General features: G+C 37.1%; 3 protein-coding genes and 1 non-coding gene across 8 annotated transcripts; 2 read left to right on the forward strand and 2 right to left on the reverse strand.

The window, feature by feature from the left end:
- Window positions 1-4,501: 4,501 nt before the first annotated feature.
- Window positions 4,502-9,113, forward strand: RANBP6 (RAN binding protein 6). 3 transcript variants are annotated; one of them, XM_059924768.1, is made up of 2 exons: window positions 4,502-4,709; window positions 5,766-9,113. In XM_059924768.1, the coding sequence occupies exons 1-2, from the start codon at window positions 4,515-4,517 to the stop codon at window positions 7,830-7,832; spliced, it is 2,262 nt and encodes a 753-aa protein (XP_059780751.1). In that variant the 5' UTR covers window positions 4,502-4,514; the 3' UTR covers window positions 7,833-9,113. The 3 variants fall into 3 exon arrangements, with proteins under 3 accessions (XP_059780751.1, XP_059780752.1, XP_059780750.1); XM_059924769.1 differs by having other exon boundaries at window positions 4,502-4,650; window positions 5,766-5,918; XM_059924767.1 differs by having other exon boundaries at window positions 4,502-9,113.
- Window positions 9,114-12,053: 2,940 nt separating this feature from the next.
- BRD10 (bromodomain containing 10) lies at window positions 12,054-115,502 on the forward strand. Of its 3 annotated transcripts, XM_059924770.1 has the most exons (8): window positions 12,054-12,727; window positions 41,744-41,944; window positions 63,808-65,225; window positions 74,820-74,899; window positions 89,889-89,978; window positions 105,062-105,177; window positions 109,203-109,393; window positions 110,518-115,502. In XM_059924770.1, exons 1-8 carry the CDS (start codon window positions 12,138-12,140, stop codon window positions 114,162-114,164), a joined length of 6,333 nt encoding a protein of 2,110 aa, XP_059780753.1. In that variant the 5' UTR covers window positions 12,054-12,137; the 3' UTR covers window positions 114,165-115,502. The 3 variants fall into 3 exon arrangements, with proteins under 3 accessions (XP_059780753.1, XP_059780754.1, XP_059780755.1); XM_059924771.1 differs by lacking the exon at window positions 89,889-89,978; XM_059924772.1 differs by lacking the exon at window positions 41,744-41,944.
- On the reverse strand, window positions 35,315-35,386 carry TRNAE-UUC (transfer RNA glutamic acid (anticodon UUC)). Its single transcript has one exon. It is a non-coding gene; the product is annotated as a tRNA-Glu (tRNA).
- An 8,052-nt stretch (window positions 115,503-123,554) lies between the features above and the next one.
- Window positions 123,555-134,013, reverse strand: MLANA (melan-A). Its single transcript, XM_059926430.1, has 5 exons — window positions 133,985-134,013; window positions 132,648-132,749; window positions 130,021-130,117; window positions 124,939-125,052; window positions 123,555-123,623 (listed from the first exon to the last, which is right to left on the reverse strand). Exons 2-5 carry the CDS (start codon window positions 132,722-132,724, stop codon window positions 123,555-123,557), a joined length of 357 nt encoding a protein of 118 aa, XP_059782413.1. The 5' UTR covers window positions 132,725-132,749; window positions 133,985-134,013.
- Window positions 134,014-144,179: the final 10,166 nt, after the last annotated feature.

Raw genomic sequence — 144,179 nt, forward strand, 5'->3', positions numbered from 1 at the left:
CATTAGAGGAAATATTTGTGAACCTGAGTTGGGTAAAGATTTCTTAAATAGGACATAAAAAGCAGAAACCTTAAAAGTTTTTAAATGGTAAATTGAACTTAAATATAATTAATAACTTTTGATTTTCAAAAAGCATGGTTAAGAAAAAGAAAAGGAGAAAATATTTGAAAGCATATATCTGATAAGGGACTAGTATCCAGAATATTTAAAGAACTTTTGAAACTCAATAGCAAGAGGACAAAAAAATTAGATTTTTTGAAAAATGGGCAAAAGATTTGAACAAAGACCTCACCAAAGAAGATACACAAATGGCAAATAAACACATGAAAAGATAATCCACACTGTTAGTATTTAGGGAAATGCAAACTAAAATCACAATCAGATACCAAGACATGCTCACTGGAATGACTAAAACTTAAAAGACTGATAATCCCACATGCTGACAAGGATGTGAAGCTAATGGCACTTTCATATGTTTCAGTCAGAATGCAAAATAGTACATCCACTTTGGAAAGCATTTGACAGTTTCTTATAAACCTACACTTGCTATTTGACCAAGCCATTTCACTCCTAGTATTTGTTGAGAGACATGAAAACATATTTTCCCACAAAAACTTGTACTCATATATTCATAGGAGCTTTATTCATAATAGCCTAAAACTGGGAACAACCCAAATGTCTGTTGATTGGTGAATGCATAAACAAATTGTGGTGTATTCATATGATGGAATAAAAAGGAACAAACATGCAACAGAGTGGACGAATGTCAGAAGCATTGTGCTAAGTAAAAGCAGCCAGACACAAAAAGCTTCATACTGAATAATTCCATTTATATGAAATTCTAGAAGAGACAAAGCTATAGCAAGAGAAATCGGATTAGTAGTTGCTTAGAGCCAGGGGTGCGGAAAGGAGATTGTCTACTGAGGGACCCAAAGAATCTTTTTGGGGTAATGAAAATATTCTATATATGATTGTGGTCATAGTCACTTGACTGTCAAAACTTACCTAATTAAACACTTATAATTGGTGAATTTTATTGCACATGAGTTATACCTTAATAAACCTGATTTAAGATGAAAATACTTTGCAGTTTTTGCTTCACTTAATGCCTGGTATATGAATGAGTCAAGTTCCAGGTGGGAAAATAGAAACCACACTAAATACTTCAAGAGGAGATTTAAGAGATTGGTTACAAAGGTGTGAGAGACCTGAAGGAGTGAATAAATAGCACTGAGGTAATCAAAAGATGGTAACTGAAGGACCTGCTACCATCCCTAAAGCTGAAGGAACAAAAGAGAACTGGTATCTTTGAGTTCAGAGCTTTGGCTGAAACCTCTGAGGAAGGAGTGCCCCCAGGCTACTGTGGGTATATCTGCAGAGAGAAGAGATTGGGCTGCAAGAGGGAGGAAATTGCTGTCACCAGGAGGAAGGGCCACTGCTGGGGCAATCCAGACAAGAAAAGGAAAAACAAGAAGGATCAATCTCTTTTCTGTCCCTTTTCTATCCTCCAATCTCTAGCAGCTCCTATTGGTGGAAATGATCAGGGACCCAGCTGAGAAAGGAGAAATTTTGCTTCCAGAGCCTAACCTCAGAATCAGAGAACAAATTAGAGAAAGTATGAATGTGAAGCCGAAAGACAACACGTAAATGACACTTCTGGTTTATCCCACTTTTAAGAATATTAAGATTAATCAGGAACTTCAGGTGGTTTCATCCTTATCCCTCTATTATTAAATTCCCAGTCAATGTTTCATTTAATGGTTTTAGTATCCATTGGTTACTGTTACCTACATTCATTATTTCATTTGGGGTGACAACACAGCAATTTTCTGATTTTAGCATTTTTGTGCTCTTTTTATCTGGAATTCTGTCAAGAAGAAGTGGATAACTATCTGGTTATCCTGAAATACAGTTTGTACAGAAAAGGCAGGAAAAATCTTGATTATTCCTCTTTATCAATTTTCAGTTGGTGACTTAGCATCCTCCAAAGATGATCAATGCGTTGGTGGCTTTTGTTAGTATTAGAAACTCAGAACTTTTGTTGATATATCTAAAGTTTTTTTAATTCATCGAAGGCATTATTCTTTTTGATATTCATATTGTTCCATCTTAGGTCGGTAGGAGCCTTCATAGTATTTTTTGTTTTCTGTATTTTTACTTATTCTGGATTATGCTTGAAAAATGTCAAGTATGTCCAATTTAATTCTACCCCCTATGTCCAATTTAATTCTACCCCCCTCATTTGACTCTAAATCTCTCAGATCTTGGAAGAAATTTGCAACTTATTTTGCACTTTCTTCATGTAGTAAGCTGCTAATAAACACTCGAATTGTCTGCTGTTGAGTCACTTTATGGAAACATTCTTAAATGGCCTCTCAACAGTGCAAACTATTTTAAAAGCCAATTTTAATTACAAAATTTCATAAAGTTGTTCAACTGTAACCAAGTCTTCAAGTCCAGTCTTGAAATCTTGGTTATTATGTGTGCTTCTTAGGGGGGGAAAAAGGGAAGTAACAATGCAAAAGGTAAATAGAATAGAATTATGCAATCCAGAGAGGAAGTACCTTAAGATTTTAAATCTGTGTATGTTTTTCTAAAATAAAAGAACATAAATATTTTTCCTAAAATGGATTCAGTTTAACTCTTACTGTTATAACAATGACCATCACCATAGAGTGTGGGAGCAACTAGAGAACAAAATGGATTTGGGGACTCACCTTCTTAGGGAAGCCTCTTTTTCCTCCAGAAAGAGTTAGCAGTCTTTTGGTCTGCATTAATTCTGTTCTTTATACATGTGTAGGTGAAGCAATAGGTAAATTGCAGCACCTCCAACAAGATGCCCAGGCCAAAACTTGGGGAGATTTCCTAGGCTTCTCCTTCCCCTCTATGGTGCTATTGATATGACTTCTTAAGACCTGCAAGCCTTGCCCTCTTTTCTTTCCCTCCACCACTGCTGTGATTTAGGCTTTCAGCGTAATTGAACTAGGTTATTGGCCTCCTAAATGCCTCCAGTCTTCACACGTCAGTTTTTGCATTGCCATCAAAGTAATCTTTCTTAAAATGGATTATTTCACAGCCCTTGAGTAAAATCCTTAAAAGGCTTCTCTTTACCTTTAGGGGGGGAAAAAAGCCAAATTTCTTAACATGGAATATAAGACTCTTCATGATCTGGCCTCTATATAACTCTTGTCTTCCTCTTTCCTGCCTCCTATGTCATCCCCAAGACCCTCAAGTCCCATACCCAATGCTCCAGCAAAAAATACTGACAGAACTCATCACACTAGGCTCTCAGACCATTCTGCATTTGAACACAGCTCTTCCCTTTACTTAGAAACTTCTCTTTCTTCAAATAGTTAATAAAGATTCATCCATCAAAAGTCAGCCCTGAGTTTCCATTTCTCACCTAAAATTAGTATTATACCTATCTTACCAACCTTGCAAACCTGTATAATGGTCAAAATGACAGAATGGCAAGGTGCCAATACAAAAGTAAGATCTAATCATTGTTAGAGGAATGATCATTGTTTTTGATTGACACACCTGCTTGAATTAAAGAAACAATATTTAGCCTCGGGGGCATTTATTTCTTAGAATAATCTCAGCAGCTTCCTACTAAAAGAAAAACTGTGAAGGCATTTTACAGTTTGCAAAGAAAATCTTGAGTGACATGACCAGGGATACAAAATCAGTTTAGAGACAAGACCAGGATTCTAGTCTCCTGATTACTAGCCCAGGTCACTTTTCATCATGCTTTACTCAGTTGTCTTTCTCATTCTTTATTATAATCCACAGGCCAAGTGATTCCGACACACACCTGAGTCTGCGCACCTAATAGTGGGGTAGTAATCATTGTCTTTATCTTTTATTGTACTTATTTGATGAACAGCTTTATTGAGGTATTATTCACATACCGTACAATTCACCAATCTAAATTGTACAATTCAATAGTTTTGAGTATAATCACAGAGTTGTGCAACTATCACCACAATCAATTCTACAATATTTTCATCACCCAGAAAGAACCCCCCTGACAGCCGTCATTCTCTATCTCCCTTCCCCTTAGCCATTGCCAAACACTAATCTACTTTCTGTATGGATTTTCCTATTTAAGACCTTTCATATAAAGGGAATCATACAACATGTGGCCTTTTGTGATCGTCTTCTTTCACTTAGCGGCTTTTCAAGGAGTACTCTCTGCTTTAAAATTATCAGTGTAACAACAATAGAGATAGTTTAGAAATTAAGGCAAAAAGAATCATCCATAATCCCATTCTAATACAATCAATATCATACTTTTCTTTCATTTTCTTTCTCCTCTGTAGGTACATTTTCATCTGATTGGAAAACAGATGGAGAGCGACCCTCGCTCCCACCTTCCCAGAGCCCCGACCGAGGGCCAGGCAGGGGAGGAAGAAACGCTCCCGCCCATCTCCGCCGGCGCCTCGTTGACGTCACTGCTTCGAGCCGCAGACCCCCGCCCTCCTGCCCCGTCGCGGTCGCTTTGACAGAACGCGATGGCGGCGTGCGGGTCTGCCGGAGTACCGGCGACCGTGTCGGGAAAGCAAGAGTTTTACCAGCTTCTGAAGAACCTCATCAATCCAAGCTGTATGGTGCGGAGGCAAGCAGAGGAAATCTATGAAAATATCCCAGGTCTGTGTAAGACTACATTCCTCTTAGATGCCGTCAGAAATAGAAGAGCAGGTTATGAGGTGAGACAAATGGCTGCCGCCCTGCTACGACGGCTTTTGTCCTCTGGGTTTGAGGAAGTCTATCCAAATCTGCCTTCTGATGTTCAGAGGGACGTCAAGATTGAACTGATACTGGCTGTTAAGTTAGAAACCCATGCTAGTATGAGGAAAAAACTTTGTGATATTTTTGCAGTGCTGGCCAGGAATTTGATAGATGAGGATGGCACTAACCACTGGCCCGAAGGTCTGAAGTTCCTTGTTGATTCAATCTACTCTAAAAATGTGGTTCTGTGGGAAGTTGCACTTCACGTTTTCTGGCACTTTCCTGGGATTTTTGGGACCCAAGATCGGCACGATTTGGATATCATCAAACGGTTGTTGGACCAGTGTATTCAAGATCAAGAACATCCAGCAATCAGGACATTATCTGCTAGAGCTGCAGCTGCATTTGTACTTGCTAATGAGAATAATATTGCTCTTTTCAAAGACTTTGCAGACTTGCTTCCTGGAATCTTACAGGCTGTGAATGATTCATGCTACCAGGATGATGATTCAGTGCTAGAATCCCTTGTTGAGATTGCAGATACTGTACCTAAATATTTGGGTCCTTATTTAGAAGATACTCTGCAATTGAGTCTAAAGTTATGTGGAGACTCTAGACTTAGTAATCTGCAACGCCAGCTGGCTCTTGAAGTAATAGTGACCTTGTCTGAAACTGCAACCCCAATGTTGAAAAAACATACAAATATTATTGCACAGGCAGTTCCTCATATATTGGCAATGATGGTTGATCTACAAGATGATGAGGACTGGGTAAATGCTGATGAAATGGAAGAAGATGATTTTGACAGCAATGCAGTTGCTGCTGAGAGTGCACTAGACAGACTGGCTTGTGGGCTCGGTGGAAAACTTGTTTTACCAATGACTAAGGAGCATATCATGCAGATGCTTCAGAGCCCTGACTGGAAATATCGACATGCTGGATTAATGGCCTTATCTGCTATTGGAGAAGGATGCCATCAGCAAATGGAATCAATTCTAGACGAAACAGTTAACTCTGTTTTGCTTTTTCTTCAGGATCCTCATCCAAGGGTGAGGGCTGCAGCCTGTACTACACTTGGACAGATGGCTACAGATTTTGCACCTAACTTCCAAAAGAAATTCCATGAAACGGTGATTGCAGCTCTGTTGCGTACCATGGAAAATCAAGGTAATCAGCGTGTGCAGTCACATGCAGCTTCTGCGCTTATTATTTTTATTGAAGACTGCCCCAAATCATTGCTAGTTCTACATTTGGATAGTATGGTGAGAAATCTACATTCCATCTTGGTGATTAAACTTCAAGAGTTGATTCGCAATGGAACTAAGTTGGCCTTGGAACAGCTTGTGACAACCATTGCCTCAGTTGCAGATACAATAGAAGAAAAATTTGTTCCATACTATGATATATTTATGCCCTCACTAAAGCATATTGTTGAGCTTGCTGTTCAAAAGGAACTCAAACTTCTGAAAGGAAAAACTATCGAATGCATTAGCCATGTTGGTCTTGCTGTTGGGAAGGAAAAATTTATGCAAGATGTATCAAATGTGATGCAACTGTTGTTAAAAACACAATCAGACTTAAATAATATGGAAGATGATGACCCTCAGACCTCTTACATCGTTTCAGCGTGGGCCAGAATGTGTAAAATCCTTGGAAATGATTTTCAACAGTACCTTCCACTGGTTATTGAGCCTCTTATTAAGACTGCTTCAGCTAAACCTGACGTTGCTCTCTTGGACACACAAGACGTGGAGAATATGAGTGATGATGATGGATGGCAATTTGTAAATCTTGGAGACCAGCAGAGTTTTGGAATTAAGACTTCAGGGCTTGAAGCAAAAGCAACTGCTTGCCAGATGTTGGTTTATTATGCTAAGGAGTTAAGGGAAGGATTCGTGGAGTATACAGAACAAGTTGTAAAACTGATGGTTCCTTTACTGAAATTTTATTTCCATGACAATGTTCGAGTGGCAGCAGCAGAGTCCATGCCTTTTCTCCTGGAATGTGCAAGAATTCGTGGCCCAGAGTATCTTGCACAGATGTGGCAATTCATATGTGATCCCTTAATCAAGGCTATTGGGACTGAACCTGATACAGATGTACTCTCAGAAATAATGAATTCTTTTGCAAAGTCCATTGAAGTAATGGGAGATGGGTGCCTCAATGATGAACAGTTGGAAGAACTGGGAGAAATACTGAAAGCAAAACTTGAAGGGCACTTTAAAAACCAAGAACTGAGACAGGTTAAAAGACAGGAAGAAAACTATGACCAACAGGTTGAAATGTCTCTGCAAGATGAGGATGAATGTGATGTTTATATTCTGACCAAAGTATCAGATATTTTGCACTCATTATTTAGTACTTACAAGGAAAAGATTTTACCGTGGTTTGAACAGCTGCTTCCATTAATTGTAAATCTAATTTGTTCTAATAGGCCATGGCCAGACAGACAGTGGGGATTGTGCATATTTGATGATATCATAGAACACTGCAGTCCAACCTCATTTAAATATGTAGAATATTTTCGGTGGCCAATGCTACTAAATATGCGAGACAACAACCCTGAAGTCAGGCAAGCTGCTGCTTATGGCCTGGGTGTTATGGCACAGTTTGGTGGAGATGATTATCGTTCTTTATGTTCAGAAGCTGTTCCGCTGCTGGTAAAAGTTATTAAGTGTGCAAATTCCAAAACCAAAAAAAATGTCATTGCTACAGAGAACTGTATCTCAGCAGTAGGGAAGATTTTGAGGTTTAAGCCTAACTGTGTAAATGTAGATGAAGTTCTTCCACACTGGTTGTCATGGCTTCCATTGCATGAGGATAAAGAGGAAGCTATTCAGACTTTGAGTTTTCTCTGTGACTTAATTGAAAGTAACCACCCAGTTGTACTTGGTCCAAATAATTCCAATCTTCCAAAAATAATCAGTGTAATTGCAGAAGGAAAAATGAATGAGACTATTAACTATGAAGATCCTTGTGCCAAACGCCTAGCTAATGTCGTGCGTCAGGTACAGACTTCTGAAGAATTATGGTTGGAATGCATTTCCCAGCTTGATGATGAGCAGCAGGAAGCCTTACAGGAGTTGCTAAATTTTGCCTGAAGCACCTTAATATTACTTGAATATCATCCACCATAAAAGTAACTCCGAACAAGTGTTGTGAGTGGATTCCATTATGATCGAGAGAACTGTTCTCTTCCTGCTAAGCAGTTTATATGCCTTCCCCATGTTTCTCCAGGATTAGTCAGTGTTATAGCCTCTGTTTACCTTGCATGTTTTATCTCTTAAACACAGACCTTGGTGATAACCTGTGCTTCTGTTGTCTTAAAATGTTTGTCACCTTTCCTCTAGTTGATGTGAAGTATATAAATTGTTGCTATTTGTCTGAATTATTGATGCTGGGCAAGCAGTATACTTGGTGTCAAGATGTCATGCTGCCTACCACAAGATGCTAAGAGCTCACAAAGATGGGATAGGAGAACTTCCAGGACAAACATCTTTGGAATTGTGGGTGAAGAATATAGTGGCAGGCTTATTCCTCCTTGATAATACTAGTTTTCATAGTAATGGGAGGATGCTGAAATTGGAAAAGAGATTTGAGATATTACAATGGATGTGGGAAGTTTTCTCCATAATACATATGAACTTTTTAATAATGTCCTCCCGAGACTGAGATATATCCATATTCTAGTTCCCAAAGTGTCCAGCTGAGAGTTAAAACTTTGAAGTCTTAGACCAGTCTCTTTTTTTTCAAGTTATCCAGGACTCCAAGGACCATGGTTACTGAAAAGCACATCCTGGTACATCTAACATTGGTAGCATGTAGCATACTGTAACAGTGTTTGACAAATAGTAAATAATATTTGTGGGAGTCAATCAGTGTTATGTATTTGAGCAGAATATTGCATTGTGTATGTATGCCATTTTTTCCTGCAAAGCAGTTCAACAAGAAGAGAAGCCCTGATTCAAAGTGGGGCTTAAATAGATTTCTATTTTGGAGAAGTTCTTAATAGATTATATAGTAGCATTAAAGAGAATTCTATTGTGATCATGAAAGGGAAGCAAAATTAATCTTTAAACGAGAAAAAGAAAACAGCTTTGAGAACAGTTATTTAGCAGTAGGTATACATTGTAAGAAAACAGTTCTGTAAATCTAGGGTTAATTATATTAATTGCAATGTTGGTCTTTAATGTCAGGCTTTTTGTAGGGTAGAAGAAAACCTTTCTACTCAGCAAGTTATTAATCCAAAATTTAAGAACAAATACATCTGTCAGGATTTCCTGGGGCTATTATGAGTACTGTCTATGTAACGTATTTAGTAAATATTTAAGACTTAGGAAGTGCTTAATAAATGGTAGCTGTTATTGCTGTTGGTGTTTGTACTTCTGCTGTGTTCTTTTTTATGGTTTGGAATTCCTTTTACATTAGAATCTCTGTTTCACCTCCTGCAAGTTCATGAGCAGGCCATCTAAGCCATTGTGGACAGAGATATGAAGTTGAGATTTTAGATATGCAATTCTTGTACATTCCCTACAATTATTTATTGTTAATGAGAGAAAAAAGAAAAGGACATTAGGTACAGTATAGTCACAATTTTAAGTTTATTTAAAATAAAATTTAAAAGTATAGATGAATAAATAGAAAAACCCCACTACAAAGTATTGATATTACTGTAATAGGTTTTCTCTGGATGGTGGGATTGAAAGGCAGTTTTTCTTCTCACTTATCTATATTCTAAAAGTTCAAGCACCTGATTCTACTTTCATACTAGCTAAGATCTCAGTCAATTTGGCCTCTCCATGACCTATGGCTGAGGTTTCTTCTACTCACCTGCACCTCTTTATCTTAATTAGTATCCCTTAATTAAGAAGCCCTTGGTAAACATTTCTAGCAATTCCCTACACTCTTGTACATGAGGAACTGGAAAATCTACCATATGACTTGGAATTAGGCACCTGGAGAATTTTGAAGTATGACAGACCTAGATTTGAATTTTGGCAAACTACTTTTTTAACCTAAACAATTCTCCATCTGTGAAATGGCCATAATACGTAGCTCATAGGATTGTGAGAATTAACGGAGGTAACGAATATAAAGTGCTTAGTGGCGCAGTGTTCGATAAATGCAAGCTAATATTATCCGAGAGTCATGAAATAGGGTTGGTGGCTATAGAGAAAGAGGTGATATTTGCTGTGGTGGGGTGGGTCCAGATTCTTGGGCTTTGTCAAAGGAAATGAGGGACGTTCAGACAGTTTTGGCTGCCAGTCCCTGAAGTAAGACTGGTCTCTGCCTTTGTTCCTGAGCTGAGGTACATCTATGGGCTCTCTGGAGAGAGAATGCTGTAAATGCCTAATACACCACAAATGTCTGATGAGGTGAGAGGAGACCGTGAAAACTAGATGATGGGTGTGCGTGGTGGGGGTGGGGGTGTCAATACCCTAAAACCTCAAAAGTGTTCCCACTTAACTGTTTTACCTAAGGCTGCTGTCTAACATAACTGGACCAAAAAAAAGCTTTTAAGTTGTGAATTTTATCAGTGCTTTAAAAGTCCACATTAACGGGAGGTAAACAATCATAATAGTATATCCCAATCATTTCGTTTTACAGCTTTCCCTTTTTCTTTGACCCTCGCCGCGTGGCATGTGGGAATCTGTTTCTCGACCGGGAATGAACCCGCGCCACCACCCACCCCCACTGCAGTGGAAGTGCGGAGTCTTAACCACTGGACCGCCAAGGAAGTCCCCACTCGCTTTCTAAAATTTTGATTTTTGTATTCAAGTAATTCCAGGTTTAAAGCAAGAGCGTTCTGTGTAAGGAGAAAAAGTAATATGTGCATCTTTAAAATAGAACGTGAGAAGATAGTAGTAACTGCTTTAAGGACCCATTAGTTCCTTTCTCCTCACTTCAAGCAATATGACAACTAATGGAATGATAAGTTCACTTTTTAGACATTCCCTAAACAGTAATTTTAAAATGTGTAGTGAGATTGTAAGGTCATGCTGCACAGCTTAGATTTGAAATATCTGAAGACTGTTTTCAGTCCCAAGGATTTTTTAAAATGAGGTCCCATTCCTTTCCTTTACTTTTAGCAGATGTCAAAAATCGAGAGGGTGGAAATGTTTTTCACTTTAACGCAAAACATGGATTAATTTCCAAAACAGGAATTGATATTAAGACCTGGGGACAGGAGTTTGAGAAATTCGAGTTCCACAAATCATCTCCTTTCCTTTTCCATGTGAACATGTTTCAGTTGGTCGAGTCCTTCAACCTCCTTTCTAGACTTCGCAAAATTCTAGTTTTATATTGAAAAACCGGCAGTCACAGGGGGAGGGAGTGTGCAAAGAGAACTTTACAGGATAGGATTTACTTTTTATACCTTCTTACAATTCACTTTCCATCGACGAAGGTTATCTAGCAAGCTCCTTCAGGATTAATTTTAGCTTTTAGCGCTAATAGGGGTCTCGCAAAAGAAATATCCTCTTGCAGCACCTCATTTTAAAACCCTTTCGGCCTCCCTCTCAAGAGGTGGCAAGCAAAGCTGCGCAGGCGCCTTGCTTCCCTCTTCGCTCCGCCCCTTACAGTCGGCTACAAGCTGATGACATCATTGGTCCGCGCAACCTACCAGGCCTCAGGGCCTGAAGCTGAGACTAAGTCCTTGCTTTCGCTTAGCGGGGCGGAACGTGAAGTTGGGCTGGTGGTGGTGTACTACGCATGCTCACCGTGGACCGCGACGGTGCCTCTTTCTTTGCGTCTCTCCACAGCTCGCCCCAACCAGGAGGGGGGGGTGCCTGAGTGCCCTCCCCCTTCTCTTGCCCCCGCCCAGCAGGGCTTCTAACTGACAGTTGTCGCCGGGCCCCGTCCGCGCGCCACCTCCTCCTGCCCGGGTCCCCCGCAGGTAGAGAGGGACGTGAGGGGGTGTGAGGGAGAGGAGGAGGAGCCCGAGCCGCGGCGGCCCTGTGCTTCGGCCCCCTCCGGGGAGGCTAGAGAAACCCCCCCCCTTCCTCCTCGCCCCCTCCCAGCCCTCTAGCCGGCCCGGGAGGGGGTGGGGCGCCGAGGCCGCGGAGGCCAAACCGGGCCTGGCGGGTGAAGAGTAGCCGGGCGGGGCGCGGAGGGGTGAGGCAGGCTAGGGCCGCGCGCGCGCCGCCGCCGGGGGGGAGGGGAGAGGAGGGCACCTAGGCTCTCCTCTTCTCTCCCCCCTCCTCCGCGCGCCATGTAACCCCGCCCCGCCGGCGGCGAGCTCGAGACCCCCGCGCGCACCGAGCCGAGCCGGCGGCTGAGGAGAGCGAGGCCCGATGCGGCTGGGGCTGCGCGGCGCAGCCGACCCCTGAGGAAGCGGCCCGCGCTCACGCGTGCCCCGGCGCCTCGAGCGTCCGCTCCACACCGCCCAAGCTGCGCCTGCCGGGGGCATGAGCGTGCCCGGGACGCCGGGGGAGATGGAGCCGGCCGGGGAGGAGGAGCGGCCGCCACCGGCGGCCGAGGAAGAGGACGACGAAGAGTTGGTGGCAGCGGCGGCCCCGGCCTCAGGGCCGGCCCGAGGAAGGAGTGCCTCTTCGAGGGAGAACGCGGACGACCAGGAGGAGGAGGAGGCGATGGTAGTCGGGGGCGGTGGCTGCACGGAGCAGGAGCTGACCTACGAGCTGCAGCAGGGTTACCGCATCCTGGGCGAGTTTCTGCAGGAGAAGCACCGAGGCCTCACCTCCCCCTTCCTGCAGCCCTTGGGGGGCGTTGCCACTGGGGAGGAGGAGGCGGCCGAGGGGCCGCGCAGCGGGGGCCGGGGCAGTCGCGCCCTCCGGCAGCAGCCCGGGAAGGGCATGTGTCTGCTGAAGATGGAGGAGAAGTTCGCCAGCGGCCAATACGTGGGCATCACCGAGTTCGTGGCAGACTTCAGGTTGATGCTGGAGACGTGCTACCGCCTGCATGGAGTGGACCACTGGATCTCCAAACAGGGCCAGAAGCTGGAGATGATGCTGGAGCAGAAGTTGGCGCTTCTGTCTCGGTGAGTGAGCCCCGTCCCTGGCGGGACTGACGGGCTGACACAAACACACCCTCGCACGTGTCCGAGGATGGGTTGGGCCAGGGGCCGGGGGGCGTCGCTGATAGGTGCTGAGTCGGTGCTGGAGAACCCCGGGAGGAGGAGCAGCGCTGGGCGGGGGCCCGCAGGGGTGTGGTGGGTGTGGGCTGAAAGAACCCGACGCCCAGACGTGAAGAAGCTGAGAAGGAAGCCGAGTCCCGAGTGCCGAAGAGCAGGTAAAGTTTTTAGAAGTAAAGTGAAATGGTGCCCGTAGGAAGAATTACAGGAGTAGGGAGAGGAAAAGTTTAAGTGGGATGGAAGTTGGCCCTGCAACTTTTAGGCAGTTTTGGCAAGAAAATTCTAAACGTTTTTGGAATGAAATACCGTTAGAAAATTAATTCTGGCTCATGTAAAAAGGTGGTTTCAAACTGTTAAAATAATAATTTTACTGCTCAAGTCGGCCATCGGAGATTTTATAGAGTGTAATTAAATGGCTAACAGTTACTGTGGCGTACTCCTGGTCTTTTCTCTCAGCTTCATCTGAGCAGACTGAATTTTTGCATCAACACAAAATTTTTAATACGTTTAGGTATTGGTATCTATTCTACCAGAAGTCACAGGCAGTTCAGATGGCACGATGCTCTTGGTTATACTCCACCCATATATCCAGAGTCAATTATTTTTTTTCGTAAGAGGAAATAATATAACACAGGAGGCTACTAAAATAAACGTATTAATTTATAATTCGGTAATTGATAATGAGCCAAATTAATTTCTCTATCGGAAATTCTTCAGGAATAGAAAAATAATTGAATGTTGTTGGAAATCGTGCTTGAAGTGAACCAGCTGTTTGACTCTTTACTAGTGGAAGTGAACTTGAACAAGTCACTTTACTTTTTTGGCCTCAGTTTCTTCATCTGTAAAATGGGCATAATGACAGTACCTAATTAATGGGTTGCTGTAGGATTAAATGCATTAATAAATGTAAAGTCGAAAGTGCCAGTCCCATATAGTTAGCCCAAGATAAGTTTTAATCATTATAATACTAGTAGTGATAGCTGAATAAAATGAATATTCTCATATCTGAAACTGGGAAGTGTACTAGTGCTTTTATCTAATAGCTTCTGAAAAGTCGTGTTAATTTTTTGGTCCTTGATTATAACTGTAATTTTAAAATAATCTAATCTGTCACTGGCTTCCCATATGCTGTTTTTGAGACTATCAGTGACTTCTTTCACTGAAAACAATGGTTAACATAGTGCTTGACTCATTAGGGCAGCTGTATTTAAACTAAGGAGCCTCTTCTCGAATCCATTCATAATGTAGGATTATTTGGTAGTAGAATAATTCCCAAGTTTGTCTTGTATATTACTTTTAATATTTTATTTAGCGACATTATATTTGTGTAGTGTGTTTGTTACTCTTGTCTCCACAGTGTTTTATAGTTATGACTCACATAAGAAACAGTCCTTTCATACGTCATTATTTTTAAGTAGTAAAATATCTTCCAAATTGATGTCACAAGATTTTAGACCTGGAAGAAACCATAGAGTTCTAGTCCAAGCATCTAGTTTTACAGATTGGAAACGGGTATTTAGAATGAGGCTGGAGAATGGCTGCATCAGAGTGCTAAGAAGTTGCTTATAGGTTTGAATAAATTACAGGTGTTTTCAGAAGCATTTTGTCAATAGTGTTTCTTAAGCCCTGCAAAAGAGCAGGGAGACTATTTCTCTTTACATAAAGGTAAATTTCTGAATGCTTTGAATCATTCCTAGTGACTAATGTTCAGAATACTGTATTCCCATATGATCTAATAGAATCCATACTTAGAACTTAAACTTAAAACAGTCTTTTGTTTATAAACATAATAATGTATTTCTGATGTTCTTAGTCCAAGAGAGAGAAAATTCTTGCAGTGTAGTAGCAAAAAGTAATGTGATGGTCTCAAAGCGATAATTAAAATTTTGACTTCCTCACTTTTTTTGTATTTGATGTATACAAACATTTTGTAAATAATAGATTTGACAAACCACTCTTGTAGACACTAGGAAATCATTTCTTTTTCTGTCCTAGCCTACAATCTGAGTCATTACTAAATAAATGCTTTGAGTGGGCACAACTTTCAGAAACCCATAGGTTATAACTGTTTTGTATGCAATTAGTAAATATAGATGCTCCAGAACCATATTCTATAGACTGGGCACATGAGTATGATTTTCAGCAAATAGGTGACTCAGATACCTTATTTATAAATAAGTGGTATATGGTGTTTTAGTAATAAAAAACAATCACTTAGATATTATCATTTGTTCTCTTTTTTCTTCTAGTATATGTTTGTAAGATATTGAATTAACCCTTATTTTGAAATTTACTGTAAGGAGAATTTTACAGCTGTTCCATACACTACTGAGCCTTTTAGTGAGCAAGAAATCACATACATTAGATATAGAGGGTGCCACATTATCATTACAGAGCAACCCAATGGCATTAGTACCTTGGGCACATTGTATAACTTAAATCTCAGTTTCTTCATCTGTGCTATGAGAGTGTTGATTGTACAAATATGTATCTGCCAGAGCTAGACATTCAGATCCCTGATATCAAAAGAGAAGTTCCCTACTCTTAAGTGGTGTATAGTTGAGTAGGGAAACAGATGCTTAAAAAGATGATGATTCTATAATGGAGTTAAAAGGTATAGAGATGTTTATACTTGAACTGATTCTTAAGGAAGTTGAAGATTGCTTCTGGATTTTTTTTGGAGGGTTTGAGAGGGGCATTCCAGAATGCTGAACTACAGTGAATGCAAGGCATGGAACAGCATAGTGTTTCTGGGAACTACAGGTACTTCGTCTGGCTGCAGTATGGTCTCTCCAGGGTAGTGTCTGCTTTCTAGGAGGTATGCAGGATGACCAATTGGGGAGAGGGAAGAAAATATCACAACTTTAGTATATTCTATTTTTGTTTTATCCTGTTAAAATTTCTGAATTTTTTGGTTTGCTTTTTGTGGTGTTATAATAGGACTACATGTGTATGATCTATAAAAGATTTATAATTTTATCATATTTAATATATATTAGTAATATATAGCAATATGTTTTATATATAATATTTGTGATAGAACTAGGACTAAGACTTAGCATATCTCGTCTCAGAGTTGTATTTTAGAAGGGATCTCATTCATGTATTTGGGGCAACTGAGAGAAATAACAATTAGCATTAGAAATAGGGAGAAAATCAGCTACTAAGTGGAAATGAATAGAAAGTACTTAATAGTTGGGAAGTTATGTCTAATAAGAATTTTTGCCTCTTCTGAATTTTAAATTATATTTTTGAAAGCTTTTAAATTTTAAAATATTTTTGAAAGCTTTAAGAATATTGCTATGTAGTTTTAAAAGCTTGTAGTTATAGAAGAGGCATCGATGCGCCAGTGACCCCAACAGTGCTGAACTTGAAATTTTAATTTTGGCCATTTAAAATAATATTTTGGTGAAAATAAACTTGAGTATTATATATCCTTGTTAAAATTATAGTTGATTTCTGAATTAAGTTGTTAAAAAGTGGTACATATAATGGGCTGTTAAAAAAAAAGTCTTTCTTAAAATATAGCTAAAGATTATTTAGTTTTGTAATTGCTTTTTAGTTGGGCATGAGAGTACAAAAGCATCATCATGAAGCCTCAAAAATTTTAAAATAGAGGTTTCCAAGTACAAGTAGTAATTGAAATACAAATGGATTTTGTGCACGGATTTTAATCTCCTCCTCAGTTAAATTTGAAATTTGTTGACGTGTTTATTCTCAATTAAGATCAAAATCCAGAAAGTAATTGGGAATTTTAACAAGGTGCTTCTTACTCCCTAGTAGTCCAACTCCCCCATCCCCACTGGATTCTGTAATTCTGTCTTTTTAATGTCAATATAAAAATTGGGGCCCTTTGGTAATAGAATCTGGATTTGCTTCTTGTTCAGAACTATAGAATGTTAGAGCTTGATACTCCATGTAGTTCTATTTATTATAGTTGCCATTCTTCAAAAAAAAAACAGTGCTATTTAAGAAGGTTCAGAAAATGTTTAAGTGCAGTGATGAAAGGATGAAGGATTTCAACTAACAAGACATTTATTGAGCACCTGCTTTGTTCTATGACTTAGGGGACAATTCCTGGCCCAAGAAGTTTAAAAAAGGGTACATACACAGTTATGGTAAACTGTAAAATGTGTTAAAACTGATTTTCAAACTTGTTCCATTGTCAGAACACCTGGAAGTCATGGGACTGCTTGCAGAATATCCTGAAATATTGATATATTTAATTGTATGATTTTTTGCTAGGGGATACAAAAGGCTTGAAACAAATTATGGAAGGAAAACCTTAATTGACGAGATTCTATCTAGTACCTAAGGTTTTTCTCCCTACAAACAGGGAGAACATAATCACTTTTGGATTTTTGATGGTACATCTTTGTTTCGATGCCGTCAGAAATCTGTGTCTAACTTGGCCCTCTGTAGGCTGTCTATATACTTGGTTCCTCCCTATCTGGGGTTCTGCATCCGCGGATTCAACCAGCTGAGGATCCTGTAGTGCTATAGTATTTACTATTGAAAAAGATCCGCGTATAAGTGGACTCATGCAGTTAAAACCCCTGTTGTTCAAGGATCAGCTGTATATTCTAAGCGTGCATACTCTGAGGACTACTGTGATAAGCTTTATTATAGTGTTAGGAGAGTGCAGAGGAGGGATCAACTACTCTGGGGAGGTGGGGAAGTTGGCATTGAAAAATACTTTATTAGATTGTATTCTAGAGGTCATAATTTTGGAAGGTGAGTAGACTATTGATAGGTGAAGTTGAGTTCATTAAACAATTATTTGACCTATGCTATGCTAAGTAGTATGTAAAGCCCTGAATTTACAATGACAGACATGACTTTATCCCTTACTTCAAGGTGGTAGGTAAACAATTACATGTATGGAAGCAGGAGAGTACAGCATATTCCAGAGGAATAGTTTATACCCAGTGGTTGGTTAGAGTGTAGGATGATGAGGTCCTGTCATGGCAGATAAGTCTAGAAAGGTAAGCTGGGACTAATTATGGAGGACCTTGTTTGCTTGCTAAGGAATTTAGAATGTAGGCAGTGTAGATTCATCATGGGTTTTAGCTAAGGGAGTGACATGATTTTACTAGTATTTTGAGGTTTGAAGGCTGAAATGGAAGGAGAGAGAATGGAGAAAGGAAACCAATTAAAAGGCTCTTGAGTTAATGCCATCAAGAGATAATAAGCAGTAGGAACAAATAATAAATAAGGTTACAAAGAGAAGTAAATTCAGCAAGTAGAAGTGGTATAATGGCAAACTATTGGATGTGGGTGTGATGGAGAGGATGAGGGCCAAAATAAATTTGAGCCCAGGTGATGGTGATGCCGAGGGAATGTGAGAGGAGCATGCATTTGAAGATGTGCAGCTCAGAATTATTAGAAGGCGGAATATGGAGCTCAGCAGAGTGACTAGGGCTAGGTTAGAGGTGTTCAATGAGGAATTAACCTGCAGAAGGACGATGGTTGAAGAAATGGGAGGGAATGAGATTGCCCAGGACAGAGTCTAGTAAAAAAAACAAGGGGACCAAAGGCACAACTTTGTGTAAGGATTGACTATCTTCAATTTGGAAAGATTAGAAAAATATGATTGAAGTGTGTATAATGTGTATTAAAAGCTGAAATACTTAATTGAGAAGAGACAGTTAAAGAAGCTGAAAAGAGTTTATTCTGGAATAAATAAAAGGTGTTAGTTGGAATACAGTAAACTTACAGACTTTAGTATTTTAGGAGATTTTGTTCCATTTGAAAATAATAATTTGGAAATGATTTAGATCTAATACAGTAAAAATGCCGTAATAGATTGTAGTGTGTTTTGCCTTAAAGTTCATTTCTCATTGTATTTGTGCCCTTATATTTATTTTTATTTCTAAGAAAAAAATTAGAGCAGGGAAGAGAAATCATGTTTTTGGAGAGAAGATTAGGTCCTTTTCATATTTGTGTTTTAGTTTTCAAATCATCTCTAGGCTCTCTCCACAAGGTTAGAGAACAAATAATAGCTGTTTTCATTTCCAAGGAACTTCCATAATAATATGAATCTTTAAAATATATATTAAATTACTTGAAGTAGTTGTTCCTTTTTTTTTTTTTTATAATGGGAAACACTAATAAACCCCAGTGGTAGTATTATATATAATCAAGCCCTTTGTTATATCATCTTCCACCCGGGACCCATGAATGTTCCAAAATTAATTGTGCTTAAAAGTCAGGATGTTCAGCATATACACTTTGCAAAAAGACTTAGGAAGACCAATGAAGTGTTAATAGTGGTTATTGCTAAGTAGGAAGATCTCGGGTATTTTTCATTTTCTTCTTTTAATTTTCTGTTATGTCCTAGATTTTCTATAATAAGCATATTACTTTTTTAGTTAATAAAAAGTTTTATTTAAAGGCAATTAGTATTTACAACTTTGAATAAGAATTGGGTTAAAAATGTGTATCGTCAAAGTTTTAAGGCAGTACAGTCATGTTAAGTGTTGTAACTGGGTGGTACAGCTGTGGATGATTAATTTTCCCTTCCACTTTCTACTTTTTTTCTACAATGACCATGTGTTACTGTTGTTATTTTTTATAATACCATTCAAAACTTAAAATCTACAGATTTTGTAAGTGCAGTTTTAAAGGCTTGGAATAGCTAGTGCTAAGAACTCACCCCAAACTTTCATATTTAAAGCTTTTGAGTAGAGCCATCTGAATGTACCTTCAGACAAAAATAACTCTCTGATAGCTTCTTTTATATCTCTTCAAATGTTAGCACATCTGGGGATTTAGACCTTTTCATTTCTGTCTAGGCATCCCTCTAAAAGATAAAAAAAAAAAAAAAGAAAAGATGAGAATACAGATTGAGATAAACCAATTTAAGGTAAAACTATTTACCTCTTGCTATACTTTGTAAGTACTACTTTACTAATATTGCTCTTTTGTGGGAGTTTAAGCCTTCTAAATTAGAATCAGTGAAAAAACGTTGCCAAGATATAATGCAAAAAGTGTTTGAGTTGCTATTTAGCACACGAAGTGTTTTGGGGATCTTCTCTTTCCAAAAGATAGCCCCCTTTCTCTTTCAGATACGTCTCATCTGCTAGATACCATTTCTTCAAATGGTAACATCCCAGTTTATAATAACTACAGTTTGGGTTTGCAAAAGCTTTAAAGGTAAACAGTTTTGTTTCAATTTTACAATCTGTACTAGCCTAGTACATTGACTTTGATGATAATGGTGTACATTCTCAGCTTTTTGAAGTTGAGATCAGAAAGAAAAATCTCTCTTACAAAATGTGCATGCAGGTAGAATATTGGATTTTCCCTGTGGCATTTCATGCTTTATGTTTTTAAACTGCTTTTCAATTTCGATGGTAGATTGCCTAACAAATACAGTAAAGGATACCAAGATTCTGCTAAATATACAATTCCTAGTGAATTCAGGGTCTATTCTCATGTTTGTTCTAAAAATAAGAACAAATCCATTTCATTTTGTGCTGAGAATAGAAATCATCTCAAAAACTTATTACATAGAAACGTTTTCCCTTAGAAATAGTTATAAATATAGATTGTTTCCATGTTAGCCCACAAGCCCAATTTTTTTTTTAGAAGCTGAAACAGCAGCTTTTTTTTTTTTTTTTTTAGAAGCTGAAACAGCAGCTTTTTTTTTTTTTTTTTTTTTTTATTTATTTCTGGCTGTGTTGGGTCTTCGTTTCTGTGCCAGGGCTCTCTCCAGTTGCGGCGAGTGGGGGCCACTCTTCATCGCGGTGCGCGGGCCTCTCACTATCGTGGCCTCTCATTGCGGAGCATAGGCTCCAGACGCGCAGACTCAGTAGTTGTGGTGCACGGGCTTAGTTGCTCCGCGGCATGTGGGATCTTCCCAGACCAGGGCTCGAACCCGTGTCCCGTGCACTGGCAGGCAGATTCTCAACCACTGCGCCACCAGGGAAGCCCCCACAAGCCCAATTTTTAACATCCGAATTACTAAAATTGGAAGATAAAAATATTAGAATATAATCAGTAAACAAAATTGAAAACATTTTTTCTTTTTATTTTTTTTGGCTGCCTCGTTGGGTCTTCATTGGGTCTTCATTGCTGTGCGCAGGCTTTCTCTGGTAGGGGCGAGTGGGAGCTACTCTTTGTTGCGGGGCACGGGCTCTAGGCACACGGGCTTCAGTAGTTGTGGCACGCACGCTCAGTAGTTGTGGCTTGCAGGCTCTAGAGTGCAGGCTCAGTAGTTGTGGTGCACGGGCTTAGTTTCTCCGCGGCATGTGGGATCTTCCCGGGTCAGGGCTCGAACCCGTGTCCCCTGCATTGGCACGCAGATTCTTAACCACTGTGCCACCAGGAAGCCCCTGAAAACATTTTATATCTCTCTTGAATACTTGTGCTTGAGGAAAAGCAGGTTTAAATTTGGCTCTCTTCCCACAGATAAACTAGTGTCCTGGTTCCCTCCTTTCTTCTGTTGTTGCTGCCTTATCTGCAAGGCTTTCCCTCTGTCTTAACCTTCTTTGTTTTCTTTCATAACATTTATTGCAACCTCACATATAATATGATTTAATTATATATCTTTTTCTTCTCTTTCACTAGAATATAAAATCTATGAGGGCAGGGACTTTTTCTGCTTGGTTTGTTGCTGTTTGACTTCTATAAATGTTGATTTAGAATTAAGTGGTTATAAGGTCTACAGGTAATTTTCAAAGGTGTTTCCCAGATCACCAGCGTAAGAATTGTGTTAAAGGCAGATTCCTTGGCCCCAGAATAGCATATTTAAATCTGTTAACTCAGAATCTCAGAGTGGAGATTAGGAAGCTACACTTTTAATAAACTCCATAAATGATTTTTATGTACGATAAAGTTCTAGAAGTGATACTTCAGGATATAGTAACACTGTTTCATGATTGATTTCCCATCAGAATCAAAATTTTTTCTCTCATTGAAGTATTTTTTTTATCATTGCTTTTATACTTGTCAACCTTTATTAGCATTGTATTTTGGGTTATAGAATGAAGGGAAGGTAGGAGAGAATTAAGAAGCAGATTCATATATTCATGTCTTCGTGTGGAATACAGCTTAAAGAAGTGGTAACAAGTGAGGGATAGTGTTGGGGGAGGGGTGAGGAGGCATGCTACTAAAGAATGGAAAGACCTTGGAAGTCATGTGTTTGTCATAGACTATTACACGGAGCAATCTCTATTTTAATTTAGAATTATGTTCAAGTATTCCATGAGTAATCCCTGTTACATAGGGCTAATGTGTTAAATAGTACCAAAATTTTAAAAAGCCTTAAGTTAAAGACCTAAGACTCTATTCCCGTCGCTTTTATTCATTTAAACCTATTTGTATGATTTTACATCATATATCAGCTGTGGATAATACTGCTATTCTTTGTGTCTCTCATTTGATTTTGGGGAGCAATGAACAGAGATCCAAGGTTAGCTCTCATAGCATTGCTCTGCACTATATCAGGCAGAGTAATGTACTAATTGACCTCATAGTCTTTTGGTTGATTTTTAAATTTTGTGTTTCTCTTTTATAGTTCAGTATGAGTTCAAGCCTTTATAAAGTTTAAAGTTTTTAATTAGAGTTCTAAAACATCCCCTACTCCATACAGTATGCAAAAGTGTGTGTGGGAATGTGCGCAGGTGCCTACATTTTAGTTTTTCTAGGGAGAGGGTGCAGAACTTTATTAGGTCAGCAGAGGAGCACAGAGCCAAAAAAAAGGTTAAGAACCATAGTTTTAAACCACAGAATTAAGAAACATCCAATAAATTATGATGATGTTTGGTTAGAGAAAATTCCAAGTAATAGAAGGAAAAATTAGGCCTTTAACAGAAATAACAGAATTTGAATAGTACCTGAAGATAACTATTCTTATGTTATGCCTGTGTTTATTCTATTAGGTGTTCAAAGAGACTTAACTCTATTAAGTAATAGTTTTGCTCTGCATTAAATTAAGAGGGAAAATGTCCTGGAAATAGCCCCTTTGGTATTCTAGAACTCTGAAAGAATTAATATATGGCTTACTGTACTGAAGATGTCTTAACTTTGTGAGTAAAGTGAGTTTAATTCTGGTTTTGCCAGTGACACTTGTGTTGAACTAGACATTGGCTTTCTTTAGAATTTCATTTACAGTCATTGGCCGTTAACTTCATCAAATTCAGAGCAATTTCAAAACATCTGGAGTGCCTTCTTGTCTACTTGTCTGTTTCTTTTTTCTATGTCTAGTGAAATCCTAATTATTTGCTGAGGCTCAGCTTAGATTTTACTTCCTCTATGAAGCCTGATACAGAATTAATTGCTTTTTTCACTGTATTCCGTGATTCTTTGTTTTGCATTTGGTTATAGCACTTAAAAAATTTATGGTAGTGATGTATCTGTCTATCTGTATTATGATGTTAGTTGTTTGGTAATTCTTGAACTAATGAAATAAATGAGCTAATAAAAATCAAATAAGTATTCAGTTATATCAAGTCAGAATTGCTGCTTGTTTTTAAAAGACTCAGCAGTCATCTCCTCAGGAAAACTTTGCACATTTCTTCCCCCCTCTTCTTTTCAGCTTGGGTTAGTTATATTCCTCTGTTCTTAACCCACTTTTCTGTATTCATATGATTTGTACTGAAGTTTTTGAATACCATGATACTGAAGTTATCTGTTTGCCTCACCAAAGTTTAAGATTTTCTTACGCATTTCTGTATTTCTAGAAGTGAGCTCTTCAAGTGCAGAGAAACTCAGTATGTATTAATTGGGTTGAATTCAGATACCATATCCTCTCTTAAAGGATGGGTACAGTATTTAAAAGCATAATAGAAGGTAGTGTATGGTTAATGTAGTAAGACAAGTACTGTTCCTTATATGCAACATATATTTACAGTGCTTATTATTTGATAGGCAGTGTAGAGGGATTCAAGATGAAAACGGAAGGACAGGAGTTGATAAACTAAGTTGATGTAGAGGTCATTCCAGGCAACAAGAATAACATATTCAAAAGTGCAAAGGCAAAAATGTCACTGTATATAGCTAGGGAATGGTCAGTAGTTTAGTTTGGCTAGAGTGCTAGTTATATATAGAAAAGTAATGACAGCTGTGACTGGAAGGGCCAGCTTATGGAGCCAGATCATAGAGGGCCTAATATGCTGTGCTAATAAAGAATATGATATTCCATATTAGTGAGTTATTAAATTTCAGGCTTTCACGCTAGACAGTTACAAGGGACACACAGATGAGATGAATTAGAAGAGAAAACTAACGTCAATTTGATTTTTCCCATCCCTTAATTTTCACCTTTTCTTAATTTTAATTTTTGATTTTGCTTCTCTTAGCAGATTATATAGAAATGTATCTGAAAAGATATGGTTTTTTTTTATTAGTCATCCATTTTATACACAACAGCGTATACATGTCAATCCCAATCTCCCAGTTCATCACACCACCACCCCCACCCCCCGCCACTTTCCCCCCTTGGTGTCCGTACGTTTGTTCTCTACTTCTGTGTCTCAATTTCTGCCCTGCAAACTGGTTCATCTGTACCATTTTTCTAGGTTCCACATATATGCGTTAATATACGATATTTGTTTTTCTCTTTCTGACTTACTTCACTCTGTATGACAGTCTCTAGGTCCATCCACGTCTCTACAAATGACCCAATTTCGTTCCTTTTTATGGCTGAGTAATATTCCATTGTATATATGTGCCACATCTTCTTTATCTATTCGTCTGTCGATGGGCATTTAGGTTGCTTCCATGACCTGGCTATTGTAAATAGTGCTGCAATGAACATTGGGGTGCATGTGTCTTTTTGAATTACGGTTTTCTCTGGGTATATGCCCAGTAGTGGGATTGCTAGGTCGTATGGTAATTCTATTTTTAGTTTTTTAAGGAACCTCCATACTGTTTTCCATAGTGGCTGTATCAACTTACATTCCCACCAACAGTGCAAGAGGGTTCCCTTTTCTCCACACCCTCTCCAGCATTTGTTGTTTGTAGATTTTCTGATGATGCCCATTCTAACTGGTGTGAGGTGATACCTCACTGTAGTTTTGATTTGCATTTCTCTAATAATTAGTGATGTTGAGCAGCTTTTCATGTGCTTCTTGGCCATCTGTATGTCTTCTTTGGAGAACTGTCTATTTAGGTCTTCTGCCCATTTTTGGATTGGTTTGTTTGTTTTTTTAATATTGAGCTGCATGAGCTGTTTATATATTTTGGAGATTAATCCTTTGTCCGTTGATTCGTTTGCAAATATTTTCTCCCATTCTGAGGGGTGTCATTTTGTCTTGTTTATGGTTTCCTTTGCTGTGCAAAGGCTTTTAAGTTTCATTAGGTCCCATTTGTTTATTTTTGTTTTTATTTCCATTACTCTAGGAGGTGGATCAAAAAAGATCTTGCTGTGGTTTATGTCAAAGAGTGTTCTTCCTATGTTTTCCTCTAAGAGTTTTATAGTGTCTGGTCTTACATTTAGGTCTCTAATCCATTTTGAGTTTATTTTTGTGTATGGTGTTAGGGAGTGTTCTAATTTCATTCTTTTACATGTAGCTGTCCAGTTTTCCCAGCACCACTTACTGAAGAGACTGTCTTTTCTCCGTTGTATGTCCTTGCCTCCTTTGTCATAGATTAGTTGACCATAGGTGCATGGCTTTATCTCTGGGCTTTCTATCCTGTTCCATTGATCTATATTTCTGTTTTTGTGCAAGTACCATATTGTCTTCATTACTATAGCTTTGTAGTATAGTCTGAAGTCAGGGAGTCTGATTCCTCCAGCTCCGCTTTTTTCCCTCAAGACTGCTTTGGCTATTCGGGGTCTTTTGTGTCTCCATACAAATTTTAAGATTTTTTGTTCTAGTTCTGTAAAAAAAACATGCCATTGGTAATTTGATAGGGATTGCAGTGAATCTGTAGATTGCTTTGGGTAGTATTGTCATTTTCACAATATTGATTCTTCCAATCCAAGAACATGGTATATCTCTCCATCTTTTGGTATCATCTTTAATTTCTTTCATCAGTGTCTTACAGTTTTCTGCATACAGGTCTTTTGTCTCCCTGGGTAGGTTTATTACCAGGTATTTTATTCTTTTTGTTGCAGTGGTAAATGGGAGTGTTTCCTTAATTTCTCTTTTATATTTTTCATCATTAGTATATAGGAATGCAAGAGATTTCTGTGCATTAATTTTGTATCCTGCAACTTTACCACATTCATTGATTAGCCCTAGTAGTTTTCTGGTGGCATCTTTAGGATTCTCTATGTATAGTATCATGTCATCTGCAAACAGTGACAGTTCTACTTTTTCTTTTCCAATTTGTATTCCTTTTATTTCTTTTTCTTCTCTGATTGCTGTGGCTAGAACTTCCAAAGCTATGTTGAATAATAGTGGCGAGAGTGGACATCCTTGTCTTCTTCCTGATCTTAGAGGAAATGCTTTCAGTTTTTCACCACTGAGAATGATGTTTGCTGTGGGTTTGTCATGTATGACCTTTTATTATGTTGAGGTAGGTTCCATCTTTGCCCACTTTCTGGAGAGTTTTTATCATAAATGGGTGTTGAATTTTGTCAAAAGCTTTTTCTGCATCTATTGAGATGATCATATGGTTTTTTTTCTTCAATTTGTTAATATGGTGTATCACATTGATTGATTTGTGTCTATTGAAGAATCCTTGCATCCCTGGGATAAATCCCACTTGATCATGGTGTATGATCCTTTTAATGTGTTGTTGGATTCTGTTTGCTAGTATTTTGTTGAGGATTTTTGCATCTATATTCATCAGTGATATTGGTCTGTAATTTTCTTTTTTTGTAGTATCTTTGTCTGGTTTTGGTATCAGGGTGATGGTAGCCTCATAGAATGAGTTTGGGAGTGTTCCTTCCTCTGCAATTTTTTGGAAGAGTTTGAGAAGGATGGGTGTTAGCTCTTCTCTAAATGTTGATAGAATTCACCTGCGAAGCCACCTGGTCCTGGACTTCTGTTTTCTGGAAGATTTTTAATCACAGTTTCAATTTCATTACTTATGACTGTTCTGTTCATATTTTCTGTTTCTTCCTGGTTCAGTCTTGGAAGGTTATACCTTTCTAAGAATTTGTCCATTTCTTCCAGGTTGTCCATTTTATTGGCATAGAGTTGCTTGTAGTAGTCTCTTAGGATGCTTTGTATTTCTGCAGTGTCTTTGTAACTTCTCCTTTTTCATTTCTAATTTTATTGATTTGAGTCCTCTCCCTCTTTTTCTTTTCTTTTTTTTTTTTTTAAGGCAAACCACGAATTAAATACCTTTTACTCTATGTTTTCTCCATTTTTTGTTTCCAAATATTTTCTGTGGTCGTCTTTCACGTTTCCATGAAAATCTCTATTGCAGTGCCATGTTTTCTACTTGTGGATCATACAGAGAATATAGATGGTTCGTGAACTCTCCCTCTTTTTCTTGATGAATCTGGCTAATGGTTTATCAATTTTGTTTATCTTCTCAAAGAACCAGCTTTTAGTTTTATTGATCTTGAAAAGATGTGGTTTTTATTAAGCAATAATATTAGAATAATGCTAGAAAGAAGAGAAAGACAGTATTTTCTTTTGCCAAATAATTTAGATAATACGCTAGATTTAAATATGTAAATAAATAATTTAAGTTGGACTTAGATGTTTTGTTTCTTTAATTGGGTAATTTCAGTCTTCTCACAGTTCTCAGAGGAAAAAAAATTATGTTAAATACAGAATTTTACCAACTTAAGTTACTGTATCTTCCAAGTTATTTTCTACAACTTTGTTTACCAGTAACCAAAAAATGAATAGGACAAATATAATTAATAAGTTGCAAATATGTATTGATAATATCAGCTGGTTGTGCTTAATTTGACAGCTTGGTTTTTATAGACCCAAACCTGTATTTTTAACAGATAGATACTTATAAGAACATCATCTTAAAATAACTATCATAACATGCTAAATAAAAGATGGTAGAAACAATTAAATATATTAAATATGACATTATTTCATGGTGATCCACAGAACCATTTATATCCTCCAGTTTATCTTAATCCCTGATTTTGATACAATTGCCAGTACATTAGTAAGTTCCTCTACTTACTAATTCCATGGTAGGGAATTTGGTTGGTAGTGAAATTGAAATCAAGTCTTTTTTTTAAAGTTTTATGGCAAGTGTGTCAATAAGATAACTGAGATCTATTTTAATTTTTTATTAGCAGTTTAAATCCTTTTTTACTAAGAGTTAACATTTATTCATTTCTTTCTATATGCTAAATACTCTGCTAAGCATTCTATTCAATACATACTCTTTGATGAAGATTTGAAAAAAATAGAAGTATGTCAAAAAATAAAAATAAAAATCACCTCTCCCATCAGATATCACTTGTTAGCCTTCTTTATCTCATCTGTATACATAAGTATTATTTACTCTCACATACACACAGAAATTCAGTACAGAATTTGGATTTTCCACATATAGTTTATATATTTTGCCATATATTCTGCTTATCACTTACTAGATTTGTTTTCACTTGTTATTTGATTGTTGTGTGTGAATATTGTTACACGTAAAACTATACACGAACGGGATAACAACCGTAGGACCCTGTAGTGATGGTTTTGGGTTTTTTTGTTTGACCCTGTAGTTTTTTGTTTTAAGAAATTTATTTTTTGCCATGTGGATTAGCTATCTAGTGCTTTGTTTGGCTACCAACAACAACAAAAAATGACAAGACTTTTCACAAAAAATTTGCCTAACTCATTAAGAAATAGGTTGAAGCCATCAGTCATGGCATGATGAGTTTGTGAGATTTATAGTAAGAATATACCTTAAAGCTATTTTAAAATGTTTCCAATCACACAAGTTAGTTCCTAATGTTTTTGTTACTTTATAACTATCCTTTTCAACAGTACTTATGATTAAGTTGCCAATTTAGAGCAAGGAGTAGAGATAGCCTGTCTTGGCTGCCTTATTAAATGCCATTGTATGTTACTCTGTTTGAAAGGCTTTATCTGTATTAACTTATTTAATCCCCACAACTCTTGAAGTAATTAATGATTTACATAACCTGTTTTACAAATGAAGAAATGAGACACAGAAAAATTAATTTGCCCGAACTAATTAGTGGCAGAAGCTGGATTTGAATCCAGACTGTTTGGCTCCTGAGCCCAGGTGCTTAATCACAGTGCTTGCTGCTTATGAGCAAGAGCTGTAGGGATTGAGAGAAAGGAGCCTTCTACCTGAAAGAGAGGCTGGGGAGAATAGGATCATTAAAGATTTCAAGGTGGAGGGAGCATTTAGATACTTGTGGTGGTGGGATTGACAGTATGTATTTGCAGTATAAATTATTAAAAATAAGTATGCATGTAAAGTATAACAACTGTGAAAATCTGAAGGAAATAGTGTAACTAATGTACATGGACTTTGCTTAGCAATCCAGTGATTAGTATTTGTCTTATTGGTAGTTTACTAATTTACAAAATAATGTGTACATCTTAGTGGCAAAAAATTAAACAATACAAGAAGTATTACAATAAAAATGTCTCCTCTCCTTTTTTCTGGTCCCCTAGTAAAATAGGCTACTACTGTCACTAGTTTCTTGTATTCAACTGGGTGTCTCAGTTTTTTGTTTTTTGGGTTTTTTTTCTGTTTGTGTGAAGCTTTATCTTTTTTTTTTTTTTTTTAGTTGAGGTGTAAGTTGGTTTACAATACTAGTTTCAGGTGTACAACATACTGATACAAAATTTTTATAGATTATACTTCATTTAAAGCTATTATAAAATATTGGCTCTAATTCCTGTGTTGTACAATATATCCCCATAGCTTATTTATTGTATACATAGTAGTTTGTACCTGTTAATCCCCTGTCCCCACTGGTAGACATTAGTTTGTTTTCTATGTCTGTGAGTCTGTTTTTGTTTTGTTGTATTCATTCATTTGTTTTATTTTTTAGATTTCACATATGTGATATCATACAGTATTTGTCTTTCTCTGTGTGACTTATTTCACTAAGCATAATACTCTCCAGGTCCATCTTTGTTGTTGCAGATGATGAAATTTCATTCTTTTTTATGGCTGAGTAGTATTCTGTTGTGTATATATGTACACCGTATCTCTTTTATCCACTCATCTGTTGATGGACACTTAGGTTGCTTCCGTATCTTGGCAATTGTAAATAATGCTGCTATGAACATTGGGATGCATGTATCTTTCCAAATTAGTGTTTTCAGTTTCTTTGGATATATACCTAGGAGTGAAATTGCTGGATCATATAGTAGTTCTATTTTTAGTTTTTTGAGGAACCTCCATACTGTATTCCATACTTGCACCAATTTACATTCCCACGAATGATGTTCAAGGGTTCCCTTTGCTCCACATCCTCGACAGCATTTGTTATTTGCGGCCTTTTTGATAATAGCCATTCTGACAGGTGTAAGATGATATCTCACTGTGATTTTGATTTCCATTTCTCTGATGATTAGCAATGTTGAGCATCTTTTCATGTGCCTGTTGGCCATCTGTATGTATTATTTAGAAAAAAGTGTATTCAGGTCTTCTGCCCATTTTTTAATTGGGTTGTTTGTTTTTTTGATATTGAGTTGTATGAGCAGTTTACATATTTTGGATATTAACCCCTTATCAGTCATAATATTTATAAATATTTCCTCCCATTTAGTAGGTTGTCTTTTCACTTTATTGGTGGTTTCCTTTGCTGTGCAAAAGCTGTTAAGTTTAGTTAGGTCCCTTTTTTTATTTTTTGCATTTGTTTCGTTTGCTTTAGGAAAGGAAATATTGGAAAGGAACTATTGCTATAGGAAAGGAAATATTAAAAAAATATTGCGATGAATTATGTCAAAGAGTGTTCTGCCCCTGTTTTCTTCTGGTAGTTTTATGGTTTTCCATCTTACATTTAGTTCATTCATTCATTCATTCATTCATTTATTATTTGGCTGCATTGGGTCTTAGTTGCAGCACATGAGATCTTTGTTGCCATGTGCAGGATCTTCGTTGTGGCACATGGGATCTTTAGTTGCAGCATGCGGGATCTTTTTTTTTTTTTTTAGTTGCGGCATGTGGAATCTTTAGTTGCAGCAAGTGAACTCTTGGTTGCGGCATGTGGGATCTAGTTCCCTGACCAGGGATCGAACCCCGGCCCCCTGCTTTGGAAGAGCAGAGTCTTAGCCGCTGGACCACCAGGGAGGTCCTTCATTTAGTTCTTTAATCCATTTTGAGTTTATTTTTGTATATGGTATAAGAAAATATTCTAATTTCATTATTTTACATGTAAGCTGTCCATTTTCTTCCAGAACCACTTATTGAAGAGACTGTCTTTTCCCCGTTACATATTCTTGCCTCCTTTGTTGTAGATTAATTAACCATAAGTGTGTGGGTTTATTTCTGGGCTCTCTATTCTGTTCCATTGATCTATGTGTCTGTTTTTGTGCTAGTACCATACTGTTTTGATTACTGTAGCTTTGTAATATAGTCTGAAGTCAGGGAGCCTGATACCTCCAGCTGTGTTCTTCTCTCTCAAGATGGCTTTGGCTTTCCAGTGTCTTTGTGTTTCCATACAATTTTTCAAATTATTTGTTCTAGTTCTGTGAAAAATGCCATTGGTATTTTGATAGGGATTGCATTGAATCTGTAGATTGCCTTGGGTAGTATGGTCATTTTAACAATATTAATTCTTCCAGTCGCTGAACATGAAATATCTTTCCATCTGTTTGTATCATTTTCAGTTTCTTTCATTAGTGGCTTAAAGTTTTCCAAGTACAGGTCTTTTACCTCCTTAGATTTATTCCTAGGTGTTTTCTTCTTGTTGATGTGATGCAAAATGGGATTGTTCATTTCTCTTTCCAATAGTTCATTGTTAGTGTATAGAAACTCAACAGGTTTCTGTATATTAATTTTGTATTCTGCATCTTTACTTAATTCATTGATGAGCTTTAGTAGATTTTGGTGGTGTCTTTGGGATTTTCTGTGTATAGCATCATGTCATCTGCCAACAGTGACAGTTTTACTTCTTTCTTTCCAATTTGGATTCCTTTTATTTCTTTTTATTTTTTGGTTACTGTGACAAGGACTTCCAATACTATGTTGAATAAAAGTTAGCCAATTCAAATTTTAACATGTTCAAAACTGAACTTTAGGTTTGTTGTTTTGTTTTCCTTTTCTAAGCCTGTTCTTACCTTCTGAACAAATGACTCCACTGTCTGGGAAGTTGCTGTGGCCAAAAAACATGATTTTTTAATTGATTCTTCCTTTTCACTCATTTCTCTTGTTAAGCATATCAGCCATTTCTGAGCTTTCTTCCTCTAAAGTATATTTTATTTTATTTTATTATTTAAAAAAAAATTTTTTTTAATTTTATTTTTATTTTGGGCTGCGTTGGGTCTTCGTTTCTGTGCGAGGGCTTTCTCTAGTTGTGGCAAGCGGGGGCCACTCTTCATTGCGGTGCGCGGGCCTCTCACTATCGTGGCCTCTCTTGTTGCGGAGCACAGGCTCCAGACACGCAGGCTCAGTAGTTGTGGCTCACGGGCCTAGTTGCTCCGCGGCATGTGGGATCTTCCCAGACCAGGGCTCGAACCCGTGTCCCCTGCATCGGCAGGCAGATTCTCAACCACTGCGCCACCAGGGAAGCCCTAAAGTATATTTTAAATTTTGCCCATTTCTTTTCACTGTCACCATTTAAGTACAAACTATTATCATCTCTTGCCTGAAATACTGCTATAGTTTTCTGACCTGTTTTTCCTGTTTCTGCTTTTTCCTCCTAGAGTCCATTTTCTACCCGGCAGCCATGGTGAACTTTAAAAAATATGTACATTGAGAAGTCAGAACCCTGCATCAAGCACTTCATTGGCACTTAGGCTATAGTAAGGAGTTTGGCTTACTGTTCTTTATATACCTACCAAGCCATTTCTCACTTCAGGACCTTTATACTTCCTCTTTGTTTTATCTAGAACACTCTTACTCCCAGGGTTTTCTTTGGGTTTCTGTTTGCTTTTTTGTTTGTTTGTTTTGGTCATGGCTGGCTCCTCCTCTCATTTTCCTCAGAGAAATTATTCTTGACTGTCCTTCACCGAACTTATAGTATATTGTAGTTAAGATTTATGTGTATGTGTATGTATTTCTTTACTCTTTTTTTGTGTGTCTTCTTACTAGCGTGTAAGCTCAGCAAGGAGGAATCTTGCCTGTAAGTGTTGATGCCAACACCTAGCTCAGTATCTATGAGTACTTAATATTGAATAAAGGAATAAATGAATGAATGAACAAATAAATGGATCTGTCTGGAATTTGTTTTGGTCAAGGAGTGAGGTTGAAATCCAGCTTTATTTTTCTCTCATGTCCAGCTACTTGTCACAGCATCACTTTTTTCCATTGGTTTGGTATACCATTTTTGTAATATATTAAAGTCCTGGTGTATTTGGATCTACTTTTGAACTGTCTCCACTACTGTTGGTATGTCTAACTATTCAACTTTGGTATTAAATTTATTACTCTGACTTTAAAATCCATTTTAATATCTGGTAGGATGAGTCCTCTGTCAAATGATTTTTTCTGAATTTTCCAGAAATGAAATTTTCATGTTTTTATTTTTATATAAGGTACTTTTTATACTTTTTAATAGTATAAAATAGTGTTGTGTACTCAACATTTGCACCACCCATGTTTTGGTCACTTGGCATAAGAAATATGTGGGAGACGGAGAGATCAGCCAAGATGGCAGAGTAGAAAGACCCTAAGCTCACCACCTCTCATGAGCACACCAAAATCATAACTATTCGCAGAACAACCATCAGTGAAAAAGACTGGAACCTACCAGAAAAGATCTTCTACTGCTAAAGACATAAAGAAGGAACCACAATGAGATGGAGTTGAATGATTATTGTCAAAGATAGAGACGTCTCCACGGAGGGAGAGATCTGACTTGGATTTTGAAGAAAGGAAGGGAGCTCACCAGATGGTAAGGGGAAGAAAGAACAGAGAGACTAATGCAGAGGTGCAATACCAAGCAGCACATCTGGATAAGGAAATCATCTCCATCATTCCAGCATGGCTGGAAAATGCAAGAGAGCAGCAGGTACCTGGAAGACAAAGACCACTGTCTTCTGAATCCCCAGTACGCAAAGCAGAGCCTGGCACCCAGAGGTGCTCAATAAATGTTTGTGGAGTGAGTGAGTGATGGAATGACAGCAACAGGGCCAGATAGAGAGTCCCGTAACCCACGCTGGACCTTGCAAAACCCAGAGGGCAAGGTGATAATTTAATCCGAAGAAAGATATAATTCAGAAATGAATTCTTAAAATATTTGTTTTTAGTTATGTGACCCAGTGGAGGTGTTAGCTAACCCTGTGGCGGTAATAATGTTGCCAAATATATGTGTATCAGATCAACACATTGTACACATTAAACTTACACAGTGGTTTATGTCAATTATATCTCAATAAAGGAGGGGAAAATAAAATATTCATTTTTAAATTAAAAATAATGTGAGAGAACAACAGGAATTACTAGTTTGTGTGGAATAAGAATGACATTCTTCCCATTCTTGAAATGCACAATAAAGAAAGAGGTTGGTAGCCTTGCTTATTTTCTGTGAACACCATAATATCCACTTGCCACATCCTCCTAATTTCAGCTAAGTCTTCAGCTCTTGTTAGGTGCCTGCATCTCTTTTTTATGACCCATTATTTCAAGTAGGTAGAGGCAAGACTCACCCCAGCTTTCCCATCTTTCCTCTTTGTGTCTGTGTCACATCTGAAAGTATCTTGAATTTACAGTGTCCTACTTTAAATCCTCCTCAGTACTTGGCAGATATTTAGAGGAGTTAGCCAAGAAAAGGAAGCCAAGCTATCTACCTGCCCACTTTGCAGACTTGTCACAGCTTTAGTATCTTCTAGGGAACATGAACATAACCAGACTATATGAAAGATAAGGACCTCGGGAGCCCTCTGTTCTGCCTGTACTGAAAACTCATGACTGCTTCTATATGGTAAGGATTAGCTGTAGTGGTAGTAAAATGTTCAACAGAACAGCCCTAACTTACTAAAAATGCTTATCAGAGTTGTTGAGGTTGGTAAGGCACTTCTCAAGTATCCTTCCTATGTAAATAGAAACTTTACATTTACCTTTGTCCCTTCCTTAAATTAGAAAGGCAAAATCAAGAAATGGAAATTTATTCTAAGCAGAATGTTTGGTTTTCAAAAAATTAGTTACGGTGGTCTTTGGTTGTTCTTTAGGGGAATTATGTCATTTATTTGGTGCCACTTCAGGTATGAACAAAGACTTTGAAAGCTTTTTTAACTTATAAGGTTCTTTGTAATTATTCCCTTATTGTAATTATTCCCTTATTAGTTTCCCATACTAATGAATGCCTTCTTGCTTAATCCTTGGTTTTTACTTAGTACTTTTTCCATCTATCTGGAGAATTAAATAGTTTAGATCACTTGGTACTTAAAACTTTTCTCCTTTGGTTGTTATTGTGATGTTTCTTCTTTTTTTTTTTTTTTTTTTGGCCATGCCACGTGGCTTGTGGGATCTTAGTTCCCCGACCAGGGATCGAACCTGGGCCCCTGCAGTGAAAGTGCTGAGTCCTAACCACTGGACCATCAGGGAATTCCCTTATAGTGCTGTTTCTTAAGTTAAACTATTGTCTTTTGAGTCTTCCTCTTCTTTTGCTATGTGTTTCTTTATAATTATGGATAATCCCTAAAGTTATGCCTTTAGGTCATATCTCCCTATATTTATTCCTCTGTGGAGAGACTCTTTTTTATGACTTTATCACTAAGACTCTCAAATCGATATCTTGAGCCTTTCCTTTTGTTTTAGCTTCATATTTCTGTCCATAGAACTTTCCCAGCTGGTTGTGCAAGTGTTATATCAAAATGTTAAAAACTAAGTGTATTTCTAACCCAGGTCTCCTTCCCAATTTTCATATTTTTCTTTTCAACTTTAACATTTTTTTCAGTGGTGTCACCATTGTTTCAACCCGAATATATGTGAACTGTCAGCATGTTCACTGCTGAATCCCTGTTGCTCAGTAAATATTTTGAATGAATGAATTTGAATAATATGAATGTTTTTCTTCTTAATTAGTATTTCTTTTCCACTCTTTCCTACCTATCTAAAACTGTTCTTTCTGCAAAGTCCAGTTTAAGGTCTTGATAAAAGAGTAATCAGATGGTATACAGAGGTTGAGTGAATAAGAAATGAAAAATGTCACTTGAATTTCATAACTAGGAGGTCATTTGGGAAGAGGGATTTCAGTAGAGTAGATACAGGCAAATGACAGTTTGAGGTGTGAATGAAAAGTGAAATGGTTAGATGTGGCTCTTCTCAAGGGGAATGGTTTGTTTTTAATAAAAACTTGGACATGTTTATATGCTAAAGGCAACTAGCAGGTAGAGGCTGAAGATCCAGGAGATAGTTAATGAAATAAAAATTCTGAAAACCTACTGCAGGATTAGTTTTTGATAAGAGGCACTTTTTTCACTGCAACTTAAAGTGCAGATACATTTTGTTTGGATTCAGATAATTTTGTTTTTTGAGAATCAGGAAGTTAATTGAGCTCTTTCTTTAAAACCAGCATTTTCTCTGTGAAATAAGTAATAAGCAAAGTCAACTGCTATGTGATGATGGATAGTGAGGTGAAGTTTTTGAATAATGATGCATTTGAAATTGCTGTTATGGAGAACCGAAGAGGGAGTTGACTTCCTTCAAAGAAGTCATCTTAGGCGAGCCCAGTTTAGGTTACAGTTAGACGATAAACTACAAGGTGGTGATTTTTTTTTTCCTACAGTGATTAGTAGTGGAGGTATAGGTGTGAAGGACCTTTTAGCTGAGATGCAAGAGAGAGATAGGGTGCCTGAGACAGAAAGATAAATTGGTAAAGGGAGATGAGATAGAAGAAGAGGTTAGTCATATATGATGGTTCCCAACTTAGTTATCTATATGAATAGCTGAAAGAGGCTGAATTGTGTGAGAGCAAATAGAGCAAATAAAGGAACCAAACAAGGGACTGGAGGTCTGGATGAAGATGAGTTTAAGATGCAAGGGGAATAAGAGTAACAATTGGGAGAATAGAAAGTAAAGAAGATCAAGTAGGAAATAAGTTTAACAGTCTGTGATAAATGCTTTTTTTTTTTTTTTTCCCTTTGGTGTGGATGAAGACTTCTTTGTTCCAGAACTGTTAGGGGTATCATATATAAGCTGGAGATGAGAGGAGTGGTCTCCAAACTTTTATGATCTGGCTTCTCAAGCAGAAAAGGTTTTGAATATGTACCCCTATTGTATGCATATTTATTTATAAATCATATATAGGTTCTTCTGTACTATTATGCTTTATATATTGTAAAACGTTATGTCACAAAACATTAAACTAGATCCTGGAAATGAGAGATTAAGCATATTTTAAATTTTTAAAAATAATATTAATGTTATGAAAAGTTATTTTTGGTGAGGGCGTTTTGATATTTCATTAGTTTTGAAAATCTTGGTTTAATAATTGGCTGTAGAGTTATCTGAAAGGCTTGTTTTAAGTTGAGTTTATTTTGGTACTTGGTTTTAAAGACTGTTGTAGTTCAGAGCTCATAAAGATACACAAATCCAGATGGAAAAAGTGCATGACAGGCTGGGCTGACTACATAATGATGCTTATCTATCGAACATGCAAAAGTTTTTGTTGAAATCCACCGAAAAAAGTTCTGCCTTTCCTAATTTCAGTTAGTTGCTCTTGAAAACTAATAACTAAGTTCCTGTTGTGCTGGATAATCTTCATTTGCACCTTCAAATCTATTCTCCACCCTTGTGCACTATGCTCTGTGCCCCAGGAAGGTGATCTCTAAGGACTGTTATCAACTGGTCTGCCTTGTTTTCTGGCTTCTGATTGGGTTCAGTCAGTTGGAGGCACTGACAGAGAGGTAGGGATATTTGTTCTAACAGCTTCTTCTTTGCTGGGCTTTAGTGACTATGCATCATCATCGTGTGGCCCTCTTCTACAATGACAGCTTTTTGGTTCTAGTAACTATTCCCTCCCCTTTCCCTATTGAGCCTAGAGTGATAATAATGCTCTCTGGCTAGTCCACGAGTGCTTCACCATCCCTTCCTAGTTTCCCTTAACTTTACCTGCACATTTGTAAATGGTGTCTTCGTTAAACGTCACCTCCTTTTGAGTATTATCTCTTTCTTGTCAGGACCCTGAGGGCTATATTGCATTTTAATATTTTTTTAAGTAAATGGGTTTAAAAAGTGACTGAAACTCTTCATTTAGAACATTTTAAAGCACATTAGATGATTCTGTTTCCAACTTTTAAGTGGACAGATAAACTTTTTATAGGTGACACTTCTACATTGTTTTGGTAATGTAAAATCATGTAATAATGGAAACCTTTCCAATCATCTGTTTATAGTAGAGGGTCAGTCCAAATATTAACCTTAAGTAAAACTTAATATCAGTTCACTTCCACTTTAATACTTATTTTAATAATTTTAAACAAAATTGCACCTCTGAATTCTGAAATTTGGAATGCATCAACACCACAGAAAAGACCTTTCATGCTTTCTTTGTGAGGGAAAAAAAAAAAGAAAAAGGGTAACTATAAAACTCAATGAATCAACCATAATTATTGCTTAGCTTTTGCTTACAGTTAGCAATCTGTTATTTTCAAACTACTGTCAGACTGATTTCATGGAATAATTTTCCTAATAGGAAGGAAAAAAGCTTGAATTTTGGGAAGGGGGAGTTATTTTCGTGTATTATTTGATTGCTGATTGACAATTTTTATTTGGAGGTGAGACTTATTTTCATCTTATTTTATTGCCTTTTATTCTCTGATGAATGAAAACTCAAGTACTAGTTAGTAACAAATGTTTAATCAGTGTTCTTTTACTGTGGACAAAATAGATGGCTAGAATTTTTCAACTTTATGTATGTAAATTTAAAATGAAAAATAAATGGTTTGGCTTGTATCCTTCCAAATACTATATCTATATACCACGGTTTGAGGCTCTGAAGGTAACAGCCATTAACAAAACAAAGTGCTTATCCTCCTGGAGCTTTCATTCTGGTGAGGATATGGATAATTACCAAATAAATAGATAATTATATAATGTATGATAAGTAACATGAAGAAAAAGAAACCAGAGTAAAGCAATAGAGAATGACAGGGAATCCTTTACAGGTTATGGTGGTCAGGGAAGTCCTCTCAAATGTGGTGATATTTGAATAGAGATTTGAATGAAGTGATAGTCCCTAGCCATACAGATATCTGGGGGGAAAGTGCCTTACAGGTGAGAGATCAAGTGCAAAGCAGGTGTTGTTGTGACTGAGAATAACAAGGAGACTTTTGTGGCCAGAACACAAAAAGCTAAGGTCAGAGTAATAGAAAATAGGGTCTGAAGAGGTAGATGAGGACCATATCATACTAACCCTTGTAAGCCATCAGAACTTTGCTTTGTATTTTAAGTATAACTGGAAGGCTTTGGAGGAGACAGAGCAGGGCAATGACATAATCTGATTGGCTTTTTAAAAGGATTACCTGGGTTGCAGCTTGAAGGATAGACTGGAGGGAGATCAGAGTAGAAGCCAGGAGACGTGTCACAAAGAGATTGAAGTAATCTAGGTGACAGTTTGAACATGTACACAAACACACACTACTGGATGCCATATGTATGTTTACATATACTTGTATATAATTCCTTTTGGGGTAAAAATTATATTTTACCCCAAAACAACTTCTTTACAGTCAGCAGTGTAATGTGGACATCTTTTATAGTGAGTACATACAGATTTACCTGTTACTTTTAATGGATGATAGTATTGCATGTTGTGATGTACATGACTTTATTTAACCTGTCTCCTATCGAAGGACATTTGTTTCCAGGTTGTTCTTTTTGAATGACAAATAATACTTTGTGTGTGTGTGTGTGTTATTGCTCACAGTTGTGGATATATGTCTATAGGGTAAATTCCTAGAAGCATGATGGGTCAAAGGATATGTGCACATTAAATCTTAATGATTATTACCAAATTGACTTCCAAGAAGGCTGTGCCAATTTTACATACCCGCTAATGTTGTATGAGAATTTTTTTTCCTTAGACCGTTTCATCTTTACGTATTGATACAAGAGAAGCATCATCGTTTTCTTTGTATTTGGATTATGAATGATAAATATCAAAGCTTATAAATTCTTATTTCTGATGAGTAATAAAAGATATTAATTCCTCTTTGTTATGAGAAAATGCTGTTTAAAAAAGTAGTTTATAACTTCATCTTCTCTACTTATAAGACTGAAGTTAAAGGGTAAAATTTAGTTTCTGACTTGTTTACATGACAGTTTATAAGCCATATGACTTAATATTTCCCTCAACTCTCCTTATCCCCAGTGCTCTACATACCGTGTAACCTCTGACATGTCATCACATTTCAGTGTAATATTGTCCATTAATGTTCTTTTCCATTAGTATTGATGAGGAAGTAATTAAAATTACAGAACTAGTTAGTTCGCCAGTGTGAACACTATGCTAAAATGAACCCAGGTATACCCATTCAGTATCTGTTATTGCCAGCTTATTTTCCTTGGGTCCACATTCCTTTCTCCCAGCCAGTTAGCCACTATATAGATGTATGCTGTTGTGCTTAAAAGATCACAGCCTGAAACAGTATGGGTAGATTAGCTCAAGTTTTTTAGCATTACTAGAAAACCAGTTTAAAAGTTTATGCCCTGCCTAAAGCTGAAGTAGTTAAAATGTTATCTCCTCATAATAAAGAAAACACATAATAGTGCCACAGTTCAGTAGAACCTTGCAGTCATACTATTCATGGGACCTAGATGGCCTGAGAGTAAGATTGTTATAAAGTTACTCTAACTTAGAGTAATAAACCACTGTAAATATAGTCCAAGATGGACAGGAGTTTGATTATATTTCATGCCATAAAGGTTTATGTTTCAGTGAACCTTTAGCTTATTTTATATTACAGAAAACCTGTGCCTATAGGAAAGCAGGAAAATATGACTACAGGGTCAAATTTTAACTTACATAGATTCTTATCCAGCATATTGAATGCTTACTTTAAGATTGACTTGATTTTACCATTGTAGAAACAACATGTACAAAGCCTTCAGAGGCTCTGGGATGTTTTGCAGAGGTAGAACAGCAGATATTTTCCCTGGTGCTTTTTACGATTAACTCATATAGATTTACAATTAACTCATAAATTCAGGATTCAGTTTTTATTCTAGACTTAAAATTTTATGAGATTAATGTTTCTTTCTTCAGTGTAAATAGTTTTAATCCAAATTCATTAAGACAATTTATGGATAATTAAGCAAACTGCAAAGAAAATTTTTCATCCTTATCTTTAAGCATTAGACTAGTACCTTAGTGTAATAATAAGTATCATAGGGTAGGGAGACATTTGTGGTGAGGTTGAAGAGGAAATCTAGATTCCTAGGTTCTTTTTATAGTTTAGTCAGAAGGTTTCTAAATTTACAATGATATATTGTAATGCTTACAACTTAAAATTATATATTATAATGCTTCATTTGTTTATAATTACTTAAGTGTTTGTATATCATAAATTTTCTCTCCCAATATGTTTTTGTGTGATTGTATATTTTTCCATAGCAATGATATAGTAGTATGAAATATATGAAGAGATGTAAAGATAAGCTACATTTAATTTTGCAAACAATAAAATTTTTTCATTAAAGAGATCTTTAATTCTTAATTTTAGTGCTTCAATTTTATATTTTTTTAATGTAGGGAAGAGACTATCACTCAGACTGACTTTATGACATGAGTAAGGAAAATTAGAAATTATGTAGGGAGGATAAAAATCTGAAACATAGCTAAGCAAGGTTTAACTAATTTTTATGTAGTTAGCAAAAAGGATTCTTCTTAAGATGCTGGTTAAGGGGGTTTATTGCTTACCCAGAAGATTTGACCTGTGAATTGACTTATTCTTCTCCAAGGCACTTGAGAGAAAAGACAACGATAGCAGTTACATCTAGAGGCTATTATGGATTGGAGGATGAGAAGGGAACTGCATGTACTTCAACAAGGCGTCGGTCAACACCACGAAGTTTGGCAGGCTTGACAAGTGGAGTTTTTGAATCTGTAATGGTTCAAGTTTTGAGACAGGAAGAACAGCTGAGAGCAAAAGAAGAAAAAAGGTAAATGCTAAAAAAAAAAAAAAAAAAGTTAAGTTTCATGTTGTTCAAATTTTCAGGAACTACATTTCAAAGAGTAGTTGTATAACTTTTGTGTGCCCATATCTAATTTCTGGGCCTATTTTAATAGTGTTCCAAAATGCATTCTCACCTACGTATGAGTTAGTACTGAAATATCACAATGAAATTTGTTTCAAAATACAGTTTTAAAATTTAAACCAAATTACTTTGAAGCTATACAAAAATAATTTGTATGAAAGATTTCAGGGTGCTTTCTGGATTTCTGGAAGTAGTCTTAAATGAATTATAAATTTTAAATGAGATGAATTTTATGTAGATTCATAGAGCTTTGGAATAGAATCACAGACCTTTAAAGTTTAAAATTAGGAGAAACTCCAGAGATTGTGTAGTTCAAAATGACATATAGGGTCACTTCTGCCAGTCCTCCATTGGTATTAATTTCCTGGGTAACTGTGCTTACTCCGGATTCATCAGGAAAGAATGTTGTGCTCAATTAGTGTTACCTTCTAGGGTCTGGGAGCATAGAGATCGATGACACACCTGTTATTTTTTTTTAATAGCAAGAGACTAGGGCCCAGAGAGGTAAGTGATTACTCAAAAAAGACTGGTGATTTTTATACTAAATCATATCTCAAACTATGTTAGGAGTGATTGCTGACCTAATAGGGAACTACTAATGCTACTCAAAGGCAATTTATAATATATTGTTGCTCCTCTTATAGTAATAAATTTAGCTTGCTTTGATATTTGTAGGATTAAAATTCAACCTTGAGACTTTCTACCACCATACTTTTTAATAGTAGTGGTTAATTGGGAACTCACTGTGAAATACTTTTTTTCCTTCTGTAGAGCCTCATAGAACTACTTATGCTATAGGAAAGGGGGTTTTATGGAAGGGGATAAAGATTAATCTGACAGTAGTATGTAATACATTGGAATAGAGAGAAATTGAAGAAAAGGAATGCTTGTAGGAAGAAGGCTGTAGTAGTCTAGACCTCCACTACTGGTAACCAGAAATAGGGAGAAGGTCAGATTGTTCTGGGAACAATCAACAGGACTTAGTACCTTCCTTGACATAGGGGGAACAAAGGAAGAGACAAAGAGGAGTCAGGAGGTAGTTGTAATAACAGCAATAAGAAGAAAATAAAAAAGAATGGTTAACATTTATTGAGCAGGACTATTTGCCAGGTTTAGCTCTAAGCACCTTGTATGTATGTATTCAGCATTTGTCCGGAGGCACAGAGAGATTAAGTAACTTGCCCAAAGCCAGGCAGTTTTTGAGTGGTAAATTTAAGATTTGAACCCAGGCAGTTTGGTTATAAAGCTTGTGCTCCTAAGCAGCATGCTGTCCCTGTGACTTAAATATGATGGAACCAGCAAAGAAAATAAAAAAGCTTGAGTCCGTGATGTGGAGAAAGATCAGTGAACTGCAGTTTTTAATAAGTTGTTTGAAGTGATGAGGGAAGCATTTAAGCAGTTAAGTAGGAATGGCTAGTAAGAAACTAGAGATATGACTGAATCTTTTTCTTTTCTCCAATTTTACATATATTTATCTGTGTCCTGTGCTTAACATCAAATAAACATAGGTGAATAAGACATGGGAAAAATCCTTCATTAAATGTCTAGTGACTATGATAATTTACTATGAATTAAACTTTCTCTTTGGGTACAGTGTTAACCATTTCTTTTTTAATTAGAAATATTTTAAGCATGGAGCAACGAATAAATACAATTGTAATAAAGGCCTGGGTACCCACTACCCAGCAATTTTTAAACAAAAACATAGTTTTAATCAAGATTTTCTGTATTTTCTTCTGTCCGCAGAAGAAACCACTTTCCTGACTTTATCATTCCCATGTATTATATTATTAAATTTAAAGAATTCCCTTATATATTCTGGATACAAGTCCTTTGTTAGCTATATATATGCGTTGTGGATATTTTCTCCCAGTCCGTGGCCTGCCTTTTCATTTTCAATGTTTTTTGAGGAAGAGAAAATTTCATGCTTTTGATGCAATTGTAAATCATTTTAAAATTCAGTTATATTTTGTTGCTAACATACAGAAATACATTTGATTTTTTTTTTAATTGATTTACAGTGTTGTGATGGTTTCAGGTGTATACAGGTCTGTTTCTTAACATTCTTTTTTTTTTTTTAACATCTTTATTGGAGTATAATTGGTAACAATGGTGTGTTAGTTTCTGCTTTATAACAAAGTGAATCAGCTATACATATACATATATCCCCATATCTCTTCCCTCTTGCGTCTCCCTCCCTCCCACCCTCCCCATCCCACCTCTCTAGGTGGTCATAAAGCACCGAGCTGATCTCCCTGTGCTATGCAGCTGCTTCCCAGTAGCTATTGGTTTTACATTTGGTAGTATATACATGTCCATGCCACTCTCTCACTTTGTCTCAGCGTAGCCTTCCCCCTCCCCATGTCCTCAAGTCCATCCTCTAGTACGTCTGCGTCTTTATTCCCGTCCTGCCCCTAGGTTCTTCATGACCTTTTTTTTTTTTTTAGATTCCATATATATGTGTTAGCATACGATATTTGTTTTTCTCTTTCTGACTTACTTCACTCTGTATGACAGACTCTAGGTCCATCCACCTCACTACAAATAACTCAATTTCGTTTCTTTTTTATGGCTGAGTAATATTCCATTGTATATATGTGCCACATTTTCTTTATCCGTTCATCTGTCGATGGACACTTAGGTTGCTTCCATGTCCTGGCTATTGTAAATAGTGCTGCAGTGAACATTGTGGTACATGACTCTTTTTGAATTATGGTTTTCTCAGGGTATATGCCCAGTAGTGGGATTGCTGGGCCGTATGGTAGTTCTATGTTTAGTTTTTTAAGGAACCTCCATACTGTTCTCCATAGTGGCTGTATCAATTTCCATTCCCACCAACAGTGCAACAGGGTTCCCTTTTCTCCACACCCTCTCCAGCATTTATTGTTTGTAGAATTTTTGATGATGACCATTCTGACTGGTGTGAGATGATATCTCATTGTAGTTTTGATTTGCATTTCTCTAATGATTAATGATGTTGAGCATTCTTTCATGTGTTTGTTGGCAATCTGTATATCTTCTTTGGAGAAATGTCTATTTAGGTCTTCCACCCATTTTTAGATTGGGTTATTTGTTTTTTTGATATTGAGCTGCATGAGCTGCTTGTAAGTTTTGGAGATTAATCCTTTGTCAGTTGCTTCATTGGCAAATATTTTCTCCCATTCTGAGGGTTGTCTTTTCATCTTGTTTATGGTTTCCTTTGCTGTGCAAAAGCTTTTAAGTTTCATTAGGTCCCATTTGTTTATTGTTGTTTTTATTTCCATTTCTCTAGGACGTGGGTCAGAAAGGATCTTGCTGTGATTTATGTCATAGAGTGTTCTGCCTATGTGTTCCTCTAAGCGTTTTATAGTGTCTGGCCTTACATTTAGGTCTTTAATCCATTTTGAGTTTATTTTTGTGTATGGTGTTAGGGAGTGTTCTAATTTCATTCTTTTACATGTAGCTGTCCAGTTTTCCCAGCACCATTTATTGAAGAGACTGTCTTTTCTCCATTGTATATTCTTGCCTCCTTTATCAAAAATAAGGTGACCGTATGTGCGTGGGTTTATCGCTGGGCTTTCTATCCTGTTCCATTGATCTATATTTCTGTTTTTGTGCCAGTACCATACTGTCTTGATTACTGTAGCTTTGTAGTATAGTCTGAAGTCAGGGAGCCTGATTCCTCCAGCTCCATTTTTCTTTCTCAAGATTGCTTTGGCTATTCGGGGTCTTTTGTGTCTCCAGACAAATTGTGAAATTTTTTTGTTCTAGTTCTGTGAAAAATGCCATTGGTAGTTTGATAGGGATTGCACTGAATCTGTAGATTGCTTTGGGTAGTATAGTCATTTTCACAATGTTGATTCTTCCAATCCAAGAACATGGTATATCTCGCCATTTATTTGTATCATCTTTAATTTCTTTCATCAGTGTCTTATAGTTTTCTGCATACAGGTCTTTTGTCTCCTTAGGCAGGTTTATTCCTAGGTATTTTATTCTTTTTGTTGCAATGGTAAATGGGAGTGTTTCCTTAATTTCTCTTCCAGATTTTTCATCATTAGTGTATAGGAATGCAAGAGATTTCTATGCATTAATTTTGTATCCTGCTACTTTACCAAATTCATTGATTAGCTCTAGTAGTTTTCTGGTAGCATCTTTAGGATTCTCTATGTATAGTATCATGTCATCTGCAAACATTGACAGCTTTACTTCTTCTTTTCCAATTTGGATTCCTTTTATTTCTTTTTCTTCTCTGATTGCTGTGGCTAAAACTTCCAAAACAATGTTGAATAATAGTGGTGAGAGTGGGCAACCTTGTCTTGTTCCTGACCTTAGTGGAAATGGTTTCAGTTTTTCACCATTGAGGATGATGTTGGCTGTGGGTTTGTCATATATGACCTTTATTATGTTGAGGTAAGTTCCCTCTATGCCTACTTTCTGGAGGGTTTTTATCATAAATGGGTGTTGAATTTTGTCAAAAGCTTTTTCTGCATCTATTGAGATGATCATATGTTTTTCTTCCTCAGTTTGTTAATATGGTGTGTCACATTGATTGTTTTGCGTATGTTGAAGAATCCTTTATATAAATGTCAACTTTCTGTTTTCACTCAACATTATGTATCTGAGATTTAACTGTGTTGAATTATTTCATTCTAGTTTATTTCAAGTGCTAGTATATAATATTACATTATCTGACTGTATTACAGTTTATCCATTTACCTGATAAGATGCACATTTTGGATTATTTCTAGTGTTTTGTTATTATAGAATGCTACAGTAAACATTGATGTGTGTGTCTTCTTTAAGGATGGAGATACAGATAGATGTGTGTGTATGTGTTCATTCTACTTTGTTTTTAATTTTATTTTTCTTCTTTATGTTTTGACCCACTCAACCCATTTTTCCCACTTCCCACCCTCCTCCTCTGGCAACCACCAATCTGTTCTTTTTTTTTAAGATTCCACATATAAGAGAGATCATACAGTTTTATCATTCTGTGTCTGACTTTTTTCACTTAGTGTAATGCCCTCGAGGTCCATCCACGTTGTCACAAATGGCAATATTTCCTTCTGTTTTGTGGCTGAATAATATTCCATTGTGTATATATACCACATTTTCTTTGTCCATTCATCCATTGATGGATACTTAGATTGTTTTTATATCTTGGCTGTTGTATATAAGGCTGCAGTAAACATGGGGGTACATATATCTTTTCAAGTTAGTATTTTTATTTTCTTCAGATAAATGCCCAGAATTGCTGGAATTGCTGGATTATATTGTAGTTCTATTTTTAATTTTTTGAGGAGCTGTCATACTGTTTTCCATAGTGGCTGCACCAGTTTACATTCCCAGCAGCGCTCAAGGGTTCCCTTTTCTCCACATCCTCACCAATACTTGTTATTTTTTGTCTTTCTGATAATGGTCATTCTGAAGGTGTGAGGTGGTATCTCATTGTGGTTTTGATTTGCATTTCCCTGATGATTAGTGATGTTGAGCATCTTTTCATATACCTGTAGGCCATCTGTGTGTCTTTGGAAAAATGTATATTCAGATCTGTCCATTTTTTAATCAAATTGTTTGTTTTTTGCTATTGGATTGTATGAGTTTTTTTATATATTTTGGATATTAGCCTCTTACCAGATTCATGATTTGCAAATATTTTCTCCTATTCAGTAGGTTGCCTTTTCATTTTGTTGATGGCTTCCTTTGCTGTACAGAGCTTTTAAGTATGATGCAGTCACACGTAGTTATTTTAGCTTTTGTTGCTTTTGCTTTTGTTGTCAGGTTCCAAAAATCTTTACCAAGACCTATGTCAAGGAGCTTACTGCTTATCTTTTTCTTCTAGGAGCTTTATGGTGTAAGGTCTTATGTTCAAGTCTTTGATCCACTTGAGTTAATTAATTGTTGTATATGTTGTAGGAGAGCCATCAAATTTCATTCTTTTGCATGTAGCTGTCCAGTTTTCCCAACACCATTTATTGAAGAGATTGTCCTTTCCCCATTGTATATTCTTGGCTCCTTTGTCATAAATTAATTGACTGTATATGCATGGGTTTATTTCTGGGCTCTCTTTTCCTTTCCATTGATCTGTGTGTCTGTTTTTATGCCAGTACCCTACTGTTTTGATTACTGTGGCTTTGTAGCATCACTTGAAGTCAGGGAGCATGGTCCTTCCAGCTTTGTTTGGTCTTTCACCTCCTGGGTACTTCATTCTTTTTGATTCAATTGTATATTCGTTCTGCTTTTAATCTTATGGTCATGGCAAGTTCAACGTTTTTTGGAGTGTTGCTACACTGATATGTTCTTCTTAAAGTTGTTGTGAGGAGGTTATATTGATAAAGTAGTTACTATCATTATTGATAAAGTAGTTACCATCATTATTGGTTTTGTTTTTAAAAATTAATTAGTTTATTTATTTATTTATTTATTTATTGGCTGTGTTGGGTCTTCGTTGCTGTGCGCGGGCTTTCTGTAGTTGCAGCGAGCGGGGGCTACTCTTCATTGCTGTGCGGGCTTCTCATTGCGGTGGTTTCTCTTGTTGCAGAGCACAGGCTCTAGGCACGCGGGCTTCAGTAGTTGTAGCATGCGGGCTCAGTAGTTGTGGCTCGTGGGCTCTAGAGCGCAGGCTCAGTTGTTCCGTGGCACGTGGGATCTTCCTGGACCAGGGCTTGAGCCCATGTCCCCTGCATTGGCAGGCAAATTCTTAACCACTGCGCCATCAGGGAAGCCCTGCCTCAGTCTTAAGTGCCATCATTGTCCAATATATTAGTTCTTTCTGGTTCTTAACTGTCCAGCTGTTGCCACAGTTCAAGTTTTTATCCAAGAGTCTATCCTTTTCTCATGTTATACTTTCTTCATAAGTCATCTCATCCATTCCCATACCACCTATATACATAAGACTCAGATATATGTCTCTTGGCCGAACTTCTCTAAGTTTGAGACCTTATTTCATACTTAACATGTTCTCTGGATGTAGTATCTATCACTGACAGTACCATTGTCTCTCATCCATCAGGAAACAGGTGGCACATTCAAAATGAGAAAATTCAAGGAGGGTTTATTTCAAAAGAGATTGGATTATAGCTGAACATTAAGACACGAGGCTGTTAGCCAGGGTGAGCAAGAGGGTGTAGTTACTGGTGCCCATGCGAGGATTACAAAGAAGAGTCTATTGAGATAATACCTTCTGTTGAAGGACACAACTCCCCCCCTTTTATTTAAGTCCATTTGTAAAACTTTTATTCCACTTATATGAACTTAATACATGAGTTCTTAACAATTATGCTTGTATTGTTCATGAAAATTTAACAAGACATTAAACAAGACAGCCATCATCTCAGGTTATTTTCCTATTAACTATTTTTACAGCACATGCATGTTAGGCAAATACCAAAAACCTCACAGGGAGGAAACCAAGGGAATAAGTACTTTACCCTACTTTTCCCTACTTTCCTGTCTTTATCTGATCCTTGCCAGGTCTCCCTCAACTAAACCTAAGGAAAGCTAGTTTATGACGTTGCCTACTGATACAGTTAAACTACACAGTGAAGGGTAGAGAATAGATCTGCAGGCAAACAAAAGATATTTGCTGTAGATATCTTCTGCAAATTGATTACATCAAAAATTAATTATGAAAGCATAATGCTTACACCTAAAACTTGATCTCACTGTAGTGCTCCCTATCTTTATGAATGACACCAGTATCTATTAGATTATTTAAATTAGAAACGTAGGATTCATCCAGGACATCTTCCTTTTTCCCTTATACACAAATCAAATTCATCCCCAAATGTTGACAGTTTTATTTCCTAATCTCTCCTGAATCTGCTACCCTCTATCTTCTCTGCCTCCATCCAGTTCCTTAATCTCTCACTTAGGCTACTATAATCTTCTCTTAATTGGTGAAACAGTTGCCCTCCTTCCATTCTGTTTTTCACATTAAAGCTAGAATGGGGCTTCCCTGGTGGCGCAGTGGTTGAGAGTCTGCCTGCTAATGCAGGGGACACGGGTTCGAGCCCTGGTCTGGGAGGATCCCACATGCCGCAGAGCAGCTAGGCCCGTGAGCCACAACTGCTGAGCCTGCGCGTCTGGAGCCTGTGCTCCGCAACAAGAGAGGCCGCGATAGTGAGAGGCCCGCGCACCGCCATGAAGAGTGGCCCCCGCTTGCCGCAACTAGAGAAAGCCCTCACACAGAAACAAAGACCCAACACAGCCAAAAATAAATTAATTAATTAATTAAAATAACCACGTCCCTTTAAAAAAAAAAAAAAGTGAGAAAATAAAGTTTTCCTCCTGCTAATTAGCTTTAAACAACTATTTATATCAGAAATTCAAGTTGGCAGCAAGCTGAATAATTCTAGTCCATATTATAATATGGTAATACTTCAGTTAACTGATGGGCATCTGATAATTTTTAGGTGACCATCTGGGCAGACATAAACCTAAAAGTAAATTATTTAAAAAAATCTTTTAAGTCCAACAGTTAGGTCTCTGATTTGTGATCTATTCCAATTAAAGGAAGGGAATCCCTACTCTGTATTTTAATTTTTATACAGTAGGTAGTCTCCCTTTTTTGTACAGTATATGCCATAAAAACCATGGTTTCTTAAATCAGATTGCAAAAATCCAAAATCCTGGCATTCCTGTACTACTATCTTTATTTACCTGGATGCATTGGAAACCAGTGCAAAGGAGATGGCAGATGATATGTGTTGAACAGAAAGGAATAAACATTGAGTAAGGCTTGGTAGTCAGTCTGGTCGTCTTCAGGTAAATGCTGTTAGGGCAGCAGCCTATCTTGGGGCCGATTAGTGTACAGAGGCACTGTTGATTTAGAAGACAGCAACACTACAAGTCAAAGTTCTGGGAAAATTGAGTGAAAGGGCTGGTTAATGTGTAGTTGCTGGAGGGAACTCCCTGGCGGTCCAGTGATTAGGACTCCACACTTCCACTGCAGGGGGTCCGGGTTCGATCCCTGGTCAGGGAACTAAGATCCTGCAATCTGCGTGGTGCAGCCAAAAAAAAAAAAAAAAAGTGTAGTTGCTGGAATAGTCTTTAAGCTACTCATGACCGCTGCATTTTGTTTATAATGGTGACATTGAGCCATTAAGGAAAGATTAAATTACATTTTATATACTTTGTTTATTAAGCAGGAACATATATAATACATTTTAGATAATATTTTAAAAATAAAATTGTTAAAATTGGAAGTTAGCTCTCAAGTAAATTTCAGGTACTCTGGAATATGACATGATTAGGTAGCAGTTTCAATCATTAAAGTCTACTCTAGCCATATTAAAAATATTGGACCTCTTCACCATTCTTTTTTTGCAAAACTATTTGGATTACTAGAAATAGTGTGCATGCTTTTATACTCATTTCACATGTTTGTCTAAACTTACTGGTATTTTATTGATTTGGAAATCATCGGAGTTAAAGTAAAAATGTTTTCTACATTTTTGTGAATTAAAAGCTATGACTTATGATTAAGTGATTTATTTTCAAATTCTCTATAACACAAAATAACAGTGACTTAATGAAGTAGACATTTGTCATTTGTGACCACCCAGCATTTTTGAACAGCTGCCCAACATTTTGGTAATTTCCCATGTTATAAGTCCTGACTTCCCAAAGCAGATGCCAGAAAATTTATATTCTCATACCCACTCATAGCTAAGGTAGAGGCCTGTGACCAGTCATACTCTTCTCACTTGAAATTGCTTGGGACCAACATGAGGAGGCAGTCTTGGGCAGGGAAGTTAATCTTTTGGCAAAGGTGGTGGTGGGAGCTTCTAGTTGTTCTAGCTTCCTAGTATCAGAAATGCTAAGTAGTAGTGGAAGTCTAGTTTTTCCTGGAGAAGCTCTCAAAGTGTGGTTGGGATTCATATCTTCCTATCTATTAAGTTTGGCTCTATTACCCTTAACAGAGCTTAATTCCTTCTCTACTTTAGCTAGAAGAGATTCTGTTGTTGGTAGCTAAGTAAGAAGCTTGACTGAACACTTAATATGAATGGTTGGTTTTCCTAAAATATAATATTTTATATTGCTCATTTTAGAAAATGTAAATAAATGTCATGCTTTCCTTTTTCATGCTAACAGTTTACATACTGTGTTGTATTGTTTTTTCAATTAATGGATTATTTTGGATTACAGCTCCTGTATATGTTTCTTACTAGATTGTAAACTCTTATTTAAGAGTGTGGTCCATGCTTTCACCTCTTTGTATTCTCACACATGGTAAGCATTCGATAAAGTTTATAAAACTAGTAAAGTTAGGATACTTTAAAACATAATTTTCTTTTGTAAAGCTGTTCACTTGTTAGTGATGTTCCTACCAAGTTATACCTGACCAAAATAACCTTAGGCACAGCTTCTGTTCATATTTTACATAGTAGCAGGTAAACATTCTTGAAGCCAGTAAGGAGCAACCTGAAAAATGAGAACTTGTCCGGGAAAAAAAAAATATTGGGGGACACTTTTTTTGTTCATTTGTTGGTGTTTACTTTTACTTCCAGTTTTATTGAGAAATGATTGATATACATCAGTGTGTAAGTTTACGATGTACAGCATGATGGTTTGACTTACATATATTGTGAAATGATTACCACAGTAGATTTAATTATACTGACCATCTCATATAGATGTAATAAAAAGAAAAGAGGGACTTCCCTGGTGGCTCAGTGGTTAAGAATCCGCCTGCCAATGCAGGGGACACGGATTCGATCCCTGGTCCAGGAAGATCCCACATGCCAAGGAGCAACTAAGCCCGTGCGCCACAACTACTGAGCCCGCATGCCACAGCTACTGAAGCCCGCGCGCCTAGAGTCTGTGCTCCGCAACAAGAGAAGCCACTGCAATGAGAAGCAAACACACCACAACGAAGAGTAGCCCCTGCTCGCTGCAACTAGAGAAAGCCTGTGCGCAGCAACGGAGACCCAATACAGCCAAAAATAAATAAATAAAATAAATTTATTAAAAAAAAAATTTCTCCTTGCAATGAGAACTATTAGGATCTACTCTCTTAACTTTCCTATAACCTTTTTTTTTTCATTAGTGAATGTGGTTTTTATAACTATCCTCAGGCATTCATATAGCATTGCCCCAATACTGAAGGCTTAATTTTTCAAGCTAACATTTTAGAAACATGTAGCACTCTATCTGATTTTAGTACAGCACTTCAGAACAAATTTTTAAATTGAGAATAACTTTGAAAGCTCTTTTTTATTTGTCCTTGTGAGCAGAGTGTGGTTTTCTTCAGCATTTCGTAATACAGTGTTTTTTAAATGTTTTAATTATATTTTAAGTGTTTAAGTTTTTTTTAATTGGCAGATTATAGATATTAACTCTAGAGCTCTTTGGCAAGCTCCCATTCTGTATATACCATACTGCTGAGGATTGGGGCAGAGACTCACAGCTCTAGGTCTGAAGGATTATTCTGTGTTACACTGGCCTACACCAGACCAGTCTTTGTTTCTCTTTCTCCTGCCTCTTCAGTACTTATGGTCTGAGGCTAGAATCCATCATTCTCCCCTGAAGGGTTTAGTTTATAGGGAACAGAAGAGTGAGTAGCAGCCCTTGAGTAGCTCAGGCAATGTCCACATTTGGCAGCATCATACCCCAACTAAGTCATGGCCTTTCCAGGCACCTGAGCCAACAGAATATGTGAGTTATTGCCTAATCTTCTTCCAGGAGTAAGCCAGTTGGTGCTAACTTTGGCCCACCAATGGCAAACTGTTTGTATTGCTGGCTCTTACGCTAATCACTGGGTAAGCCTAAGGAAGTTATCTTATCGCCTTTCTATGTCCTTAGTGTCCCCATCTATAAATTGAATAAATAGTGCCTGAAATTGCCATATCTCTAGCCTTTATTGGCCAAAGGTTGCTAGCACTGTTTTAGTCAAAACCAAGTCCATAAAAGTGTCTTGGTCTGCTCCAACTTCTCCTTTCATTTTCTTCCCTGAGCACTAGTTATTACTCTTTCACCTCTAAGAAACAGAGCATGATTGATTGTGACAGGGTTGACCAAAATCAGTTTCCGTGCCAAGCATACTGAATGAACGCACTTTTTGTTGGTTGGTATTCTAACAGATAGTTTTCTATACCAAACTTTTAAACAAGCTCTGAGTTACATTTCATGAGAAATAACTTGAAAACCTTTTCTTTAGTTAACAACAGAATTTTGAAGAAATGATTACCCTTCTCAGTATATATAAAGTGTAGAGAAACTCAATTTCATGGTAAAATACACAATATCCATAAATCTAACAGGTAAGAAATATAATATCCATAAATCTTTTTGGTATTGGCTCTTTAATATCTCCTGGCTAATATTCTTTTTGAAAAGTTGATTTAAGAATTTTTTTTTATTTCATTGGCTGTGTAGTTTAAAAGTTATATAGTAGTATTAAGGCTTCTAATTAAAGACAACAGCCTTACTTCAACTCATCTTCTATTTCATGACTCAGAAACATCTACCTTTAACTTTTTAGCCATTTTTTCTAGTAATTATTTCCGCATTTCTAAATACATGCTTATATTGCTAGTTTTTGATTTTTCAGTTTGGCATTATCTGTTGACATCCATCTTTGGAAGATGAGATTTATTTCACTTACAACTGTTTCCACTCACTTGGAAGTTATATGCTCTATTTCTGTTGTTAATTTTGATCTTTTCTGCCTCATCTGTCTTATATATGATCAATGAATAATTTAGCTCTATCTCATTTTTTACTCGCCAAACTAAACATTATTGTCACTCTTTCTTGTAGTATAATGTTTATTTACCCACATGATTCACGATTGATTTGTTCTTCAATTCTTCTTTCATCTTAGAACTTCTTTCTGTGATCATTGTTTTCCTGAAGTATATACTACAGAAGTATTTTCTCTGTATCTTGAAATTTGGATAGTTTCTATTACTGTCTCCAAGTTCACTAATCTTTTCTTCTGCTATGTCTAATTTGCCATTAGTCCCATTCAGTATATTTTCATCTCAGACATTGTAGTTTTCATCTCTAAAAGTTCAATTTGGGTCTATTTTATATCTTCCATGTCTCTACTTAACTTTTTGACCATATAGATTACAGTTTCAATAACTACTTTAATGGCCTTATTTGCTAATCCTAACATTTGTTTCATTTCTGGGTCAGTTTTGAGTGATTGATTTTTATCTCCTCATTATGGATCATGTGTTTCTGCTTTGTTGTATGCCTAGTATTTTGGTTTGGATGCCAAACATTGTGAGTTTTATCTTGGTGGGTGCCGGATATTTTTATATTTCTGTGAATCTCCTAGAGCTTTTTTTCTGGAATGCAGTTAATTACTTGGAAACAGTTTGGTCATTTTGGGTCTTTTATGATTTGTTACTTGGGTCCAGAACAGTGCTCAGTCTAGAGCTAATTATTCTCTACTACCAATGCAAGACCTTGCTGAGTATTCTATCCAACATCCCATGAATTATGAGTTTTTCCAGTGTGGCTTCTGGGAATAGACACTATATTTTCTAATCTTTTGGATGTTTTCCCCCCACCTAGTTTTGGGTTATTTCCTTACATGCATACACTAGTCAGTGCTCTGAATATTTGAGGGGGACTCTATCATCTTTGCTGTTCTCACTTTATGCAGCTCTCTCTTCTTTAGTATTATGTCCTATAGACTTTAGCTGCCTTGGTGTCTCCGGATTCTTGACTTCTTCTCAACTCAGGGAGTCTGCTAGGCTCTACCTGGGTTCCCCCTCCTGCATCATGGCCTGAAAATTCTCTCAAAGCAGTAAACTGCAACAGTTGTTGGGCTCATCTTCTCTGTTTCCCGTCTCTCTGAGATCACTGTCCTTTGCTTGATGTTTAGATTCTACAGACTGTTGTTTTATCTATTTTGTCAGGATTTTTATGGTTGGTTCAGGTAGGAGAGTAAATACGATTCCTTGTTACTTCATCGGGTGGAAGCAGAAGACACTTTAGAAGTTTTTACTTTACTTAGAATGAGTTATGCTTTTTGTCTAAATGAAAATGACTTTAATTTATCCTCATCCATGAATGATAGTTGTTTCTGGTTTATTTTGTTGCTATTGAGAAATCTCTCAATCTTTTTGTGATTGTTGTATATGTAATCTGTCTTTTTCCCCCCTGACTGCTTGTAAGATTTTTTTTGTCTTTGATGTTTTATTATTTTATTATGATATGCCCAAGTGTGGTTCTCTTAATTTACTTTCTTGGGCTTTTTGAATTGGGGATTTGTGTCCTTTATCATTTCTAGGAAATTCTCAGCCATTATCTCTTCAAATATTGCCATCATCACCACTCCCCTACCCCTCTTCTGTATTCTTATTTCTGGAGCGCCAACTGGGTGTTTGTTAGACTTTAATCTGTCCTCCCTCTTTTACTTCTTTAACATGCCTGTTTTATACTTTGTTTCATTAACTGAAATTTTCGAGATGAATTCTTGTGAAGGCTTCAGGACCCTGATTTTTCTATGTAGAGAAGTTTTTTTTTCTTTGGTTATTTTGGGGGTTTTTTTGTTGGGGGGGGTGCCACACTGCATGGCATGCGGGATCTTAGTTCTCTGACCAGGGATCAAACCCGTGCCCCCTGCAGTGGAAGCTCAGAGTCTTAACCACTGGACCACCAGGGAAGTCCCATATGTGGGAAAGATTTTGAAGTGTGTAGTTTCTTTAATAGATAACAGGATTATTCAGATTTTTGTTCTTCTTGTGTCACTTTTGTTAATTTGTGTTTTTCAAAAAACTTGCCTGTTTCATTTAAATTGTCTCTTGGCATAAAGTTTCTTATAATATCCTTATATCATCTATATCTGTAGAATCTACAGGATGTGCACATTTTCATTTCTGGTATTGGTTTTGTGTGTGTATGTTTTCTTCATCAGTATTGCCAAGGGTTTATTAATTTTAATAATGTTTCCAAAGAACCAACTTTGGAATTTAATGATTTTTCTATTGTATATTTGTTTTATATTTCATTGATTTCTGCTCTTTATTTCCGTCTTTCAGCTTTGGGGCTTTGATTTGCTGTTCTTTTCTAGTTTTTTTTCTTTTAATGAACACATATGTTTGATTTTCAACTTTCCTTCTTTTCTAAATATACATTCTTAACTATAAATGTCCCTCAAAGTACTGCTTTAGTTACATGCATCCCACCACTTTTAATTATTATATATTTTTCCTTCCATGTTTCCATCTCTACTCATTTGCATGTTTAAAGTCTGTTATTTTAGTACCTACCCTAGAAACTTTCATATGCGTAGTTAACTTATTAAAGCCTAATCAGTATTTTTACCATTTTCCTGATTAATACAAGGACCTTGGAACACTTCTAAATGTAGTCATTTCTTGCCCAGCTTATTTGTTATTGTTGTAATGTATTTTAATTCTATCTTGTCTTCTTTTTAAACTCCACAAAACATTTTTATCATTTTTTTATGCCCTGTCTATATAGATGCAGCTGTATATTACCACTTTTTTGCTCTTTTCCCATCTCTGATCATCAGTTAAGGATCACTGACCTTTATTCCATTTGAAGTAAATCCTTTAGCATTTCCTTTGGATGAGGTTCTGTTCTTCACAAATATGGAGTTTTTGTTTGAAAATATCTTTATGTTTGTCTTCATTTTTGAAAGATATTTTGGCCGCAAATGGATATTTACATTGATAGGTTTTTTTAATATTAATTAATTAATTTATTTATTTATTTTTGGCTGCGTTGAGTCTTCATTGCTGCACGCGGGCTTTCTCTAGTTGTGGCGAGAGGAGGCTACTCTTCATTGTGGTGTGCGGGCTTCTCACTGCAGTAGCTTGTCTTTGTTGTGGAGAACGGGCTCTAGGCACACAGGCTTTAGTAGTTGTGGCACGTGGGCTCAGTAGTTGTTGTGCACAGGCTTAGTTGCTCTGTGACATGTGTGATTTTCCCAGACCAGGACTCGAACCCACATCCCCTGCATTGGCAGGCGGATTCCTAACCACTGCACCACCAGGGAAGTCCCGATAGTTTTTTTTAAGTACATTAAAGATATTTCCATTGTCTGCTGACTTCCATTATTTCTGTTGAGGAGTTAACTGTAAATCTTTTTTTTTTCTTTTGATTTCTGTATTTTTCATATTTAGAAGTTTTCCTTAGTTCTTTTTCAAAACTGCTTTGCATTTTAAAATAATCTTTCTCTTTGCCCTTGTTTTCAGTTTCTTTTCACTAGACGTATTTTGCACCTCCTAAATTACCTGTGTCTATAGATTTTGGGGGGGGTTGTACTTTTTTTCCTATCCCTCAACAGTAACTTATTTCCTTTTATATTTTGGGTTTTTTTGACTGTGAGCTCATTTCTTGTTACTGAATCAGTGTGGGAGTTCCTTAAGATCTAGTTATAAGGTTCATTGCCTCAGAGAATTGATTTTTTTCTGTTCAAGTACCTGACAACAATTTTGACATGAGACCACATTAAACTTTTTGAGCACCCAGGAAATGTGAATGTGGTCAGTAAATCCACATGAGTCAGCTTACAGTTACAAATTCTTAGAAGAGATTTTATTTTTTCTCCATCCAACACTCCTTTTGTGAAGACAGTTTTCCTTTCAGTCCCTTCGTTGGGGCCAGGAGAAGGGACTGTTGTTGCTAGTACACCCTTCTGCTAATTTTGTGGGCTTTTGGAGTCCCAGCTTTGTACTGGGGAAGCCAGATTCTATCATCCCACAACCATCCCCATTCAGTAAAAAGCTACAACTCCTCAAAACTATAAGCACTTTAGAAAAAAAAAAAAAAATTTACCAAATATCTCTAGCATTGTTTAGATATTTAAATGTAATTAATATACATAAATGCCAAATCACAAATGATAGTTTCTTTAACTTTTTTAATGAACCAGAACTACTTGATCAGATAATTTGTTGTATCTGTAATAACAAGGTAGTTATAGTGTGACCTCTTAGCCAGAAATATAAAAATAAGTTTCTTCTATAAAATGAAAGTCCCAATATTGCTAAAATAGTATTCTTACTATGTATTTGTTTTAACAGATTACAATATGATAGTACAGAAGAATAGCCAGTGTCAGACACTGTGCCTCGATTTTCATTTAGAGTCCATGAATTAGTCACATCTTTATGTTTTTATACATCTTTTCTAGAGGAAGAGCTCTCACTCTTGAAAATTCAAGAGAAAGAAGTTATTATATTTTCTTCCCCTTGTTGTTGCATTTTAATTTCTCTCCCAAAACCCTATATGCTTTTATTTCTTTAAATACAGCTTTATTGAACTATAATTCATATACCATAGAGTTTACCTATTTAAATATAAAATCCAGTTGTTTTTAGTATACTCACAGAGTTGTGCAACCATCACTGTAGTCAATTTTAGAACGTTTCATCACACCAAAAATAAAGACTAATGGGACTTGCCTGGTGGTCCAGTGATTAAGACTCCATCCTCCCAAAGCAGAGGGCCTGGGTTCGATCCCTGGTCAGGGAACTAGATCCCACGTGCTGCAACTAAGAGTTCATAAGCCACAACTAAGATCCAGCGCAGCCAAAAAAAAAAAAAAAAAAGACTATGAAGTCACTTCCCATTTCACCGACCTCCCCAGTCCTAGGAAACCTCTAATCTACTTTCCGTCTCTATTCATTTCGGGACATTTTATATAAATGGTATTATATAATATGTGGTCTTGTGGGTGACTTCTTTCACTTAGTATCATGTTTCAAGGTTCATCCATGTTGTAACATGTATCAGCACTTCATTTTTTTAAATTGCCAAATAATATTCCATTGTACAGATTTACCACTTTTTTTTTTTGGCAGTTTGTCAAATGCTTTTTGTTTTTTTAAACATCTTTATTGGAGTATAATTGCTTTACATTATTTACATTATTATTAATTATAATTGTGTTGGTTTCTGCTTTATAACAAAGTGAATCAGTTAAACATATACATATGTCCCCATATCTCTTCCCTCTTGCGTCTCCCTCCCTCCCACCCTCCCTATCCCACCCGTCTAGGTGGTCACAGAGCACCGAGCTGATCTCCCTGTGCTATGTGGCTGCTTCCCACTAGCTATCTATTTTACATTTGGTAGTGTATGTATGTCCATGCCACTCTCTCACTTCATCCCAGCTTACCCTTCCCACTCCCCATATCCTCAAGTCCATTCTCTAGTAGGTCTGTGTCTTTATTCCCGTCTTGCTCTAGGTTCTTCATGACCATTTTTTTTCCTTTTTTTTTAGATTCCATATGTATGTGTTAGCATACAGTAGTTGTTTTTCTCCTTCTGACTTACTTCACTCTGTATGACAGACTCTAGGTCCATCCACCTCACTACAAATAACTCAATTTCGTTTCTTTTTATGGCTGAGTAATATTCCACTATATATATGTGCCACATCTTCTTTATCCATTCATCCGATGATGGACACTTAGGTTGCTTCCATGTCCTGGCTATTGTAAATAGAGCTACAGTGAACATTGTGGTACATGACTCATTTTGAATTATGGTTTTCTCAGGGTATATGCCCAGTAGTGGGATTGCTGGGTCATATGGTAGTTCTATTTTTAGTTTTTTAAGGAGCCTCCATACTGTTCTCCATAGTGGCTGTATCAATTTCCATTCCCACCAACAGTGCAACAGGGTTCCCTTTTCTCCACACCCTCTCCAGCATTTATTGTTTCTAGATTTTTTGATGATGGCCATTCTGACTGGTGTGAGATGATACCTTATTGTAGTTTTGATTTGCATTTCTCTAATGATTAATGATGTTGAGCATTCTTTCATGTGTTTGTTGGCAATCTGTATATCTTCTTTGGAGAAATGTCTATTTAGGTCTTCTGCCCATTTTTGGATTGGGTTGTTTGCTTTTTTGATATTGAGCTGCATGAGCTGCTTGTAAGTTTCGGAGATTAATCCTTTGTCAGTTGCTTCATTGGTAAATATTTTCTCCCATTCTGAGGGTTGTCTTTTCATCTTGTTTATGGTTTCCTTTGCTGTGCAAAAGCTTTTAAGTTTCATTAGGTCCCATTTGTTTATTTTTGTTTTTATTTCCATTTCTCTAGGAGGTGGGTCAAAAAGGATCTTGCTGTGATTTATGTCATAGAGTGTTCTGGCTATGTTTTCCTCGAGGAGTTTGATAGTGTCTGGCCTTACATTTAGGTCTTTAATCCATTTTGAGTTTATTTTTGTGTATGGTGTTAGGGAGTGTTCTAATTTCATTCTTTTACATGTAGCTGTCCAATTTTCCCAGCACCACTTATTGAAGAGGCTATCTTTTCTCCACTGTATATTCTTGCCCCCTTTATCAAAGATGAGGTGACCATATGTGCATGGGTTTCTCTCTGGGCTTTCTATACTGTTCCATTGATCTATATTTCTGTTTTTGTGCCAGTACCATACCATTTTGATTACTGTAGCTTTGTAGTATAGTATGAAGTCAGGGAGCCCGATTCCTCCAGCCCCGTTTTTCTTTCTCAAGATTGCTTTGGCTATTCGGGGTCTTTTGTTGAAAGCTTTCTTTGCATCTATTGAGATGATCATATGGTTTTTCCCCTTCAATTTGTTAATATGGTGTATCACATTGATAGATTTGCATATATTGAAGAATCTTTGCATTCCTCGGATAAACCCCACTTGATCATGGTGTATGATCCTTTTAATGTGCTGTTGGATTCTGTTTGCTAGTATTTTGTTGAGGATTTTTGCATCGTTTCATCAGTGATATTGGTCTGTAGTTTTCTTCCTTTGTGACATCTTTGTCTGGTTTTGGTATCAGGGTGATGGTGGCCTTGTAGAATGAGTTTGGGAGTGTTCCTCCCTCTGCTATATTTTGGAAGAGTTTGAGAAGGATAGGTGTTAGCTCTTCTCTAAATGTTTGATAGAATTTGCCTGTGAAGCCATCTGGTCCTGGGCTTTTGTTTGTTGGAAGATTTTTAATCACAGTCTCAATTTCAGTGCTTGTGATTGGTCTGTTCATATTTTCTATTTCTTCCTGGTTCAGTCTCTGAAGGTTGTGCATTTCTAAGAATTTGTCCATTTTTTCCAGGTTGTCCATTTTATTGGCATATGGTTGCTTGTAGTAATCTCTCGTGATCCTTTGTATTTCTGCAGTGTCAGTTGTTACTTCTCCTTTTTCAGTTCTAATTCGATTGATTTGAGTCTTCTCCCTTTTTTTCTTGATGAGTCTGGCTAATGGTTTATCAATTTTGTTTATCTTCTCAAAGCACCAGCTTTTAGTTTTATTGATCTTTGCTATCGTTTCCTTAATTTCTTTTTCATTTATTTCTGATCTGATCTTTATGATTTCTTTCTATTTATCCATTCAGCAGTTGATGAATATACAAATACCAAATACATTTGGTATTTCTACTCTTTGACTATTATGAGTAATGGTACTATGAACATTAATATACAAGTTTTTGTGTTGACCTATATTTTCATTTCTCTTGGACATATACCTAGGAGTAGGTTCGCTGGGTCACATGTTTAACCTTCTGAGGACCTGCTAGACTGCCTTTGAAAGTAGCTATATCCTTTATAGTGTATGAAGTTTCCAGTTTCTCCATATTTTTACCAATAACTGTTAGTATCTCTCTCACGATAATCATCTCAAGATCATTATCGTAAGAGAGATACCAGTTCATGTATTGGTATCATATTGTGGTTTTGATTTACATTTCTCTAACGGATAATGATGTTGAGCATCTTTTCATGTGCTTATTATTCATTTGTATGTCATCTTTGGAGAAATATATACTTTGTCCATTTTTAGTTGGGTTATTTTATCCTTTTATTATTGAGTTATAAGTGTTCTTTTATTTTCTAGATACAGATCTCTCATTAGATACATGATTTGCAAAAATGTTCTCCCATTCCATGGTTGTCTTTTCACTTGATGATGTCCTTTAAAAGCACAAAAGTTTTTAGCTTTGATGGTGACCACTTTATTTTTTCTTTTGTTGCTGTGCTTTTGGTGCCATATCTAAAAACACATTGCCTAATGCAAGATCACAAAGACTTCTTTTTATCTAATTTAATTTTTTTTAATTAAGAAAATTTAAAGCAGTGCCTGTAAAGAAATTTTTAAGGGGAAAAAAGCACTTATAATCTCATCAACATAGGATTCACATATTTTTGGAATACTGTCATCTCCTTGTTCAGTATTTGCATATTTTCATTATTGCTGTTGTTTGCTAAGTGCTATATTGTGTTCTGATATTTTTTGTGTTTATACATGATATTCATAATTTTAATTTTAAGGCTATATAATATAGCCAGCTTATTTCCCAGTTATGTAATACAACTTCTTTATATTTTTATTTTTCTTATACAGAACTCCAGTTAACACTGACAAACATGTAACTTTTTGCTTCAATTGAATTATCTTCTTAGAATAACTTTTTAGGAGTGGAATTATCGGGTCAAAGGATGTAAACATCTTTACAGCTCTTACATGACATCATATTACTTCTAGAAAGCACTGAACTGCGCTTTTGTGTAGTAAACATTTTAAAAATGTTTTTCATTTATTTTGAAGTTGATACACATTGTGAGTTGAACAGTTTTACTTTGAGTGGCAATGTTAGTGATAATCCTCCATCAGTAAAACTCAGGATCAAGTTATATGTGTATTTCTTCATCTGAAAAAAAAAAACACAATAGTACATCTAATGGGACACTTTGTACTGATAGTGAAAACTGGAACAGCCAATTGCCTTGTTGACTGAAGATAAATATGACATACTTAAAATTTAGTATTTTATGGTATTCTCTACTTTAAGTAATAATAATATAATTTGTTAAATTTTCTTTAGGCTTCGGGAGCAGGAAAGAAAAGAAGCAGAAGAAGCTAGTCAAAAGGAAGTAGAAGAATGGGAAAGAAAACTTCTAGCTCAAGCAGCTCCAACTTGTATGGAGACCATGTGGGAAATTCCAGCAATCGGGCATTTCCTTTGTTTAGCCCAGCAAATTCTAAATTTGCCAGAAATAGTCTTTTATGAATTGGAACGCTGTCTTCTGATGCCTCAGTGTAACGCCTTTCTATCTAAAATAATGACTTCTCTATTAAGTCCTCCCCATCGCAGACCTACCTTACATCGAAGACCTACTTTGCCTTATAGAACCTGGGAAGCAGCACTGAGACAGAAAGTACAGCAGTGGTACACGGCTGTAGGGCAGACTGAAAATCCCAATAACTGTGCTGAAAAACTTGGGTTGTGTCCTCAGTTTTTTAAAGTTCTTGGAGAAGTTAATCCATTGGAAGAAAAACCTTTTCATGAACTACCTTTCTACCAAAAAGTGTGGTTACTTAAGGGTCTTTGTGACTTTGTGTATGAAACACAAAAGGAAGTTCAAGATGCTGTACTTGGACAGCCTATTCATGAATGCAGGGAAGTTATCCTTGGTTACGATTATTTGGAGAATGCTTATGTACATTTCCCACAGTTCTGTGGTGCAGATGTACGGATTTATAAACAGAGACCTTTTCAAGCCCCAGAATTTCCAGTTCCACCCATTAAAATACAAAGAGTACCTCGGATTAAACTGGAGAAATTGAAGTGTGACTATGTTAGTGCAAGTAATGGAGAACATAGGTGTAGTAGAGAAGGCCTGCCCTCTGCCTTCAGGAAAGAGCAGGAAATTAGTTTTGATCCAACTTGCTGCCCTGCTAAAATGAACTTGGATAATCATGCCATCTCTTTTGAAATGGAAGTGAAATCCAACTGTGAAATTAGAATTCGCAGGCCCTGTGAAATGAAAATAACTGATTGTTGTAAAGAAAATTTAGAGAAACCAGGGAGCCCAGGGGAAGTTACTGACTTTGGAGAGCCTCTCAGTCCAGGTGAAATAAGGTTTATAGAAAATCAGGAAAAATATGGTGAAGCTTCCAGAGTAAAGCCTGAACCCAGTCCTTTAAAAGAAAATGCTCTGAAATCTTGCCAAATACATGTAAATGGAAGTCACAGTGATCATCCAGAAATTAACTGCCACAAAGTTGTAAGGGATATTCTATTAGAACAGTCACTGCAGAGCCACAAGAAACTCAAAGTAACTAAAATGAGGGCAAAAAAGAAGAAAAAGAAAAAAAAGAAATTGAAAGATGTTTTGAATGAAAACTTACAAAGAAAGCGTGAAGGTCTTCATTCCCTTGCATTCAAGTCTTACAAACCTGAGATCCAGAATAAGTTATTGATCATCAAAAAGAAAGCAAAACACAAGAAGCACAAATCTGGTAAGCTAGCACAAATGGGTGAGAATTACATTTTAGCATATTTCAAGTAGTGCTTTCAATTAGGCATCGTGGAAGGCTCTGATTGACAAAATGAAATAACGTGTGTGTGTGTGTGTTTTAAAGGTCAAGTTTTATATTAGTCCCTATAATTAAAACCCAGAGCAGAAGAGGTTTTATATATAATACTAACAACAACAAAATACTGGTGTAATACATTTGAATTTAATTCTCAGTTGAGAATCTTTGGGCATTATGTTTTTACATTCTCTGGACCAATTTCTCCATAAGTGATGCCTCCCATCATTTTTAAGAAGTGTTTTCTCCCCCAGGCTAAGGGCAGTACAGTGCAATGAAAGAAGCACTGATATCAAGAGGTATCATTCCCAGAGCTAAAGTTCATAGCAACTAGCTTCTTAAACCAAAGCAAGTTAGATTATTTTTCTGGGTCTTAGTTTTTTCCCACATAATATATTTTTCAGCTTCCTGAAAAATTATTTTAGTATATATTTTCATATCCAGAAAAAAATGTGAACTATAAGGAAAAAATTACATCAACTAATAAGATATGAAGCTTTTTTTTTTTTAACAGGATTTATAAGTTTGTCTTACACCAGATTTAAGTACTCACTGTATTTTCCACAAGCCTGTTTGAACAATAACAACAAAAAATCCTATGAATAAAGTCTTCAGTGGTCGTTTGCTCTCTTTTTATAATTACTCAGGTGCTTTTGCTTTTCCTGTTGTTTGCCATTTAATCAGTTTATGTCTCAGTTACTAAGAGCATAGATGAGATAAAAGCAGATGATCAACTTCATTTATTAACACTAATAAAAAGTTGCTGGATTGGGGAAAACTTGAATTGTTTACTAAAATGAGTTGTGATTTATTGTCATTACTTATGGATTTCAGTTTTTTATTCCTTCCCTCAGTAACAAAGGTAATGAAGATTTGACAATAATTTGATGAGTTGGCAAATGAGGGAGTGAACTTTGTTTAGCTGATATAGTTGCTGTTATACCTTAGTTATTTAAATCATTAAATACAATTAAATGTATTTTAAAATGTGTATGTAATGTATAATTGATAAAGAAATAGTACAAAATTTACCATCAAGAACAGGCTTAATTTGTTGAACTAAAAATTGCGAAGTGGTCCACATTGACCCAGATGATAAAAAGCTACAGTTTTTTTAAAGTGACTCTCAGCAATAAATCCTTTAAATTTTATAAGCAATCCATTAGGCTATATAAATTTAGTTTTACTGATTTGGCAAGTTCTCTTTGAAATGTTAGCCTCTAATATATTAAATAATATTTTAAAATTTAAAAACTGTTTTCAATTCCAAAGCATGTAGTATTGTTTTATTAATACCATTATCACCTAAAACCTTTTAAGTGTTCATTTATGACCTACTATTCATGTGTTCAAAGATAATTATGGCTTATGATGGTTTATAAAATAAAATAGATATTGATGTAGCTCCTATACAGATTATACCAATAGCAGAATAAAAATATTAACTCCTAAGGATTGAATTAAAAGGAGTTTGTATTGTAAGCAAATAAAGTGTTGCTTCATTTTTAAAATGGAAGTTCAGAGTGTTTGTAGATCAGAGAAAAAATTTGTGGGAGTTGCATGTCCAGTTCTAGACAAGTGGATGAATAAAACTCAGAGCAAATTCAGTGAGTACGGTTCATGCTCTCTGAGCCTGTTTGTTGGGAAGAGAAGGCTTACAGGAATGAAGTAGAAGTAAATAATGGCACTCGCCTATACACTTTCTCATTTTATCTTCAGGGCAAATTTTGGAAAGTCAGTTTTCAGTGGCACAATTACTAGGATCTGGCTAATACAGTTTCCTTCTCCCTTGTTAGTACTGAGTAAGCATAGGCCAATTCTTTTCTTTAGTTTCTTCACTAAACTTCTTACTGGCATAACAGTACTACGTAAAATGATATAACAACAACAAAACATCTGTTTTACGTCTTTCTGTACACTTGTCTATCTGAGGCTTTGCCTTGAGGTTTTTTATTAGGTATGTGACATTGTGGCCTTTTATAGTTAGGGGCATACCCTAATCCAGTGTTTCCTTTCTTACTCTTTTTAAAAGTGAGCTTCATGGTCACAGGTTTGGGAAATATTCCTCTTATAGATTCACATTGTGCATTAGTACAGGTCCACAGTGCATCTTACAAAACTCTTGTACCGGATGTATTTTGGAATTCAGAAATCTTCAGATTTTAGAAGGGTATTATATATAATGTTTATTAAATAACATCCCCAGTGGAGCTTAGGGCAGCCCCTGTAATCAAATGTATAATTTCTACAGAAAAATGTATGAAATAGTCAAACTAAATGAGATGAAGACTATAAAGAACCTCATAACAGTTTATGTCAGGTTTTGCTATCATATAAATTATTTTTAAAACTTCAGTTTTCAGAACCTTTTGGACTGTAGAATTGTACATAAGTGATTCTGGGCCAGTATATTAAGGACTTCAGAAAATCTTGAAGAAAACTGTTTAGTTTTGTTTAACCTAGTATTTTTCAAGTTTACTTGAATACAGAGCTTTTTTCAAGGAATAGTATTCTGTAGAATATGCTTTGGGATAAGCTGTGTCACCCATGGCTGATTTATGAACCTTTACTTAGGGTGGACTAAATCTCGTTAATCTGGATTTATGTAGTTAACCTGGTCCAATTTATGTTGATTACACAGGCCTTAAATTTTGGTGGAATCTCCAGATTTAGTAAAGCCTTCTTATTGTAATGGCAGATGATTTTTAGTAGAAGGCACAAAGATAAATTGGTTGAAAATGATTTGATAATTTTAGTGCACTGTGAGGCACTTATGCAATCCATAAGCATTTTAATCTGTTTTTCAGAATTGAACTTTTCTTTCTGCTTTTTAAATTTTGAATTTATTTTCATTTATTTAAGCCTGCTCCTTACTCTTGGAAGCATTGTAGAATAGAAAAACATTGGCATTTTCCCAATTATGCATACTTATAGCACTAGATACTTCTCCTTCATAATACTTACTTATAAAATTTATTCTTAATAGTTGAATTTATTTCTAGGTTGTTTTGATGATTGTCTCCCTCTGTTCTATAACATTCTTGAGAACAGAAGGATTATTTCTGGTTTTGCATCCCTAGCACTTAGCACAGTGACTAACACGTTGTGTAGGAAGCTATTGAATGAATAAATGAACACACATAATGTGGTTCTCCCAGATATAACTAAGATTTATCCCTTAATATGTATCTTTCACAGTTTTTTAAGGCATTTATATTTTTTAATAGGATTATACTATACATACCATTTTACAATCTGCTTTTTTCCCACATGACAGTATACCATGAACATCTTTGTGCAATAAACAGATCTCTATAGCATCATTTTAAATGGCTGTGTAGAATTCTATTATGTGTATTGTGTAGTCCATTTAACCAACCTCCTTATTGGACATTTTGGTTGTTTTTGGTAATACACTATTATAGCTTGTGTAGAGCAGATAGAGTTGAGTGAAATGAGTGAGAAATTTTAAAATGAGAGGACTTTTTGTAAAACCTGAAAAAGACAAAAATGATTCAAGATACATTAATTGTTACAAAAAGGCTTGTGGTATTTTAAGTTACTCATTTCAACCAGTTTGGTTTGGAGGGTTTTTCCCTCCTTACATGGTCATTATTTTCAACCAAATCATTTTGTGTGAGCTCCTCTAAACCAATTAAAATAAATAAGACAAGTGGTGTTAGTTTCTTATAGGTGAAGAAATTAAGGTTCAAAAATAGTAAATAGCCTCATTTAATAGTTGTTAAGTATATGGTAAAGACCGTACAAAGGTCAAAGAGAGGCTAAATCCATGTGTGCTATAGTAACATTTAATAGAAGATGAAGGACTTTGAAGAATAATGGGGATTGGGTAGATGAAAAATGGTTAATAATGTGAGCACAGCCATGGAAGCGTAATTAAGCCAAGTGTCACTGAAAAAATAAGCATAATTAGAGGAAAAACTTAAGGAAAAAGTTGAAAAGTTGAGGGTTTAAAAGGTGTTTGAATGGTGGAAATATGCCATTTTGAGGTGATATCTTTCTGGGTATGTGGTGCTATTTTAGATAATTGAATCAGGAATACAGTGCAGGGAAATGAGCTTGAAATAAAATATATCAAATGTGTGAAAGTAATGAGCTGCTTTATAGGGAATGACTGAGAAAGTAATGTAATCTACAATATTTGATTATATCCAGGCCCTTATCTGTGAAACAGTTGTATAATTCTGTGTTAATATTACTATAGAACCTAACTATGTGTGTCTTTATGGGAAAAATTCTTAGAGGACCAACTCAAGATGCCAAGATATACAAGACTGAAAGAATCAACTATACTCCACGTCCTTTTATTTTAATGCCTTCTACTTCCCCCACCCCTCCAAAAACCTAATACTCATATAATGCTTACTGCATGCCAGACACTATTCTAAGCCTTTATATATATTGTCTCATTTAATCCTCATAAAAACTCATAAGTAGATGCTATTATTACCCCCATTATATAGATTTTATAGATTTTTAAAAACTGAGGCACAGAGAGGTTTATTAGCATATCCAAGGTCACACAGCTAGTAAGTGAATGGCAGGATTAGGAGAAGGAATGTTGCAGGGTTATTAGGATGCCATTAAAGAGCTATAAAAAGAAACTGGCAATGTTTATAAAAATGAAGGGGTAGAGGATAACTCCAGGAAGAGGAAATTCTAAATCCAGATAAGGAATGTTTATGTGACTGTTCTATCACATTGACAGAAGAAAATAACATTTTGAGAGAGATGTTGCAGTAAATAGCAGAATTTGACAACTAATTCAGTATTCTGAGTTAAAGGGGAAAAAAAGAAATAGGTATTCAGGAGTTACGAATTATTTTATAGTGTTAAAAAAATGCGCGTATGATGAGAAATTTGCTCATAGGCAAGGAGAATAGAAGGAAAATCAGCTGTTTTATTAAAGTCAAATGGCTTACTTAGAACATTCCAGAAACATATTGGCCAAGATATGGACATTTAGTAAATTAAAGCCATATTTAGACTGTTTCTGTGACTTCACAGTCTAGCTAGGCACTTGCCAGAATCACTTATAGTACAAATGCTCTTGGGTTTTTACTTTTAACAGTGATTAATGTCTTAGTATCCATTCACATTAATATTCCTAAAATGAAAGTACCGAGAGAGTAGTGTATGTGTTAGAATAATTTTTAAACATGGGAAGGCCGAATCTAGGAGCATTGAAGTGGAAGCCTGAATAGTCCAAGGAGCCAAGGAGTGAATACAGGCAGGAAAACCAGGTGAAGGTAAAGATGAAGAATAAGAGACTAAGGAAAGAGTTGGATTGGGAATGATAGTCACCTTAATTTTTCTGGTAAGTGTATCTCCATATTCTAGAATACTACAACTTTATGCCTAAGTTATAGTGTGAAAAATATGTTTTTAGTTATATTTTTCTCTCTTAAGTTGGGCTTCCTTCTAGAGCTGATCTAAGCATAATTTTAAAAAGCTTCATTAGGCTGTGCTTGTATCATTAATTACTAGGCCATATTTAGTTTCCTTATCCATTTGTAGGTGCATGTTGACACTCAGTTTTTGCCCATGTTTGTGTTTTAGGCTCAGGAATTGTGTTGAAATTCTTTGTATGTTTTAAATTGACTTCTGACAGTTATATTTTATGGGACTAGGTGATTTAGGGCAGTGGAGGTAAAAGCCCTGGGTATGATCAAGTAAGTGGTAGAGGAATGGAAGCCCACTAGGGGGCAGTATGTAACTTGCCCTCTATATATCTTGCCCTGGAGCAAAAACAGATTATGAAACAAAGGCTGTGTGGTTTTACAGTATCCCATGCTCCATTTTAAAAGTAATATTTAATAAAAAGTAACAGTTGATTTTTATTGAAGAATACAGGAAAATTTGTATTCAAATTGTTTTGTGGAGGACATAGTCTCAAGGTATTAAGTAATAGTGAATATGCAAATCTTATAACCCTAATCAAAAGGAATGCTCTGAAATCAATCAGATGCAGATTACATCCCTGTAGAATGTCTGAAAAAAATGCAGTATTTTACCATAAAAAGAGCACAGCTTTGAAGTGAGACAGATCTAGTACAAATATATGCTCCAGTGCATATTAGCTGTAAGTTCTCCGTCAATTTATTTGCCTGTTTATAGCCTGTTTCTTTCTCTGTGAAAAATGAGGTAATACCTACCTTGCTGTATTTTTACAAGGTTTAATGGAATAGCAAGCAAACGCATAGCACCTAGCATGGTGCCTGGCACACGGTAGGAATCAATAGATGGTAACTATGATTTTTGAGAGGTTAGAATTACATAATGGAAAGAGCTTGGACTTTGGTGTTAGAGTCCCTGGCTATGGGGCTTACTTATTACAGTGTAACACTTAAGTAAGTTAAGTAACTTTTTTGATCTTCATTTATCCCATGTTAAAATGGGGATATTGCCTACCTTGGAGGGTGGTTTTCAGAATTAACTGAGGTAATTTATATATCACCTTACTAAGTGTCTGACACATAGTAGGCTATCAATAAATGTTATTTTCCTTACTACCGTTCCTAGGTCATGTTGTGAAACTCTTTGGTAAATTGTGTAAATTATTTAAATTGTCTGTCAGTGTTTTCCTCATTATAAAATGGACTCAGATTGACCCTCAGAATTGTAAACAATTACCTGCCTCCCTTTTTCTATCCCCCAACTGATAAAATTTCTGATGAAGTATAGGATTCTTATATTTAAGGATCATTTCTCTTGTGTGCTAAATGCTGTACGTACAAAATGAATAATAGGATTTCTGTTGTCAATAATTCCCAATCTAGTAAGGAAGAGAAACATATAAACAGATAATTATAATACTGTATGATAAGTGTTACATTAATTGATATGTGTACAAAGTCGAGTGGTAGCACATAGGACATAAGAGCAAGAAGAAATAAAATGAAGGACTAAGTTAAAAGAATTTGAAGAAGGTTAAAAGATAATAAACATTTTGTTTAAACTTTTACCACAACTTAGCTAAGGCACATGAGAGCAACAGCTAACATTTATTGGTGATTTACCATGTGCCTAGCAGTAGTCTAAGCTCTTAAGGTGTTTTAACTCGTTTAATTCTCACAACATGGGTGATATCGTTATCCCTATTTTAGAGATGATGAAACTTCACAAGGAAATAAAATAATTTGCTCAAGGTCTTGCAGCTAGTAGGTGGTTAGAACTGATATTCCAACCCAGGTAGTTTAGTTCCAAAACTCAAGCTTAAAACTACTGCACAGTACTACTTCTAGTTACTTAATAACATTTAAGTATCTTACTGACATGATGAAAGGAGATGCCTAGTAACCACCTCAGCTGCTTAATTTACTTAATTTACAGTCAAACAGAGTGACTGTTAGAGTTAACTGAGAATTTAGTACCTAAGTTTAGTGCCTGTGTCAACAATATGAAATTAATTGGGAATATCAAGAGTGACCTCTGTTGTGCTTATAAATAAATAAATACAAAATCAAATTATTTTTTAAAAAGCTAGTTAGAGGAGTGCTGAGGGGTTGGGGAATAGGAATGAGGAAGGATTTCATTTCCTTCCAATTGCTGTCTTAGGTCAGCAAGCAGTTAAGTCTTTTCCCATGAACTTTCAAGAATAGTAAAGGTAGCATATAGAGGAAAGGCATTTTGGTGTTCAGATTTATCAGTCCCCTTGAGAGGTACCTATTGCATCCAGTTTAGAAATCAGTAACTAGCTGTATTATAGAGATACCAAGAATTTAATCACTTCTCCTTGAATATTGCTAAAGCAGCCACCCACCCACTTGTTTTTGTATGAGTTTAGTTCTAGTGTAGGTACTGTGTGAGCACATAAGCAAATAACAGTGATAAAAGAAATATACATTAGTTTTTTTAAATTAATTTATTTATTTTTGGTTGTGTTGGGTCTCTGTTGCTGCATGCGGGCTTTTTCTAGTTGCGGCGAGCAGGCGCTACTCTTCATTGTGGTGCACGGGCTTCTCATTGCAATGGCTTCTCTTCTTGCGGAGCATGGGCTATAGGCGCATGGTCTTCAGTCGTTGTGGCTCGCGGGCTTAGTTGCTCCGCGGCATGTGGGATCTTCGCGGACCAGGGCTCGAACCCATGTCCCCTGCATTGGCAGGTGTATTCTTAACCACTGCACCACCAGGGAAGTCCCTACATTAGGTTTTTTAATTTAATTAAAAGCGAATGTCAAATAACAGATTGTTACCTAGTAGAACAAAACACTAAAACCCATGTGAATCTCAGCAACTGAAAATTTGCAGTAGTTCAAGTATGGTGTACTTGCATTTTATTGAGTCAAAGTTAGAAATGACCCAAATTACAGTTCTGTGATATGATTAAAAGAGAAAAACAGAAGAAAATACAATTATATTGTAAACTGGAATTGCGCTTATGAGTTGAATAAAATGTTGCAATAAAATTAACTGTTTTCATTCAAGAAGATCACATCTGTGCAGGAAAACATTTAGTAAAGAACAATAGGGCTTATGTAGTATAGCAAAGTTGCTTTCGGTACTTAGTCGTTTTCTCTTTTGAAAAAAAAGTAAATTTTAAGATGACTTTAGCCTACAAATGATTGTGAACTAAAATTAACTTTTAAGTATTTCTAATTAATTTTTTATTCCCTACATAGATTGTAAACTCTTGGAGGACAGGGTTTCCATTTTATAATTTTTTGTTGTCCCCATAAATTGTACTGTATCTCATGTTTGTTGAATAAATAACAATTTATTAATTGATTTTGCTGATTGCAAATGGGGGGAAAAACATTTACTTGAATATGTTCCTTACTGGAAAATAGAGGTTATATGTATGTACATATTTCTTTTGTCTGGTTAAATACATGTTTTAGATTATATGTACTTTATGCTCAAATAGATTTCTTTAAGAATGTGGATTTATTTTTCCTGGTGATTTCTGATTGCACAAATGACTAGGTGCACTTTAAAGGGAGATGTTTACCTTGTTTTAAAACTGGTTATTGAATACTGCCAACGGTAGCCCATTAGGTGAGTGCAGAACTAAAGGGATAGAAGGAAAACCCTGTTTTCTAAGCTACTGAGAGGATTTTCACATTAGGTTGAATAAAGACCATAGTCTTCAGAGTATAGTTCTATGCAAGTTCCTGACTACAGAAGTCATTGTTAAAGGTAAGGTTTTTTCTTATGTAACCTCATTTTAAGTTGTGAATTAGATTTTAACTAAGCAGTAGTAATGTGACTTTTTTGCCAAATCTTACTGTAATAAATTCTGGTACTGTGCAACACATTGGAGATTATAATAGTTTGGTTCTTATAAAACGAAAACACCATTTGTTAATATGTCTGTTACAGGTAGTTATAGTTTAATGTTTGCTTTTGCTGGGGCTTGTTTTGATTCATCATTTTTATTTGACTCACTAGAAGCCATCTGTTAGTTATAATTTAACTTTCAAGGTTCTATGTAATTTGGTTTTTGTTAATGAAGTGCTATAAACAGCATTATGAAGCTTTTCTCTTTTAATCTTGAAAGGAAAAAAATCCATATCTAAAAAAGCAATCACAAAGAAGAGGAAAACTGTCACAAAGTCACCTACTGTACCAGAATTTCAGGTAAATGTTTCAATTTTGTCTCAGTATTTTTTAGTTTAATTTTGTTTGTTTCAGTGTTTATATTGTTCCTCAAGAGATTGGCTAAATTCCGCCATAACACACAATACTTTTAATGAGATGTTTCCAACTATGACTTTTTCCCTGCAAGTGTAGACATAGCTAAAATTTAATCTGCTAGTATTTCAAAAATTTTTACCTCTCTTTTTGTCTCTTGATAGTCAAAGATCTCTGTGGTTTTCTGTACACTATACTGTTTTGTAGAAGTAGTTTAATAGAAATATATATTTATGTATCAAGTAAATGTGTAGATGAAAGTCTTCCAAGAACTAACTATAATTTTTACGTGGTAGCATTGTGTAGGTAATCCATTTTATTTTCTTTTATTTGGGCACTATCAAAATAGTAGACTTATTAACTTAAAAAACAAAACTTTTAACACAGCTATATATGAACTTCAGAGAGAATATTAAGTAAAAGTTAATTGAATGGTTTTATTTTGTTGTTTTTTTTTTTTTTCAGCTAACATTGATTTTGTGTTTCCTTTTAGTGTATTTAGTCAGCCTAAGCAGAGACATCTTTCTTTTTTTTTTTTTTTTTTTTTAATTTTTATTTATTTATTTATTTATTTATTTATTTATTTATTTTTGGCTGTGTTGGGTCTCCGTTTCTGTGCGAGGGCTTTCCCTTGTTGCGGCAAGTGGGGGCCACTCTTCATCGCCGTGCGTGGGCCTCTCCCTATCACGGCCTCTCTTGTTGTGGAGCACAGGCTCCAGACGCGCAGGCTCAGTGATTGTGGCTCACGGGCCTAGTTGCTCCGCGGCATGTGGGATCTTCCCAGACCAGGGCTCGAACCCGTGTCCCCTGCATTGGCAGGCAGATTCTCAACCACTGCGCCACCAGGGAAGCCCTGAATGGTTTTTTAAACCTTTCTGCAAAAAGAAAAAAGTACTTGTATGTACTGCTGTCTGATTATGTGAAGAGTTTTCTGTTTGTAGCTGATACTAGAATAAGCAGAGAAGTTCACCCTAGTTAAATAATACTTTTATTTTCTACTTTATAAAAGATGAGTTTCTACAACAAATGACTATTTCTTTAAAATTTTTCTTTGTATTAACATGTCCAATCTATTTCTGGTTTAGGTTATAAAATTAACACTTAATTGCCAAAAAAAAAGTGATGTTAAAATGAATTTCTGTGAATCTCAACTAAAGAAGAAAGTAAAGGAGTAATAACTATGAAAATATTGATAATATGTAATGTGAGTTTAACAGTTACCTATGTCCAGAAGTGTAGACACTTCTTTTTTTCAGTAAAAATTCTATTTTGGAAGTGTTTTTTATGGAAGCTACTAATTGGTAAAATTTAATACTTTTAAATGAACAGTAAAAGAAAATAGACATATTTTTCTTTTAGTATTTTAGAATATTTTTCATGACATCCTTAGGGTGAATTACAACCATTTCTACAAAATCCTTTTATATAAAGTAACCTTGGTTCCAGCATATTCAGTTAAAAACAAAAAAGTGTATTTACTGTTTACTTAGAGGCCTTTCTACTATTGCTTGTGTGTGTTATTTAATGCTATAATAGTATATTGTCATTCATTCTTCCACTGATTTCATGCTAGCCTTTGCTATTTCTCCCACTCAGTTTTTTCCTTATTCCCTCAAAGTATTCATCCTGGCAGTATGGATCTCAGAACAGGTCTGGTCCACTGTTGATATTCGCCTTCATCCCTGTATTAATGGATGGATTTTTATATGTAATAAGTGGCACAGACAGCATAGACAGTTTTTGTTTTGTTCTGTTTTTTTAATTGCAGGTGGTATTCATTAGTGAGGCATGAAATCAACTTAGTGGATTGCATGACCAGCATTTCTTTTTTAAGCTAACAAAGTTAAAATAGAAAAGAAATTTTAAGAGTGTTTCAAATATAATAAGGGTAATATTGTTTCATAAAACTTTGGTTTCCATTGTGTGTGTTTACTGACATGCAGTGTAAAATGTATTTTTGACCATGGGTTGGGGGCAAAAAAGTATGAAAAACACTGTCTTAAGTGATGTTTTTAGTTAGTTACCGACCATTTGCTTACCACTCAGAAACTTAAGGTCAAAAGTACATGTTTTTCTAGATTGAACTGTTTAAAGTGCTCTTCCTGGTTCTTAAGGTGTCCTAGAAAGAAGGCGGGGTTGGGGGTGAGAGAGGGGTGTGTGTGTGTGTGTGTGTGTGTTTGGCTAGGGTTGGGAAATAGACTTATGAGAACAGTGGTTCTTATGCCTGGTTTACAATTTAAATACCGTGGTATTACTGAGAAAGAAAATTGACAGCTATTTCCCAGGAAATAGGTCATTTGCTTCAAATAAGCAAAGAATAGGACATAGTATTAGTCACTAGTAAACTTTATTGTTACATGCAAAACTTATAGTTTTGCCTCTCGTAATAATTCTATGTAGTTTGTTTCTTTAATTATTTGAAAGACTCCTACGCATAAGAAGACTGGTTATTATATAACAAAGAACTGAATTTATTTCCTTCTCAAAAGCTCTAGCAATATGACATTTAGCACCTCAGAAACATATCCAGGAATTAAATTGTGTGAAATGTTCTTTGTTGTTGTTGTTGTTGTTGTTGTTGTATTTAAGTTCTGGTGAATTAAAAAAGTGAATCCTGTTTTGACCTCAGCTACTTTTTAATTTGATAGTGGTTGTTGACTTTTTTAAAACTAGATCAAACCTATAAGCCTGTTTGCTTCAGGAAGAATCCGTGTTTATTTATATACACAACTAAAATATCTATACCTCAGTGTAAAAAAATAATCATCCCACCCCTATTTAAAGTATACACTGTAAGCAGTCAAAGACCTATTGTATTTATATTTGTGTATATATTATAATGGGACTAACCATATCTGTACCAGTTTTTCCTAGGAGTTACATCAGTGGTTCTCAAACTTTAAATAGTATAAAAATAATCTGATACTTTTATTAAAAATGAAAAATCCTGGGTTTCATCCTCTAAGGGTCCATCCTTGATTCAGTGGGTCTAGGTGGATATCAGTAATCTGGATAGTGCTTAAGCATATGGATTCTGGAACTAGGCTACTTGGGTTTGAATGCCATCTTAGCCCTAACTTGATAACCTTAGGTAAGTTACTTAACCGCTCAAAGCTTCCAATTCCTCATCTGTACAATGGAATAATAATAGTTCCCACCTCACAGGATTGTTGTGAGGATTAAATGATAGAACTTACTGTTTTATTATCTTATTTATTTTTTCAAATAAACATGCAAGATGCTTTAGACAAAAAATACTGTGTTTATGAGTAGGAAAATCAATTAAGAGTTGGTTTAAGAGCATCTATTACTGACCTTTACCACTTTTTCCAGGAACTTAAGACCTTGAAATAAGTCTCAGATTTGGTCATATTTTATAAATCATGAAATTTCATCATTAAGCCTACAAGTATTTGAAAAGTGAAAAACTGGGTAATATTATTTGCATCATTGTGTTTTATTAGAGGGAAAACCTATGCTTAGCCCTCCCTACTCTAGCGTTATGTCGGGTTATACATTTGGCATATAGGGGAACTCGTCATGTTTTTTTACTTAGCAATAATTGCAAAAAGTTAGAAAATATTTTTATTTTTAGTCTTTAGCATGTTGGTGATATAAGCTTTTATGTCAAATTTAACAGTTACTGATTACTTTGTTAAACTGACTAAATTATTTTTTGTTTTTCTGTGTTTTATAATGTAAGATTTTTACATTGAAAAGTGAATATTGATTTCCTTAATAAAGTTAACTTTTACCCAGAAGCCTTTTAATTTGTTTAATATTTGAGAGAGAAATCTAATATTATATGAATTCTCTTTTTGTACACAGTTATAACAGAGTCATAGAAAGTATTCTTTATATATATATATTTTTAAACATCTTTATTGGAGTATAATTGCTTTACAGTGGTGTGTTAGTTTCTGCTTTATATCAAAGTGAATCAGCTATACATACACATATATCCCCATATCTCCTCCCTCTTGCGTCTCCCTCCCACCCTCCCTATCCCACCCCTCGAGGTGGTCACAAAGCACAGAGCTGATCTCCCTATGCTATGTGGCTGCTTCCCACTAGCTATCTTTTTTACATTTGATAGTGTATATATGTCCATGCCACTCTCTCAGTTCTTCCCAGCTTACCCTTCCCCATCCCCATGTCCTCAAGTCCATTCTCTACTTCTGCGACTTTATTCCTGTCCTGGCCCTAGGTTCTTCAGAACCATTTTTTTCTTTTAGATTCCAAACATATGTGTTAGCATACAGTATTTGTTTTTCTCTTTCTGACTTAGTTCACTCTGTATGACAGACTCTAGGTCCATCCACCTCACTACAAACAACTCAATTTCGTTTCCTTTTATGGCTGAGTAATATTCCATTGTATATATGTGCCACATCTTCTTTATCCATTCATCTGTGGATGGACACTTAGGTTGCTTCCATGTCCTGGCTATTGTAAATAGAGCTGCAGTGAACATTGTGGTACATGACTCTTTTTGAATTATGGTTTCTCAGGGTACATGCCCAGTAGTGGGATTGCTGGGTCATATGGTAATTATGTTTTCAGTTTTTTAAGGAACCTCCATACTGTTCTCCATAGTGACTGTATCAATTTACATTCCCACCAACAGTGCAAGACAGTTCCCTCTACTCCACACCCTTTCCAGCAGTTGTTGTTTGTAGATTTTTTGGTGATGGCCATTCTGACTGGTTGGTGTGAGGTGATACCTCATTGTAGTTTTGATTTGCACTTCTCTAATGATTAGTGATGTTGAGCATCTTTTCATATGTTTGTTGGCAATCTGTATATCTTCTTTGGAGAAATGTCTGTTTAGGTCTTCTGCCCATTTTTGGATTGGGTTGTTTGTTTTTTTGATATTAAGTTGCATGAGCTGCTTGTATATTTTGGAGATTAATCCTTTGTCAGTTGCTTCATTTGCAAATATTTTCAATCATTCTGAGGGTTGTCTTTTTATCTTGTTTATGTTTTCCTTTGCTGTGCAAAAGCTTTTAAGTTTTATTAGGTCCCATTTGTTTATTATTGTTTTTATTTCCATCTCTCTAGGAGGTGGGTCAGAAAGGATCTTGCTGTGATTTATGTCATAGAGTGTTCTGCCTATGTTTTCCTCTAAGAGTTTTATAGTGTCTGGCCTTACATTTAGGTCTTTAATCCATTTTGAGTTTATTTTTGTGTATGGTGTTAGGGTATGTTCTAATTTCATTCTTTTACATGTAGCTGTCCAATTTTCCCAGCACCACTTATTGAAGAGGCTGTCTTTTCTCCACTCTATATTCTTGCCTCCTTTATCAAAGGTGAGGTGACCATATATGCGTGGGTTTCTCTCTGGGCTTTCTATCCTGTTCCATTGATCTATATTTCTGTTTTTGTGCCAGTACCATACTGTCTTGATTACTGTAGCTTTGTAGTATCGTCTGAAGTCAGGGAGCCTGATTCCTCCAGCCCCATTTTTCTTTCTCAAGATTGCTTTGGCTATTCGGGGTCTTTTGTGTTTCCGTACAAATTGAGAAGTTTTTTTGTTCTAGTTCTGTGAAAAATGTCATTGGTAGTTTGATAGGGATTGCATTGAATCTGTAGATTGCTTTGGGTAATATAGTCATTTTCACAATGTTGATTCTTCCAATCCAAGAACATGGTATATCTCTCCATCTGTTTGTATCATCTTTAATTTCTTTCATCAGTGTCTTATAGTCTTCTGCATGCAGGTCTTTTGTCTCCTTAGGTAGGTTTATTACCAGGTATTTTATTCTTTTTGTTGCAGTGGTAAATGGGAGTGTTTCCATAATTTTTCTTCAGATTTTTCATCATTAGTGTATAGGAATGCAAGAGATTTCTGTGCATTAACTTTGTGTCCTGGAAAAAAATAAATAAATAACTAAATAACACTTAACTTGCAACAACAACAAAAAATTTGTATGCTGCTACTTTACCAAATTCATTGATTAGCTCTAGTAGTTTTCTGGTAGCGTCTTTAGCATTCTCTGTGTATAGTGTCATGTCATCTGCCAACAGTGACAGCTTTACTTCTTCTTTTCTGATTTGGATTCCTTTTATTTCTTTTTCTTCTCTGATTACTGTGGCTAAAACTTCCAAAACTGTGTTGAATAACAGTGGTGAGAGTGGGCAGCCTTCTCTTGTTCCTGATCTTAGAGGAAATGGTTTCAGTTTTTCACCATTGAGAACGATGCTGGCTGTGGGTTTGTCATATCTGGCCTTTATTATGTTGAGGTAAGTTCCCTCTATGCCTACTTTCTGGAGGGTTTTTATCATAAATGGGTGTTGAATTTTGTCAAAAGCTTTTTCTGCATCTATTGAGATGATCATATGGTTTTTCTCCTTCAGTTTGTTAATATGGTTTATCACATTGATTTGCATATATTGAACAATCTTTGCATTCCTGGGATAAACCCCACTTGATCATGGTGTATGATCCTTTTAATGTGCTGTTGTTTTCTGTTTGCTAGTATTTTGTTGAGGATTTTTGCATCTATGTTCATCAGTGATATTGGCCTGTAGTTTTCTTTCTTTGTGACATCTTTGTCTGGTTTTAGTATCAGGGTGATGGTGGCCTCGTAGAATGAGTTTGGGAGTGTTCCTGCCTCTGCTATATTTTGGAAGAGTTTGAGAAGGATAGATGTTAACTCTTCTCTAAATGTTTGATGGAATTCGCCTGTGAAGCCATCTGGTCCTGGGCTTTTGTTTGTTGGAAGATTTTTAATCACAGTCTCAATTTCAGTGCTTGTGATTGGTCTGTTTATATTTTCTATTTCTTCCTGGTTCAGTCTCAGAAGGTTGTGCTTTTCTAAGAATTTGTCCATTTCTTCTAGGTTGTCCATTTTATTGGCATAGAGTTGCTTGTAGTAATCTCTCATGATCCTTTGTATTTCTGCAGTGTCAGTTGTTACTTCCCCTTTTTCATTTCCCATTCTATTGATTTGAGTCTTCTCCCTTTTTTTCTTGATGAGTCTGGCTAGTGGTTTATCAATTTTGTTTATCTTCTCAAAGAACCAGCTTTTAGTTTTATTGATCTTTGCTATCATTTCCTTAATTTCTTTTTCATTTATTTCTGATCTGATCTTTATGGTTTCTTTCCTTCTGCTAACTTTGGGGTTTTTTTGTTCTTCTTTCTCTAATTGCTTTAGATGGAAGGTTAGGTTGTTTATTTGATATTTTTCTTGTTTCTTGAGGGAGGATCGTATTGCTATAAACTTCCCTCTTAGGACTGCTTTTGCTGCATCCCATAGGTTTTGGGTTGTCGTGTTTTCATTGTCATTTGTTTCTAGGTATTTTTTTATTTCCTCTTTGATTTCTTCAGTGATCTCTTGGTTATTTAGTAGTGTATTGTTTAGCTTCCATGTGTTTGTATTTTTTACAGATCTTTTCCTGTAATTGATATCTAGTCTCATAGCGTTGTGGTCGGAAAAGATACCTGATACAATTTCAATTATCTTAATAGCAAGGTTCTATTTGTGACCCAAGATGTGATCTATCCTGGAGAATGTTCCATGAGCACTTGAAAAGAAAGTGTAATCTGCTCTTTTTGGATGGAATGTCCTATAGATATCAGTTAAGTCCATCTTGTTTAATGTATTGTTTAAAGCTTGTGTTTCCTTATTTATTTTCATTTTGGATGATCAGTCCATTGGTGAAAGTGGGGTGTTAAAGTCCCCTGTTATGATTGTGTTACTGCCAATTTCCTCTTTTATGGCTGTTAGCATTTGCCTTATGTATTGAGGTGCTCCTATGTTGGGTGCATAAATATTTACAATTGTTATATCTTCTTCTTGGATTGATCCCTTGATCATTCTGTAGTGTCCTTCTTTGTCTCTTGTAATAGCCTTTATTTTACAGTCTATTTTGTCTGATATGAGACTTGCTACTCCAGCTTTCTTTTGACTTCCATTTGCATGGAATATCTTTTTCTGTCCCCTCACTTTCAGTCTGTATGTGTCCCTAGGCCTGAAGTGGGTCTCTTGTATACAGCATATATATGGGTCTTGTTTTTGTATCCATTCAGCCAGTCTCTGTCTGTTGGTGGGAGCATTTAATCTATTTACATTTAAAGTAGTCATCAATATGTATGTTCCTTTTACCATTTTCTTAATTGTTTTGGGTTTGTTATTGTAGGTCTTTTCCTTCTCTTGTGTTTCCTGCCTAGAGAAGTTCCTTTAGCATTTGTTGTAAAGCTGGTTTGGTGATGCTGAATTCTCTTAGCTTTTGCTCATCTGTAAAGGTTTTTTTTTTTTATTAACATCTTTATTGGAGTATAATTGCTTTACAATGGTGTGTTAGTTTCTGCTTTATAACAAAGTGAATCAGTTTTACATATACATATGTTCCCATATCTCTTCCCTCTTGTGTCTCCCTCCCTCCCACCCTCCATAGCGCCCCCCTCTAGGTGGTCACAAACCACCGAGCTGATCTCCCTGTGCCATGAGGCTGATTTCTCCGTCAAATCTGAATGAGATCCTTGCTGGGTAGAGTAATCTTGGTTGTAGATTTTTCCCTTTCATCACTTTAAATATGTCCTGCCGCTTGCTCTGGCTTGCAGAGTTTCTGCTGGAAGATCTGCTGTTAACCTCATGGGGATTCCCTTGTATGTTAATTATTGCTTTTCCCTTGCTGCTTTTAATATTTTTCTTTGTATTTAATTTTTGATAGTTTGATTAATATGTGTCTTGGAGTGTTTCTCCTTTCATTTATCCTGTATGGGACTCTCTGTGCTTCCTGGACTTTACTGACTACTTCCTTTCCCATATTGGGGAATTTTTCCACTATAATCTCTTCAAATATTTTCTCAGTCCCTTTCTTTTTCTCTTCTTCTGGGACCCCTATAATTCGAATGTTGGTGCGTTTAATGTTGTCCCAGAGGTCTCTGAGACTGTCCTCAATTCTTTTCATTCTTTTTTCTTTATTCTGCTCTGCGGTAGTTATTTCCGCTATTTTATCTTCCAGGTCACTTATCTGTTCTTCTGCCTCAGTTATTCTGCTATTGATTCCTTCTAGAGAATTCTTAATTTCATTTATTGTGTTGTTCATCATTGTTTGTTTGCTCTTTAGTTCTTCTGGGTCCTTGTTAAACGTTTCTTGTATTTTCTCCATCCTATTTCCAAGATTTTGGATCATCTTTATTATCATTACTCTGAATTCTTTTTCAGGTAGACTGCCTGTTTCTTCTTCATTTGTTTGGTCGGGTGGGTTTTTACCTTGCTGCTTCATCTGCTGTGTGTTTCTCTGTCTTCTCATTTTGCTTAACTTACTGTGTTTGGGGTCTCCTTTTCACAGGCTGCAGCTTCATAGTTCCCATTGTTTTTGGTGTCTGCCCCCAGTGGCTAAGGTTGGTTCAGTGGGTTATGTAGGCTTCCTGGTGGAGGGGATTAGTGCCTGTGTTCTGGTGGATGAGGCTGGATCATGTCTTTCTGGTGGGCAGGACCACGTCAGGTGGTGTGTTTTGGGGGTGTCTGTGACCTTATTATGAATTTAGGCAGCCTCTCTGCTAATGGGTGGGGTTTTGTTCCTGTCTTGCTAGTTGTTTGGCAGAGGGTGTCCAGCACTGTAGCTTGCTGGTTGTTGAATGGAGCTAGGTCTTAGCGTTGAGATGGAGATCTCTGGAAGCACTTTTGCCATTTGATATTACGTGGAGCTGGGAGGTCTCTGGTGGACCAGTGTCCTGAACTCGGCTCTCTCACCTCAGAGGCACAGGCCTGACACCCGGCCGGAGCACCAAGACCCTGTCAGCCACACGGCTCAGAAGAAAAGGGAGAAAAAGAAAAAGAAAGGAAAATAATAATAAAATAAAATAAAGTTGTTAAAATTTTTAAAAATTATTAAAAATAAAGAATTAAAAAGTCATAAAAAAAGAGAGAGCAACCAAACCAATAAACAAATCCACCGATGATAACAAGCGCTAAAAACTATACTAAGAAAAAAAAAAAAAAAGGACAGACAGAACACTAGGACAAATGGTAAAAAGCAAAGCTATACAGACAAAAATCACACAAAAGCATACACATGCACACTCACAAAAAGAGAAAAAGGATAAAAAAATATTTATCTTTTGGGAAGTCTGAGGTCTTCTGCCAGCATTTAGTAGGTGTTCTGTAGTATTTGTTCCATATGTAGATGTATTTCTGATGTATTTGGGGGGAGGAAGGTGATCTCCACGTCTTACTCCTCTGCCATTTTGAAGGTCCCAGAAAGTATTCTTAAAGCTTAGTTTGTCAAGTCTCAATAAGATAAGTCTTTAAAATAATTTAAAAGCCTTAGTTACCATGACTCTGCTTTTTGTTGGTAATCAAAATCTTTCATGTCATGTGTACTTGTTCCTATTCCATATGTGTGATTTATTCAAAAGGCTCCTTTGCAGAGGAAATCCAGAATCCAGCTGTTGATTAAGACTTACATAGTAGTAGTATTTTTAAACATAAGCGTAAACTCACTGATCCAACATACCTCTGAAAAAGCTCTATTTCTCCATTTAACCAAGGGAGAAACTAAGGGATATGAAATAAAGTACTATCTTCAATGTGACAAATTGGGACCAAAATTAAAATTAGAGTTTGACTGCTTCACTGAGTTAAGGACCTTTTGATTGTATTGTTATTTTGAATTGCTACCTTTTTTCTTTAAAAATATTTTTCTTTACACATCCTTATCCTTCTCATTTGTTCTTCATGCATGTGAAATGTATCCTAATAAAATGAGTATTTTCAACTTCAGCTTTTTGTTTCACTTTTAACATCATGGGGTTTTACTTTCCCCTTAAAATTTTTTCCATTTTTATATATAGTACATTGAGAGAAACATCAGGTTTTAATCATATCATATAGTGGTATAAAAATGTTTTAACTTGTTAATCATACTTGTCATGTCACACATGATATCTTCATTTGCAGGTTTTGAAGTAGTCATTATTGCTGATATGATGATCATAGAAGTGAGAAGGAATTTTCCTGTCCTCATAGTTTTTTTTTTTTTTTTTTTTTTTTTTTTTTATATATACTTTATTTATTTATTTATTTATTTATTTTTCGCTGTGTTGGGTCTTCGGTTCGTGCGAGGGCTTTCTCTAGTTACGGCAAGTGGGGGCCACTCTTCATCGCGGTGCGGGGACCGCTCCTCATCCTGTCCTCATAGTTTTAACAGATGTTAATATAATTTTATTTTAAATATAATATAGATTTTGAATTTACACGATGCATTTATTGTTTTACTTACAATTTTTTAAATAAATTATTGGAGTGTTTTATTAGAATGGTAGTAAATGTGATCCATTTTATTTGGACCTGTTCATTTTGACTTTGCATTGTTTTCCCTTTGCTTTTTAATGTAATTACTATATTCTTTTACTTTTGTATGCTACCTTACTTGTGTCCTTTTTGGAATCAATAAAGTAAACACCTCTCAAACCTATTGAGTTTATACCCAAAGGGCATAATATCTAGCTTGAAGTAGTGATGAAATAAGAAATAATTTACTTTGTAATTTTTCTGAGATATGGTCATGGAGTTCTTTCAATCTCTACAGGACCTCCCCTCCCCCACTGTATACACACACTTCTGCTTCTTGAGTTGGAGAGAGGGCCTTTTAATATTTACCATTTAATAGGAGTGAAAGCTTAGGTATAATTTAATTCCTAAAACTATAATACATGTTCAATTATTGTTAGTTTTTTTGTTTTATTTTGTTTAGAGGGAACCCTTAAAGAATATGATCTAGTAGGAGGAGGAGGAGTCCTAGGTTCCATGGTTTTCTCTATGAGTGTGTCATCTTAGGTTACTTTATCTCTGTTAATTTTAACTAGCCTGTATATGAATTGGAGATACACCTTTTTAGCCTTTGGCAAGGTTTGGACCAAATTACATTTTTTGGGCGGTTCCTTTCAGCTCTAAGATTTATGATTTTGTGACTCTCTCATGGGTTGCATCAAGTGAAAGGTTAATTTGAGGGAGAGTGTGACATCCTTGAAGATGTACTTCTTGGGGGATAAAACTCTTCTTCTAACCTCTGCAGTATGACTGAAAACCTTCTCTTGTGAGTGTTGGTAGTGTGACCTGACTGTAATCCAAGCTGCTATAGAGCTTTCCTTTTCACCCCTGGAAGCACCGAGCCTTAGATATTTTTTTCAAATTTAAGGTAATGAGGAGGTCTTAATAAGCTGTTTTGCTTTGTTCAGATAATGCATCTGTTCTCCTTATTGAGGTGAACATTTCTTATTGGATTGCTTCTATTTTTAAAAGCACCATTTGAAAATGAATTGAGTTTAAAGGCCACACGTATGCCTTACTTTGTAGAGAGAAGGAATAGAGTGTATATATGACAGAATTGGCATAAATCAAATTATTTTTCCCTTGATATCAGTAATAAAATTAGAATTATGTTCCCATACAAGAATTTTCTAATACCTTAACTTGACTGTATATTTTGGGTATATATATTAGGTATTGCATATATATGTAGAGAGAGGTATATAAAGAGAGTATAAATTGTCATGTAGATATTAAGTCATTTTAAGATAACTTCAAAGTAAATATTGCTAAAAATATTTTGACCCTCAAATTCAACAAAATTTATGTTTGAGTCATGTCATTTAAGAAACATTTGTCTTATCATTGTGCATTTAATTCACTATTCCATCCCCTATTTGGAAATTAATCTTTTTGAATTTTCATATTCATTTAGCTCCATACTACCAGCATGTTTCCATAGCCATGCAGATTTGTAATTCATAATCATTTAGTACATTATTGCTTAAAAATGTGATCTTCAGACCATACCTGGGAACTTGTTAGAAATGCAGAATCCTATGTCCTGCTTCAGACCTACTAAATCAAAAACCTCCTTTTAACAAGATTCCCAGGTGATTCTTATGCACGTTAAAGTTTGAGAAGCACTGATGTAGTACAGCTTACTTATAGCTCTTAAGCTGTGGAAATCATTCCTGGTTTGACTTCAGAACTGTGGTATCTCTTCCCTTAAACGGGATATAAATATTTGCTTGCTAATTAAAAGATCTTAAATTTTTTAGGGTGTGTTCAGGTGTAGGGGTATATGTTTTCATTGTTACCATAAGTTTCTACAACGTACATGCAAAATGTACCCTTACTCCATGTGTAATGAGACAGCTGAGATGCAAGTGAAAATTCCTCTGAGCTTTGCCATATGTGCAAATGAGAAATCCATGGTGTGCTATTGACTAATACATCAAGTTCAGTGAAAAGGGTGTAACCATCTGCAAGCTCTGTGGCAAATTTGACATGGTAGTCATAATAGCAGATTATACAATGGGAAGTTTAGTCCCCATTGAGTACTTTCTAGAAACCTGGTGTAGGGCCAACGTGGTTCTGAGGCTTTACTGATATAACAGAAGTTGAAGACATTATCTAGTTCTAGAGGCACTTATATAATTAGCTAGTCCACTGCTTAACCATCAGCATTTCTTCCATAATTCTAGATTTGGCAAATGGAAAAGTGTAGTGTGTAATAAATATCAGCTGCACTGTCCTACTACATCATTGCATACTGTTTTCTACTCTGAAATTATTTAATTTGGGTTACTTAAATACATATTTTCCCTGCTTTGTCAGTTCTGTGAGTTTGAAATTATGTAGATGTTTCTAATAATTGTTAATACTAAGTATAATTTATATTATCTGTGATAACTTTTTCTTTGTCTATTAGGTTGAACCACGTTGCCATTTTTGTAGATCAAAGGCATATCAGCAATTTCATATGGTTCAACTTAATGATAAAGAAAGTGTCAGTGCTCCTAGTCTCTCATTTTTGTTACACAGTCATGAGGAATGATCTTGTTGTAGCCTACTTTTGCTTTTGTTGTTTTTGTTTGTTTTCTTTTAAAAGAAAATATGCCTTTTAGGAAAACAACACCTACAAGAAATTAATGAATGTAAGAAACATGGGACTGATAAAAATTTAATGATGAATTAGTAGCTTTATAAGTATAGTGGGGGTTTTTTTCATTATCACACAGTATAAACATTACAAGATTTTCATTAATCTAAAACTTTTCCTCTATATGTGGTTGCAGTTCTCGTTTGGAAATCTTCTATTTCTTTTTCACGACAGATTTTTAAAAATATAAGCTTAAATTATTTTAGAAAAAAAAAGTAAAATGTATTGAACAAATCGGAAAAATTCAGTATAATTTTACAAGAACTAAAATGTAGTTACTAATATTTTTGTTATTGTTGCTGATACTTCACTGTTTAAATCTTTAGTAATTAAGCCAAACTAGTGTGATTATTAATTAATAATTAAAGACCAAGTGTTTTGGCCATTTGCCAGCATTACCAAGGTGAAATAAAATGAGCCACACAATTATGAAAGGAAATAGATGCTATCTCTGGAGATGGTTTTATTAAGGACTACTAAGAAGATCATATTAAGAATGTATACTTAATTACATTAACTTCTTTGAATATATTCATATAGTTGAAGTCCCTCTTTATTAGCAATCCCAACAGCAGTAATGCAATTTGTTAAATTGTATAGTTAGCAACCAAAGCAAAGGTAAAATGATAGTTCTCCAGGGGTGCATTTATTCATCTGTTAGGGGACTGCTTGATGAAGCATTTCTTAAAGGTGATTCAGTAACCTGTGAAATCTAGGGTGAGTTTCCAGATCTTTGTCATTCTGGGCTGAAAGTTAAGAATGTTAAAAAAAAAAAAAAAAGCTGGATTATAAAGCAAACTGAAAGGTGGGGATGTGGGGTGAAAGCCTGAAGTTCATACATCATAACAAGTAAATATCTTTTAAAATATAAACTGCGGAGCTTTCTTTGCATTTTGCTGTTACAAAGACAAATAATTGTGAATTCAGTGTGTTAAAACAACTTCTGTTACCACATTTTGGGTGTTTTATATTATGTGTTATCAAGCTGTGTTTTTGTGTTTTATTTTAGCTTATTTGCACTAATCTTGATGAACTCAGGGAATTAATCACAAAAATCGAGAATGAACTCAAAGATCTGGAAAACAGTAGAAAAAAATCGGTAGGTGTTGATCCAAAAGTTCTATCTATTATTGTCAGCATTAAAATTTATTCCTGCTTTTTCCTAAAGCCTTTTTAAATCTTGTTGTCCTGAGTTACATAAAAATTTGCAATGAAAAATAGAAACATTGTTTCTTTTATTTCTCCTATGTGGTCTAGTTTTCATTTTTAATACACAAAAATGGTGCTGGGGCAAGTAAATTAATTTTGTTTGCCTGGTTTATATCAGGTATAGTTTTAGATATTTCCCAGTATACTGGTTGGTTGTTTTCTGACTGGTAGTTTTTTGGGTAGTGCTTACCTTATTATATATTATAATAATATAATTATTCTTAATTAATAATTATATGCTTTTAATGGAAGTTTATTGCTTAGTAACATAAAATTTCAATTAGCTCTGACATAAATAACGTATGTAAATTGTTTAATCTTGCCCCAGATGTTTTTGATACATGCTTAACAATATGTCTTTTTTAAGAACCTTTATCAGCTGAAGGTCTTTTTTTAATTTTCACTATACTAAATTCACAATTAATCTTTACCTTCACTTTTTACTGTTCTTGAGAGACTAGAGTGTAAGGGGCATTATTTTAATTCACTCAACACTTGGTAAAACAATTATGTTATTTATTAAATCAGTAATACCCATTTAACTGACATTTATAATTGTGTTATAGATTTGAAACACAATTACACACCAATAAATAAATGGAGAAGGCTTTAAGCATTGAAAAAAAATCAATCACCATTAAAAAAAAAATCCCTTTGTTTTATGCCTTAGGAACGTCATGAAACCACTTTTAGGTCTTTGCTCAGAACCTGTTAATCTAGAATGATGTATGATAATAAGGTTAGTGATACAGCAAGCTTCATTCATATCAGCAGATTTGTTAAAGTCATTTTATATGCTGTTCAGAAAGAACATATTGGTAGCATTCTGAAGGAAGGAAATTAAAGTACCATAAAAGTACAACCGTCTATGAGGTCGTTTAATACAGAGGTAAAACAGCCTTAAGCATTTTGGAAGTCACTAATATGATGCCCCTGAGAGTATCGCTGTAATCTAAGAGATGGGATACTGTTCATACTGATAGCCATCAATTAAGAAGAAAACATGTTCAATACACATTGTGTACAATATATAATCTGAGAATGCAGAAAACTGTATATTTTACAATTATTTCCATTAAAAATGGTTTGAATCCTTATTAGACTGTGAGGGGTTTTTTGTTTTGTTTTGAGTATATCAGCAATCTCTTCATATGGAATGAACCCCAAGTGTTGTTTTAAAACTTATCTCTGTGATGTATTTCTCAAACTATATTAAAATATTTTTTCTTCAGCCAAAAGTGTTTTTTTTAATATATTTTATATGTATGCTCATAAAGGACTGATTCTATTCTTTAATAGGAAAGAATAGTCTTTTAATCCGGGTTTTATTTATAGTTTTTTTGCAGAAGCCATTTAGTCCATACTTCATGACTCTAAACAGAATTCTGTTAAGTAAATTTGCTAATTGGTTTTTATTAGCTGCAGTTAGACAATAACGTATGCATTTTAATTTGTTCCCATATTATGAATTAGAGTTTTCTTCTTAATGGATAGTTTTAAGCATAATTGGCTTATATACTTACTTATAGTATGTATTGTAAGAGAAAAAGACTTTTGCAAGCATCCTTGAGTTTTTCTGTAAAGCCTCACTTCCATTGGTGGTATGAGGTATAAACATATGGCCTTCCTTCACAGGAACAAGTACAAGAGTAAAAGAAAACATGAATTACAAATATTTGACTCTATAGTCCTTGGGGACATGTTTATCAGAAAATTTTAGGTTATGTATGGGTTTTAACTGATTAGATTTTATGTCTCTAAATTTTTAACTTGTCCATGACCCTTGATATTTGCATATTAGTTTTAAAATATGTTTTCTGCTCTTCAAGAAATAGAAATTCTTGGAACTGTACTTAGTGGGGATAATGTTATTGAGATTAACAGTATACAGGCTACTTTCCCCTTAAATTACCTGACTAAAAAACTGTTTTCATGAACAACTTATCTCAATCAATGAAATGGCCACACAGCATAAAGGAAATAATAGTAGAAGTTTGCATCTCAGTGCCATTCCTTATTTTTTTTAGAAAAGCTGATACTGAGTGTGATAAATGTTAGTTGTAATAGTTCACTTTATTGAATTTTTATGTTAGTATTGGAGAATACCAGTTTATTTGTCTGTCATCATTTGGGAATAAGGGGTTCCACTTAACTGAATTTTCTAGGAAGCTGAAACCTAAACCTTCAGTACTAAAATTCTTCCTTTAATCATTTAATGAAAAAATTTCCCTGCCTCCTTTATACTGAACATAATTTAACACTTTTTTGATGACTCAGGGATCATTATGAATATCCATAATTGTACTGATACCCTAAAAATCTATTGATGTCAGTTACTCTAAACATTCACCAATAGGCCTTTAGATTATTTATTTTGAAGGTTTTTGTCTGCTTATTTTTTTGCTTTTGTTCTGTCTCTTCATTGTCAGCCTGTCATTTCTTATGTGTGTCCATGTACTCGCCCTAGCTGATATACTGTCGGTTACAAAGCAAGTATCCGTATTATTAGAATTAGGCTCATAGTAAGGACCTGAGGAATTTTACTAATGAAATATATGAACTTGGTAATAGTGATAGCCATTTTGCTTATTCCTTGCCTGGTGAGCTTCCTTCACTCTTGCCAGACAAACGAAATACTAATATTGATCTTCATGAGAGGATATCAATGTGAAAAATAGTGTTTAGAGTGAAAACAATTCTATTGGGTGGGCCAAAAAGTGCCTTCAGTTTTTTAAGTAAAAATAAAAGACACAGTTTTCATTTTCACCAAGAACTTTATTGAACAGCATATTCACCCTTTTGTTCCACTACCTTCAGGCAACTTCATAGTTCCTGAAAAACTTTTTATCTTTTTGAGCAAAGAACTGTTCCAGGTGCCTTTTACAGTCTTCTGGGGAATTGAAATATTTTCCATTAATAGAATTTCTTGAAGACTGAAATAAATGGAAATCTAAAGGTGCAATGTCTGGTGAATACGGCAGATGAATTAGAACTTCCCAGCCAAGCTGTAACAGTTTTGCCTGGTCATCAGAGAAACATGCAGTCCTGCGTTATCCTGAAGGAAGATTATGCGTTTTCTGTTGACTAATTCTGGATGCTTTTCAGCGGAGTGCTGCTTTCACTTGGTGTAATTGGGAGCGGTACTTGTTGGAGTTAATTGTTTGGCTTTCCAGAATGAGTTCATAATAGAGGACTCCCTTCCAATCCCACTATATACACAACATCACCTTCTTTGGATGAAGACCGGCCTTTGGTGTGGTTGGCAGTGGTTCATTTTGCTTGCCCCACGATCTCTTCCTTTCCACTTTATTGTACAGTATCCACTTTTCATCGCAGGTCACAATTTGTTTTAAAAACGGAACGTTTTCATTACATTTCAGTAGAGAATCCCATGTAGAAATATGGTCAAGAAGGTTTTTTGCTTAACTTATGTGGAACCCAAACATCAAAACAATTCGCATAACCAAGCTGATGCAAATGATTTTCAATGCTTGATTTGGATATTTTAAGTATGTCAGCTATTTCCTGCGTAGTATAATGTTGATTGTTCTCAATTATTGTTTCAATTTGATCGCTACCAACTTCAACTGGTCTACCTGACTATGGAGCATCGTCCAGTGAAAAATCTCCAGCACGAAACTTTGCAAACCAGTTTTGACACGTTCGATCAGTCACAGCACCTTCTCCATACACTGCACAAATCTTTTTGTGCGTTTCAGTTGCATTTTTACCTTTCTTGAAATAATAAAGCATAATATGCTGAAAATGTTACTTTTTTCTTCCATCTTCAATATTAAAATGGCTGTCTTTTTTAAATGCACACTGATATGACAGCTGTCACATATAATCTAACAAAATTGTTTCAAATGAAGTTAAAGACAACTAAGTGCCACTAGAGCCATCTTACAGAAAAAATCAAACGAACCTTTTGGCCCACCCAATATTATTCATCATCAGCTTTCAGATCTACGATGGCTTCAGTAACAGGGAAGACATATTCCATATAAACATTTGGTTGTCACAAATGCCCTTACTAAAGATAGAAATTACATATGTGATAGAGGATTTAATGTGGATTCGTTTAAAAACCTGGCTGCTTTTGGGAGCTTCTCTGCAAGGCCTTTCTAGATAGTTTTTCCTACCAAAGCAACAAGGAAGAATTACCCCATTTCCTTATCCAGGTCAACATTCCATTAAAAAAGCTTTCTTAATCTCTTAGAGGTTTTGCCATTGAGCTACTCATTGTACTGGAAGATTTACAGTCTTTTAAAGTCTAGATTGTTTACTTATTCTTGCAAGACAACTAATTCTACTTATGATTTATAATGTGAGGAGAGAAAAAATGATTAATTTTCTGAGTTTGCTTTAGTTCATTTGATCCCATTACTTCATTTAACGGCTTATTCAAAGAGAACTCAACATCCTTTACGTCCTCCAGTGCTATACCAGACTTCTGACTGACATAAATAGAAGTACGTAGTTTGACAAAATCCCTTCATTTTGTCTATCTCATTATTATTTAGATCATAGGATTCTTTTAGTGCCCTAAAGGAGAAATCATGACATTTTATTGTTTTTATTTTTGTGGTTTTAGTCAAGAGAGAAAAATTGCATTTTGCTTAATTATTTGGAAAGTAGTCTTTTTAATTTAGGAAATTTATTAGTTTTCCAGAAAGATAGAGCTACGATATTGATAAATTTGCCTGATCCTATTGTATTTGAAATTTATTAGACATTTTTGCTGTCTAAATAATCAAACTTGTTAGATTTTTGTCAGGCTAATACAGAAGTGGTTATATTTCTGAATTTCTCATGTGACCCTTTTTTTCTTGCATTTGGTTAATTTCCTTATGTTTTATATCATAATTTAGATCTTCAAAGAGGTTTCAGTCTTTTTTCTTTGATAATGAAAAATCAGTATAGAGATAAGGAAAAGGGAACATTTGGCAAAAAAACAAAGTTATAAGAAAAGAAACCTTTTCTGGATTATGAAATGATAAATGATAGTCTTATCAATATAGATAAACTAAAATTTAAAATATAATACTCTATCTTTCTAATACACCTTTTAGCAGTTAAGCACCTCAACACTGAGCAAGTTTTAAGACAGACTTCAAATATTTCTGTATTTCATATTCAGTATGTAAGAAAAGCTATAAAACTGCCTGTACTCTTTGATCCTATAATCCTAATTGATATTTAACTTTTATTTTCCCCCATTTTTCACCCTACTCCCCTATCCCCCCAAAAAGTAATTTACACAATAGTGTGTTCAGCAGACTGTCTCTAATAGTAGAAATTTGAGAAAAGCCCATATGTCCAACAGTAGGGAGATGACTAACCAAGCAATAATATTAACACAGTGGTATATCATATGGCTAGTAAAATAAAATATTTGTAGATCATTGTTACTACATGGAAGTATTCATGAAATGTTAAACTTTTTAAACATCCAAAAAATATATGCATAATAATTACAGTATGTCAAAAGGCATGTTTAAGAGAATTAGAAAGGAATTTCAAGTCATGAATAAAATTAATCTATTATGTTCTTAAAATAATTTAAATTCATAATACAATAATAGCACTTATCTTGCCTAACCAAAGGCTGTGCATTAGCTAGATCAAACATTAGAGAAATCAGAAGCTTAGATCAGAGGTAGTGACACCCTAGTTTTTGGTCACAGAGTTTTGTAAAAGCCGGTGGTTATCAGTGAGTAATGATTCTGCCCACCCCACCCCTGCCCAGCGCTGCTATGAGACACTGGCAATGTCTGAAGACATTTTTGATTGACATAGTTGAAGAGGTGGTACTGGCACTTAATGGATAGAGGCCAGCCGTGCTGCTAAAAATATTCTACATTGTAATGATCCTACAGTGCACCTGACAGCCCCCCACAGCAAATAGTTATCTGTCCTCAGATGTCAGTTGTGCAGAGATTGCAGAACCCTGGCATATGCCTGTTTTTGATCAGGGCCCTAGTCTCTCATAATGAGTTGCTGCTGCCAGCTTATTATGGGGAGAAAACAAGTTGATGTTTTGACACTTAGGTAGAAATCAATGAAATCATATGCCAGATTCCATGATTGAGACCATTTTATCATATAATATATTTCTAATTAAGACTTGTATTTGATGGAACTTGTGAATGTCAGTATTAACCTTTACCCTTTATGATTTTCTCAGATTGTTAAAAGAATTCTTGACCTTAGCTTCAGATCCATCTCAGCTGTCTGCAATCCATTATGATTTATGGCTTCTTTTAAGTATGGTCACCATTTACCTTTTACCTTCATTATAGGAAATGAAGTTATAAATTGGTTGTATATGTATTTTCTTTGTTCATTTTTAAAAATATGATGGAAAACATTCTTAAAAAGTGAAGATATAGTAAGAAATAATACACAGGTAAATGGTAAAATATAGTCAAATTATGTATAAAACTTCACTTATATGAATTTATGTGAACCCCTAAATCATAGTTGCATATAGTAAAAGCTTGATATAAGGCAAAGAAATTATTATACATTAATCTTACTTTCTAACACCTGTAACAAAGAAATTTTACTCTATTATAATGTAGGATTATGGGATTTTTTCCCTCTTCTCTCCATATCCCATTTGCTCACGGTGAGGCATGAAATCAAAATTATTTTATAGCCATCTATTTAGAGTAAAAAGTCTATTTTACTACAGTATAAGGAACTTTAGATACATTCAGAATCCTGAATATGCCCTAATTAACTTACTTAATGACTTTAGTTGTACATATGGTTGCATCAATATCTAAATTGTCCTTTAATTAGTTTTATTTAAGTTTTTGGCAATTACATCATTGTGTATCTTGTTTTCTTACTCTAGATCTTTTGATATGGTTAACAAAACTGAAAACTAGCTCATCTGTGGGGGGAAAAACACTCTGTCTTTAAATTGTCATAGTTAAAGCTTTCAAAAAATTAAAATAACCTTTTGGAAACCCTGTACAACAAATAAAATAAATAAGTTTCTCTACCTGTCATATTCTAGTCTTATTCGTTAGGCAAATACTTCCTCATTGTTTTCTGTGTACTATGCGTAATACCAAGGAACTTGGTTGAAATTCAGAGACTAAAACAAAGTCCTCATCCTCAAGGAATTCACTTTAGAGCTTAAGCTTTTTATCGCCAATCCTGGGGATAAATTTTTAATTTTAATCAGGATTGGTTGCGCTAACTCCTGTCCTTTTATAAAAGACTTAATCTTTTATTTTCAAGCCATTTTTTTTATTCAGAGGTCACCAGACACTCTAGACACTTGCTTTACTTCCCTTAATGACATGTTAATATATTATTTGAGAGTAAGACTTTATGGACTTTATGAAGAATCAAATATTAACTGACATGTTCAAAATAATAGTAAGAAAACAGAACTAGATGACAGGAAATGTGAACCAGAACAATAGCTGGCTGATAAGACAAAACTTCAATTGACTGTAGTCACTGAATTATCTGAAAATGCATTATCCTCATTTATTTATGGTAAGTCTTGCTTTGGGGCATTCTTTTTGACATTTAATAACTACTCTGCTCAACTAAGAACTGGATTTTAACTCTTGTTAATAGCGCTCACTGTTTCAACTTACTGCAATGTGGCATAGTCTGTATCCCATCAGGGAAACTTTCTTAAAAACAATATTTGAACACCTCTTTTCTTCTAAGAAAAGTTCCAATTAAAAGGGAAAACTGTTGTTTCGTATTTTTACATCAGCCAGAGAATTAATGCTGCGTGTTCCCAGCATGCAGTGAGCTTCAAGGAAGAATTGAACTCGGTGACAGCTCCTTCTATAATTAGAACTTCATAGTGTGGCTTTTATTCTTTGCCTTAAACTCTTTTGAATTACGTATCACACACACTTATTCAAATGTAAGTAACAATCTAAATGCCAGATATTTTTCAAAGCCCCAAGTAAATTTGTATTATTTTCTATTTAATTGTTACTCTACTGCCTTTCAGTGGCAAGAGTTCTGGAAAATTGAATTTAAATCCGTGAGGTGCTTAAGACCAAAAAATGAGCTTCACATCATTCTCTTTTTTATATTACAGAAGATATCAAAATCTTTGGAAAGCCCCTAAAATTTAAAGATAGGGTAGTTTAACCTTTTGTGAACTAGGGAAGAATACCATCCAAAAAATGGAGAAGATTGAACAGTAATAGAACTTTCCTACCATCTTACCAGACTCTGTAAAAAAGGTAAAAATGGTACATTATATATGGAAGGAAAATTAATCCCAAATCTACCAGAGAATAAAAAGGAGTCTAAATAGAAGGCCCAGAGTCCACATGTGGATCTCTAGCACTTTAAAATAGAAAAAAATCCTTGCATGGAACCAGTTTCTTTTAATGAAGATATGATGCTAACTAGTTGTAGCAGGTGCTTTTAATTAGGACAAGGCCATTTAAGGCAGATTTAGTGGCGGTAGCATGAAGTGCTAATAGACAATTGAGGAAAAAACCTACAAAAGCAGATTTTAGGAGTCCAAAACTATTAGTAATCAATAACCACTTAATATAGGGACATAGGTTATAGCCCTGTAAACCCTGCAGTCACTGCCTTAAAATATGAAACAATAACTTGTTCATAATGATGATCCAAGTCATCAAGAGTTAAATTATATTCATTGTGTACTCAGAAAATCTGGAAGACATATTTTAGGAACGTTTCTATCAATTTTTTAAAATCTTTTGCAGCTAAGTAGAAAATCTCAGTAAGCTAAGAAATTTACTTCTATAGTTTGAATACTTATTGTGGGCCTGCTCTCTGCTAGGCATTGTGATGGAGCCTGAGAAAGTAAAAATAAGTAGGATACTGACCCTGCTTTTAAGATACTCCCAGTCTTAATTTCACTTACATGGACCTTTTTATGCTCTGATGATACCATATGTAACATTACTTAGTGATTAAGATTGTGCAGTGAATTGCTTGAGAAGCCACCTTTCTGATATCAGGTATAGATTTGATAAAATTTTATTAACTTCTTTGTTACCACCAATTTACTAAAAAGAATCAAATTCAGATACTTACCCAATAGTTAATTTCTAGTTCAGGATTTTTTCTTCTTTGTGAATGAAAATGGTTACACACCATCAGTTACATACATATTGTTAGATTTTCTTCCCCAGTAATATTAACTATCTCACTGGGAATGTGATCTGTCCACCCTCTATACAAAGTCAAATGACACTGAAACTTCCAATATTATCACTGACGCAGTTGTTTGTCTTCATGCTTTCTAGTTAAATGCTAATTTAGAAATATAATGGAAATGTACATGCTGTGCAATGTAGGATATCTTTAAAATAAAGTACAAATGCTTTCCTTTTCTATTGAATTAGTCTTAAGAGAAAATGGGTGAGAGTACCTAAAGAGAAAATACTAGTATATGATAGGATAGTTCATATTAGAACCTCTGAAAGTGTGAAAATACTCTTTAACTTTTTCCATATTAATATGCAAACATTTCACTATACTGTCTAACTAGTACTTTTTCAAGGGACTGTATACCAACAAGATGAATGCAGTGTTTTACCCCCAAAACTGTGAATATGCAGGAATATACTAATATAGTAGTAATTTCTTTAGGTGAGCAATAAGAAAAAAAAAAAAGTAAATACTTACTACCTTTTCACTTAATATTACTTAGACTAAGGAGAATGCCAAATAATTAGATTATTAACATGCTTAAATATAGTTAATTTGATTTGTGCTGTGTTTTTATACATTTGCATTTAAATTATTTGTAACCTACCTTTGGATATTGCTAGTGATTTTAAATGAGACATCTTTGCAGACAAATCCATTTGGCTTTTCTAAAAGTTATTTGAATTTTATTTGAAAAACATGATGTATTATTATCTAATCCCTTTCCACCATGTGATTTATGTCTGTGACAAGAACCAAGCCTATAACAAAAAATATTTTTTCATATGATCCCTGTTTCTGTGCTGTAACAACATATTTGTAAGTAAAAGCATGTAGAAAAAGAGCATTGATGCCTTTTTCATATATATTATGTTTTGTCCATAAAAATTATCTTTTTTATCATCTTCACAATAATACCCTTTCAATTTAAAAAAGCATTCTTTGCATATTTATATGTGATGTTAATCTTTTCTTCATATGACTGTTGATACCTATTTTGTTTAGATATAATATTATAAGAAAATCTATATAAGTAACAGAATGATTTGTGTAAACAAATTACTTTCACCTAAGTTTAATATTCAAAGCATCTAAACTTATTAAAATGTGCAAAAGATCCATGGTAATGAGACATTTAATAAACCTGGAATTTATTTGTTTTCCTCTTTTCTTCCTTCTAGATGTTCAGTGTCCCCAGCATCAGTAGATTGCCAACTCCCTCTCCTTGCAACACCCCAGCCAGCATTATGCTGGTGCTGTCATACCCGATTACTGCAGCAGAATGGAGTTTTTCTTTAGTTGTAAGGTAAGTTTCCCTCCCCACTCATTTCACACACATAGACTCAACTTTTCATTTTACAATATTGTGTAGTTTTGTAAGTTTTTTAAAAGTTTCTTTTCTCTTATGGTTCCTTAGGTTATTAACCTATCACATTCAAAAACTTACAAAACTGCATAATATAACAAAGGACTTATCTTGTAGCCATAGACCAGCTCCTTATTGTAGTAATCCCTATGAGGTTATAAAACCTTTAGTGTTTGACAGTGGGGCATCTCATGGAAAGGGAGCTGGCAATCTGCAGCTGCTGTGGACATTGGCTGAGAAAGTATTGAAAGGTAAGCCTCAAATTTAGACCGTATTGTATACCTTTGGTTCCCTGGTGTATGTTTGAATTCATACTTTGTTTTATGTTAAATTTCATAGTAAATTTATAAAAGAAAAATATATTACTCTCTTCAAAGTGACCTTCAGTAAATGTTTGAATTATTAAGTTCACATAACGCATTAGGATTATTTTAGAAAAAAATTTTTGTCCATGAAAATAGTGAGAATTCTAATACCAAAAATTGTTCATTTATCCCCATATTCACATACCTGTTCATAAAGAAAAGTCAGCACTAAATTCATATATGTAAAGCTTATTAAATGTATTTTTTACTAGAGAAACAGTTATAACACTGTTCTACAAATAACCATTTACTTAATCTTTCTATCTACTTTCTTTGATTCTGTATTGATCAGTGCAGATAAAGACTGTAAGAGCCTTTCTGATTTTCATTATATCCATATTCTCTCTTATGTGTTTGAAGATGGGGAACTTGCTGTTTTCCTTGTTTTTTTAATTCACTTTTAAACTTTAGATCACCATAGTTTTAAGTACTACTGTAATTAAACAAATGAAACAAAGTAAATTTTAGAGATTTTAATGTTTGCATTACAGAGGATACCTACATGTAAATATAGGAACTTACACAGTACAGTCTCTTCTTCTTTAGGAATTGTCTGTGTGTAGCCCATGAGAGATGGCATTGTGTAGTGGAAGGAAAGTGGATTTTAGCATTCGGGAGATCTAGAATTCTAAAGTCTTCTTCCACCTACAAGTACTTCTCTGTTTACTTTAGACACTTTCCTTCTGTAAAATTATGTCCTCTGAGTTCCCTTTTAGCTTTAATAATTTCATCCTAGAAGAAACATGATAGTTTTTCCTTTATCTGTGTATATAAATAAAGTTGATCAGTCAGGAAAGCTATTGCTAATGATCTGATTTAAAGTTCAGGAAATATTTTGTTTGATTTTAAATAGATTTTTATATTAGATCCAAGTTAAGGCAGATTATTACCATTTGACTAACTTCATTTAAAAATTCATAACTTCTCTACGTTAGTTCCATTGTATACTGTGACACTCTGAGACCAGCACTAGGTAGAAAGGGACATATTATTTTATTTCCATTTGGATTGTATTGACCAAAGAAATAATAAATGAAAGAAGCAGTATGAGTTTCTCTTTTACTGTCAAGTGATTAAAGTACCTTATTACCTCAAACACCAGCCCTGGAGCAGTGATTCTGAACTTTTTTAAACCTATGCCCCCTTTTGATAGATGACACACATACCCCATGGCAGGTATAGGGATGCCCTTTGTTGAGGTCATCGTATCCTTTATATGTATCTTCTAGTCAAAACATTTTATCAGCCTTTACTTTCTATAATTTGTGTTATGAAAATAATAAACTTTTTGTTTGTTTTTCAAATACAGAATGATTAGATAGGCATTTTCAAATATATATGAGATACCATACCATCACTACCCCAAGTTGAGAATATGCAGTATAAAGAAGGGGAAGAAGGCCAAAAAACATACATAAAGTTGAAGGCCTTAGACATTTACAAACAGGTCAGTGGGTAAAACAGAGTTATATGGAAGTTAGGACTCTATTCTCTGATTGATTTATATGACCCCTCCTGTTCAGTAGTATATTTTCTGGGCATTGGATTAATTAAAATTTAGTAACCAAAATAAAATCAAAAGGTAAAATTTTCCTAATATTTTTAAAACTCTTTCCTATAAAAATTAATGTTGTAATTTAGTAGAGACACAAACAGAGTTGATAAATGGCTTTAAGTAGTATCCAGTTACACAGTCTCCCCTTCCCGTGCTTCATCTACCTAGTCCTAAAAGTCCCATAACACTGATAGTTCTGTATTCCCTACCTCATCACCACCACACTAATCCATACAGCCACCGTACTGCCCAGGTTAACTCTGCATCTGTAATTCTTCCCCATATAACTCCCAGTTAATAAGGAATTCAGCATGCCTGGCGCCCCCTAATCCTTTAATGCTTTTCCAGTTAATTATACCGTGAAGAGAATATTCTCCCCACCTTCATTCCTTACCTCTTTCTGCTCTCTTTAGCTTAGGAAAAGTTTATTTCCACCATCACCATTTCATTTTTGAGCCAAATAGAAGTTGATACGTAGAAAAAAATAATGTTGTTGATATGCCTTGTTAAAGGGAAAAATCTCCATCTACTATTTTCTATTTTTTATTGAAACAAAATCTTACCTCATTCTGAAAAGGATTTATGGTAGCTGTTACCTGCCTTTTCATCTTCCTCAAATAGCTTTCCATAGATGAAAGTTATTTCTTGCTCAGTTTTATTATTTATAATCTAATAGTTTTGTTTTCATGGGTTAGAATATGCACTTTATACTATCTCATAACATTTCTTTGAGAAAATAAACTTTTGAGGTATAACTCATTGTTAGTTGGGTCATTTTAGAATGCTTTTGACAAGATGGAAAGTCTCTTCAGGTTAGTGTATTATATGAAATAAAAGTTACTTTTCTTGAAATTTTTTCACAATACTATAATTTGTTATGCCACTGAGAAGACACAAAAATTAGTCAGTGAGCCTAGGTTCCGTATTCATTATGAGCACATGCACATATAATCTCACCTCTTCCTACTCTTCTAATGAACAATTTCCCTTCTGAAGTATAAAAACTTCAGTTAGAAATGTTGTTTATTTTTATGTGCATAAACATTGTGTTGTTTTAAAGCACAAAATTTTCAAGAGTAGGAAATACAGTGTTATTGATGACTTAGTTTTGTATGTGTCTAAAATTTCCATGACAAAGGGAAAAGTTTTAGATATATATAAAGTTGGGAAATTTATGCACAGATTTTAGAATATGCTTTGCTCTAGGGAGTGGTTATTTTTCTGCCTTAATGTTTTACCTATATGCAAATTGACTCAGAGTTCCTGTGGGGTGAAATCTAATTTTATGCAGGTTAAATGTGATCTGTAACATATATAGTTGTGTGCCTTTTGTTATAAAAGAAATAAAATGAGTGGACTATGTGGTATGTAAATTATATCTCAAAGCTGTTACCAAATAAAAAAGAAGTACAACTTGGTTATATAACAGTAAGTGACTATAGTGATGGTGGTGGTGGTGATGTGGATAGCTGGTGTACACTAACATTGTGGAGAAGGGGGAGTTGGCTACCTAAAGATATAACTTCTGTAATCTTCCTGTTCCTATGGTAGTCAAGTAATTTTATGGGTACTGATGAAATGTATCTTTACTAGAGGTTTTATAACCTGTGTCAGATTGAATTTATGTAATACAGTTTTTAAGAGGCAGTGATGTAATTAGTTCTAAAGAACTTGGACTTCACCACCAGGCAGATCTGGGTTCAAGTCAGAGAACCTTAAACAAGTCATTTAATCTCTCTGAGCCTTAGTTTCATCATTTGTTAAGTAAGGCTAAAAATGCACACACTTTAGAGGGCTTTTATAACTGCTAGTATACGTGAACTCTCATGCTCACTTGATCTCTCTCTCCCTCCCTTCCTCCCTCCCTCTCCGTTTGTCTCTCTCTCTCTGTCTCTTTCTCTCCAAGTATGAATGAAATACTTAGGATAATACTTAGCAAATGGAGGGCATGTCAGAAATTAACCGTTAGTATAGCATGATAGTATTGAAAATGGTGACCAGTTGTTTGCTTTTCTGTGCTGGAAACATTTTTAAATAAAATAATTGTAAAATTTCCTAAGGAAGTTTGTTAAGATGGCTTTTGAATAGGATAACAATTCAGGCTTTCTCTCTTTTTTTCCCCACTGTTTTGGAAAAATTACAGAAACTTTACAGAAGTGAGCAATGTCATTTACATAGTTATATAAATGTTTGTATCTTTACATGTGTTTTAGTGATTTATAAAAATGTTTATAATTGACCCAATTAAAAACTTTAAAAAAATTTTTTATCTTCTGGTTTAATTAAATGGGTTTTAGATTTCTCCTGTAGAATTGAGAATCTTTAAAGTATATCAAAGAAGATTTATTATAGGATATTTTCCTCCTTGCTGCAACCTTCTGAAGAAGAGATATGTACTTATTTGATGGGTATTGGCATTTTGTTTTGTTTTTTACTCAGAAAATAAGTCTTGGCGTTTACTTTTGGATTAAGTCTAAGGAATTTACTTTTAAAATTGTGTTTTTTAGGGCAAATGGTATCATCGGAGGCAAGCTGTAAAAGAATTGCATAGTACATTGATACGTCTTTTAAATGAATTGCTGCCATGGGAACCAAAGTTAATGAAAGCTTTTCAAAGAAACAGGTAAATCAAGCTTTATTATCTGTTTTACTTTTTAAGGCTCTTACTTTATGATTATGGAAGGTGTCCTGGTATCATTTAGTATAGTTTTCCATTGATTCGTAATTCAGATATTTTTGAGTACCTACTGTGTACAAGGTACCTCCTAAGCCCTGACAAAGTATTGTTGATTAAACAAAACTCTTACTGTGTGGTTTATATTCTTTTTTCTCCCCCATTTTTTTTCATTGTGGTAAAATGCACAAATAAAATTTACCATCTTAACTAGTTTTAAGTGTACTGTTCAGTGATATTAAATACATTCATGATGTTGTGTCACTGTAACCCCATCCATCTCCAGAACTTCATCTTGTGAAACTAAAATGCTATACCTGTTAAACGATAACTCCCCATTCCCCCCTTCCCCCCATCCCGTGGCAACCACCATTCTACTTTCTGTATCTATGATTTTGACTAAGTACCTCATATAGTACAAAATATTTGTCTTTTTGTGACTGGCTTTATTTCACTTAGCATAATGTTCTCAGGGTTCATCCATATTGCAGCATATGTCAGAAGTTACTTCCTTTTAAAGGCTGAATAATATTGCATTTTATGCATATACCACATTGTGCTTATCCATTCATCTGTAATGGGCATTTGGGAGGCTTTTCATGTTTTAGCTATTATGAATAATGCTGCTATGAACATGGGTGTACAAATATCCAAGACCCTGCTTTCAAATTTTGGGGTGTATACCTAGAAGAGGAATATGGTAATTCTACTTTTAATTTTTTGAGGAACTACCATACTGTTTTCTACAGTGACCGTACAATTTTACATTCCCACCAACAGTTACAAGAGTTCCAGCTTCTCCACATCCTCACCAACATTTGTTATTTTCTTTTTTTTTAATTGCCATCCTAATGAATATGAGGTGGTATATCATTGTAGTTTGGATTTGCATTTCCCTAATGATTAGTGAAATTGAGTGTTTTTTCATGTGCTTATGGCAATTTATATATCTTTGGAGAAATGTTTAGAGATTTTTTTGATTATTGATTCAATTTCCTTACTAGTTATAAGTCTATTCAGACAGACAAACTCAAATGTCAGATGGTGATAAGTGCTGTGAAGAAAAATGAAGCAGGTTAAGGGGAATAAGAAATGCTTAGTTTGGATGGGATAATGATTGCTCATTTACCAGGGTGTTGGGGAACGCTTCCCTGATGAGTTGATGTTTGAAAAGAGACCTGAAGGAAATAGGGGAGAGAGCCAAGTGGATATCTAAGGGAAAAGAAGATGTAGAAGCCCTAAGGTTAAAAGCATGATTGACATTTATAGGAAATGCAAAGGGGCAAGAATAACCAGAGCTGAGTGAGTGAGGAGGAAAGTGGTAAGAGTCAAGAGTCAGAGAAGTATAGGGAAAGGTAGCCGGATCATGTACGTGTTTAAGGATTTTGGCTTTTACTCTGAGATGAGAAGCCATTGAAGAGCTTTAAACAGAGGAAGTACATGATCTGACTTATGTTTTAAAGCACTCGCTCTGCCTGTTCTGTTGAGATAGTGTAGTGTGGGATGACGATAAAGGCAGGGAAGTCAGTTACACTATAGTAGTAGTGCAGGCAAAAAATGACAGTGGCTTGGACCATGATAGTAGCAATGCAGACGGCAAGGAGTGCTTGGATTCTGGATAGATCTTGAAAGTAAGACTGGTAGAATTTCCTTAAGGCTTGCATATGGAGTGTCAGAAAAAAATGAGGAGAAAAAGATGGTGCCTAATATTTTTTATCTAAACAACTGGAATAATGCAATTGCCATTAGCTGAGATAGGGGAAACAAAGAAGTAGTTTTGGGGAGGGGGTGGATTCAGGAGTTTGGATTTCAACATGTTAAGTTTGATATGCCTTTCAGATGTCTAATTGGAGTTACTGAGTAGGCAGTTTAGCATATGAGTCCCAGTTAAAGGGAGTAAGCCAGGCTGGAGGTATACATTTGGGGGTTGTCAGGATATAGATTATATTTAAACTGTAAGGTGGTAGAAATCACCTAGTATATGAGCATAGATAAGAGAGACTGAACCCTGGGACATTCCAACAGTTAGAGGTGATGGAGATGGTAGGACTCAGCAGAATTGACTGAGAAGGAGTATTCAGCAAGGTAGGAGCATAACCAAGAGTGGTGTCTTAGAAACCAGGTAAAGAAGATGTTTTAAAAAGGAGGCTGCTCATGATGGATTGAGGAAGATGAGGACGAGAATTCATTGTTAAATTTGACAATATCATTGATGGATGAGCTGTGTTGATACAGCTGTGGGTAAAAGTCTAAGGAGTCTGTTCAAGAGAATTAGGGGTGAGGAATTGGAGTTTTTCTATAAAAGTAGAGCAGAGAAATAGGGCAGTACCTGGAAGGACAAGTTGGAGTCAAGTTGGGTCATTTGTTTTTATTAATGGGAGAAATAACATGTTTGTATACTGGTAGAAATGATTGACTAGAGAGGCAAAAATGAACTCAGACAATGGAAGGGACGTTTGGTTGAGTGAGTTTCTTGACTAGGTGAGAGAAGATGCATAAGTTGGAAGGGTTAGCTTAGGTAGGAAGATGAAGAATATGAGTACAGATGAAGGTCTTAAGTTGCAGACGAGGTGTGAGCATATGAGAGTTCTTGTCTGATTGCTTCCATTTTCCCTGAAATAAGGAGCAAAGTTATTAGCTGAGGTGAGAAGACTGAGAAGGGAGGAACATTATACTACCCCTATAGAATATATAGATATTTCTAAAATGAAATTAATTTTACAGTTATCCTTTGGTAACCCACTCTAGTATCTTACAGCCCTCATCTGCTCTATAAAACCCTTAAGCAATAATTGAAAGATAAATAAATTGAGAGTAATTATTAACTAACATTTATTGAATATTTATGTGCCACACAAACTATGAAGTAAGTGCTATTATTATCCTCATTGTACAAATAAGTAAACTGATGCTTAGAAAGTTTAAGGAACTTGCCCAAAGTCTTACAACTGTTAAGTGACAGAGGTGAGATTTAAACTCCAATATGCACACATAGGAATTTTTTTTTTTTTTTTGATGTGGACTATTTTCAAAGTCTTTATTGAATTTGTTACAACATTGCTTCTGTTTTATGTTTTGGCTTTTTGGCTGCAAGGCATGTGGGATCCTAGCTCCCTGACCAGGGATCGAACACACTCCCCCTGCATTGGAAGGCGAAGTCCTAACCACTGGACCGCCAGGGAAGTCCCAAACAGATAGGAATTTGTGGCAAAAGTAAATTGGAGAATGTATGTTCAGATTTTTTTTAAACAAACAAAAATAAACAAAGGGTAAAAGTAAAATAGAGAAACTCAGTTGAAAACAAATGAATAATAAAGGATCTCTAAAATATCATGTAATCATTTGGAAATGTTTCTATCTCTCTTAGTGTTATAGAAACATAGGTATTATGTTTTTATGTGAAAAGGATCTCTGAAAGATCACTTTTCAGCTTTGTTTCCCTATGCTTAATTTAAAAAAATAATTTCTAGTGAGACCCAAAGGTTTAGATATGATTGCTCTCAGGATTAAATGATGGATTGTTTTTGTTTGTTACTCTTTGTATAATAGTCAAAAATAATACACACTGTTTCTTAGAACTTTCTGATTAACTCTTTTAAATGACCTTTTAAACTATATTATAATCAGCAATTTTAAGACTATCTCAAATCTATTTCTATCAGTGCAGCTAGAAAAAAAATTACCTTTTTCACATTTAATAGGTCTAACAGCAGCCTTTAGAAAGACAAATAGGTGTATGTTCGAACACTTTATTCTGAAATTGCAGATATAATTTTTTAAGTTTCTTATGCCTACACCCTGTGTTTTGTCTTCTTGAACAATAGTCATTGGCATCTTAGACACACTTGGTTAAAACATAGGTTTAGTGACTTAATTGAAAATACTAAAATACAGCTTAAAATGTTAGAAGTTACTTTAGCTTCCAAGAGTTCAATACGTACGTATTGTTTGTTGTGTCGAATATTTTTCTTCAGGAGTCGCCTAAAGAAAGACTATGATGATTTCAGAAGACAGCCTGATCACGATAAATTTACTGGAGAACCGTGGACTGCTGAAGAAGGTGAAGGAGATCCTGGAAAAGAATCTCCAAAAGTAGAACTCAGTAGCAAGTCTATAGACACCACAGAACCTCTAGATATCCTGGAGAAGGACCATTTTGATTCAGGTAGGCATTCAAACTTTCTTTAAATCAACACTAAAAGCACAAAGAGAAATTTTAGTATCTTTTGTGGAGATAAAGGATAATCTGGTTAATGAAGTTCATTGATTGGGGAAATCTGTTATGTTTGAAGGTGTACTAATGTCTTATTAAAGGTTCTTTGGAGTCATTATTACTGTTCTAGGAGTTTCTGGAGTCAGTGCCCAACTCCAAACTGTAGGCTTGTTATTGCTCATTACAGACCACACATCATTGATATGCAGTCCCTTTGAAATAGGTTTAGCCTTTTCTTTTTATTATTATTATTTTTGAAGCACTATTTCTGATGTTTGCTTTAAATGGAACTTGTCAAGTCCCTAATAATTGTGAAGATTTTTTTTTTTTTTAATGAGGAATGATCAAGGTTGATGGCCTAATAAGACCAGAGTGGACACCTCATTCTTATAAGGAGGCTGGATAAGATGATCTGTAATTCATTTCAACTTATCAGATTATTTTATTCTATAAATCTAGTTAAATAACTTTCTTTAGTTATCTAAGAGGTATAAAAATTTGTGGTTAGAAATGTATTAACCTGTTGTTTTCCATGTCTGGTGAATTGAAAAAGAGTAACTTCTCATCAACCCAGTTTGATCAGATATGAATATAAATTTTTTACTGTAGGAATAATTAAACACCAGAAAAATCTGGACATTTTTTATTCCGTAGAGTCTCTCTCTCTAAAAATAGAAAATATGGAGAACCATCTCTCTGTGATATGAAGGTTTCCCTATCTAGAAGGAGAGAACTAGATTCCTTTCCAAATCTAAATTCTGAGCCCTATTGCTGTCTTGAGTATCTCTTTAAAAGATGTAAACTTTCCTTTTACACTTGTATTGGCAGCAGAATTTGATCAAAAATAATTTCCTTATTAATAATATGTTGTTCTTGGGAATGGTTACAATGTCAGGATTACCATGTCAAAGGTCACCTTACCTTAATTTCCATCAGTGGTACTGAGACTTTTGAATCGCCCTACAGGTTTCTTAATAAATTGCTTGTTCAAAGATTGACTTTCTTTTTTATAATTGGTCTTACCATTGCTATTTTGCTGTTTTATATAAACAAAATGCTTGTTTTATAATTTTCAGATGATATGAAATTGTCAGAAATAGATTTACCTATGGCCAGAAGCAAGTTGCTGAAAAAAGAATTGCCTTCTAAAGATGTACCTAAGACACTGCCTAAAACACTTAAACGACAGTCCAAACAAACTAATTATCTGGATGATAGCACAAAAGAGCTTTCCCCAAGGAAGAAAGCAAAGTTAAGCACAAATGAGACAACAGTTGAGACTGTAGAAGGTGATATGCAAATTGACTGTTTGAATGAATCAAAGCATACAGAGCCACTGTTTGCAGAGTCATTTGCCTCATTGGATTCAACACCAGTGTCTACTCTCCAGAAAGGGACCAAACCTATTCAGGCCTTGCTTGCAAAGAATATTGGGAACAAAGTGACCTTAACAAATCAACTGCCCCCTTCCACAGGTAGAAGTGCTCCTGCTGTGGAAAAGCCAGTTATATCTCCTCCAGAAGCAAGCCCCATAAAGCCAGCATTGACCTGCCACACCAGTACAAAAGGTCCTTTACAGATGGTATACAAAATGCCCTGTGGCCAGTGGTTGCCCATAGATCTTCATAACAGCTCTGTAAAGATTCAGATGCAACCTATGCTGGATCCTAAAACAGGAGAAAAAATCATGCAGCAGGTTCTCATTCTGCCTAAGAATTTTGTAATTCAGCACAAGGAAGGGAAAGCAGTTGCAAAAGAAATACCACCACTTCAACAAAAAGGTACAGAACAACATGGTTCATCTTTCCCACAGACAGCAAATGTAAACTCTTCTTTAGCATCAGTTCTTGTCAACCCAACAGGAACTGTTTCTACCCAACTACCTAATGCAGCTTTCAACAAGACAGTTATACCTTTGTCAAATGTGAGTAATGCTAGACCACAGCCTTCGACACCTGTAACCTCCATAAGTAATTTATTAACACCACCAGTTAAGACTAGCCAGAGTGAGGCAGGAAAAGTCAAGAATGCAGTTTCAGCAGCCGCATTCCCCCAGCCCATTGCTTCACCCACCATTTCCTCAACAGTTCAGCCTCAGTTATCAGCAACAACACTAAATGAATCTACAAATCCAGGTAGTTCCCTCAACTGTTTTGCACAACAAACTGCTGATTCTTCTGAAGCAAAGCAAGAACTGAAAACTGTATGCATAAGAGATTCACAGTCAATTCTTGTTAGGACACGAGGTGGGAACACTGGAGTTGTAAAAGTACAGACCAATCCAGATCAAAATTCATCCAATAGTTTATCTTCAAGTTCAGTTTTTACTTTTGCTCCTCAGCTTCAGGCATTTCTAGTGCCAAAATCAACAACTTCATCATCCTCTGCTTTTTCACCAGTAGCTGGAACAACTGCTACATCTAGTCTCCCACCTTTTGGCCAAGCACCTACTTCTGTTTCCATTCCAGCTGGCTTTAATCCATCCACGGGGAAAAATCTTAAATTTACATTAAGCCAACCTTCCTGCAGTAGTAATTTGGGGCACATGATAGATAAAGCTTCACACATGCCCACCTCTCCCTTAAAGTCTTCTGCTTCTTCTAGCACTCTCCTACCATCAACAGCAAATAGTTCAGTAAGCGTAATTAGCATATCAACAGGAAATTTTGGACAAACCAATGCAAATGTTATTCATACACCAGCTAAACAGCAACAAGTAGATTATGTCACAAAAAGTTACCCTGTTACAAGATCAGAAGCAACAGCAGCAACAAATGAAGATATGGTCAGTGGGACTCCAGTTCAGAAACTTATGCTGGTGTCAGCTCCATCTATTCTTTCTTCTGGCAGTGGAACTGCAATTAATGTGGCACCTGCACCAACATCTACAGGTGTTTCTGCCCAGAAATTAGTTTTTATTAATGCTGCAATTCCCAGTGGCACTTCAACCCCAACTATTGTGGCAGAACCATTAAAACAAACTCTTCCTCCTCCCTTGAGTAAAACATATGTTAAGGCTCCAGAGCAGCCCCAGATAGTACTAATTCCATCTACAGTGGGAGCACCAATAAAAATAAATTCGTCACCAACTGTGTCTCAGATAAAAGATGTGAAAATTGGGCTAAACATAGGCCAAGCAATTGTAAATACTTCAGGCAGTGTGCCAGCTATACCATCAATTAACCTATTGCAAAATGTAACCCCAAAAGGAGAAGAAAAAAGTACCAAGGGCTATGTTTTGCCACTGTCAACAAGTGGTAATTCAATTCCAGTAAGCTCAAATTTTGTGAGTCAAAATATTACTCCTGTTAATGAATCAGTGGTTTCTGCTTCAAGAACAGTAAACATGTTTTCAGTAACAGGAGCAAATGTATCTTTGGGTTCTCTTTCAGTGACCTCAACCTCTGCCTCAGTTGGGACACGACCTCCTGTTTTAGTCAGTGGAAATGATACCTCTTCAAGAATTATGCCTATTTTGTCAAATAGACTTTGCACGTCAAATCTCGGAAACACTGTGGCTATATCAACTGTGAAAACAGGACATCTTGCATCATCTGTTCTGATTTCAAATACACAACCAACAGTGTCTCCTAAATGTCTAACATCAGCTTTGCAAATCCCTGTTACTGTTGCCTTGCCTGCATCTGTGACTGTATCCCCTAAAATAATCAACACAGTTCCACAAGCCGCAACAGTACCAGGAGCCACACGTTCTGTATCTCTTTCTAAAAGACAATCTCGGACTTCCGTCCAGTTTCAGTCACCAGGGGTTTCAACTCCAGTGCCAACAAGTATAAACACAAATAAACCTCAAACTGAATTTCCATCCTCTTCACCGAATCCAGGTAAAATAATTAACATTTCCAATTTTGCTTCTCTGCCAAACCAGCAACTGTCCCCTGCTTTCGTAAAATCAACCCCCAGTTACAGTTCTGCTCCAGCTGGCACTGCCGTTCACACTGGTGCAGCACCATCAAATGTAACTAGTGTGGCAGGGGGCCAGTTCAGTGAGCCTTGTATTCAGCAAAAAATAGTCATCAATACCAGTACGCCTTTGGCACCTGGCACACAAATCATGATTAACGGAACCCGCTTTATTGTTCCCCCACAAGGTCTTGGAGCTGGCAGCCATGTTCTCCTTATATCCACTAATCCAAAATACGGACCTCCCTTAGTTCTTAACAGTGGCCAAGGCATTCAGCCTACACCGGTAGATAACCTGGCCCAGAAGATCACGCTAGCATCAAATAATTCTTTAAGTGGGCAACCTGTGAAACATTCTCTAAGAAGCTCTACAAAAATTGTAAACTCTCTTGGGAGTGCAAGTTCTCTACCCACAGTACATGCAGCACCACAGATCATAAACCCAGCTGCTGAAGTTTCTGTACCACCTCCTGCACCAACAGTGTCATTGACTTCAGTAATTAAGTCTCCTCCAGCTACTCTTTCGGCTAAGACATCTTTGGTTTCTGCCATTTGCTCTAGTAATCCTTCACTGCCAAGTAGCACTTCAGTATTTCATTTGGATACATCAGTCAAAAAATTGTTGGTCAGCCCAGAAGGAGCCATTTTGAATACCATAAATACTCCAGCATCTAAGGTTTCTTCACTCTCTTCATCACTCTCTCAAATTGTTGTATCTGCCAGTCGAAATCCTGCCTCTGTCGTCTTCCCTGCTTTTCAGTCATCTGGCTTAGAGAAGCCTGACACAGCTGCATCTTGAATTTAGACTAAACGAGCCAGTTTTTAAATAATGGGGCATTGTTTTGACTCCCATAAAAATTTTAACTTTATTATACTGTTGAAAACATATTATACATAGTTTGTGTGTGTGTGTGTGTGTGTGTGTGTATGTGTGTTTTGATGTATCTTTTCATTAGCTTGCAACAAGGCTTTGTTTTTCTTGGGGAGGGAAAAATCTGTTCCATTTCACTCATTGGTATGAGTATGTTTTCAAAGGTTATTTGTTTAAAATAGACAGTCAGGACTTACCTGCCTATATAACATGAATTGAACAAAGTCAAATTTGACTAGTTTGGAGTAAACTAGGCTTTTGCACACTTGCATTGACATGTTTCTTCTTGAATTTGGACTGTTGCAGCGTGGCTCTACGGTATGGTATTCTGTGTCTTTAGTGGAATCTTATTTTTATTTCTGTAAGAAAATATATATATATATATATTTATGCATTGTGAAAATGCAGTCCATTGTGTAAAATTGTACATATTCCTAAATCCTTAACAACCTGTACTAAACTATATGTACAAAGAACTATGCTGTCTTATTTATGTTTTGTTTACATAATGTATAGTTTTTTAAGTATTTTAGTAATTTTGGACCAGTGAACTGTTAGCATCAATGCAGAAGAATCTGCATGTAATAAACTGAGTTGCTGTATTTCCTTGTTTGAATACCATTTTTAAAGTGCGTTCTTGTTCCATTGAAAGACTACATGATATAATATGAGGACAGATCTTTACAAAAAGGAATTTAGGCTAGGAAATTTGAATTAATAATAGCATTTGTACAAGGCTTTAGAATTTACAAACTTTACTTCCACATATCTCATTTGACTTTCACAGTACTCTTGAGAGCTTAAATGATGTGCCCTAGGTCACTCAGCTAGTTGGTGGTATAGCCAGTATTTGAACCTAATGCTTAAAATCATTTCTGCATAACTTTACATTACTTCTGCTTTAAAATTTCGCTCTGGATTTCAGTGTTTTAACTTTTTTCTCTTAATCCACCACCAGATTCTACATTGATCAAAATAAGTAGTCTTAAAGGCCAGTGTGTTTGGTCTGTGTTTATACATCCCAAATATGTTTTTTTAACTTTTTATTTTTAAATAATTTTAGATTTACAGGAAGTTGCAATGATAGTACAGAGAGGTTTGGGGTACCCTTCACCTAGTTTCCCCCGATACGTTTATTTTTACATTGAGGGGTTGGTTCATAGTTGACTGATTTTCCAAAATGATATTTAAAAACATGAATTTTGTTTGTTTAGAATGACAAATGAATGTGAACACTTACAATTATTTATAAGTACTCTCTTTTTGTGTGTATTTTTCAATTACAGAGCAGTTACTTAAATTCCATTGTAAAGCAATGTTTATATGGATCAGCTTATTCTTGGGGTTCAACTTTATGGTATTTCAGAATTTGCCTCATTTTAAATAAAAGGTAGATTTTATACTTATTTGATGTTTATATCCATTATCTTATTTGGGATACTGATTGTAAACTCATCCACATTCCATTTATAATGATATTATTAAACCTGATCACATGGAGTTGTAGTCTAGGGTTGAAGAGTAGGCCTAAAGAGTTCTTTTGAAACTACATTAAAATTTATTAGTTGAAGAGAGCAGTGAGGGTATTCCTGGAAAGTTGCTAAAGGCTCTCAAAGCCTATATTTATACTCGTAAGACAGTACCTTTGCTGATCATGTCTATGCTTCACTCTGTAGTCACCTTCCCCCTTTCCTTGTCAGTTTAGAAACCTTGGATTTCAGGGGGAAGTGGGTGATGTTTGAAGTACATTGCACTGTACATACACGGTGCACAATAAATGAATGTATTTACCTACTCAACTTTTTAAAACAAAACAGCCTAAAACTGTTCATCTTTTGTCTGAAAAGAATTCTCTACACCACTTCCAGAAACGAATTTACCGAATTACTTACGAGGCACTTGATTCCCAGTGAAGGCCCCTCACTTATTAACCACTAATTCTTTTCTGACTCCTAAATCAAAATCCTAATATGACTTTCAAAGCTCTGTGTGATCTGGTGAACCTTAAAGTCCCTGCTCCCCTTTTAGGCTTTTAGAGCCTAAACGGCTCTTCAGTCTGTTCCTGCTTACCTCTCCAGCTTCCTTTCAATTGACTCTCCCCCTTGCTTTCCGTACTCTAGTTTCCTTTTAGTTCCTAGAAAGTTCAAGACCTCAAGGTCTTCCCAGATGTTCCCTTTAACTTAATGTTTCATTTCAGCTTCTCATTACATATTATATAACTCCCTCTCCTTACCCCAGCCAGCATCATGGTATTGCAGTCACTCAGAGATTGAGGTCATAGTGTGAGAAATGCATAGTACTCCTTCACAACTGTAATAAAATTATCTGTATGCAAGTATTTAATGCCTGTCATTTTTTAAAAGAGAGAGACCTTGTCAGTCATCTTCATCGTCACCCCAGCAACTGGCACATAGTAGATATTCAATATGTATTTGTTGAATGAGTGAGGAATCTAGTTAGCTTCTTATATTATTTAAGGTCTAGTTTACTTTTAAAAAAATAATGCCCCATTTTTACTAGAAATTTGACTAAATTAATAGATTTATATAATCAAAAAGTCAAATTCTTTTTCCTTTGCCTCCAGTTTGGTAGGTCATGTGGATTTCTGGGATCTTGGCCAAAGAGTACCAAGTCAGATTCCTCAGTTCTTTGTGTTCAGTGTTATTAAGTATTCTTAAAGGTCATCTATTAAAGCATTCATGTAAAGGAAGAAAAGTCACCACAATGCTACCTGAAAGACTTCATGGGGTCCTGGAAGGGTGTGTTTCTACCCTTAGTGTAGAATTAGTAGGCCATTTGGATGTCGGTATTCAATATCATTTTAAATGCTAAGATAAAACATGCTGAAATAACATACCTCCTTCTCATGTGTTAGCTCTTTTCTCTCATTCCCTATGGTTTTTCCTACCAAAAAAACTCCTTTGTGATTATATATATATATATATATATATATATATATATAAAATACTAAGTGGCTGTTTAGATTCCTGCTTTCATTCCAAGATTCCAATTTTATTGATATATTTAATAAGTAATTGACATCAATAGTTTTATGATCAAAGCAGCGATGACTATAATATACACTAAGATAAATGAAAATGTTTGTTTGGTCTAGTATATCATTGACTTAGAATGAATTTAGAAATAATATTAAAAGCTTGAGAAGATGGCAGGATCTGAAAGTGATCTAAGAAATTTGATGGGGAGTTTAGTTATTCAAAGTTATACTGTACTGTAACATAGAGATGATACATAACTCACCTTAAGTTCATTCCAGAGGTTGTATTGCCAACACCTGAACCCGAAGCCTCATTGTCACTATAATGCTGTCATCTGCCCCAGGTATTTTTCTTCATTTGTTCAAAAAGCACTTACTATGCACACCATGGTGCTTGATGCTTGCTTGTTCATTAACAAGAAAGCTGAAGGGCATGGCATGGTTCAGGTTCTTACAGTTTAACCTGGAGACAAACTGTGAAAAAAATCTACAGTTTTTTGGTTCTACAGAACCAAAACTGTGTTCTTATGTATGTAATCTTTAATATTCTTAATGTAGTTATCAACATAAACTCAAAGCATAATTAATCAACATAAAATCAAAGAGTTGTGGAAATTCATTCTACACGTTTATTGAGAACCATATAGTACAAAAGATGTTGTAGGAACAGCATAGATAAGTAAGATCCCATCCCGGTCCTCAACACAAAAATCAAAAGAATATAACAAGCTAAAAGTAAATGTCAGAGGAATAAAGAACTAAGAGTTTAGTAGGGAGGTGCCAGAGGATTCAAACACAAGGTGGCGTTTGTGACGGGACAAAGTATGTTTAGAACCAAGCCTGCAGAGACTCAGTCTCACAATATCACAAGGAAGTTAACAGTACTCTATTGTATATTTGAAAGTTGCTAAGAGAGTAGATCTTTTTTTTTTTTTTTTTTTTGCAATTTTATTTATTTTTTTAAACGTATTTATTTACTTATTTTTGGCTGCTTTGGGTCTCTGTTGCTGCGCACTGGCTTTCCCTAGATTCGGGGAGTGGAGGCTGCTCTTTGTTGCAGTGCGCGGGCTTCTCATTGTGGTGGCTTCTCTTGTTGCGGAGCATGGACTCTAGGCATGCGGGCTTCAGTAGTTGTGGCACTCGGGCTCAGTAGTTGTGGCTCACAGGCTCTAGAGCGCAGGCTCAGTAGTTGTGGCACACGGGCTTAGTTGCTCCGCGGCATGTGGGATCTTCCCGGACCTGGGCTCGAACCCATGTCCCCTGCATTGGCAGGCAGATTATTAACCACTGCGCCACCAGGGAAGTCCGAGAGTAGATCTTAAAAGTTCTCATCACAAGAAGAAAAAATTGTAACTGTGTGGTGAATGTTAACTTATTGTGGTTATATGTCAATTGTACCTCAATTTTTTAAAAAAGAAGCACAAGGAACATATAAGGAACAGCGCAACTGGGTTTGAATAGAATATTACGGGTTAAGAGGACTAATGGGGAATGATTAAAAAGTAGGTTGTGTTGGGTGATAGAGGGCTGAAAAATATGCTGAAAGTAACTGGGAAGCTACTGAAGCTTTGGAAGCAAAAATGACATTCACATGTAAGGTGAAGATTATTAAAGTACCACCCAGGATTACCATTCAGGATTGCTATGAGAATTAGATAAGATAATGCCTGCCACATAGTAAATGTTAATAAATAGTAGCTGCTATCATTCAACTGACTAGAGACAGGGAGGCCAATTGATTACTCGGTGAGTTGAGCAGGTGATGTGAAGACCTGTCACCTGGCAGTAATGGTAGCAACAGAGAGGTGACGGGGGCAAAAAAGATGGACACTATTTAAATTGAAAAGGGTAGAGAAAGGGGTTTTTTTTTAAGGGAAAGCTGTTTGACTATAAAATTTAGAAACATTTAAGCAACAAAATATCATGAACAAAGTGTTATCTCCCCTAAATTAATCTATGAGTTTAGTGCTAAACTAATGAAAATACTAATAGTTTCATTTGGGGGTGGTGTTTTGTTCGATTTTGTTTGGGGTTTTGTTTTTGGTGGGGTTCTTGTTTGGGGTTTTTTTTGTTTTGTTTTTTAAAAAAAGAATTTATTTGCAACTGCAAAGGGGAAAGATGGTTCTCATAGCAATCTTTTAGCACCTGGAATGTTGGAACATTCTGTTGGTTCATCCACTATGAGCATATCGGTGGAAAACCATATGAAAATACAAACTTCTGAAGAAGTATCAGTTTTTTTTAAAATTTTACTTTATGTTTTTGTACAGCAGTTTCTTATTAGTCATCCATTTTATACATATTAGTGTATACATGTCAAATCCCAATCTCCTAATTCATCCCACCCCACTTTCCCCCCTTGATGTCCATACGTTTGTTCTCTACATCTGTGTCTCTATTTCTGCCCTGCAAACCGGTTCATCTGTACCATTTTTCTAGGTTCCACATACATGCGTTAATATATGATATTTGTTTTTCTCTTTCTGACTTACTTCACTCTGTATGACAGTCTCTAGGTCCATCCACGTCTCTACAAATGACCCAATTTCGTTCCTTTTTATGGCTAATATTCCATTATATATATGTACCACATCTTCTTTATCCATTCGTCTGTCAATGGGCATTTAGGTGGCTTCCATGACTATTGTAAATAGTGCTGCAATGAACATTGGGGTGCATGTGTCTTTTTGAATTATGGTTTTCTCTGGATGTATGCCCAGTAGTGGGATTGCTGGATCATATGGTAATTCTATTTTTAGTTTTTTAAGGAACCTCCATACTGTTCTCCACAGTGGCTGTATCAATTTACATTCGGTGGGGTTCTTGTTTTATATCAGTTTTTAAATCAAAATTTATTGAGATAAGTAGTTTTTTTTTTTTTTTACAGATTTCTTCTGACAGTTCATAGCGTATATAAATGGTCTTTATTGATTTAAATATCTCTCCCTGATCATATAAAAATTCAATTATGGGTAAAAATAGTGGACCATTTAGTTCAACCTAAATACAATACATATATGGATCTAATTCTAGAGTCTAATGGTCTAATATCCATAAAAATTTTATTATAACCATCTAGATTTGCAAAACACTATCTTAGGAATTATAATTCTATCAAACTTCAATTTGAGCAAATGTAGCATCAATTAAGTAAAAGCAGTTAATCTGAAAAGAGATTTATTTAAATTATTTTTAGAGAGAAAACACAGTCAGATGTCCTGCTGTGGATGTTTAGGAGCTGGCTGCTGTAAACCTGAATCAGACCTGCAGGTGATGTTCATGCCTGAGCCCTCACAGCTAAAACCTCCCCCTTCCTTTGGGACCTGATGATTCAGGGAGTCTCCTGATACTCTCCCACCTCTGACCAGGGCTGCATGTGGAACAGTGGGGGCAACTTGGGAAAAGCTGGAATTTAAACTGCTTCAGCCAATTTTTGTCTGTTTTGATTATTTTCTTAGCTCAGTGAACTTGCACTCAGCCAAGCTGCCGAACAACTTTCTTGAGCTTTTTTCTCATGGGAGACAATCCAGCTTTGATAAAAGGAAGTGCTTCTTTCCAACTCTTTCTCAAGGCCATCCCTTCTAGGGGTCATGCTTCTGATGTATATGACTAATATTTTTGTGCACTTTGGGACATTTCTTCTCAATTTATATGCAGTAAATTCTCTCCTCGATTGATTTTGATTTTCTGCAAATTTGCATCACACTTTTTTTGTTTTTTGGGGTTTTTTTAAGAATACCTTTTCTCTCTCCTAACTTTATTTATTTATTGGCCACATGAGGCCAATATCTGGATGTTTGAACGGGGTGTACCATAGCAGGTCTATGTCAGGGGGAGGCAGCCATAGTTAGAAGCTTGGGCACAGAGTATTGACACCTGAGCAGGGTAAGGTGTGTTCCAGTTAGGGAGCTGGTGGTGGTCCACAGCAAGACTTCGAGGTCTGAGCAAGGACTGGGGGGCATCTGTTGAGGGGGGTGGGATGGCATGACAGATAGGTGGTAAAATGCTTACATACAAAGGTGATTCATGCAGTAAATTGGTAATCTGAGATTAACAGAAGCCATTTTCTCACTATGGGGAGAAATGGATTTAAAAATATGAAAAGAGGTTAGAATGAAAAAAGTTAGAATGAACCCTTTGTAGTTGATTTAAAATTGGAGTTATCAGTGTGAACTCATAATTTTCAATACATATAGAAATAAGTAATGAGGTAAATGTGCTCACTTTTTAATTGGGTTTTCTTTTTATTGTTGAGTTGTAAGAGTTACTTATATATACCACATACAATTCCCTTATCAGTTATATCATTTGCAGATATTTTCTCCCAGTGCTGTGTGTCTTCTCCTTCTTGATTTGTCCTTCATTTGAAGCACAGTGCTTTTAATTTTGATGAATTCCAATTTACCAACATACTTGTGGTTTTGCATCATAACTAAGAAACCATTACCAAATCTAACATTGCAAAGATTTACTCTTTTGTTTTCTCCTAAGAGAAACAAGGAGAAATCTTAACTAAGGAGTAGTCTTAACTCCTATACTTAGCTCTATGATTTTTTTTGAGCTAATTTTTGTAATGGTGTGAGATAGGGATCCAACTTTATTCTTTTGTCAAAAAAATTTTTTTTTACATTCCCACTAACACTTTTATTAATTACAGGAGGATTGGTTATAGCAGGGTGGAGGTGGCAGGGGTGGTTCAGACCCCAACCACTACCATCAATGACACACAATAATAAATAAATAAGCAGCTGTGGTTGGTCATGGGGTGGGGGGCACAGGTTCTTCTATAAGAAGTGGAGGATTGAGGCTCAGACAGGGCCCTGTCGTGAGGACAGAAGCTGGCCAAACCCTAATGAAGTTCTGTTTTTCAGAATTTATTTGTTTGAAAATGGGAGGGAGAGGGCTTATTTTAAGTGGTAAGACTGGATAGAATCAGGAAGGGTAGGGGGGTCTTTTAATATTTTGTGGAATGACATTTTTTTTCAATGTGTGTAATATCTCTTTATTCAGTGTTTTTCCTCCTCTGTGCAATCTCGTCTTTTGGTGAAAATGATGCAGTTATGCCACACTGGCGTTTCCAATGACACAAGGTGATTTTAGGTGGTTTACTGACTTGGCATTAAACAACAGTGAGTCACAGAGTGAGCAAGTCATTTCTTTCTCTTGCAAGCCTTCTAATTACGTCAAAAGAAAGATTTTCTCTGATTCTTGCTAATCTCCCTCTTTAATAACGAGGGCAAGTCTCAAGTTGACAGCATTCTGTGACCATCAGTATCTTCCTAGGTTTCAATAAAAGTAATTTGCTTTCATTATCTTCATTTTTTATAATCATCCTCTACTTATGAAAAATGATACTGATTTTCCATTTAGGATGGTGATATAAGTTAAGCCAAAAAAATTTTTCAGTGAAAAGAAAAACAGACAGATAATGTTATGTAGATGTCACACAAATAAATTGTAATATTGCTATACAAATAATGACACCATTCCAGAATTTCTGGTCCCTCATGATTTCTTCTGTATGTGCTTTTGAGAGGGATTTGGGAGCTCAAAGGAGCTAAATTGCCTTTGGAATATTTAAGACAAGACATCAGCCAAACTACAGTAGCTTTTACTTGTTTACAAGTCCTTACACCACCTTCTGGTTTAAAAGAAAGTTCTTGTCATTAATTATCATAGCATTGATCCTTGAAGTGAAATGTGATTAGAACTGCATGATATGTATTGCTGAAGATACAGGATATCTGCAGTATATTATTGTAGCATCATGGAATTTTAGAAAACAAAGACATTACTGACACTTTCCTGATCAGATGAATCTGACTATAATTTGGTAGGTCATTTAGCTCTTGGTCTTAAACCTGTAAAGGTATCCTTTGTGAGTGCTCTGTAGCACAGACTCACCTGCAACAGTCCTGTTAGAGTTCGTGTAGGTCAAGAGGCTGCGTCTTCAAAAATCAGAATAGCAGTTTGTTAGTTATTAGCCATATTTCAACTTAAAAAGAAATCAAATGATCCCAGAACACACACTTGAAAGATCTCCCTCAGAAAATAATACTGTAGATTTATTATTACTGGCACAGATAGTATCATCCATTACAATGTTTATTGACAAAGCTTTTCCCATTTTAATATTTCTCATCATTTCCTCAATCAGTATTGCTAGTTGCCCTATAAAGAATTTAACACTCAGCTTAATAGTAGAGATGATGTACACTGTTTCTATAGCATTCTGAAGCAGAACATTACATGTGCACATCAAATTCAACAAAAAGTGTGAGGGAAATCATTTCAGCATCTCTCAGGGGCCTTGCTAGCTCTCACGGAGAGTAAGGTGGTGGTGACTGTTCCGTGGAGAGTTTCTCATAGGCAGGTGGAGCGTTGGGAACCTGTGAGGGTGAGAAAGGAGAGCATGGGCTTGGCAGCAGTGCATGTGGTTCTGGAAGAGGGATTAAGTCAAAATAGTTAGCGTGATGTTTATACTTTTGCTCTGGATTGAAACTTGTTTAACTGTCCACAGCTAATTTCCACCCAATGAGGTAATCGTTATTAGGTTACACAAGTATATATGTTGAAACATTGCTGGGGGAAACAACGGCAGAGAAAAAAGGGCTAAGTGGCTTCCCAAAAATTTCAGAAACTTATTTATACCTGGATTATCCTTGTCAGTAGATGCCCCAAACCCTAACTAATGAATTCTTGAATCCTGTTAAACAGACACCGATCACACTTCATCTTTACCACAAGCATAAATCCCTATAGTCGTGTCTAAAGTCCATTGCTACTATCAACAGAGCACAAGTGTGTCAGGCCTTCATTTAATGCTCACAACAGCCCTGGGAGTATTTTCAAGGTTTTCATGTTACAGGTCGGGAAACTGAGGCACGAGGAGGTTAAGTCACTTGCCAAAGATCACACAACTGGTAAGTCATGGAGTAACTTGGCTCTGGAGTCAGTGCTCTCAAAAACTATGATGTACTACATCTATACCAGCACTGTCCAATAGAAATAGAGTGCACCACATATGTGACTTTAAAATTTCTAGTAGCTACAGTTTAAAAAATTAAGAGAAACAGGTAAAATTGATCTCACTAATATATTTTATTTAACCCCACCTACCAAAATATTATCACTTCGACATGTAGTCAATATAAAAATCATTAATGAATTATACTCTTTTCCTCATACTATGTTTTTGAAATCTGGTATGTATTCCAGCACATCTTAATTCAAACAACTCTGTTTCAAGTGTTCAATAGCCACATGTGACTAGTGGCTACCCTATTGGACAGTGCAACTCTATACAATTAATAGTAGGTACTTTTTTTTTCTCCGTTAGATAATATCTATGTTCAGGACAAAGGCAATTATACTAAAAACATAAGACAAAAGAATATTGTATCCAGAACCAAATTCTTCCTTCAGATCTTACATGTAGGGGTCTCATTATTGACCCTGGAAAATCTGGGTATGAGAGGACACAATTTAAGAAAATCTCTATGATTCCCTTGTTTTTAATCTTACTATTTATTTTTTATTATGGTAAAATATACATAACAAAAATTTACCATTTTAACCACTTTTTAAAGTCAGTAGCATTAAGCACATTCACATTGCCCTTGCTTTCTAAATGGGAATAATTTTATTCATTTAAGTTAAAAGCAGCCATACACAAAAACACCAAGATGCAGGATCTCAACCTACCACAGGTTCACAATTGTTCTCTTGAAAAGGCAGTTTGGTGTCCTGGTGACCAAGCCCCTCACGTGAACATCTTCCTGTTAAGGTACTTTGAGTACCAGCATGAATGCTTTTGTCCTGAAATGTGAATTCATGAAGGTAAGTGGGTGAGGAAAAAATAATTGAGTCCATTAAAGAAAAGAGGAAGAAGCCAAAGTTTTAAGAATGGGTCTTAATCTTGGTTCTGCCACTTGTTCGCTGTGTATCCTCGGGCTAGTCACCTTATCTCTCTGAATTCCAGTGTCTTCATCTGTAATATGAAGATAATACCGCCTACATCTCAGAATTGTTGTGGGAATTAACTAAAGGTGAAGCACCTAGTACAGTGCCTGACACCCACTAGTTAGTCAACGAATATTTTTGAAGGGAAGGAAAAAAAGAGTGAATCTAAAAAATGGCTCTCAGAGAATGGTTACAAGTGGAATAGATCAGAGCTAGTGAAGCAGGAGCTGGTATCACAGTAAGGACAAGCATATAAGCAACTCGATAGCAGGGACACTGTCTATTTCTGCCTTCCCCATAATGACAGCAAAATATCTGAAACAGTACGAATGCCTGTGTTGTGATAGAAATGCTGTGGCTGTAGCACTGAGCTTCCAAGTCACATCACAACAATGATGGCAAGTCAGTCAAAGGCTGTCCTGCACCTTGAGTTATTGGGGGAGGGGTGGGTAAAACTGAGTTCAGTGGTTTGCATAGGTTTAGGGGGTAATGCTCTCCATCCCTAGAATAGAATGTCAACCGTTTATGCAAGGCAGAGACACATACCAAAATGGGGACTGCAGGAGCGGTCCACCCTAGTGAGGGGGAGTATTTCATTACTGACATTGTTTAAAATTGCTGGCACATTGTGATTATTAAAAAGCAGACTAACTTTTGATTGCTTTTACTGTTAAATTCTCCACAGCAGTGGTTCTCAAACTTTAGAATGCATCAGTGTCACCTGGAGGGTTTGTTAAACACAGATTGCTGGGCTCACACCCAGAATTTCTTACATGGTATGTCTAGGGTGAAGGCCCACGAATTTGTGTTTCTAGCAAGTTCCCTGGGTGATGCTGACCCTGCTGGTCCAGGGCCACACAGAGAACCGCTGCTCTCCAGACGATGCAATTTCTTATCGCCTGTGCCTGGGGTGACTCAGCTACGCTCAGACACTTAGAGGGAGGAGGAGGTCAAGTGGGGACCATAGGAAAGGAGGGAGTGTATATCCCATCTAAAGGGACAAACCACTGCATAGCTGCCAGTTTCTGCCAGATCTTTTGATTTTTTAAAAACAAGAAACTAGAAATTAAGATTTTTATGTAAACTGTTACTTTTAAATGCTCACACCTAATTCATTTTTTTAAGATACAGACCCGAACATATCTGAACCCAATCCACCAGTAGGGCATGAGCAGCTCTCTGTGGTCCTGGCTGAGGGCGGCTGGAAGAGGGAGGCTGTGCAGGTGTTCAGTGCCTCTGCAGGCTTGTCTGCAGACCATGGCTGATTATTGGGGTTACTGGGTTGGAAGAGAAGGGCATCAAGGCAGGTCTCCCAGGGAGGAGAAGTGTTTGAAACATCAACTGGATGAGGCCACACATGGTTGGAGGTGATACCTACACAGTGTGCAGACTGTAAAGAAGTAATTTTCCTAAACTCTAGTCTGAAATCATTATTGACACTACCCCCTGGAAGGATATAAGCACAAGAACCCCAATTTTGACATGAGGGCCCAGGGAGGTTCTGCTCCCCTCCACCATTCCCAGCAATATATCTCAGGTAAGGTGTTTAATGCATTCTCTCCCTTTACCTCAATTATTGCTTTTATTCTTTTTTTTTTTTTTTTTTTTTTAATCCTCACCTGCCATAGGAGAGGAGCGTGGGCCACTTCCCCAGTTCACTGCCAATTCTCTGTATTTGCATCAAACTTCAGTGTGTGTGTTAAAACATAGGTTCCCGGGTCCCACCACCAGAGATGGTCCCAGAATCTGCATTTTAGCAAGAACCCTAGGTGATTCAAGTGCAAAGGCCCCTGACCATACATTGAGAGACATGACACCTCAAGACATGAGTGTAAACTGAGCTATCAGCAGAGCCTTTAAATTCTTCCCCAAGAATCAAAAGTATTGTCCTAAACTTCCCAAGTGAAAGAGTAAAACTGATAAATATGAAAGCCAAATTCCACTCCCTTACAAATCATTTTCCTCTGAGACACATTGCTGCAAAAAGCAGTCTTTCCTTTCAGAAGATGTTTTTCAGATCTAAGGGGAATTGTTAGCCAAAGGGGAAATTTTAGGAGACCTTAATTCCAACCAACATTTCTACCATTCTGTGGTCAGTGTAAGTGGGAGAATAAACATATTTCAAAGCCTAATGAAGGTTGCTACAGGTGGAGTGATTCAGGTACCCAAAACTTGCGTTTATCATCACTTATGTTCTTCTGCTTTATAATGAAAATAGAATCACCGAAGAGAGACAGGGAGATTATTATGTAATTAAATGCAGTACTTAATGCACTATTTTACATAATTTTGCCTAAACTTCTTAGACTGTTGGTCCCCAACCTGGCTTTTCAGGAGATATGAAAGTCTCAAAACAAGATTTTAATATTAATTTAAAAAATAAATGACAGCATTTTTAAACATTAGGGAACAAGGGAATTTAAACACAGTTCTATCTCATAAAAATTCCAAAAACTCTGCAAATCACTGGTCTAGACCTGGAGGAATGGAGGGTGGCAGGTTGAACTTGAACTACACCAGGCAAAATGCTCAGTGTCTGAGCCCACAACACTAAGACTGTTACTCTTCAACTGAACACATTTAAGATGAGAGTGTTGAAGCAGAAAGGAAAAAAAAACAAAACAAAACACATTGCCTTTTTGTCCGGGTAGCATCAAGCTAGCAATCGTGGACAGTTAGGAAATGGGTACCAACATACTGAGTTTGTAGAGTTTTTACTCCTTGAAAGACTAAATCATTTTTCTTTTACTATGCAGACATAGGGCTTCCCTGGTGGCACAGTGGTTAAGAGTCCACCTGCCAATGCAGGGGACACAGGTTCGAGCCCTGGTCCGGGAAGATCCCACATGCCACGGAGCAACTAAGCCTGTGCACCACAACTACTGAGCCTGCGCTCTAGAGCCCGCGAGCCACAACTACTGAGCCCACAAGCCACAACTACTGAAGCCCGCACTCCTAGAGCCTGTGCTCGGCAACAAGAGAGGCCACCGCAATGAGAAGCCCGCGCACCGCAACGAAGAGTAGCCCCCGCTCGCCGTAACTAGAGAAAGCCCACGTGCAGCAACGAAGCCCCAACGCAGCCAAGAGTAAATAAAGAAAATAAGTAAATTTATTTATTTAAAAAAACTTTTTAATATGCAAACATAGAATGAAATTTTTTAAATTATAGAAGAAAACATATTAAATAAAAACTGATACACATCATGTTATATCATCTGTGTCTAGGTGTATAATAGAGTAAATGAGGCTCAGAGAACTGAAAATCTAAGACCACCAAGCAAGTCAATGGCAGACAATGAGACCAACTCCTTATGCCGTACGATTGGGTGACTGCTGTGTGCCAGGCACCGTGCTAGGCACTGGAGGTACAAAGATGAATAAGAAATATTCTCTGTCCCAGCTCATAAATGGGAGGAAAAGAAGGGGTGAAGAAGCAAAAAGTAAATAACAAATTACAAGGCAATGTCATAACCCAGTGCTAGAGGTACACATAGAGTGTGTGGCAGAGAGCAAAGAGTTTTATCCCTAACCTCCTAACCCAAGGCTTTGCTACAGAACTTGGTCTGGAGTCTTATTCAGGCTCAGAAACTTCTCCTTCCCATAAATGTCACCACACTGGAGGGCTGCTGCTTGGTGGCTGTATCCCCCCAAGCTCACCCTGTCTTTCATGGTTGGTATCTGGGACACTATGGCAAGATGGGCATTAGGGAAAGGGACACATGGGACTGCCCAGGCTTCCCGGCAACGAGAAGAATTTGAAGCTACAGCTCTCACCTTTCCTTTCTCCTCCTCAGACTGCCGCAGGCTCCAACCCTCCACCCAGGCCAGTCCTCCCCTCCATCACAGAACCTCTTTCTCTGCATGAAGTGCTTGCTGAATGAGGACTGGAACTTTCCAACATCTTTTGTAAATATCATTTTTTTTCCATTACTTATCAACCTCAGAAGCTTTCAGATCTGCAATAACAAGGCAGAGAGGGAGAGAGAGAAAAAGAAAGAGAGAGAGCAAGTTGCAGCTCTCCTTCCATCCCATTTCTCACTGTGGAGAATGCTTAAGCTCCAAAGTGCTACCTGGCTTTGAAGCAAGGTTTCTGAAACCTGTCGTCTTTATAGTTTAGAGACTCTGTTGATGTTTCTCATACGTGGAAGATCCTGCTACCCCAAGGCTGGACTGTGTCGTTTGTTAACTTCCTGCTCGTATGGGTAAAGGAGCAAAAATCCTATTAAAACCACATTGGCCATCAGTGGAGGAAGGAATCTGTTAAAAACCTGGTGGTCTTTTGTGCTGCTGAGGGGTGGATGGTTTCTTCACTGCACTGATGGCTGGATGGGTCCTGGGTATGATGGGTTGCTTGCTAACAGAGTTAGAAGAACTTGGAATTCCCAGGCAACCTGGGAGGAAAGGGGTGAAGAGGCAAGGTGAGAGGAGAGGGCCTCTAAGTGGAGTAACAGAGCCAGTGGGAATCCCCAGAAGGATTGGTAAGATCTGGAGTGTCTCAAATGCTGCTGTTCACTGTGCAAGAGAACCATGAACCCTTCCCCTGTGCCCCACAAACCATTAGTGCTCAGCTACACGCACAGATAGGCACTCGAGTTTCCTGTGAGTGGAACCAAAAAGAGGGGCCAAGTTCCTGACTGGTGTTCACACGTGGGCAGAGGCAAAGGAAGAGTTACAAGAAGTACAATGTAGAGAAAGACTCATTGGAACCAGGAATCAGAGATAGAGATGATCATGAGAATGTCACCCCACTCCCCAGAAATTCAGAGAAAGAAGGAGAAAGGAGGTCCTTGATCTGGAGGGACCCAGCAGTGGGAACTTTACCACCTTCAAGCTTCTGTATCCACTTCGTCTTCTACAGTACCAGCAGCTGATGAGCAGTAAAATTCCCAGGATCACTATCAGGATGCCAATCCCTGCAGCCCTGGCCCGAGAGATAGACAAATACATCTTGGTACAGAAACCTTGTTCCAGATTATAATGAAATGTGCATCAATGTGCTCTCTTCACAGGGGCTTTGCAGTCAGAGCAGTCCCCAAGGAGTGTCCCACCCCATGCCACACCAAGCACCCACCAGGCCTCCAGCACTCGTACCCAGGGACGGGACCATCTCTGGAAGCCTCTCAGGTGTGTGCCCACAGCAGCAGTGCTAACTGGCCTGGGCCCCAGCACCAAAGTTCCAGGTGCAACAGGTGCAGTAGTAACTGACCCTTATGTGGACAACATATTTATCGAGACTGAATTATCTTTTCTTTTCATTAGGGCTAGTTTAAAACATTTTCCCCAACTATCAGTCTACAAAAAAGAAGCGGAAAGGAACATTGACTTAATGTCTGCTGTAAGCTGGGCACCATGATAACCATTCTACATGCATTAGATTATTGAATTCTCACAACACCCCTGCCAAGCACTGGGGCAAGCACCCCACTATAGGCCCACAACAATCCACTGGGATAGGTAGGATATTCATTTCACATCTGACATCCTCAAGATTTTAGGCTGGTAAAATGCCCAAGGTTGTACAACCGGAGAGCGGCAGAACCAGCATTCCCAGCGACTGGCCCGAGGTACCCAGCCAGTACCTTTCCTGCTGCATCGCCCTTTCCTGAAATGAAGCTGTCACGGGGACCTTCAGTGGGCTCTCGTGACTGGAGCCAGCTGATTCAACTCCCAGCATGCCTGTGCTCTAATTCCACCCCCCAGGTCTGTGGTCACCCCCTTGGACATCTTGACACACATAGAGCTCTGTTCCAGCTCTTTTATTTTTTTTTCAATTTATTTATTTTTGGCTGCGTCAGGTCTTCATTTTGGTGCGCGGGCTTCTCACTGCAGTGGCTTCTCTTGTTGCGGAGCACGGGCTCTAGGCATGCGGGGCTTCAGTAGTCGTGGCTCGTGGGCTCTAGAGCGCAGGCTCAGTAGTTGTGGCGCATGGGCTTAGTTGCTCCACGGCATGTGGGATCTTCCTGGACCAGGGCTCGAATCCGTGTCCCCTGCACTGGCAGGCGGACTCTTAACCACTGCGCTACCAGGGAAGCCTTCTGTTCCAGCTCTTCAACACACAGTTACATTGCACTCACACACGCCTAGTGAGAGCCGAGAACACTGGGATGTGCCAGACACACCACAAGAACCCACTGCCCAGCCAGGCAGGGCTCCTCAGATGTCACCCAGATACCTTCTGCAGTGGAGTTGCCTGAGATGCATGTTAAAGTGCAGATCCTGGGCCCCCCGCCCCCAGACCTACTGAGACAGCCTCTTGGGTAGCAGTGCCTAGGAAGCTGCATTTTCACAAGCTCTATAGGCGGCTTATGCCCCCTCAACTGAGAACCTCTCTTGACGGTGGTTTCACAGAGTCTGTTGAGTCATCATGCAAGAGCTGAAAGATATCCTACCTAATACCACGTGCAAGAGTATATTTTTGCTCTTGGGACATTTTTTCAGAAGATCTCCCCACCTCCACTCCCAGTTGACCATGCAGGAATGTTAGAGAATCCCACTAGGGTCTTCTGAGGAAATGCTCCAGCCTGAACTCCTCCTCGGTGCCTTTGATGGGTTCTTCATGTCTCTTGCCCCTGCTAGGTCATTCTGGTAAAGCTATTCAACAGTTCTTTCCCGAGAGAGCAGGTTTGCAGGAAGTTCTGAGCAGACCACTTAAGAGATGGTCCACATAAAAACCAGGTTCCTCGTTTGTCCTGTTGGAGTCTCCACTCGGGGTGGGGGGGCCCTCCCACTACCCCCCCACATTGCCCACTCTCATCCATGCAGAGTGTGTCCTACAGCCTGTGTTCCCATCACAGCACATACACTTGCCGAAATTACTCCCATGCCTAACTCTCCCACTAGGCTGTAAGATTTTTTTCAAAGGCAAGAATAGCATCTTGGGCTGGTATACAATGCTTAGCACTTAGAAATGTCTAATCATGTAAATACTTATTTTAAATTAATTCATAATACGAAACACCTTTCTTTAGGATAAAGTATTGATGCAAAGGTTATGACCCTCTTCACCTTGGAGTCAGTCAGCAGGTGGAGTCACACACATCTACCCTTCATCCTCACTTGCCCTTTGGCAACTTGCCTTTGTTCTGTCTGCAAACCACATCCGGGAGCCTGAGTGGAGTAGACAGGCAAGGCTTGAGGAAAGAGGCATCTTGCTCCCAGACAGATGTTTTTCAGCCTGGGAACCTACAATGAATGCCTCATAGCCAAGAATGCAGACAAAAATGGCAAGATCCAGCTTTTTACCTTTCCTACCTCCTTGCCTCTTTGGCCTCAGAGAAGCTTGAGGTCCCTTGTAGGACCACAGGGTCTCCTCACCTCATTGCCAGGGTATTTACTTTCTGGAGAAATAGACACTAGAGAGTTTTACAGACAGGCATGTGCTGGGGGAAGCCAGCAGGCTGTGTCAGCAAAAGGCAAACTGGAAACCCCACTGGGTCTGGTTTTGAACTTACTCTTCAGCTGTGACGTAGGAGTGGCCGTGCCCCTTCTTGCGGGAACCATAGATGTAGTGAGCCTCTTCTCTTGGCATCTTGTGGGGTCAGGCCTCGGGTCACCTAACAGCAGGGGCACACAGGTGTCATTTCACGCATCCAGCATGTTCTTACATCTCATAAACACCCACAAAGACATTCTCACTAGGTGACCAGGAATGACAGCCGAACCCTCTGGTTTCTCCCTGTGAGAGGATTTGCACCTCCTTTCACTAATATCAAGTGGAAATTGCTCAGGTTCAAAGAAGGAACCACAAACAAAAGGAAAAAACTTTCAAACTGAGTTATAATTTGGGGGAAAAAAATGTGACCTTTAATTTGACTCTATACCATAAACTTGTAGAGAAACAAACAAGAAGCATTTTTATTCATTCCTTACTTTCCCTGGCCCAAGACTGTGGTTAATAAGAGGAGTTATTTCTCTCCAAAGGTATTATTTTATATCGCTCATTGGACAAATAGAAGGCTATGATGACATAATGTGTGTGTGGCCTAGCACAGCATCCTCCAAGCCCATTTTCCAACAAAGGAAACTGCCCCAAAATACAAAATTTTAAACTATGATACAAACAAATAGAAAGAAAGCTCATGAACTTCAGTGGTCATGAGTAGAGTGTGCTTGCTAAAAATCAACAATGGTTTCTCTTCTCTCCTTGCTAGTGTGTTTTTTTCTTTCCTCTTATTGTTCTCATGAATCCCAAAGGTCTGGTCCGCATAGAGTTATATTAATGATCCTGTTTAAAACAGCTGAAGAGAAGTGGGAGAGAGGAGCAGAGAGTTTACCCCATGAACCCGTTCCTTGGGGCGTTTCATGTGTAATTTTCCCTTCCCAGTTGTAAAGAAGAAATCACACTTGAACTCACTGATCATCTCAGGTGAATAATGTAGGGGTGAACTCTGTGTTCAAAATGATAGACACAAAACTTAATTAATTTTGCATTAAGCTGTTTTTGTAAATCTATACCTCCAGCTTTGAGCCTTGGCAAGCAGTGTGGGCTCATCAAATGCACCGCATCCCACCTGAGCCAAGAAAAGTGCTCCTTCAAGGGACCAGACACAGCTGCTCACGAGCGAGCTGCAGCCTGAACAACTGCTTCTCCTGCTTCTCTGCTCTGCTTCCTGGCAGCCTAGAGGGAGGACCTAGGAGGAGACTCTGTGAACCTTCAGAAGTCGGAGAATTATAAATGTTGAGGAGGAATTCTGCCGACAGCCAGGAGTCATGGAGCCTGGAGGATCACACCAGAATCTCCCAACCCTGTTCTGTTCTGAAAGAATGGGTGAGATGGCAATGCCCTTACCTGCCAGGATGGGATCCACTCCGTCTGCTGGCTGGCCCTGTGTGTGAAGATTGCTTCTCTGGCTCTTAATCTTTTTAATTTTTTTTTCCTGGTCTTGAGTCCCATGTTAGTCACGAGTTTGGATTTCTGATGGAGTCATTTGTGATTGCTTAATTGGCGTGAAAGAAACCGATTTCATTCCTCTCCTCAAAAAGTCACAGCTCACTATGGCCTCTGTTTTCCCCAATCCCAGGGTTTCATCTTAGGGAAGCCATTAATTTTAAATGCCAATCCCTTCTCTGTAGGGTTGCCAGATAAAATATAAGATTCCTAGTTACATTTGAATTTCAGATAAATAATGAATAATTTTTTAGTATAACTGTGTCCGGGCAATATTTTTTAGTGTAAGTATGTCCCACTTATTGCATGGGATGTATTTTTACTAAAAAAAAATTATTTGTTATTCATCTGAAATTCAAATATAACTGGGCACCCTATACCTTCCCTCATCTCTACCTCAAAGGATTGGTAAGACTCTGGGCTCAGACCTGGAGGTCATCTAGGACCATGACCTCCTGATCAAGAAGAGGAAATAGAGGATCCCTAAATCTTCCTGAGCTGAGCTCCCAGATCTTTTGTGATGCCCTCAGAGATGACTGTGCCCTGGGAAGTGTGGGTTTCTTGCATTTGCAAGGAGCAGACAAAATTTCCTCTTTGAAGGTAGTATATGACCTACCCAGAATTTAATTAAAACCAGGGCTGATTCAACCTGACATCATAGCCTACTCCAAGAGTCAAATGGATACAGCCCAGAAGCATTTCAGTGGGAGAGAATTATCTTTGCTCACCAGCTCTCTGTAACCATTGTGGAAAAGCAAAAACCAAACAAAACACCCACCAGAATAAAGGAATGTGAGCGTTCTCACCAGCTGAGGACTTAGATTAAATGACCACTACAGTCCCCTTCCCCATAACATCCAAGAGCCCCACTCCTTCCTGATCCTCTAGCTTTCCAGTTTCCACTGGACTGCTCTGTGTGAGGGCATTATCAACCTACTGGATAATCATCAGTGGAAATGGCAAGGGAGAAATAAAACAGGGTGGGGGAGGTTGATGCTTACTAGGTAAGATCCTTATCCTCTTCTTTCTGAAAAGGAGAGAAAATGCAAACAGATCTGAATGACAAGAAGGAGTCCGTCATATGAAGATGTGGGGAGAGCATTTCAAACAGAGAGAAGAACCGGTGCAAAGGCCCTGCAGCAGAGTAACGGGGCATGACTTGGTCTGGATCCCCAGAACTGAGGCTGACTCAGGAGATCTTGTAAGAAAATCAGGAAGGATACAAGTCTTTGGTGTTGAGGGATTTGGGGAGAGTAACTTCAACCTGAACCTCAGGGTTACACCTGATAACTCCCAGGAAGGCCTGGTGGTGAGTGCTAGTCTAGAAAGAAGGATGCAGTTCTGATCCAAGAGGCCAAAGGTTTGTGCTAAGCTGGACTCTACTAACTAACATGGCCCCCTGGATGATTGGCAGCAGGACCAGAGAGGAGGGAGGCATTGACCTGGATCTCAGGGCAAGGGGAAGCTCCCAGGTCTCGCTTAAGTCCCCTGGTGATGTGAGCTAATTCCAGGGCCCTGAGTGTGCCTGGACACTCTTCCAGGGTGGAAACCACAAGGCAGCTGGCATCGCCTCCCCCAGAGGGGGCTACAGGACTAGGCCCAGCAAACTGGGGACACTGTGACCAGTCTGGGCACTTCCTTTCCAGCTAATCTGCTTTTTGGAGCTCAGCGAGGGAGCCCTGATCAGCTCTTGCAAGGGCATCTCTTTAGGTCACTGAGTGGTTTGCAGCCTCTGAGGTGTCCAGTCCTGTTAGGGTGAATCACCCAGGATGAGCTGGGGTGGCTTTTTTCAAATAACAGTTCCCAGGGAACCTCAGCCTGAAAACCCTACACATCCTGTTTCCTGGAAGTGCCCCCAGAAGTTCCCGTCGACTAAGGCTCCTAGTTACTGTGCTTGGACCGGCCTAGGCCTCAGGCTCTGCCTCAGAGCCAGCCCAGGCCAGGCCCCACCTGCCCCCAGCCTGCACACTTCCTAGTGACTTCCTATCTTCCCCGGCAGTGTAACACCCAGCCACCCAGCCACCCAGCCACCAGGCTCACAGTCGGGGCTCTAGAGTCCAAACCACCTGCACCTCCTCTACTCAATCTGTGTGACCTTGGGTAAATCATAAACCTCTTAGAACCTCACTGCATGCATCTATAAAAGTAGAGCTAATAATAGTATCTACTTCCTAGATTAGTTGTGAGAGTAAAAGGAGATAATTACCACGTGCTTGGCACAGTGTCTAAACTTGCTCTTGCTAAACAGAGTAAGTTTAGCAACAATGTTACTACAAGGCTGCCCCACCCACTACCCCTTTGGCCCACTTCCGACCTGCTTTGAGTTTGGATGCGGTGCTGCCGCTTCCTGTGCCCCAGTCCCAGGGTTAGAGCTTGCACCACGTGACACCTTGCCGGCCACTGCCCGGTTCTCTGCTGCCACCTGGTGGGCCTTGGCCCCCTTGCACTACAGGCCCACCTGATAAGCCACTGGGACTGATTGCAGAGATGCCTCTTTGATCTTGTCAAAACCCTCCTGCTCACAGTGCTCAGGAACCAGAATCCTCTTTACTCACCTTCCTTGGGGATTAGAACCTTCTTCAGTGCTCCACAAGACTGTGAGCTTTTGCTCTCTTACACACACCTCAACAGAACATGCTAGAATGTTATAAAAAGCATTGCTGTAAATGGGGGTTGATGCTGCTGCCCTTTTGTAGGAGAAGCTGAACAAACAGAACTTGCTTTTCAGAAAGTGGAGAAGGCAGGTAGACATCTCTGCAGTTACTGAGGCAGGCTGCAGACAGCCCTACACCCAGTGGGGTCCTGGACCCAGTCTGAATGGCCTTGAATCCCAGCTCCCATTACTACCTGTGTGACCTTGGGCAAGTTTCTTTACCTCTCTGAGCTTCAGCAACCTCATCTACAATATGGGAATAAATAATTATTACAAAATTGCTGTGAGATTTAAGTGAGACAAAATATGTAAAATCATCCAGTGCAGTGCCTTGTAAGTTACTAAAGCTTGAGAAAGGCTGATGCCTCCAGGAATCTCCTGTGAATGTGCAAACAGCCATGAGACTGCGGGATAGCAAGGTAAGCTACTATGAACTAATAATGATCAGCTGTGGCCTGATGGCTACTTAGTGCTAATGAGCTAACAAGTTGTTGCCTGTGAAGTAAAGAGATGGTCAGAGGGAGAAGTTCTGAAGGTGGAGGGGTGGTGGTGAGGTCGAGACGGGAGCAGAATGAAAGTGTGTCTACGCGGGGGCCTAACAGGGAAGCCCCAGCTGCCTGGGGGTCTGCTGGAGGATAGCCGGAGCGCCTTCCTCCCTCAGGCACCCGAGAGCAAGAGTCGGATTCTGCCAGCCTCAGGCTGGACTCTCAGGAAGGCGTCAGGAGGACTCCTTCGGTTCCCCCCTCCAACAGGTAAGTTTTTTCAGGAGAACTAGCGTCAGTGCTGATGCGTGCACAGAAGCTGGCTCAAGTATGAGAACAATGGCCCAGTTTCTAAGGCTGTAAAGGTGGGCAGAAAAGACCACTAATAAATCAGAAATGGGATTTAATAATCCCACGGCCACTTCTGACCAGTCACTATCAAGGAGGATGGAATTGCAGGGCTGGATTAGAATGACCTTTGGGGTGAAAAGCTATTGAGGTCAACCTCAATGTCTACCATGGTGTCAGATCATATGGGCGCCACCCCAGATTCCTGCCCAGGGAACAGCAGGGGTATGGGTTCTTCTTGGGGGCAGGAGGTACATGAGAGGTTTCTTAGAGGAAGATGAGCTTCCTCTGAGTCTGGAAAGGTAAGCAGGGGGCACCAGGCATGAGATGGGGAGCGGGCATTCCATGCAGAGGACAAGTAAATATTTACTAGTCACAACTTGGGGGGAAGGTGGGAAGGTGACATCCACATGGAGGGAGGGCTCAGAGGCATGGAACGGCCTGGCAGGTTTGGGGAACTGCTAGTCCTGTACGGCTGGAGTTCAAAGTACAGAAAAGGAATTCAGAGCTGAGGTTCTGAATCTCAGAGCACGTGAACACCATGCTGAGGCTTTTGGGCTTAGTTTGCAGGCTGTGTTGAGTCACAGAAAGTTTTTAAGCAGGGGAGAAACTGAGGCTGACCAGACTTGGGGTCAATCTGTTTTCCAGTGTCATGAGAACATCTACCTCCCAGGTGGCTGTGAGGATTATGTATGCTAATTGTGTGTGAAAACAGTTTGTAAACTGTAAATCATATCGACATGAAATCTAGAAGCAGCAGTCTGTCCTTAAATGTCAGGACAATGTATTGGTGACATGGAGGGATGAATAGGAGAAAGCCTGGGCTTTGGATTCTGGTTCTGAGGCAAATGCTGGCTTCAGCATGGACTGGCTGTGGTCCTCCGCTATGCAAGGCTCTCAGCACCAGTCTGGTCATCTGCAGAATGGGAACACAGTATCTGTCTCTCATGGGGGCTGTTTTGTGAGGGCTCATGTGCCTGGTGTGCAGTGAACTCTTATATCAGTCAGGGTTCCTGGATTGCTGGCAACAGAAACTCAACTCTGGCTACTTAAGGATATAAGGAAATTAATGGGAGGTTATAAAAGTGTCCCACAGAATTAAAAGGAAAAAACTGAGCAAACCAGGCCTTAAGAAGGAATAGAATTGAGCAGTTCTGTGGACACAGGTAGAAGGAATTAATTAATGGATGGCCCTTCAGGTTGTTGCCATCAGGAAGAAATCAGCTCTAACTATGTTCATCCTTGTTTGCGTAGGAGATTTAGATTCATTGGAGAATCTTGCTTGGGTCTCATACCAAATCCTTGTCCAGACATGGAGTGATCTTGGGGGCGGGAGTGTTTAACACCCCATCAAGGCTGAATGAAACAGGGAAGGAGAAATGTTCAGAGGGAATCTGGTTTTTTGTTACGAAAATAAGAAGGAAGGGATGCAAGAGAGACAAAGGTAGACCTCTACAGCATTTGGCAAATGGTGGCTGTCGAGTTATACAGGGCTCCTCAAGCAAGGATTTATCCCTGAGAAGTCTCCCTAAGTCTTTGCTGTTTCCTAATAAGCACTGTGAGAGGAAGTGCTGCAGGAGACTGTGGAAGGCTGCCAGGTGCTCCCTGTTTGTACTTCCATCCTACCCCTTACTATGTGTTGCTGACGTATCTGTTCATCTCTGATGTATCCATGGGTTCCTGAGCTTCCAGGGGGTAGGGTTCACATATCTCTGTATCTCCATTGCCTGGCACAGAGCCTTTTTCCAGACTTTCTTCTATGGCCACCAAATCTACAATCCCATGAGAAATTCTGGCTTCTAAGGGCTGACATTTTGATGTTCCCATAGATTTTGTATTTTGGGGCAGTGACCATTTATAACAGGCTTTTGGCTGTTTCAGTAAGAGAGAGTCATTTGGCTCTCCCACAAGCCCTACTCAGCTCTGTCTTCCTGCTGTTCCCCCAAAATGCCTGGAAATAACCCACAGACCTTAAACAGATAAAAACACCAACTGTCTCCATGCAAAAGGAGTGTTTTCTGTATGTGAAGCAAAAGGAACAAACTCAGCGGGGAGTTAGGCAGTTTCATCCGTCTGGAGTGAGATCTTGGGATTTCAAGAATAATGTTGGGGAAAAAGGGAAGAGGTGGAACTTGAAATTGCCCAAGGTCAGAGTCATGCTTTATAATTTCTTTCTTACCGAGTCTGTGGAGACAATGGGGGGATATGTTGTCTATGTCAGACTTTTTAAGAGTTAAAGAACTCAACTTCAATTTACTTTTTTTTTTTTAAATTTTATTTATTTAGTTATTTTTGGCTGTGTCGGGTCTTCGTCTCTGTGCGAGGGTTTTCTCTAGTTGCGGCGAGCGGGGGCCACTCTTTATCACGGTGCGCGGGCCTCTCACTGTCGCGGCCTCTCTTGTTGCAGAGCACAAGCTCCAGACGCGCAGGCTCAGTAGTTGTGGCTCACAGGCCTAGTTGCTCCGCGGCATGTGGGATCTTCCCAGACCAGGGCTCGAACCCGTGTCACCTGCATTGGCAGGCAGATTCTCAACCACTGCGCCACCAGGGAAGCCCCCAATTTACTTTTTAAAAGAAGTTTCTACATAGCATTTTGACTTTGTTTGTTATGTTAAAAATAATGTGGTTGACTTGAGTTATCTGAAGGGGAGATCCCAGCTGTGGGCTTTTTTTAGGATAATAGTCATGGATTGGATAAATCCATTATCTCTGACATCCTGCTGGTAAACAAGCTGAAACTTAGACTGACCTTGTGAGTCAAATCATTTGTTTGCCTTATCTCTGTGTTTCCTTCCTGTGAGTTATCCCTGAGCTTATTCAATTGGTCCAACTCAGTGTCCATTTGTCAGTTAGTTTAGGGGAGCTTCATGGGCCCAAGCTTGACACCTCATTTTAAAGAGGCAGTGGTAGTCCCCAAGACCAATGTGGGACCAGCATCACGTGCTGCTGGCTTTTGAGCTTACGGTTGAATTTGATCAAGAGAACGGCAGATTTCCTTTTGCCAATTACTGTGCATACAGGTTTGTGCAGCCCTTTGGGGATCAAAAGAAGGCAGCTCAGCCAGAGTCTCAAGGAGACAATGCCTAAGAGCATCGGGCTGTGGTGGGATCAGGCTGTTGGTGTGTTTCTTGATGTTTCTTTGTATTTTTCTAGAGGTATTCAGTAAAATTTTTGTAATATTTCAGCCAGTATCAGCTCTACCAGGAGTAACCAAAGAGTTTTAATGAAGCCCTGGAAGTCATGAGCGGCAAAAAAAGTAAAGTGAGAGGACCCCAAAGGGAAAGGAAAAACACCCAGAGGCAGGCACTCAGGGCCCAACCAGCTCTCTCTGCCCAGAGTTTCCTTCCAAGTCTAAATTCAGTAGTTTTGGTTTTCCCAGAGTATGTTACTGGGCTAATACGGTTGGAAAACACTGATCTAAACAAACTTAAACCGATGTCTTTTGTTTAACTACAACTCTTCTGACATCCTTAATATGCTAATGCACATTATGAATCTTCAAGGGACGGCAATTGCTAGCAGAGTTTCTCAAACCATCTTGTGTGGAGTCAGATCTCACTGGCCCTGGTGCTCCAAGAACACCCTTTGGGCTGTGTCACCACGAAGGGTCATTATAGGTCCAGCTTCTCATGTGATTGGCCTTTTCTTTCAAGTATTTAACAAAGAGCCTATAATGAGTCCCTTTCCACAAAGAATTCAGCCCATAAATATATATTAAATGTATTGTATTCTTATTGTGTGCCAGAAAGTGAATGAAGTGAGTAACGTAGATTATCTCATTTTCTCCTGAATCCCCACACAGCACTTGTCAGGTGGGTGTTATTATCACCACCACTTAACAGAGGAGACTGAGCCCAGGAAGTTTGGGTAACTTACTCAAGGTCACTAGATAGTAATTGGCAGAGTGGAGATAGCCAAACCCCCATGCTTAAACATGGAGATTCCCCCAGGGGAAAACTGCCCATGAATTAAACACAGTCCGGCATAGGACAACTATAAGACTGGTTCCCCTTCCCCAGAGTCAGTTATTTACTTAGAACATGTGTCCAGGAACTCTCCATGTGGATTATTCCTAGACCTTCTCAAGGGCAGAGACTGTGTCTCGTTCACCTTTGCATTATCAGCTGCTGGCACAAAGCAAGGGCTCACAACTATTTCTTTTTTTGTTTTTTAATTGATGTGTAGTTGATGTATAACAGCTATTTCTTGAATAAATGAATAAAATAATGAATGAAGAGATGGCTTTACAACTGATTCTGATGATAAGTATTTCCTAACAGAAGCACTGCCCAGTTGTTTCACCTAGTCAATAAATATTTCTTGAGCACCTACAATATGCCAAGGACTGAACTCAGTAGTCACCAAAAATTTTTGAGTTGCTTTTCCCCTTTCTGAACCTCTTATGTCATGTGAGAGCTATATGACACGTGAGGAGTTTGCCCTTCTCATACTATGCATGGACAACATGAGGTATACACCCCTTTCCTGTACGAATTCCTTGATAGTATAAATCATGTTGGTTGCTTAGGGAGAGGGGTACTGTGCTAGTGGTTAAGAGTTGGAAGGATAATGCCTCAAATGTAAGAATTTCATAGACAACATTCAAAGGCTGGGAAACACAGAAGGTATTTAATAAATGCTTATTAGAGAGATGCATGCAGACATGCAGGGTTGAGTCCCATTCTGGGGCCCAAAGCCAGAGAGGGAGTGATCACCTATAGGCAGCTTGTCAAGGTCACTACCTGCTGGATAACCTGCCCGGGGCCCATGGTGTGGCCATTTTGTGCTCTGACTAAAATGTGGAATGCTAACACTAGAATCTACCTCACCCCAAGAGCTTCTGCTTGGGCCTTTCCCATGAGGGACAAATGAATACAGTGCTAAAATAGAAGCCAGGGGTTCAAGTCTCATCTTTGCTCTTTATTAGCCATGTGACCTTGGATAAGTTACCTGACCTTTCTTAGTCTCAGTTTGCTCAATGGTAAGGTGGGGACAATAATTTTTTTTTAGGATCATTCTTACTTGTTTAGCTTCTTCCAGGTAATAAAGAGACCCATAGGCAGCCTCAGATGAGGTGGAGAAGTATAGTGTTAGGAAGGACAGGACTTTTCCAAGGCTGAGCTGGCAGCTGCTTCGTGGAGGCTGGAGAGAGCCCCATTTTCATTAAGGAGGTGACTGCAGCTATAGTGACTCGTCAGCAAAAGTACCCACCGCGCCTTCTGGTACTTCTTATTACCTCCTCATCACTCTTGCAGTCCTTACCTGACGGATCTGATGGGGCTGGTTTGTCATTGTCCAGAATGGAGCACCCGCATTGGGCGATGTCTTCACACCAGGCCACCTCATGTCCAGAGCTCTCTTTGGCTCAGGAAGTGTTCCCTGGTCTTGCCAGTTGGAGTCATGGCCCTTGAGGAACAGCAAAGTCATCTGGAGAGAACAGCTGAAGGCCAGTTTGGCTCCAGCGTGTATCAGTTTCCTAGCACTTCCCTAAGAGAGTAACACAAGCTGGGAGGCTTAAACAACAGAAATGTATTGTTCCACAGTTCTGGAGGCTACAAGTCTGAAGTCAAAGTATCAGAGGGCCATCCTCCCTCTGAACCCTGTAGGGGAGAACCCTTCCTTGCTTCTTCCAACTTCTGGTTTTGCTGGCCATCCTTGGAACTCCCCAACTTGTAGATGCATCACTCCCATCTCTACCTCACGGTCACCTGTCTTCTCTGTGTCTCTCTCTTCATATGGTGTTGTGCGCTTTCTTTGTGTCCGTGTCTTCTTACAGGGACACCAGTCAGATTAAAGGCTCACCCTACACCGATAGGACCCCATCTTAACTAACTACATCTACAACAACCCTATTTCCAAGTGAGGTCACATACTAGGAGTTAGGACTTCAATGTATCTTTTGGGAGACACAATTCAACCCATAACAGAGAGTTTCACAGACTGCCCAGCATCTACCCAGCAGGGTCGTGGTGAGGGTTACATGAGATGATATACATATAGCATCTACCATGATGTCACATAAAATACAATCATTTCCCCATGGTTCAGTTTTTCTCATACTGTACAGCAGCAACAGGCCCTGGGGACAGGTTAGAAAAACATATTCTCAGGCCCCACTCCAGACATCCTGGATCAGAAACTCTTGAGTGGGGCCCAGCAATCTGTGTTCTAGCAGCTCCTCCAGGTGATTCTAACACAAGCTAAAGTTTGAGAACCACTGGCTCCATTCAGTTCTCTGGCCTGGGCAGAAGTATGGGCTGGTGGAGATAAGCCCAGCTGGTGAGCCCACACACAGCTTCCCAGGAAGGCCATCTGAGCAGCCCCAGGCCTGCGCCTGCTATTCCTTAGAGGCCAGGGATGTCCCTTTGGCCGCCCCTCCCTGGCCTTGGGCCAGCCCATCCCACCCTGGCCTGTGGACAGCCTCACATGGTGGGCCACATCTGGTCTGCTGCGATCATGCCTTTGTGGGAATGTTCTCTACCCACAGTCTGGGGGTAGTAGTGCTAAGGACAGTGGCAACCCCACCCTTCCAGCAGACGTAAGCCTGCTCCTCTCTCTCACTGCCCTCTGCACCCTCCACAGAAAGAGTGGGCCGGTGTGAATGATCTGAAGG

Source organism: Balaenoptera ricei, chromosome 6, assembly GCF_028023285.1.
Source record: "Balaenoptera ricei isolate mBalRic1 chromosome 6, mBalRic1.hap2, whole genome shotgun sequence".
NCBI classification, from domain to species: domain Eukaryota; kingdom Metazoa; phylum Chordata; class Mammalia; order Artiodactyla; family Balaenopteridae; genus Balaenoptera; species Balaenoptera ricei.

What these genes read in the sequence shown, in the direction of transcription:
- RANBP6 (XM_059924767.1), top strand. Translation starts at nt 4,515, where the DNA reads ATGGCGGCGTGCGGGTCTGCCGGAGTACCGGCGACCGTGTCGGGAAAG.
- BRD10 (XM_059924770.1), top strand. Translation starts at nt 12,138, where the DNA reads ATGAGCGTGCCCGGGACGCCGGGGGAGATGGAGCCGGCCGGGGAGGAG. An exon ending in AGAGCAAAAGAAGAAAAAAG is followed by an intron (nt 41,945 to 63,807) that starts GTAAATGCTAAA and finishes AATTTTCTTTAG; the next exon opens with GCTTCGGGAGCAGGAAAGAA. An exon ending in ACACAAGAAGCACAAATCTG is followed by an intron (nt 65,226 to 74,819) that starts GTAAGCTAGCAC and finishes TAATCTTGAAAG; the next exon opens with GAAAAAAATCCATATCTAAA.
- MLANA (XM_059926430.1), bottom strand. Translation starts at nt 132,724, where the DNA reads ATGCCAAGAGAAGAGGCTCACTACATCTATGGTTCCCGCAAGAAGGGG. An exon ending in GTGGATACAGAAGCTTGAAG is followed by an intron (nt 125,053 to 130,020) that starts GTGGTAAAGTTC and finishes TTCACATTTCAG; the next exon opens with GACAAAAGCATTCATGCTGG. An exon ending in AGAACAATTGTGAACCTGTG is followed by an intron (nt 123,624 to 124,938) that starts GTAGGTTGAGAT and finishes TCACCCTCACAG; the next exon opens with GTTCCCAACGCTCCACCTGC.